A 124275-nucleotide genomic window follows, 5' to 3' on the forward strand; every position below is an offset into this window, starting at 1 on the left:
GTGTTCGATGGTTATGTTCTGACTTTATGCTGTGTGGTTGTTGGAGATTCTGGACAAGTTCTACATACTTTTGCCTCCCATGTGCTTCTGCACCTGCACACACGCAGAACAAGCCAAATTGTAGTGCTAAAATGGCGGAAGAGAATGGTCTTACTGAGCTCTCTCAGGAAAAACTTGATTTGACTAAAAAATAACGAGAGAAAGAAGTATCTCCTGCCTTTATTTTTTTTTTTAATTTTTTTGATATCTAGCAAAATGTAAGCTCTATAATAATTTGTACCAGAATAAAGTTTTGATTAGAACATAACATAAGGCAAAATACATTTCCTAGTTATGAATGCTAAAAAGACAAGCAAAATGACTTTCATAGTGGAAACAGCGCTGCTTCTCCGGAGGTTATCCTGGTCTTTATGGCTGCTCTTCTTAATTGTGAGAACTGGGATATGCTTTCAAAAGTGGGATACGGTGACACCATCACACTGAGAGCTGCCTTCAGGTAGCCAGAGGCAATCAGAAGGCAGCTTGTCTGAGAAGACCACAAAATTTACACTGGAGGAAAGAGGACACTGACTTAAAATAATACCATTATTCTTTAGTCTTACAAATGGAGCTGCAGAAGGACTAAACAGCTTCGCTCCCACATAACTCCTCGCCCTTAAACTCTGCTGAGTGTAGCCTGGGGGAAAGGGTGCTGTAATTTGTAATAGATCCTATTAAAAAAAAAAATTGAAAAGAAGCTTTCTCCTACTGAAGAGTCTTATTGTAACACACATCCTGAGATTTTACCTACAAGCGTAAGGCTAAACACAACTTTCAGATTTCACCTTTATTCTTGCTTGACTGTAAGATAGAACTCCTTCAAACATGTTTCTCATTGCAAGGTTTTTGTGTAAACTCTAAAGACATAGTTTCAAAATGCAATATTTTTCATTAAAATAATGCAGAGTATAGAACTTCTGGTAATATTTGGCATGGTTAACTTTAAATGAAAAACCTGGGAAAGGTAACCTATTCCTAATCTGCAATAGTTTTTCAAACTAACTGTGACTGCCACTGTGCCAGAGCCTTTTAAAGAAATTTTAAGGCACAAGAATCTTTCTAGCTTAGATGAAGTGAAAAAAGAGTAAATAAGAGAAGATCCAAAGAGCCAAAGGCTCACATAAGTAAATGATACAGCTCCCTCTGCTGTCTACAGGAGGATGTCAGGTTTTTAAAAGGTAAATTAAAAAAATGCACACTGAGAGAAAGAAGTATTGCAGAACAAAAATATGAATAAAACCCAGAGACTGAGAACAACATAATTATATTCAGACAATAGAAATCAATAGATTGTAAAGATTTATTTAATCAGCACTTTCATTAGCTGAATCACTGTTGATTCACATTTCATTCATGAGCAAGAATTTTGAAGTTGACAGAATAACTCAAAGATGAGAAGGAAGAGCATTTCGGGTGTGGCACATACTGATCCAGCCTGTAGCCCTTGGCAGTTCAGTAACATGGCTTTTGACTCAGTGAAACTGACTGATCTTACAGCCATCGCCCTTCCCAGAGGCATTTCCTTTTGGTTGCAACAGTCACCACTTTTCCAAATTTACACTAGGACCTGAGCACTTGAACCTCTTTGGTGTGAAACGTAACATGTCTTTTTTACCATCAGAGGTGAGTGTATCTCTCTCTGGAGACAAAGAAAGGTCGAACCTCTGATGGAGGCAGACCATATTCAAGTGATAAATCCCACATTCCAGGGGAGAGGAATAACACAGAGAGAACTGGCACGCAGTTATTCCCTCCACATTCCAGGCAGGGCACAGACCTGTCCACAGAGAATTCAAGGTAAGATTAAGCATAGTGTGGTGGCACTTAAAATTCGGGTTTATATCCAAAGCATTCTAGAAGTGATTGATTGACCAATTCATGAACAGGGATATAAAGCAATGTTAAGAGCTACCAGGAAGTTGTAGTACAAGACACGAGCAAATGTGATTTGGGCTGAGAGGTTGAATTAGCAGAACTGGACACATGGTAAATGAGAGGATGTGGAAAAAAACCAGGCAAACCACAACATGACACTGAAATAATCTAGATTGGTTATGCATGTATTTTGCTTCCATATAGAGAAAATTAAGAGACACATCTGTATTACACAGATAATCTATAAAAGGTTTGATTTCAGGTACCTGTTCTTAGCTGTCTTGTAACTGATCTACAAGAACCTAATTGTCTTATTATTTGCTTTTCTCCTTTTACCATAGATCACCAATTCTCTTCCATTTTCATTTTTCAAGAAGTAATTACACTGCCTGACATCTTAATGAATAAGCATTGCTACAGGAACAAAGTTAATGAGATCTATCTTTTTAATTTCCTGTCATGGTCTTTGAAAATGCATTATGTTCCACAAATAAATAAATATTCTGCTTAGGATTACATCCTTCATCTCTTTGCCCTCATTGAGTGCTCCAGAATGGGACCAGTTGAGTGTTCACAAGAGCTGATAGTACCTTCTGCCTGTGGACGATCTTCTCCAAATGATATAATTTTCTATGATTTTTCCCAAAACAATACTTGATTTGGGAGGCACTAACAAAAAATTGCCCCAAACACACACAAAAAAAAAAGCCCCAAACAAACCCCCCAAAACTCAAAGAGAAGATAATAAAATGTGAGGCATTTATTACGAATCTATGAAATGATTTCTGATCAGAAATTTCATTCTGCCCATCAATTACAGAATTAGATTTTTAGTTAAAGCCTACAAATAGAGCATGTTGCATTTCACTCGGAAAAAAAAATACAGCTGTTTCTATCTCATACCTAAAAAGATATATAGTGACTACACAGCAACCTTAAGCATTGGCAGTTCCACTGCCATTTCTAGCATGATGGTTCCTTGCCATAGCTTTACTCTAAGCAGAATTTTAATAATTCACTTGTATAGACTTGGGTTAGACATTCAAGAAAAAGGCTTAGTAACTTTAGCCCACAGAAAGAACCATACAAAAGGATTTGGACATTTCCTCATGTTTTTCACATCACCCTAGGCTCAGAATAAAAGGCTAAAAGCAGTGCAGCACAGACACTTTAAAAAAAAAAAAAGAAAAGCAAACCAACCAAAAGAAACACCCCGACCAACCAAAAAAAAAACCCAACTTGAAGCGCACAAACTCTGGACAGTAGAAACAACTGTAGAAGAGACATTCTGATTTAAATTCCTTTAAATATAAAAGTACATGGGCAACAGCTGATATTTTTTTTCGTAAAGGAATTAGAAGAGTAAAAAAAAACTATTTCAGAGTTTGTACTTGAAAAAAAAAGTAATAGCTAATGGTTTCCAGCTGTTTCACTAGGAAAAGTTAAATACCATAGCTTTCTTTATGGTCTTTTATTCTTTTGTTGATTCAAAGAAATAGCTTTCTCTTTCACTCACTTGAGCTGCATGTTTCTCTGCTCTGTACATCTCTCTTTCTTTTTCAGGAAAGGAGAAGCTTTTTTCATCCTTCTGAATATGGCCCATCCTAGCTGGATCTTATAATGGCACTCTGGCTGGGCCACAGACCCAGGAAATAGCCCAACATGTTAGAGAAATTGTTTTGAATGAATGCATTAGGCCTATTTCGAATCCTGCAAAAGCACCTCCAAACTAAGAACAGGAAATGGCAATAGAGTTCAGTTCCATTTGCTGTTCCAGTCTGTGAATGAGTGAGTTGCTCCAGTAAGGCTTTTACACTACCTGTTTTACAGGGGTCAAATTTTCAGACATTAGTTTGATCTTAGGTGTGAGTTTTGAGGTCTGTTATGTTCCTGTTCCAGCAGTTTGACCGCTTTTCAGAGACCACTTTTTGGATCGTGATGACTTCTGGAAATGCAAGAGCACACAAATCAGAAGTAATAAACTGAGGACATTGTTTCCCAACACCTGAAGTGGCAGTGTCACAAAAAGCACACCAGGCTGACCTTCTACATCACACCCAGGTCTCCAGAGTAAATCTCTCAGGCTGTTTAATTGTTTAGTTAATTTTTTTGTGCTGTATTTTACATTTTGGAATTGTTTTTTTCCAGTGGGCTTGCATGAAGTATGATTCCTGTAGGCCCATTGAATGAAATCAGCTTGTGGAATGCTGGCTAATAGCAACAGAATGCTGTGTCAAATTAAGGTAGCACTTTTATCAGAGTTCCTGCTCATCTGCAGGAGCATTCAGGTTGTTTGGGATGGGAACCCTGACAGACATTATCCCTTGTCCTATCACTACACGCCCTTGTCAAAAGTCCCTCTATCTTTCTTGTAGGTCCCATTTAGGTACTTCATATCACCTCTTTGAGAAGGATAAATGCAACATATCAGATTATTAGGATTTGGGGGGGTTTATCAACTGGTATATACTATTTCTCTCTTCACATTTGATCATGTCATAGCTCCTTAAAAATTAGCCAAGCAAGTAGGCAGATTAATTTGCCATAGTCTTGATATGGTTGTTCTGGTGGCTACTGGGATGTCAGGTGACAATTCTTGGGCTTAGGTGTGCAGGTCTTACCTGTGCATGCCACTGAAACTACAGGTAATAGTGAGAGTTTTTAGATTGCACTGTTAGCTTATTTCTCTGATCATTTCCTAAGATAAAGTGTCAGAAACAGGTGGTGGAATAGTTTTCTGTATTCTTTTCACATAGTATAAAGTGCACATGCACTTAGTTTACTAAGCACTTGTCTGGTGGGAGCAGAACAGAACAGTTTGTGGAAACATCTGGTTTTTACACCTGGAGCCAGGAGAGGTTGAAAGGACTGTGAGTGAAATGCGCTCCAGTGCAACACGGTAGCACAAAGGTTGGATAATCACAGATGACTTTAGACCTATCTTCAGATCGAGGTCTTCCAAACCTGGGCCAGAATTCTGTTACTATATCACTCCATCTCCTGGCTGTCTTTTCTCTCCTGTCTTTTCCCTCCTGAACATTGATGCCACTGTGTAGAAAAAAAATTGATGGACGATTCATCTAAAATGCCTCCACCGAGGCAGAGGCTACAAGCCATAAAGGATGCAGCTCAGTTCAGTGCATTCCCAGCCACTTCGCTGTTTTGCTGCTCCATCCACATAAAGGTAGGTGTGCTCAGCAAACTCCTGCCTTCACTTGGTGAAAGGGATGACTTTTCAGAAGTCGGCCGCTTGCTATGAACAGCAATGACACCTACGAGTGCTGCCAGCTGGTGACATTTGCCCCTTCTAAGTCAGAAAGTAACATGACAAGTGCTTAACACTGACCTAAAAAAAAAAGTGTTCTGATTTACAGAGCTGATTAGCCTACAAGATTTTCTGGTGCTCTAGGAGTATTCTGTGACACAATTGCTGCTGATACATTATAAATGGCAAATTTCAGAATGGTCTATTTTTGGTTTTGTGTTGTTGTGGGTTTTTTTAGTGTTTGACTGATAGAATGTGATACATTTGGCTTACATCAATGCACATAGTCTCCTAACTACTGCTACCCTTTGTGCCATATTTATTAGTGAATGGTTAGTAATTACCCACACTATGGCTTTTAGGGGTGTAGGTAATGTGTGGCTTTTACTGTGCCAGGATGCCTCCACTCACTAAAATGTATTCACCAGGTGGGTGACACCTTCAGATGACTTGTCAATTCACTTGAAATGCTCTAATTGCTGTGACATATTAAATATAATCCATGGTCTCAAACCATCTGAGGGCCATCTGTTCCATCAGATCTATTTGTTTTTAATCAGATCTGTTTGTTTTTCACCCCATCGCCTGCTGGGTTTGCCTCACTTTCACTTTGTGCCATCTCTGAGGACTGTGAAGAGCAGTTTGGAATAGAACCAGAGGCTGAACCATGCTTTGACATCATATTGTGCAGCAGCAGGAAAAAAATCATCCCACTTACAGTGGCAATGACACAGCTGAGACAACTTCTCCAGAGCAGCAAGGTGTGCAGGATGCAATAGCCAGTCTCACTCCTGCCCTGCTCCTTTGCTTCTCAGCTAACACAGCAAATTGCCTTCCACTTGCTGTTCAGCTTTCCCTGCTGCATGGAATCAGGATAGGAAAAAAGAGGGAGGCATGCAACAAAGCTGGATAGGAAAAGGTTTCCTGTAGCTCTTTCCCCTTGACAGAATAGGTCTCTGCTGGCCTAGACAGGGAAATTGAGAAAGGCAGACTAAAGAGCCCTATCACTGCTGAAGAGCCCAGACATGCTGCAGTGATCGCAGGCTCAGCACACCACTGGATTGCAGGCACTGCTGGCAGTTGCTAGTCCAATGCCAAACTGAGAGCAGGGTCACTCTGAACAGGTTTTTCTTATGTCTAATGGGTGTTTCCTGTACTTTACTTTGTGTCCATTGCTTCTGTCATCGTATACCACTAAGAAGGGTCTGTCTTCTTCACTCACCTTATCAAATGTTTATACGTAGGGATAACACCCCCCATGGGCCTTCCCCAAGGTAAACAGTCCCATCTCTTTCAGCTTCTCCTTGTGTGAGAAATGGCTTAGTCCGTTCATCATCCTTGTGGCCCTTTTCCGCACTTCCTCCAGTCTGTACTGTCTCTTGCACTCATGAGCCCTGAACTGGACCCAGCACTCCAGGCATGTCCTACCACAGCTGGGCACAGGGGAAAGATCAGCCCCTGACCTCCTGGCAACACTCCTAATGAAGTCCAGGAGGCTATTTACCATCTCTGTCATGAGGGCATATTACTGGGTCTTGGTCAGCTTGGTGTTCAGCGGGGCCCCAGGATCCTTCCCTGCCAAACTGCTTTCCAGCTGGGAAAATGTATTCCTCTGCATATACAGGCTGGGTCTGCTCCTCTCAATTGCAGGACTTTGCAATTCCCTGTATTCAACCTTATGAGATTCCTCTTGGCATTCTTCTCCAAACCATTGAGGGCCCTCTAAATAGTGGCACAGCCTGTGGCAGGAAGAATGTAGCAATGAACCATGGGAGTTGTGGTCTCCCGGGTTCTCAGATAATATTTGATTGTCATTGGTTAGAGGGTCACGTGACATGTTCAGGTGTGGTATTTAAACCTTGGCAGTTTGAATAAACGGAAATTCTGCTCTGGCACTTGTTCGTGTCTGAGTGGGGTTCGTGCCTTGAACAGCACCTCAAATGGCCGTCCGATAAGGGACTTCAGCAGGTTACCGGCAACCAGGAGCAGCAGCTCTGGGGAACCTGTCCGGGGGTGTCCATATCGCCAAAACCAAAAGGAAGAAAAGAAAGAATTCAGCACGCTGGGTTACCTCTGCAAAAAGGAACAAAAAAGGAAGAAAAAAGGACCAGAAGAAAGGACAACAGAGCTTCAGCACAGAGGTAACCAAAAATTGGCGAATATGGGAGGGTGGTTTACCCGTCAGGAGGGAAATACTCCAAAAATCAAACAAACAGCTGAAGCTATCTCTCAACTTTTACAAGAACAGAGTATAACCATAGAAGAAAGTAAGTTATGGGACTTAAAAAGTAAGTTATATTGGATTTCGTTGCATGAACCTGCACTACCTCTGACTGGACCTTGTCAAGTGTCATCTTGGAGGAAAATAGGGAACAAAATTATTGAAAAAGCCATTGAGGGAAAAACAGACGCCCTCAAGAATTTGGCTACATGGAAAGACATTATGATAGCCTTGAATAAGCACTACAGAAAGGCAAATGCACCCGGGAGAGTGGACTCCCCCCCCCTTCACTCCTTTCCCCTCAACCCCCCCCTTCAACCCCAGCCCCCCCTTCGACCGAGTGGGGCAGGGGGAGAATGTACGTTGGTCAGAGGGGATGGGGGGGAGGGGGAGCCCTTGGGGGGAACAGTGCAGTGGCAGCGTGTGGTGTGAAGGAGCATGGCTTGGGGGCTGACAGCATGAGCATGGCAGCGGGCGGGGATGCTGGCTTTATGCCAGCGCCCATGGCTGCAGTTGAGACCGTGCCATACAGAGCAGCAAGCGGTGCTGCTGGAGCCGAGGACCGTTACAGAGCAGCGTCTACCCCTGGACCGTTACGGGGTGACTGTTACACGGCGGTTGCACAGTCAACGTGCAGAAGGAGAGTGGCACCGGAGGCACCGCCATGTTGCCCCTGCCGTGCGCCGGAAGTGAAGCCGCCACCCCCAGGCTCAGGAGTTTTGCCAGGAAGGGAGGAGAATGACTATGATGGACAAATGGACAGTGAGTCTATAGAGGACACAGAAGGAGAAACAGCTTCAGAATTGGGTAGAGGTCCCTCCATAGGTTTATGGGATAAATGCAGGGAGGAAGCATCTCGTGCGGGTGATTGGAAAGTGGTAAATGCGTGCCCTGTTATACATCGACCCCCCCCCAAATTACAATGGGTCCCTTCTAGATGTGTCAGGCCTTATATTAGTCCTCCACCACAACAAGAACAAACACCAGAAGAAATAAGTGAAGGATTTGGATTAGAAGAAACATGACCAACAATAGTAAACACATCACAGAGAAAGAAAAAAAAAAAAAAAAAAGGGGGAAAGAGATATGGGTCTGTTCCCTATGTGTGTAAATCTACATTAACATTTCCTTAAAACAGGGATAATCACAAAGAAGCAATAAATGATACAACAGAACCAAAAGAAACATATAAACAGTAACCAATGCAGAACCAATAGAAACACATAAACAGTAACCAATACAGAACCAAAAGAAACATATAAACAGTAACCAATACAGAACCAAAACTCCATGAGTCAAACACAATAAAGGGTTTAAGTGTGCATGTGTAAGGGAGAATGAAACGGTGGCCACCGGAGTATGAATGAGAAAGTTGAGTGGACGCATATATGTGTGTGTGAACGCAAGTACACTTTATAGCAAGACATCTTAAACACTACTTCAAACAACACCACGTCAGACACATCTACAACCCAACACATTTCCCTTTTTAATAAAGATGATGCCATTACACAAAGTCACCCTCAGATAAAAGGTTATTCACACCTACAAACCCTGGGTAATTTGAGATTGTTTGAATATTGCACGAACCAATAAAGTTGTAAACAGTTCAATAAAGGCCTTGTGACAATAGGCTCTGTTTTTTATAATTAGTTGAAATAAGATTAGTTATAATAAGAATGTTAAAAATGCATTGTTTCTCAACTTGTTAATAAAAAGAGGGGGGAGATGTGGCAGGAAGAATGTAGCAATGAACCATGGGAGTTGTGGTCTCCCGGGTTCTCAGATAATATTTGATTGTCATTGGTTAGAGGGTCACGTGACATGTTCAGGTGTGGTATTTAAACCTTGGCAGTTTGAATAAACGGAAATTCTGCTCTGGCACTTGTTCGTGTCTGAGTGGGGTTCGTGCCTTGAACAGCACCTCAGCAGCCCTTTGGAGTACAGACATGCACATGCTGCCCTGCAAAGCTTCCTGCTACTCCTGCTATTGAGCTTCTTTAAGCTTGTCAAATTCCTCATCTTTCCTCAGCAGCTGTTTTCCCGTTACTCCATTAGTCCCAGGATCTCTAATCTTCAGGTTCTCCCCATATCAGACACACCCAAAGTCCAGCATCAGCTCTTCTACTGGGTACTGTCTCTACAGAGCCATTCTTAACCCCTATGTTCCTGTTCCCCTCAAGCTCTGCTCCTGGCTCATATTAAATTCACAGTAGCTTTATATATAATAATGCACACGTATATGTCTTAAGAATCAGGCCAAAGAGAACAATGCAGTGTTCTCTAAGACCATATGCTCCATATGCTGGAGACAGTTTCCATTGCCCTATCAGACCTTAATTTCCTTCAGTGGCTGCCAAATTCTAACAAAGGCTCTTTAGTTCTGTTTTTAAGACATGAAACTTTGCCTTGAACTGGCTTGGTGCTACTTACACATCCTTCCTGTCTTGGAGTGTCCCATCAGGAATCAGCTGAAGAACACGATGAAACCCACGAGTTATCCAAGTTCAAAGATCTGACCAACAAGAACAAGCAGACCAGCTCAGCTAAAGAAAGGCTACCCACATGCCTAGTCTGACTGGTGTTGGTAAGAGGCTGGCCAGTTTTCATTAGCATAACATTTGGTCCATTTTTCTTGCTGTCACACTGATGACAGGAGGGCTGTGAGCAAGTTGGTGAGTTGGCAGTGATGGATCTCACTCATCTCCGAGTTCTTTAAGCTTGCCAGGGAATTCTACCCTGTGGTATGAAAACCAAACACATTTTATTTCCTGAAGAGTTAGATCCCAAACAACTTCACAACACTTCTGCCAGAATATGTTTATTTTATTCATATTTGTATTCCATTGCTTCATCCCCTATGATTGGGTCGAAAAGTAAACTTTCCTTTTCTTTCAATAACTATAACAGTTAGTCTCTCTTCCCACACAATTCAACCATTGTTTAGTAACAAACAGAACTAAAAGAGCCGAAGACACACATGACATCATTAAAAAAATATTAACACACCAAACAGCGCTGATGAATGGAGGAGAAAAAGGAATCAACCACTTATTTTTTTAGAAAGATGCATCCCCCTTAAATATTAACAAAAGTAAGAAATCTATTGTGTGAGGAAGAGCAGGGAGGGTACATATGCATATGCTGATACTTCCACATCCATATGCCCACTCAAACACACACACACACATACACATTTATGTACATATCTATTTGTCTATCTATCTATCAATGTGCGCAGGTACATACACAGACACAAGTATCAGACTAGACAAGTAATTTATTTCTTTTCTCTGGGAGAATATCATTATAACTTTTAATTATATTAATGTCTCAGTCTGAAGAGACCAGACTGTTTGCTAAAGAGGATGAGTTGTGAGGTAGACCAAACTCCTCTCTCTCTGCAATTGTAGTGTCAGATTAAGGGGCTTTACTCGAGGAAAATTTGGAAAAACAGGAGAAATAACAACCCTTTATTAAGAAATATATGAATGTTGACAAAAAAAAAAAGAAGAAGGAAAAAAAAAAAAAGTAACACAAAAAAACAAAACAACACCAGCAACAACAACCACAACAAGAAGCCTAAAAGAGTACTCCTCTGTCCTTTAACACGGTCCTAACTGCGGTCTGCAGAGGGCGCTGTTGGGCCGCTGGAAGGTGTAGGGCCTGCAGTACCTGGTTGTGGTCGGCAGGGGGCGCTGTTGGGCCGCTGGAGCTGTAGGACCTGCAGTACCTGGTCGTGGTCGGCAGGGGCGCAGTGGGCTCCGGCAATCACCCGCGGGAAGAGGGGCACCGGAGGGGTGATCCCGGGCCGCGTGGGGAAGCCGAGGAGATGGGGGGTCCTCGTCTCCGTGGGGACAAAAAGGAAGGCAGGCTGCCCACTCCCACGGGAACTCACCGCTGTCTCGAGTGGCAAGGACTCACTGCAGTCTCAGGCGGTGATGTCTCCAAAAACTCCTGTTCCTCTCCCGTGGGCAAGCAAAACTCTCCGATGAAACACAGCAGCTCCGGCGGGCGGGACAGTCAGGCAGGTCGAAGCCAACAGGACAAGAGGTCGAACTCCCCAGGATTAACAGCCAAAAGGCAGCTAGACCTCCAGTCCCCCTCCCCAACAAACTGCCTGTCTGCACCCCGAGAGCTAGCCACCCCAAACCCCGCCTCTCACCTTCCCGGCCAGGGCTTCCCCCTTTCCTGCCTCCTCGCCTCTCCTTTTCTTTCTCCAAATGGGCCATTAACCCAGGCTGGCTACATCTTTAGTAATGCTAATAACCTCCCTTCCCCCCCCCCCCCCCCCCCCCCCCCCCCCCGCTCACTCCGTTTCTTTCCCTTGGAGTGGGGCAGGGGGAAGGAAAATTCCCTGATTTCCTAGTCTATAACAATTAATTACATCTGCATTTAAAACAGGAAAACTTATTAAAACACAGAAAAGAAACTTTAAGAGCTCTAACTTATTTGGCTAAACCTTGGAAATCACTGTCTATTTAGCATAAAACACATAAAAAACTAACTTTTGATCATTTTAGATTTAAATGTATACCACTACCAGGTTCTCAGTGTCGATTTGGCTTGCTTTGCCCTTGGAATAGTCTCCATAATTATTTTATTGTGTCTTTTATTAAAAGTGTCTTTTATTAAAAATTTCTTACAACATATACGAAAAAATGTCTAAATACTGACCACTTGTCTATACTGGGTTCCCCAGTGTTATCCCCTTTCTAAAGCCCATAGAGCATATTTCTATTTTATATGTAGTGCATTCTGTTTTGCTGCTCTTGCAGGTACCTCCTGCTCTTTTGCTTCTGGTTTTCTGAAGAGACAATGCACAGCCAGTTCTCTCTCTTCAGAGGGCACAAATGAGAGGTAGCCCTTCTGGAGGCACAGAGAGAGGTGAGAAAGGTACTTTTTGTAACAGCATTGTCCTTGAGGAAGAAAAAAGGAACACTGAAAGGCAGAAGGCTGGTCCTGAGACCTCAAGAACAAGCAGAAAAGGGAAAAAGCAACAGGAAGGAATTTGTAAGAGGGCTCCAAAATGTGTAATTTATTCAGTATGAAGTACAAAAGTGCTAAAATACCCTTTTAGTCTGCTGTTAATAGAGACTTGGTAATAATGGCCTCTTGATTACAAAGGGTACCATTCTCTGTATCCTGTATCTCTGTATCCTTTGCCCAGATCTGGAATTTGTGATTGCTGGGGACAACGTTTACCCATTACGTTTCTGCACATCTTGAGCCCTTGTCTGTAGGTCCCTGTAGAGTTACAAATTAACTGTTTTCTCCTCTTCCCTTGCCTTGTTCTTATTGAACCCACGGGTCAAAAGAATCAAACACCTTGTCAGGTGCTTAGAGCTTGAGTTCTTCGAGAAAACTCATTAAGTTTCATAAGTCCCCAACTTCTATCAAATCAGATAAAAAGCATTAGTTTCACCCCACACTCTTTGATAGACCCTGGGACTCCATCCTTCATAAAACCTAAGGGAGGTTAAGATTTTTTTCATGTTACATTTGCCACTATGGTGACACTAATCTATGTTCACACAAAGCAGAAGTTCATTACAAAATCTCTTATTACAGAGACAATCAAAGAAAGCTTAAATGTCTTTAACCACTGAAGGCAATTTTGATATCATAGGAACCTTTTGCACTCTGAAGTAATGCTGAGTGTGGTCTCAGTGGTCTCCTTCTTACAGTGCCTTAAACCTTAACACTAACAGCAACTCTAAAGGTAAGTACCAAAAAAAACCTTTTTAGGCAAGAAGAACAAAACCCGGTTGAAGAACAAGAAAGATGATAAAAAAATTACAACAAACAACGAATCCAAATAATAACCTCTTTCTCCCCTCTCTCCTCTGCCTTCCCCAATCCTAGAGACATATGGAATGCTGGGACTATTAGGAAAACATGTAAATGATAAGACCTGTTAGAAAGACTAATAACAACCAAAACACAATTCTGTCTGTTTGTGGTCCTGAGCAAATTACTGATGAAGCTGGGATCACAATATCCAAGAGGATGCTGCCCCCTTTCCTCTATGGGAAGGAGTAATATGACACTTTTATGTAGTGATGCCACAGTCCAGACATTATTCTTATTGGGTTATCAACTACTGGGGGAAATGGCCCATGGCACGAGATGGCCAGGAGGTGGCTGAATACCTCTGCTGTGGAAGCAAGAGTACCTGTTGGGAGATACTCAGTTAAAGGCCAAACCCTGCCATTTGGAGGAATCAAACTCTCTGTTCTTCCCAGTAGAATAAGCAAGCAAAACCAGTACACTTTGCACTCCTTTGCAGCTGGTTCAGCTCCTGTGTTATAACGGGGTTTTCCCAACACAGGAATTTCGATCATGTCAAACACAAATCCTCTAGGATTCAATTATGCATTTCCCTCCTTTGCCTCATACAGTGTGCTGTACAAAAAAAGAAAATAGTTTAAGAAAAAAAAAGGAAAACACTCCAACAGATAAGATTTGCATTCACAAAATTAATGCATTCACCAGGAATGTAATTCTGCTTAATCTTCAGACTGAGCTACAGCGAACAGACTCAAACCAGCATATAGTAAGTAGTGTAATAAAATGAAGAATAAATTGTGCATAAATTATACATAAAATACCATGTTTTTCAATTCCACACGTTTGTCTCTTCATGTTAATCTTTCAAATATTGTGCTGTCCAGCCAGAAGAACACCAGACGGCAACTGTCCGCAGCAAAATTCAAGAGCACTGTATCAGCTACAGCTCCATGTCAAGCAGTATCACAGTCCAGGCACTTTGGAGGAGTTCAAGAAACCCTTTCACATGCAACTGAAGTTGTAATTCCAGGCAGTTGTCATCTACATGAACCACATGCTATCTTCCAAAGATGGAACATTTTTCATCTTCTTTAAAATGAGGCAACTAAGCTCAGCAGTAGCTGTGGCAATGAATTCCACAAACTAGTTATAACCTGCAAAAGTGCCAGCAGACCAGAAATTATCTGTGTGCACATTCCAATCCCCAAAGAATTAACCTGATTGCGAAGACCACCAAAGGAGGTAGGAACACTTAGGTCCATCCCCTTGAAACCAAAGGATAAAGTCTTTTGCATAATTCTAAAGATGCAGAAAAGCCTCCACCATAGCCACACTAAATGTTCACAGACAAAAGCACTTTTCCCCAGCAAGGATGTGATCATTTATACTTACAAGCCCAGATTTAAGCAAGCAGGCAAGTAAATCAGAATATGCTACAACACAAGCTAGAAAAGGTTTGCTGTTATTCTTTAGTGTCTGCTACCCCTCTGTTTCATCACTGGATACTCCACGAGATTTTCTTCTGATGCTGTCTCAGAAGATGTAAACATATCTAACTCGGTTGAGAAGAAGGCAGCAACAGGGTTCAGCACTTACTCAGGAAAAGTAATCTTTCACAATAACACAAGTGTGCAAAATTCCTTACAAGGCACAAAATATGTAGGTGTGTTCCACTGGATTCACATTTATTCAATAGTCTCTCTCTTGTGATCCCTCTGTTAAGTATCACTCTTTTTTTTCAGAAGAAAGCCTCCTCTATTTGGCATAGAAGACTTGATTTACTGCAACAGATCCTTCCAGGCTGTCCATACATGTATTAATTAAGTTGGATTGAGTTCTGGAAAAAAAATTTATGTTAGTCCAGTATGGAAAGGAAGTCACACTGCTGGACACTGTTTAGATGCAACAGAAACCTTCAATTATCCCCCCCTGCTCTACCCTTTATACTACTCACCTTTACTGTATCTTCCGCCAAGTTACAAAAATTAAATTTCTTTTTCTCTGAAAAGATGAAACCTTAGGGTGACTGAGAAGGATCCTTTTTCTAAGGGAACAGAAGGCTATGAAATTACATGACAGATTGGTGTATTCATAGAGTACTTCAGGAAAATGCTGACTACAGCAGAGATACTGAGCAGATTTGCTGTCAGTCACAGCTTAAATTGAAAGAAAATACCTCAGCACTGCATAGCTACATCTGGATTCCTGCTCATGTAATTGAGATCGAAAACCCTCCCATTGTCATTCAATTAGGAGTCACAATGAAACAAACTGACTGATCAGCTGAGGGACATGGCTGTCTTCCTGGAAACACAAGGCTCACTGGCATTTGGGAATGGGGGCCAAGCCTTGGGTGGCCTGGTGCAGGGTGGGGGGCATTAAAGGCTAAGTCTTCTTCAGTTCCAGAATCTCTTAATAGTCTGCTGCAGTTAGGAAAGAAAGCACATACCAAGAAACAAAAGAAAAGGAAAGTAAGATTGCAGCTAACCATACAGTTTCATTTGAAAACAACGAATCTGGAGGCCAGCCCAGGGACCTAAATTTCAATAAAGCTTTAGCAGCAGAAGCACTGCCATTGTTTGTGGCTGAAGAGGTTCTTATTCCTAATAAAGGAGCTAGAACTAATATGACTATTCTTTTTCTCAGTAATCTATGTTGCTCAGATGAGGTTCTTAGCAGCATCTTCAGGGTTAAGAACACTGACAGTGGAAGGAAGCAAGTAACTGTGGTTCCCAACTTTCAGGGATTAACAAGCAGGCTCAGTCCGTGAGGGCTGTCACATTCTTGAACTCTGCAGCAGGAAGGAAATTGGACTTTACTTTTCTTCAGTAGGTAGTTTTTAGTGACACATCCTGGTTGTCATCTCTTTCTGTAAAATGAGAAGGAGAAATAAAAAAGCAAATGGCATTTGTGACAAAGTGTGCACAGGCCTCTTCTCTGTCAGTATTTCTGCATCTCTGCAAATCCAAGTGGTTTTATATGCCACCATGGTTCTGCCTCTCTCTGTCACTTTCAAGGAAAATGAACATAACTGGCAATTAGCATATAGCTTTAATAACCTAATAAATCCCTAGCCATGTCAGGTAAAAGGTGCTGCACCCCCCCCCCCCAAAAGAAATAAATCACCTGCAAATGCCAGAAACCTTTTAATTTAATATAAGAATAAGGATTCCAATCATTCTCATTGAACCTGTTGCCAACATGAATCCTAGATATACCTTCTTTGTCTAGTTATTTCTGCCTACACATGGACAAAAGGGCACATGTACACAAATCTTCTTGAGGACTTGATCAGAACTGTGGCTTTCATCTCTAGGATGGGGTCTTGAATCATTCACTGATTCCATTAGGAACTGGGATTTAGGATCCACATAGAATTTTATTTGATCTGATTTACAGGCACTCAGATACAAACTATCTGATAACTGGCTGCTCCATTCTATAAAACTTCATATTTGCCAGCAGATTTTTCTGGAAAGACATTATGAGATGTCTGACCAACAGCCATCCACAAAAATCCAACCACACAGTATTTCCCTTGGAAAACCTATTTAGAGTTACAAAGCCTGAAAATTTCTTAGATTTCTTGAGTAATTTGTTATAAGATAAATAAGATCTAACGCAAACAGCTTTGTGACAGTGTTGTAACTGTATCTTACCCTGTGTTTAGCAGATTATTTCTCCACCTAAAATCCTACACAGAATTGTAGGATTCCTCCCCACCCCCCACCCCCCTTCATGCTTCCAGACCTTTAACTAGTTTTTCTTTCTTGTAAATTCATCTTGCATTATTTGCTATTTACATATAACAGAATGGAATGTTGTCATTTGTTATTAAGACAATGGTAATTAGTACAGTAATTTATACAGTAATGTGTGATCTCCACAGTAAGCTGAATCAGTAGTTACTTCTCCTGTAATTTGTTGAATGTAATTTGTTGAATGCAATTTGTAATTTGTTGTGACTTGTTCATGGAAAAATCTGTCTCCTTTTGTCCTTAAATGTTCAGGGGAGGGAGGCTGGGTTGTTTTGTTTTTCTTTCAAACAGCTGCACTTAGTCTTATTTCTTCAGAACAACGAACACCAAATGCAGAACTTACTACAACTCAGCACAGTGTTGGACAACTTCCTATTGTTTTATACACAAGCAGATACAAAATGCCTCCCTGTCTTCTTTGTTTGGGAGATCAGAAAAAGCAACTATGCTAGGAAATAATGAAGGGCAACATATAATACACTACTGCATCCACACCATGACAACTACCAGCGTCCAGAAGCTAAAATCCATCAGGACTCAGTTTGATGTGAAACCATCAGGAAAGTCTTCCTGGGAAGGGTAGGGCAGGCCAGGGCAGTGACCATAAGCTCTGATGTGGTTTGACACCACGCAGAAGCTCTATTGACAGGGCCTGACACCGTTTTCAAAGCTGGATTCCCCAGCAGAGGATGCTCGGTGCTGCCCAGTGGTCTGCGCTCAGAGCTGCCTCTGCAGAGTGGTGCCAGGGCTTTTGTTACAGGCTGAGGAGGCACACACATTTCAGGGACTGTGCAGCACCTTCCTCAGCAATATCTGCTTCAAGTAGATAGGAGGTGAAATACACTCATGAAGTATTCATTGCCACAGTCTGTGTACTCTTCACAGATCTTAAATTATCCCTTTTTTTTCCCCTTACTTGAAGATTAATTAGGTGATAATTAATTTTTGAGGCATTTTTTATCTTTGCAGGTCCCTAAATTTACACATACTCAGTGTCTGCATGTCCATAGTGTACTACCTATGACTACAGCTGATAGATTTGCGAGGTAAAACACTACAACTTCTTTCTGCAACTGCTGCTGAACAGCTATTTGCAGTCAGGCAGTAGCATCTTATCCTGTTAGAAAAGCAGTACCGGGAGTAATGCAGACTGTATCAGAGTCATTACAACCTGGGCCATACTCCTTTAGGCACAGTGGGAGGCAAACCACAACAGCATCAGAGGCAGTAGTTAAGATATGGAAGAATGTCTCCAGGAAAAGGAAAGAGTAGGAGCCTAGATGACCTATGCATAAGATGTAAACTAGATGGCTTTAAACCAGTTTGCCAGGGGAGTCATGAAGCAGGAACCTATCATGCCATTCCTAACTTTTTTGAAGAGGCAAAATTTATTTTGTATAGTAATACAAATTATCTCCAAGTCTCTCTCTCCCTTAATTTCTGGATTTTTGTCTGGTTATACAGTTACATCCACAGTCTTCTCCCTAAATCCTAGTTCCCCACCCTATCAGGAGAACACTGCTGCAAATGGCCCTGCAAGTTTCCCCCTGCTTCTACCTAGCAGGCCTTCTGTCCCAACAGCTACTTGGCTACTGTTTTGGAAATGCTCACCAAAGCTGTAAAGTCAGAAATACATTAACACTTACAAAATATCAACATCTCTGACGCACAGAAACATTTTCTTTATTGACCTATATTGTTACTGGTAAATGAAGGACACAGAAGCACAGTCGCATGGCATTCCTGCATATATGTGCTTGAGCTTTTAGTGATTTCAGCCAATGACAGTGAACTATATGAGATTTAAAGAAAAAAAAAAGCCCATGATACGTGTGATAGTAAATCAGTACAAGCTTTGTGAGAGTGACCTACTTCCACTTGTTATTTTTTTAGAGGAATTTAAAATAGAGAAGAAAAACAAACAGGAAATGGTTTCTCAAAGAGATTGATATGATTATGACACTGGTGAAGAAAAAGCTTCACTCAGAATGCTGGTGAGAATGAGAGGAAGGGTTATACCCCCATGTCCAACCTTGGCTGGATGGCAGCACAAGGCATGCTGTGTGCTGCAGAGCCTACTGCTGAGCCTGTTACAGAGCAAACTGCTCCTACTTCCCAAACTCTGCCCCCTCTGAGAGACTTACCTTTAAAAATTAATCACCCACTCTTCACAGAGCCTGCTGGAATATCTCTCATGGATTCTGAAAGGCACCAGGGACCTTAACACACAGTCCCACTGCACTTAGTGGAAAAGTCCCCCTCAAACCTCCACAGAGATCTGGCTCCTTAATTATTCTGGTGGTGCACAGCCACAGCTGAGCACTGTCTTTAAAACAAACTCAAAGCTGAACCTTCTTCAGTGTTTCCTGAGTCCTCCTGGTTTTGTGCTTCTCTGAAACTTCACTGTTAATTTTAAATTGTGAAAAGTGTACAGGTATGTTCTTGACTACCAATTATCAATTAAAAGCACATAAGGGTACTCTCAAACATGGGAAATGACAACTATCTGTGGACTGACTCTTCTGAGAAGGCACCAAGACTCGAAATGCTGACTCTTTGGCTTAAGGTGTTATGATACCCAATCTCAGCTGGATATTAAATGAAATACAAATGACAGACAGACAAGGGAACCAGATAATCAAACAGAGAGACACAGACAGGCACGCACACATCTGAAAAGATATTTAAAACTTTCAAAGTCTTTCTGTGCTGACTAAACACCCAACCCACTGTTAGGAGAAACTCTCCATACCAGAGCTTTTGATAGCCAATGCACTTCCTCTTGAAAATTAATAACCAGACACTCCAGAGTATGCTTCTGTATTGTTACGCCTTAAAATCTATATTATATAAAATTGTAGTATAACTCACTAGTACTTTTAGTTTGCTAAATACCTTTGTATCAGATTCCTAAAATGCTGTTTAACATTCTTGTCAAGATTTCAGCAAGGTGAAAAACACCTTATCTGCAGAAACGTACACAGAAAAAGACATAACAGAGTCACACCACTTGATGTAACCAGTCAAAACTACTCAGAGGCCTTGAAGCTGTTCCAAGGAGGACACAGATGACGAAAGTATGAGGGCTGGGAGGAAGGGGTGGTTGTTTTGAGACCACTGACTCAAATTCGGGAGGTGTGGCAAGGGTGGTCCAATGGGAGGGACAGTTTTGGGGATGGGTGTAACCAGTGAGGTAATGTCCAGATATTGTAATTAGATGGTATTATAAAACTGTAAAGGCCTATACTGTGCGGGGGTGTAATATATTTTGTGCACCTATGGTGCCTCAATTAAAGAACTGCTTTTTGCTTTTCTATACTCAAAATTGTCCAGAGAACTATTTCTCAGATTTTAGGCAACAATTGCTGCATTCAGACTTTTCCTGCTCTCAATTTTGGATTACACACTTACCTCAAAAAATACAGGCAGAAGTAAATGCTGTTTTTCAAATCCAAAATTCAAAACAGAAATCTGGACCTGTTCTATGTGCTGAATATGCCCAAGACCAGCAGCTGAGGAGAATTTAACACAGAACTAACTTCTAAGGAATGCAAAGAAAAACTTTTGCTATTCTTTGTCAAGTCCTTGAAGTATTTACTTATTTGCTGAAGTTAATGTTAACAAGTCGTTTTGTAAGCACTAGAAATTTATCTGTTTTGTTAGTATTTATGATTTCCTGGAAGGATGACTTCCTGAATATTTTTCAGGGAGTACCAAGGTGATTTCACAGATGAAAGGAAAAAAGCAACACAGTCCTAAAAGGGTAATCAATCCTTATCACTGATGGATGTCTTGTCCTCTCCCCTCCATAATGCTCCAACATGCATCTCAGATAGTTTCACCACATAAATCTTTATCTAACTATTTTAATTTCTATTCCTCAGCTCACCTTTAAATGCAGCAGGAAAAGAATGGAAAAAATCCGCATGAATGAGTAGCTGAAGAAATCTTTTTAACGTGACATACCTACCTGTGGGGAGATGATTGAATCTGAATGGATTACAAGAAGAATGAGTTCCCAATAGATAATTACGCTCTTCTAAGAAAACTGTGTTTCTGTGCTTATATCAGTCAAATATAGAACTGGCAAAACAAAAGGCAAAAAAACCTCCAAACTGACATTGCCTTTGTACCAGTATTTAATAGAAGCCAGGGGTCTGTCTTGTACAAAAGCTGATGGGAAAGTGGGAGAAGTGACATGAGTAAATAGTACAAATAATAGTATTCTATAAAAACACTAGAAATAATAATAAATGCAATAATGACCTTCACTAAAACCAGGGTTGCATTAAACACTTGAATCCTCCTTCAGTGTCTGTGCCCCACCCTCACCTTCAGTTCCCCAAACTGAAGCAAAGCATGGCTTGACATTCCCCCTCCTCAGCTCCTCCTACTGCCAGTAAACAAGCCTAAGGATGGTGGGGAAACAGCTTGTTTTAACCCTTTGACAACTGTTTTAAACAGTGAGGGTTTAAGATGTATATACCAGTGTGTCAGCAGACAAGTGGTTAAAGTATTGCCTCCTGACATCAGGGATACCCACCCCAGGTAGGCTTTTTTTCCAAGCACCAATCAGCTTGGAAGACCTGACCAAGTGGCCAACAGCAAGGAGGTGCCAGCAGTGGACCCCATGCTAAATTCACTTGCTCAGCTTACTGACTTAGAGAAAACAACCCTCCACAGATAGCCACTCATGTCTTCAAACACTGCACCTAAAGAAAAAGAAAAGTGCACAGCCTTAACCACATTTTTATAGTTAAGGAACTTAGTATATGTGCAACAATCCTGTGAATAAATACACAGTGTTGGGCAGGAAGAGAATACACAAACAGCCCTTCTGATCTCAGGTTTAAGACTAGAAGGTTCTGCTGAGCTGACACAAGCATCACTGGGACATTCCTTTCTCCTTTCTACATTCGGCAACAGAAAAGCAAGACACAGCTACAGGGAATCCCATATATATCCCATATATACACAGAGAGGCCCAGTGATGTACCAATGGAGCCAGTTCAGTTTTTTCGTAGCTCAAATCAGAACTGCAGAATAAGCAGATGAAGAAGAAAAAGGCTTGTTCTTCAAAGCACAAATGGCTATGAATTCTGCAGCTTTTTCTTGCTGCTTTCTTCACAAAGGTTTCAACAATTGACAAGTAATTATAAAGTGAACAAAGCTCTTTGTATCCTGGTGACAAAAGAGGCTGTTTTCTATGGAATAGCAGAGATCATGAGGCCTATGATCCCGTGCTGCAGAATTGATCTATATTTAGACAGCTAATTGACCAGGATAGGAAGGCTGAAACCAGAACTGTAGCAGTAAAGTCATCTACAAAACTTCTTTTTTTCCCTGGAATTTTTAGTTAGAACCATGCCCTGAGTACTCATTTAGAAACTGGATTCTTCAAAGCCACTAAAAAAAATTGCTATGCTTCTTTAGTTGCCCCTGTCTCTACAACCTGACTGAAAAAAAACCCCCGACACACTAGTAATTGCTATCCAGTGGGTATATTGATCATTTGAGTATTTTTTTTGTTAGGTTTCAGGACAACTTCTACTTGAATGAATCTCCATTATCATGATGCACAGGATTAAATTAATCTCTCAGACAACCTCTTTGGCTTCAGGATAGTTATTTTGAAGCTAAGGACAGCCTGACAATAATCCTATTTGATTCTTCCTGAATTTGTATGGTGATGTTTGTAGGACACATATAATACTCCTGTCTGCAAATGTAACCCATAATCACTGATGAAAAAGGCATTTTATCAGCTGACTGCAAGCAGGAACAGGATCAGGAAATTACACTTCCAAATAAACCTCTGAGTAGGGTTAGATCCAGGTAGATACAAAGAACATGTATTTGGATGACTGATTTGCTCAAAGGCAACATATCCCAAGGAGATATTTTCACCTTCTATATGCTTTTATCTTCTGTAACAATAAAATAGAAGTTGGTTATAGTGTATCTTACCCTACTAAATGGACTTTAAATGTGTTGCTTTTTGCAATGAGTTAATGCAGAGTGAATAAGCAAACAGTAAAACTGTATCATAGAAGTTTACAGAAAATTTATCAGGAGATATGTTAGTTCTCTACTATGAACTACAGTTTTGTTGCATACAGTAGGTATTTTGTATAAATGATTTTATACACTAACAGATCTATTTAAATGGGGCAACAAATATAGTTTTCCTTTTTCTTTTTTTTTTTTTTCTTTTACAGACTTGCCAAGTTTTGTGACACTAGATTTTTTTTCTTTTGACAATTAGAAAAATTGGACTTGCTGTTTCTTAGTTTTCTGGTTTGTGTAGGTTTAGAAAGAATAATAACAGCCCAATGCAACACTCAATAAAAAGAAAAGAAAAGGAGAACAGAAAAGAAAAAAGAAAAGAAAGAAGAGTAAAGTATCAGCTGTTGTTTCACAGTTAGTTTCTGCTTCTTCAATGTTTTGCAACACTGAAGACAGTTGTAGGGATAAGTTTCTTGAAAAATTTCCTGTTCTTGCTTTATTCTGGACTGTTAACTACAACCCTGTTTTCATTGTATTAATAATCTCTTTGAAGCACAAATGTGGTGATGTTTATTGCAAACTGTGAAATGTAAATTAATTTGGAGAAGCCCTTTTTATTCAAAAGGCTATAATTTACAGTCATTAGCTAAACTTTAAAAGAGGACTTATGTGGTGTCCTCCTTACCAGAAACGGACACCTGTACTTATGTACCCACAAAAGAGAGAACTGTATCAAAGCACCAGGCAGCAGAGTTGGTTAATCCAGAGCACCAAAATGAACCACTTCAATCCCTCTGATGAGCAGATGACATATCGAAAACTGTCACTAGGAAAGTCCCTCTGTCTTGAGTTCAGTGCAGGCAAGGCAGCTGATGTGATAAAAACATGTATGTCAGAAATTATACACTAGAAAATCTGACATAGCAGTGCATTTTGTGACTCTGCTTTCTTTGAGCATCAAAGTTGATAATTCTGCTTTTCAGCAATGTTAAGTCCTAAAGTTCTCAATTCCCCTCTAATTACTTGGAGGACATGGGAAAGATGGCATTTAGCTATGACTGGTTTCTTGTTTAGTTAGTGACCAGATCCATTTCTTGAGAAATTCTCAAGTACAGTGCAAAAGAAATACTGTTGGAAATTATCCCCATATTTGGACTGGGGGCAGGGAATGCTTGGTTTCTTTGTTGTTGTTTGCTCTTTGGTTTTTGCTTGGATTTTTTTTAGAATTAAAAAAATACTGCTTTCTAGTTGGCATCAGTGACAAGCCTTGCCTGAATAGGAATGCTTTTACCAAAGCAAACAAACAGGAGAGGGGAATTAAGAGAAATTATACCTCAAGCTGGTTTAGTGAGTGTGTATCTATATTTGGATAATACCTGAAGAAGTACTCAGTCACTCTACCACTTTGTGATGATAAAGCAACTATAAGCAGCAACCTTGCAGGAAAACTGAATTATTAGATAAATTAATGGTGTGAACAAAGAAGTATCTGAATTTTGAACAGTTTTAGAATAGTTGTATGCCTACATTATGTGCCTAAAGGGAACCACTGAAAGCACACGCACACACACACACACACTCTGATAAACAACCTTTGACTCAGTTATCTGTACGTACAGTGCTATTCAGTTCCATCTAGTAGAGGGCACGGTGTGCAATTTTGTGGGAGGACAGACAAAGCCATAACAGAGAAAGGATGGCAAAGTCGGGTGCCAGCTTCTTCAGAAGGAGCTGTTTGGGTTGTGCTTATCTGTTCTTAACAGAGTGGCAGGGAGTTGTCAGCTCTCCCTCTGAATGGCCCAATGTCAAGGCATGAGAAAAGGAGAAGCTTTTCATCCAGAAGCTTCACTGATACATTTTTTGGTCAGAATCTGTAAACAACAGATTATTTGGGCAATGATCAGTTATCCTTCTGGAGCATGAGCAGCATCTATGACTCCGAACAAGACTGAACTTTACATGTTCCCTGACTAAAGCTTAAACCAGACAGATAGAGATACAACACAGTGAGACACCTAGAAGGATAAAAAGCCAGAGATATCTTTAAAACAGTATGTTAATATTATTGTTGTCCTGCTTCTTCTAAGTGCTGTAACACAAGACACTTCAGAAGGATCTGAAGGGCTGTACTTCGACAGCAATGAGCAGTAGTATAAAAGCAGAATTGGGTAGCTATAAAGGATAGTGAAAACAAGAACAAGTGATTATAATGAAACTAATTCTCCTGTACTTTTGAGCTAAAACTATCCTCTGCTGACTGACAAATAATTTATATTTCAGATTCTACTGATTTGTGGATACCTTCACACATGAAGACTGCAAGTGGACGTGTGGAGATAATGGATCGGAAAAGTGCAAATTCTAATTTTCAACATAAAAAAAAATCAGCTAAGCAGACAAACCAGTGATTTGAAAAAAAACACCAAGTAAACTAAGAAAGGTATACTTTCATTTAAAATATATGCTTGAAAAGTTTGTCTGCAGATGAAGTCTCATTTAAGCATCCTGTTTCACTCAGTCATGCTTCGTCTGAGTGCACCTGTGTCAAAATACCAGTACTTTGCCCTGTTTTGTTAAACCTAGTACTGCTGAGTTTTCCACTGTGAGCACTGGATGGGGCTAGTGCCAGACATGCTACGTTTACAGTATTTCTACTATGTCTATGGCATTTCTGGAAAAGAATTGCCTGATGAGTAAACTTTTTTTTTGTGGTATAGACAAAGATGCAGCAAAGCTGCTAATTATTTTGTGAAAAGATGTAAACTAGATGTGTAGTAGCAGCTAATTGGGCCTCATGCAAGAGGCGAAGTGACAGAGTGACAGAGCTGGGGGACTGATATTTATGCCTTTCTGTAGCCCTGGCAAAGCAAAAAGCATAAAAGAGAAGTTCTCAAGTGTTCACCTGAGCATCACATGCCTACCCGGAAACAAACAGGGGACCTGGAGAAACTCATGTAAAAACAGAGACTTCTTGATGTGGTATCCTGACTTCTGTGTGCTAGTTACTTTCAAACAGCTTGAAATATTACACCAAAATGTGATCAGAAATGAATGGAGGATTTTACACTGAGAATAATGGAGAATAAGGCAAGAAAATCCTACTGTTCTTGTTTATCCTGCAGATGAACTCCATCCTCATAGAGGCAATTACCAGCTTCACCATTTTTATACACTCAGCTCCACCGATGGTCACCACTTCCATCCCCAATACTATTCAGTTGCTACCATGGCTGATAGTCTCTCTATCCAAATAAAATCAACATTTCAACAGTTAGCAGAACAGCACACAAGAGTAATATACTTTTCTATTTTTTCTCATTCAAGTGTAATTAATATTTTCTGTTCTCATTAAAAACTGTTTATAAAAATTGCCTCGGAGAAAAATGTGTTTTCACAGGATGTGACATATAAAAAAACCAGCTTCTGGAGTATAAGCAAATTAGATGGCCATATTCTGCTGTCTATTACCTCTGTCCTCAGAGGAAAATTTCACTACCATCAATAGTTTCCAGTTACGTAGGAATCTGTTGGGAAACAAACTGATTTGCAATATATTTTTGGATACTTCTGAAAGTGCACAAAAGGAAGTCTTTGCTCTGTAAGAGGACACCACACTGGTTAAACAGAAAAAAGACTGGCCTGACCAGGTGAAGGACCTTGCACTTGGCCTTGTGAACTCCACAAGGTTTGCACAGACCCACCTCCCAAGCCTGTCAAGGTCCCTCTGGATGGCATCCCTTTTCTCCAGCATGCTGACTGCATCACACACACACGACCGCTTGGTGTCATCAGCAAACTTGCTGAGGGTGCCCTGGATCCCGCTGTCCATGATGCTGATAAAGATGTTAAACAGTGCCAGTCACAAAACTGAGCCCTGAAGAACAGCACTCACCACTGGTCTCCACTTGGACGTGGAGCCATTGACCACAACACTTTGAGTGTGACCATCCAGCCAATTCCTTATTCACCTGTCCACCCATCAAACCCATGTCTCTCCAGCTCAGAGAGAAGAATGTTGTGGGGGACGGTGTGAAATGTTTTGCACAACTCCAGGTAGATGATGTCAGTTGCTCTTCCCTCATGCACCAAATCTGTAGCCCTATTGTTGAAGGCCACTAAATTTGTCAGACATGATTTGGCCTTAATGAAGCCATGTTGGCTGTCATCAATCACCTCCCTGTTTTCCATCTACATTAGCATAGTTTCCAGGAGGATCTGCTCCATGATCTTGCCAGAGGTGAGAATGACTGGCCTGTAATTCCTAAGGTCTTTTTTATTTCACTTTTTAAAAACAGGGGTTATGATTCCCCCCTTTCCATCAGTGGAAACTTTATGAGACTGCCACAACATCTTAAACATGATGGAAAGTGTCTTAGACACTTGCTTTGTGAACTCCACAAGGTTTGCACAGACCCACCTCCCAAGCCTGTCAAGGTCCCTCTGGATGGCATCCCTTTTCTCCAGCATGCTGACTGCATCACATCCTGGCTTTTCTGGGTGAGAACAAGGTTCAGCATAGCACCTCTCCCTGTTGGTTTCTCTATCACCTGAAAAAGGAAGCTTTCAACTCATTCCAGGAATCTCCTTGGTTGCCTGTACCCTGCTGTGTTGCCTCTCCAACAAGTATTGGGGTGGTTGAAGTCCCCCCTGAGGGCCAGGGTTTGTGATGGTGAGGCCACTCTGATTTGTCTGTAAAGGGTCTCATCTGCTCGATCTTCCTGGTCAGGCAGCCTGTAGACATTACCCTCACAGTAATGTCACCTGTCCCTGCCCTCCCTTTAATCCCTGCTCTCCCTTTAATCCTGACCCATAAGATCTTGCTCAGCTCCTCATCCATCCCCAGGTGATGCTCCAGGCACTGAAATTCATCACTGACATAGAAAGTGACACCCTCTTCCCATCTTCCCTGCCTATTACTTCCATTCTAATACTCCAGTCATAGCAGCTATCCCACCATGTCTCCTTCAAGCCAGTAAGAGCATAGCCCTGCAGGCGTGTGCATGTCTCTAGTTCCTCTTGTTTATTTCCCATGCTGTACTCCTTCGCACAGTGGCATTTAAGTTGACCCCCATGGGAGTGTCAGGAGTTCCTTTGTGGTGCTCTCTAGATGCTCTCCTCCTGACCGGTGACCCCTCTTCAGGCTCTGGGCATCTGTTGCTGGCACTAGCATCAAACTGGTAGGAGTGGGATGGACTGGTGTTCCTTTCCCCGGGCACCTTTAAATTAAAGCCAGCCAGCTTGGCAGGCTTATGGCCAAAGATGCTCTTCCCCTTCTCAGACTGATATCCCTCATCAGCCCCTGGTAGACCAGGTTTCTCAAAGCTTGCTCACTTCCTCTTTTTAGCACTGTAATTCCTAAAGTAACAGCAAAGCAAATCAGTGAGCACCAAGTTAAGGAACACAGGAAGTTTTGGTCTTCTCATTTCTTTTGTACGTGGTAAGGATCCAGTTTGCTGCTGAAGGTAGGAAGTAGAAGTAGGAGCAAGCTCTACTCTCAGTACAACTCTTATTTCGTGGCACCAGGGTACTTTGCAAACACTGTTAAATTCAGGCTCACAAGACTTCCGTCAAATGCTAAATATTTTTATATTCCACATAAGAAGAGTCATGAAGAGAGCTATTACACAGAGATAGGCAAAAAAACCTAAAACAAAATTTGAAACAGAAAGTATATATGACTTACACAGATTACATATGATTTACTTAGAAAAGGATGCTTTGTACTGGGCAGGGTTTTGGTAGTAGGGGGTTATAGGGCTGACTTCTTGTGGCAGGAGGCTACAAACTGTCCTGTGCCAGCCATCTACTTCCAGCTGCTCCTGAAACCACTGCAAATAAACCCACCAAGTGCCAAAATTTCAACTAGAGAAGTACACAGTGCCTCTGCACACAGATATTTAAGAAAGCAGCAGCTGTTAAAAGAAGAGGACAAATGATGGCACTGTTGGGATGTGGCTGGAGACATACTCTTGAAAGGAAGAGTCATGTGCCAGAGCAGGTATATCCCTGAAGGAACTGTGGGTCATGGGCAACCCGCACCAGAGCAAGGACACCATCCCACAATAAACCCTAGCTGGAGTGAGGGAAAACAAATAATAAGAAGGAAGCAACACATACATACATACCCCCATCTCCTGCATTGCCCCCCACCAAAGAGATTAGGAGTAGCTGAATGTAATGTGTAGCAAAACCAAGGTGAGTTGAAACCCAAAAGCAGGGAGGAATTTTTTACTCAATTATTGTCTGGGGAAGAAAAGTGTTTCTTCAGCAAGTGTTTTTGTTTAATTGGGTTTTTTTCCTCAATATCCAGATCTGTAATCAAAAGTTTTTTGTTAACCAGCAATAAATTAAGTAAAATGCCACAAACCAAGACTGTTTTGCTCATGATGTGCTTATAAAGTTACAAGGTTTAGCTCTTTAATCCAACATACTATGAAATATGCTGATAGAGAAAAGAGATCACAGGAAAGAAGTAGAGGGTCATTACTTGCCGTAGCTGCACTCCTGTTTGAACAGTAAATTTATGTGCTGAGGCAGCTGCATAAGGATTCTCACCAAAAAGCATGTTTAGATGCCGTATTTGAAGTTGACAAGCAGTCATCTACACAGGGTGAGGGTGAGATGAAGGTAATAGGCACCTCTATGCTAGGCAGTTTTGGCCATGGGAAGAGGCTCAAAAGTGAATTAGGGTGAACTACTGCCACTGGAAAATAAAGCTGGTTACACTGAGAGCCAGCACAAAGCAGATGCCACACCTTGAAGCCCCAAAAGTTTGTTTCCTGATAGCCTTCCCATGAAGGCATGCCTTAAAGGTCTTCTGAGAGCTCTCATGGTCCTGCCTTGTCTGTCTGTTAGTTGCAGGAAAGGACAGATATGCTTTCAGACTTCTTCTTTTTCCCTAAATTAACCAAGTGGACAAGTGTTTTTCCCTCACGATCCCCTCTGGTGTCAATGACCACGTCACTTTCCTTTTTTGTGCCCTCATAAAACAACTCCATGAAAAAGTCAGGAATCTGTCAAATTAACATACTGGTGGGGATGGGAAAATGAAATGCAGCATTTTCAGTTACAGCCTTCTCTTTCATTGCAGAAAGGGCAAGTTATGCAACTCCCAGAAGGGAGGGAGAACCTCGTTTGACTTATTTGCTTCATTTCATTTTATAGCTACCGAACTTGGTTGCAAAAGGCTGATAAAATCTATTTAAAACACAGAGCATAAGTCCTACAGACTAATATTATGATTCATCTACCGCCAACTTTCCCAATTATTCTCCCTTCTTAAAGTTCTGTTGATAAATCAGTTGTCTTCCCATTTATTAAAGCATGTGGCAGTCTGTTTATTTAATCATGTCTTGGCCCATTTTCTAATAAAGGGAGATAATGTGGGCTCATTTCCTGTCACAGTGAACCTGGCAGACCACAGGTTGTCCTCAACCACCACATTAAAACTCAAGATTATTTGTAATGTCTGCTTTGTCTGATAACGCCTTCCCTTCTCTCTGCTCAGCTGAAGAGAAAAATACAGACTTTGGGTTTTTTTTCATTTCTGCACTGCTGAAATCCACCCAAGTCAAGGACAGGTAGAGGGAAACAGGTGAAACATTTTTCCAGGAGATGGTGCATCCCAGCAAAGTCAATAATACTGCATCATATTATGATCCCACAAATAATTTTGTGAAGGGATGGAATGATGGAATGCAAAGAGAAAGCACAGGTGAAGCACATTCCTAGCTTGCTCTGCAGCTGGACTTGGCCCACCTCCTGGACCACTCTGGCCCCAAACCTTCATCTGTCAGCTTAGTGCAGGACTACTGCAAACCACCAACTGCAACATTAAATAATTTTTATGTTCTCTGTATTACAAGCAAGCAAAGTTCTTATATCAGCCTTAAGATCACCTCTATTCCTATCTCTTGAGATATCCTGCTTTCGTATCTTGCTTGTGATTCACCCTCAGCATTTAACAGCTACAGCTAATTTAGGATCACTAGTCTGGCAGAGAAATTCTCTTTTGCAGGGCCTTTTTCTATCTCTTAGGTAGAAAGAAACCATAGATACATTTCAACTTATCAATATAAGCCACATTGAAGTGCCTTTCAGTGGGCTTTATGAACTGTTGTTGAAACCAAGATGATCCATTCTATCTCACTTCACAGGCTGACTCCAGTCAGCATAAGCATATACAAGAACCACACCTGCAACAGCTCCAGTTCCTGCAGAAACACAGGCAAACATCGCTTTGCCACACTTTTAGAATTGTTTCATATCAACTATGCTATACATGTCCTTTCAGTGTGCCTTTCTGTGAAACAACTGAAAATGTCATGTAGGCCCGGGTAGCCCTTTCTAGGTGACACATCTTTGAGCAGGGATTTGGACAACAATGCCAGCCAACACCTCAGCTGTTCTATGATTTTGTGTAAAAAAAGTAATTAAAAAAATCCCATTGTTTCCAGCACTTCATAATAAGCTGTATAACACAGTATTTTCCAAACTCTGACCTATAGAGAAAAGGCTCCTTGATCCCTTTTAAAATTGGCTAAATGCCCACAGTGAGGATTTGAACATAAACTGCTTTTTGAATTACGTCTTACTTTTTCTTCTCTGTTTTTATTTTTATTTTATTTTGCTTGCATTTGCAACCAACGGCATAAGTAGTTCCATTTCTGGAGTCTTACTTTTGGAAGCAGTGAATTTAATTTTAATCTATATCAGTCCACAAGGAAGTGTCTTGTTTTGTTACACTGCTAATTATCTGAACCTTTGTCTGACTCCATTTGCCTCACTTAAGATTCAGTGTGCGCTCTGGAGCTAACACAATACCTTCACAAACACCTATTTAAAGATTAAAAAAACCCTCACAATTCACCTTTATATAGATAACTATTCCCTTCACATATGACTGCTATGACTGCCATGCTACTACCAATCAATGAAAAAAGACAGAATAAAATTATATATTAAATATATAGTACAGGAAGAAGATAAATGAACTTCTGCTTTCAAATGGCAGGATTTCCCATTTTGTACTTTTCCACACAAAACACATTAAACTTTTCTCTTTTTACTGAGGTTCACACAAATACTGCAGGAGATGGAATAGGTCTGTGCACAGAGGCAGAGTTCATCCCTTTAAAATTCCAGTGTTGAACCACAGACCCTACTTCTAGAGGAAACTCACTGCAACAAGCGTGAGAAAAACTCAGTGAAGGGAGGAGAAGAATTTTCATGAGCTTTTCCCCAAACCCACACTTACCAAAGGCTCTAGTTCTTTGCGGTCTATGAGGTTGAGCTCTGTCACAAAGTAATAAAAGTGCTTGTAACAGGTATTGATGTGGGCCTCAGCCCCCATGAGGATGATACGGTCGAAGTGATGGATGTAGACATGAACAAACACACGAAAAAGCCGACAGAGAATCTTCTTGCAGATCTGAAGGAAGTTCTTTGGAAAGGGAACACCTGTGAATGAAGAAGGCAGGGTTGTCATAAAAATCCTGTCATCCTCACAGGACAAGAGCTTTGGAGCAAAGTGTGAGATTTTAACTGCAAACTAGGGTATGACTTCCTAGGCCTCCTTTCCAATCCAGAAGGTCACTTAATGCACACATTTATCTGACGGCTAGCACTAAAGATAACCAAATACTTAAGCGACTTTAATGGATCAAGACTAACAGGTACTGGTCCTTTATTTCCCTGCATAATTTAATGGAGGGACATCCAGTACCATAACATTCAGAAATGTGATTTTCACTGCAGTGCACACCAATCCATTAACATCAGTGGTTTCACATCATGAGGTGGCTGTTCCCCAAGCTGATACATACAGAGCTCTTCCTAGAAGTAATAGACACTGCTCACCTTACTTAACAGCAGCAGCATTTCACAGCATCAAATTTAATAACAAATTTGAAATAACTGACTGAAGGATAGACCCCTTTGCTTTCAATTTCCTCCCAGTTATATGTACCAATCTGCTTGTTCCTTTAAAAGAAAAATTCTTTGAGGAGACACAAGAACAGTCCTTAGAACACCTTAAAACACCTTAGAAGTTCAACTGCTTTGTAGCTGGAGACTCCAAAGCACCTGCAATAATAAAAAGCTAGGCACCCACAACAGTACCAATAATTCCTTCAGAACTGCCCTTCATAAAAGACTGATCTTGCATGGTATTGTATGCCACAGAGCTGTCTCCAAAAAAGCTTAAAGGTTCATCTCCTTCCATGATTGTCCTTCAGACATGATGGTTCAGTGTCATGCTTGGAACTCTACTGCTGCTTTGCTTTGTTGCAGCATCTCCTGACTTTCTGGTTACAGTTCATGTTTGAGTTGGATTTGAACCACATAAATGTAGTTATTGCTTCTTAAAAAATAGAAATAAACCTCGCAACCAACCAGTTGGTTTTACTCCCTAAAAAGCCCAGCTCATGCTCTGAACAAGAAAAACATTTATTATTTCCAGAAAGAAGTTGGAGATACTACATTAACAAGCTGCAAGCTTTCTCGTTTTCACATTTTAGTCTCCTGTTAAATATTGCTCAGCACTCACAGGAATGAATTAATGGACAGACTGCACAGTTCCACTGAGGGTGATGTGAGAACATGCAGTGAGAATTTCGAATTTCCATATCGAAAACAGATTTTTGACCACAGATGACATAAATTATCAACTGTGGCTGTAACCAGTCTGAGTCCCATTGACATAAACATGCACCTTATTTTGGACTCCTGGCCAGGGAGGTGCCAGGATATATCTCCTGTGGATTTGAGTGACCATTGGTGTGTCTGTTAGCATGGGAGTGGGGAAGCACATCAGCCTGCAGAAGTGTCCTGTTCAGTGTATCCCTGAACTGCCTCTACATTTGCCATTGCTGAGGTGCAGATAATGTTGGGAAATGTCTTGGGGATTTTGGCTTGAACTGGGTTCACCAGGGGAAATCCTGAAATAATTTCAAGTAGCTTTAGAAATGCAGTGCAGCCTTTCTTATTCCTGATATACAAACCAGGGATCAGAAAAATAGCTACATCTATTAAAGCACAACTACTTTATCTTCTTAAGAAATGTTTGCTTTTTGTTATCACATCCGTTCATTTAAATGCTAAAGGTATTATGGATGGTCACAGAGGAGAAGGCCTGAATGCTCAAGACATGAACTGAGACATGGTTAAACTACAGAAATGACTGTATGTACAGATGTCTTGGCAATATTTGAAACACAACTCCACACAATTAGCCAAGCACCTGGATTGTAATAAACAATTGTTGTTATTTCCAAGGGCAAAATAAACACAGTTTATCAAAAACATAACAGAACCTCCAGTTAGTTGCTTATTAACCCAGGAGGATCCCATTCCAGCCATCAAGCATGGCTAAATTCAGGAATGATTACAGCAGCAGCCTGCTTTATGTTTTTGTAAAATCAACCCAAACCAGAAATTAAAAAATATACCCAAGAAAATGTTAAGCCTTAAAAACAGGGGAAGGGGAATAGCTGGCACTTTTCACTGCAAGCTGGTTCACTGAACTGAGAGACAAATTCATGAAAGCACTGTATTTTCTGATCCAGAACAGATATGACCCAAAAATGAAGAATAATTATTTTATCTTCTACGGGCTGACATACAATTGTTACTGAAGAATGTTCCTGTAATAAAGACATCCATACTTCTGTATTAACTGACTGAAACAAGATGAATAAACGAAGCTGACAAATTCTTTAACTTCCCTGCAGCCCATGTTCCCACTCTACAGTTACAGGTAGTAAGTGCACAGGCCACAGAGCACTGCTTCTGCTGCAAGCAAGGGCTTTCATCTGACAGCTTTTTAGATGTGTTAGGGAGTGAATTTGAGGACATGTAAGTAACACATAGAAAAAAAAATAGGTGGTATAAAACAGCCTAGGATGCATAATAAACTTACTGTGTTCCCAATGCTCCTCACATGCATCAAGTTTTCAGACATGTTGTGTAGCTTCATTTGCTGTGGTGGAATTTCTCCAATTTTGCAAAATTATTTCATTTACTCTCAAATAAACAGTGAAACATTGCTACTATCACAAATATATCACCTGGGTACATCAGAATAAGTAATGGCTCCCTGACTTCTCTCTCCTTCCTGTAAAACTGATTTACAAACTGACATGGTGGCCTAAAAAGTCAAAAACTTTCTCCTAGTATCACTGAACGCAATTGGTAGCTGTGTGGTGAGACTCCTCAGCCTTGGAGAGCCTGTCAGGCTGTCTCTCTGTTCCTGGCATACAGAGGAGGCTCAGTGTCTGGTCAGCATCTAGGTACAAATGAGCATATGGAGGTGGCTGCAGCCCTATACTGAACATACACTGCTGCTCTTTGCATTCAAAACTAGATGTTATTCTGACCTCAATTACAACAGAATGAATCCAAGGTAATGTCATCAAAATTGAAAAATTCAGAGCAAAATGATTCTAGATTTATATTCTGAGGTCAAAATTTGGCCTAATGTTTTGTTCCCACTGTAACTGCTACAGTTATAAATAAATCAACCACAGAACATAGTTATTACAAGTGGCTCTTGGGAACAGACTAGCTTAAATTTAGATCTTTTAACTTGTTAAGGAGCTTGTTTGCTGTCCTTCAGCTCAACCACAGCAGCCTTCGCCTTAGAGTCACAGAATCACTGAAGCTGAAAGAGACTTTCAAGATCACCCAGTCCAACCGTCCACCCAGCACTGTCACTATAATCCCCAAACCCCTAAACACACCACCCATCACCGAATCCAGATGCCTCTTAAACACATCCAGGGATGGTGAATCCACCACCTCCCTGGGCAACTTATTCCAATGCCTGACCACCCTAACAGAGAAAATTTCTTTTCTGATATTTAATCTAAATGTCCCCCTCCTCAGTTTAAAGCCATTTCCTCTTGTCCTCTTACTGCAGCATGGCAGAAGAGACAGGCTCCCACCTGGCTACAACCTCCTTTCAGGGGGTTGTCAAGAATGATGAGATGCCCCCTGAGCCTCCTCTTCTTGAGACTAAACAAACCCAGCTCCCTGAGCCATTCCTCATAATGACCCTTCACAAGCCCTGTTGCCCTTTGCTGGACATGCTCCAGCACCAAAATGTCCTCTCTGAAGTGAGCGGCCCAGAACTGGATGCAGCACTCCAGATGTGGCCTCATTAGGGCCAAGCAGAGGCAGGGGGATCACATCCTTCAACCTGCTGGCCACAGTTTTCCCGACACTGACTACTCCTGATAACCTTCTTTTCTTCCACATGCTTGTTTATGACCTCCACAATGAGCTGTTCCATCACCTTTCCAGGGATGGAAGTGAGGCTGACTGGCCAGTAGTTTCCCAGGTCCTCCTTCTTGCCCTTTTCGAAGATGGCAGTGACACTGGCCTTCCTCCAATCATCAGGTACCTCTCCCGTTCTCCATGATTTTTCACAGATGATGAAGAACAGCAGAGCAACAACATCTGCCAGCTCCCTCAGCACCCACAGATGCATCCCATTTGGGCCCGTGGATTTATGGGTGTTAAGTCTGTCTAACCCAACCTTCTACAACCAGGGGGAAGTCTTCCTTTCTCTAATCTTCTTGTACCTCCAAGGTCTGGGACTCCTGAGAGCCATGCTCAGCAGTAAAGACTGAGGCAAAGAAAGCATTCAGTAATTCCACCTCTTCTGTGTCTTCCGTCACCAGGATTCAACAGCAGCCCCTTATTTTTCCTCACCTTCCTTTTGCTGATGATATACTTGTAGAAGTCCTTGTCCTTTGATGTCCTTTGCTAGACTCAATTCCAAGTGGACCTTGGCCTTTATTGTCACATCCTTGCATACCTTGACGATGTCCCTACAGTCCTCCCACGTGGCCTATCCGTTTTCCATTTCCTGTAAATTACTGGGAGCTCCCTGCTCATCCATGCAAATCTCCTGCCCCCTTTGCCCGATTTCTTCATCATGGGGACACTCTGGTCTTGAGCTTGGAGGAAGTGGTGCTTAAATGTTGACCAGCTCTCTTGGACTCCCTTCTCTTCTATGTCACATCCCATGGTATTCCTCTAAGTAAGTCTTTGAAGAGGCTGAAGTTAGGTCTCCAGAAGTTTAGGGTTTTGCTTCCCTCATGCAAGATCCTGAGTTTCACCATCTCATGACTGCTACAGCCAAGGTTGCCTCCAACCTTTACATCTTCAAGCAGTCACTCCTGGTTTGCTACCACATGATCCAGCAACACACATTTCCTAGTTGGCTCCTCCACCACTTTTATCAAAAAGTTACCTTCAATAATCTGCACAGACTGTGTGTGCTGGGCCCTCCAATGAATATCAGGGTGTTGAAGGCCCCGAGGAGAACTAGGACCTGTGACCATGAGGCTCTTTCCAGCTGCCCATAGAAAGCCTCATCAACTCCTCCTCATGATCAGTTGGTATATATGTGGTGGGGGGAAACAGTTTTCCCCCTGAAGTTATAAAATGGTAAAATCCCAGGGGGTGGTCTGAAGGAAAGAGAGTCAGCAGCAGAAAGAGAGAGTGTTTGGGTAAGAACTGAACCAAAAACCCCAAAGTCCTTTTGTGACCTTTCCTAAGTGGAGAGGATGGACTCCTACTGAATGGAAGTCCTAAATGCAGCAGCACTGCAGAGAGGAGCTGAAAAGCTCAGGCGTCCTGGAAAGCTGGACCGGGACGATTAAAGGAATGTGGAGGGGGTGACCTTGGCCCCCTTCGCCGCTGCTGCCAAGCTAAGCCAGCGGCCTGAGATCAGAGCACAGGAGCTCTGATAGAACTCCTGAGGCAAAGGCCTTCAACTGAAAGCTGCCTGAGATGTTCTGACTCAGGGGTGAATCCCCTGAGGAAGGGACCTTCATGGGATGTCTAACACCCCATGATATGACGTGGTGAAGCAAGTTTTGTCCCTGCTGTGCAGTCCACGGAAGAGAAAGACCCTCGCTTGGAGACGATGGGCCGAGGGGCTTGGATACCCCTCGTGTGTACTGACAGAGATGCAGCTACAGCTGCTGCATGGAAGAGAGAGAGAGATAGACTGCTACTCTGAAGAGAATGCTGCTCTGAAAGTGGAAAGGATCTTTCCTTCTTCCCTCTTGGACTTTTATTTGGAAAGGAGAAGAGATTTGATCCATTGTAAATACTGTTTTGTCATGGTAGAGGTAGTTAAGATTGTATATAATATATTGTAGTATTTATTTTGTACAGTCATTGTAATATATAATCTCTTCCCCCCATTTTGAGTCTTGTGTGATGTCTGGAAAAACCATCTCACACTAGGTTGAGATGTGAGAGGGGGCTTAGACTAGGGAATTGGATTTTGGGGCTCTCAAACCATGACAATATAGTAAACACTCACAGCAGTGCCACCCATATTAGCCTGTCCCTCAATTCTCATCCATAAACTCTCAAGTCGTTCAGCTCTCCCTGGGTAGAGCTCAATACATTCCAGCTGCTCTCTCACATAAAGAGCAACTCCACCACCTCGCCTCACTGACCTGTCCTTTCCAAAAAGTGCATACCCATCCATGACAATATTCCAGTCATGGGAGCTATCCAATCATGTCTCAGTAATTGCAATGAGATCATGGCCCTGCACATTGATTTCTAGTTCTTGTTTATTCCCTATGCTGTGTATATTTGTATACAGGTACTAATAAATATATTATACAAATAATAATAATAAAATTAAACAACCAGATTCCTGAGAGGTATAAGAGGATTCACCATAACCAAAAACATCCTTGATGTGGTTAGCCCTTTGATCCTCAACTTGAGAGGCAGCCAAGGAACATCTGTCACTGCACTGGTTGGTATGACCTACTCCCCAGGGGGAAGCAATGGCAAAAGCATTGCCACTTTGGACTCCAACCCTGAGTCCTTCAGTTTAAAGCCTATCTCACCAAACTGGCCAGCCTGCTCCCAAAGATTCTCCTGCTCTTTTTAGACAGGTGGATCCCATTTCTCACTAACAGGCTACAATTGTTAAAGCACAACCCATTGTAATAAAAAGCAAAACCTTCTCAATAGCACCAGACACAAGAACATTGACCTGCACTATGCATCTGCTTCTGGCTGTCCCGATTCCTTTAATCAGGAGCATAAATGCAAGATGATTTGGGCACCAATGTTTCTCATCTGCCTCACCAAGCCTTTATGGTTTTCCTTGATTCTACTTATTTTTTGGCTTGTGGTGTCATTTGTACTCACATAAAAAGGAATAGGGGGTAATAGGCCGCGCTCTTGACAATTTGGGGTGCCCTCCTGACAACACGATGAATCTCAGCCCCCGGGAGGCAGCAAACTTTTTATGACTCTCTATCAGGCTGGTAGGTGGGTATCCCAGTGCACCTTAACAGACAATCACTCACAATGATCACTCCATGTTTCTTTTTACAGTAACCACCATGCACTGCTGGTGCAGGTTCTCTCTTTTGGCCTTGTTCGTGGACATCTAGAGCCTTTAAAGCATCATATCTGTTTTTGCACCACAGCAGCATACTGGAAAAACCACACTGTTTCCCTTGACTCCTCATATTCCTTTAACCTTTTTGCTTCTGTTTACTTGCTGGAAAAGGCTACTCCCCACAATGAGCAGGGTTACAACTTCCAAAACTCAACTCGCCTGATCCACTTATGAACTTCTTAACCGACAGAAAATAGAGGGATTTTCTCTTTCTTTCTTAAATTGGCCAGATTTAACCCATAGTTGTCTGAGGCTATCAACTTCATTCCTTACATGTTCTTAATTTGCTATCAGGTGATCTGCTCCTGTGCTGGAGCGAGCATCCAGATCTAATCTATCCATCATCAAACAGACACACAGCATAGTGCTGGCAAAATAAATCATGACACTGATCTGTTTTCTTACTTTGTGTATTCCACATACATAACTGCAGAGAGCATCATGGCCTTCCCCTCATGACATTCACTCCCTGAAGGCACAATCATGACTGCTATCAGCTCACAAAGCTGGTCACAATGACATGGGAAAGTGTGCTGACCATCTTATGAAGTGATTAGCAGTAAGTTAATGGTCTGCTGATTTAAAACATAGATGTTTTAATGCCATGATGGAGGTCCTAATTAAATCCCGCTGATACAAAAACTGTTCTTAGTACGATGCAAAAAAATAAATGGTGGTATAAGAGACACTCAAAGCAACTAAATTAGGTGGGGCTAAAGGAAGGTAACTAAAGGTCTGAGATGAATGCAACAGGCAAAAAGTTTATCTCATCTGACATATGACAATCTTGAATCTTCTTGCTCCAATACGCATTACAATCTCCCTGAAGATGGTCAATTGCACAGGTTAGAGATGAAACAGAAGAAGAGTCATTATACAGCTGGTCATTATGGCCTGATTTTCTCTAGGCAAGAGTCAGAACCTATAAGGTCACAGAAAGATAATACTGAGGAACCAGAGAGAACAACCCAGCCTTTTGGCTGTATGTTACATGTGGTTCTCAACGGGCTCACACTTCTGTCTGCAGCCTGCAAGGAAAATGACTCCCTAGTTAAATCTTTGGTGATGCCAGGTGCATGAGCACTTTTGATGTTCAGTATTTGTGTGGTCTGAAGTCTTGCTTTACCCAATGCTGCACATTTGAAAGTCCTTTTTCAGGCCACAATCATAATTCATTCTTTTTTAAAAATACACATGGGGAAAAAAAAAGAGACTAGCAAAAGCATTGACACTATACTACAGGAAACGCAGCTTAAAAACATAACAACCTGGTAAAGTAAGAATCATTTCCAATTTTGTAATAAGTAGCAAGAAAACAGCATTACCGTAATCTAACAATGTGGAGAAGGTAGCTGCACAAAACCCTTCTGCTCGTTCTCCCCTGTACCCAAAGCACAAGAATTTGCAAAATATATGTCCTTTGCTGCAAAAACACCTATCCTGATCTAAGCTGATGTTTAATGTTATCACAATGTGCCAGTCAAGGAACTGTCTGTCCAAAGGACAATGAAAACAATGTCAGTTTTGCTGGACTTTATTCCTCACATAGATAAGCAGACAGCTGCAAAATATTAGAGATAAACTAGACTACCATGTACCTACATCCTCATGATACTGCCCTCCCTTCTGCTGTCAGATCAAAGAGAGCAGAAGAAAGGAAAACACTCTTGAGATTATATGATGTACTTTTCTCTTTTTAAGTGGGATTACTTCTAACAGTGTTACTCTTGAGAGAATAAATCAGCAGGCAAGTCCACTGTCAGTTGTTCAACAAAAGTATTCATGTGCTGTTCTGGAGAGAACTCTACATGGAGCAGGTTACAAATCAGAAAACTGTTGGAAGCTTTGCGGTATTTGAACATACATAAAAGCTCTCTCTGCTGCTGTATTTCAAGAAATGGGTGATGGCACTAAAATGTTCCATTTAATTGCTAATTTCACCAGAAGACAAGTCTTATGATTGCAAATACTGTGAAACAGCTAAGTATGCAAAGCATCAGAATTGACTGAAATGAGAGGACAGAGACCTAAATTCCTGCTCTGCATAAGCCAGATCCCTTGGATTTTATGCAAATTTACAATGGCTGTTACTTGAATGCAATCCTACCTCCTCCTCATAACTGGTTACTTCTGCTTCTGCAGATGAACAGAAGAGAAGCACTGCAATGCCAGAGAGAACACTCTTGCCTGTTCCAAGCAAGGCTAGTCTTACCCCAGATAATAATTAGGCTGATAAAGCCATTAGAATAGATCTATAACTCTTCAAGGCAATGTGAACATTGCCATAAAAAGCTGCAGAGTCATGATTATGTGTCAGTGTAACTCAACCACCTGGGAAGATTCATCTTCACCATAGTAACAAAATGAGGTCTGTTGGATTGCTGTATTTGAGTAACTTTGTATGGCACACATACCTACATATATATATATATATATATACACTTATATATATTCTAAATTAGCTTGGAGATCCATTGGGATAATTTAGAGAACAGAAACTATAGCACAGGTGAATAAAATGCAGCCTCTTCTGGGACAGAAGGTGTAGCAGCCATTTGGCAGTGTAACAGCTTAGGATGGGAAAAAAGAGTTTATTAACCCAATAAAAGAACGTAAGGAAAAAGTAAGTTCATACAACACTGGAGCCTGGCCAAGTTATCAACAGAAAAATGTTTCTCCTCACCTGGCAGAGGTTTGTTAATAGCTTTGTTCCTACAATACTTGCCAGGGACTGACAATTTCTGGGTAACAATATGGTTTTGGCCTTCCACACTAGGTGCTAAGTCCATGCTGATTTACAACACCACAGCCTAGAATAAAGTCCAGTGTCCTTGGAGAAAATTCTTCAGGCTGATGAGCAAGAACCAGTTGAGGCTTTCAAATCTGCTTTTATATGTTTAACTATTTTTGCTTTTACGATATTGCTTTTATGATATCGTTAAAGGGTGGTAAAACTGAATGAACCTATCAGTGAACCAAAAAGAGCCAGGCAGCCCCCTCCCAGCACACTCAAGCACTCCTAAACATCAGAATTCTAAGCCAGATTCATCCTTCAGAAGAAGTAACTGCAGCTTGAGCTACTCTGTCTTCAGGTACTGCCAGTCCATGCTCTTGTTCAACTGAGGATCTTCCCAGGCACTCGAAGTTTTGCTTCCCTTGTTTTCTCAGAATTGCCTTACTGAAAGAGACAAGAGTTTCTCCCTTCCATGCAAACACTAATGGAATGATCAGCACATGCCCAGTATGCACTGGTTGCATCAGGTTCAGTTCCAAAGGCTTTGGTGACTCTTTTCATTTCAGACCAAGGCCAGAGAAAGTAGTGTTGTCTGCCTTTTACATATCACTCTTTTTTTTTTTTTTTGCAGGATTTCCAGAGCTAAGAACACTTAAATCTCTTTCTATGGTTTTGAAGGGAAGTATACTTATCAACAGAAGACTGATGAATCTGGGCAGTACTCTTTATGTCATCTTGAAGCCACTGTGCTGAAAGGAAGAGAAGACTTGCAGTGGCAGAAGGCAAAAGAAGACATAGCATGACTGTAGCCCAGTGGGTCAAGTCCTGCTTCTTGAACTGCTCCTGTATTTTGCAGCACACATTCATCTGAAGTAAATATTCATCTCATAGAAGAAAAGCCATTTCAAATCACTCTGGAATAGGAGTACACAGGACTTTACATTCACAGATGACAGCACTTTCCAAGAAATTTCAGGTTATGTCAGCAAGCCTGTGCACACACTTACAAATCCATGCATGGAAAACACTCCCACACATTCATACAGTGAAGGCTGCATAAAAGCTATCATTAACTGACAGGTTTTGGATCCAGCATATTTCCAAAAGAGGAATTAAAGTCATATAAAGAGGATTTGAATATTTTGAATGCATATGCCCCTATAAGACTATCTTTACTGTTAAAGTATAGGCCAATGATGCTTGGATTTACAAGGCACACAAAACCTACTATTGCCCATGCAAAAGGAGCCACTAGCATTTAAACAGACTATTCCAACATGTCATGAATAGATAAGATCCTCTCTCCAGATGCCTAGGGCTCCATCTGGTACCTGGAAATCAAAGGAAGCTTTGCCACTAATTTCATTGAAAATTAGTCTGAAAAATCAATGAGAAAGAGTATCCTACTTCTTTTAAAGAGAGAAGATAAGCATAATAATAATTTTTAATGCCATTATCAAAGAACAATTACAGAAACAATCTGAAAGGTTGAATTAACTTGACCTTAACCAATGACTTTTGCAAGATTCATCTGCTAAGAAAAAATTTGAAAAAAAATAAGTCAGTAAACATCAAATGCCCTACTGGATCAAAAGCTTTCGAAGAAAACAAATAAAAGAGTTATTTTAAGACATAACTAGCCAAAAATAAGTTGATTTGCTCTATTATCAAACCCAGCTCAGAAAGGGAGGCACTCTGATTTGACCAGAGTAATAATATCTCTTCCTCAGATTTATTAAAGTGTTAATACAATCTGAGTCCTTCCCTAACTCAGCATCCATCATCCAATTTCCATTCACCACAGCTTTGACTATAAAAGATTTTTGACAGCCTCAAACACTACCTTAGAAGAAGGTAGAAGAAGAAATCCACTAGGCCCCACTAGTCATGGGCATCTTATCAGCAGACCTTTTAACTACTATATAAAGAACATTTCTACATTGCAACACCTTCAGCTGCATGAACTCTGCTTTGGGTCTTGAAAACTGTCTGTAAACATCTACTGTTATTTCATTTCATGCCTACTGAATATCACAGAAGTGAAAGGAAAGTTAGACAAAGATCATTTTAGCTTAATATCTTATTCTAGAAGTTAGAAGCTAGTTCTCAGGAATTAGTTATTACTTCATTCACAAGAAGAACAAGAAAAGTCACTAGGCCTTAATTTTCATAAATGGAAAGCTTCAAGAAATTAGAACAGAGAATTATATGATGTTTCTTCAGGGTGCCTGTTTTCCACACAAATCAGTAAAATATGTTTTTATGAGAAACAGCATACACCTCCCACTGCACTCCTCAGACACACAGTGGGTACCAGTTACACTTCTGCTTTTCCCTTCACCTGGTACCTGAAACTGAAATGCTGGTCAGATCCTCACATTGTTTTCACTACACAGGGACAATATAACCGAAGGTGGAACTTATGGGGATTTTTTTGTTCATTTCAGCACAGTTACAGAAACCTGCAGTAAGCCCTTACACCAGGTAAGGCTGACTATTCCACTTCAGTAACAGAGCTAAACATACACTTTTAAGTTTAATGCTAATCATCTGAGTAGCAAACATTCATTTCTCTTCATGTTTAATGTCTGTGCATTTTTACCTATAGGTTTAACTTTACGTGATCTCTGCCACTGCTCATATGGTGCATGACATCAATTACCTTTTAAGTTGATGGGTATGTATATGGAGACACCTAACTAACACAGCCTGAAAGCTAAGACATCAAAGGACAGATAAAACTCGTGTGTAAAACCTGACAAAGAGCTGGCAGCTTTAGAGGTATCTGGACACTTAGAATTTCCTGTCTCTAAAACAGGATGAAGGCTGAAGGTGGTCTTGGCTCAGCAACTATCCTTAAGCATAGACCCTACCATGTGATAGAAATCAGCAGGCATACTGAAATTGCCATGAAGTTTAAGCTTAAACTAACTTAGTAGTTAGCTTAAGCTTCTTTTTTTTTTTTTTTTTTTTTTTTTTTTTTTTTTAAGTTCTCTTACTTTTAGGTAAGTAAAGCTTAAAATCTACTGAAAATTATGCTTTCTGATTTCTGGGTGATCCATGTAGAAAAATGCACATTGATCAGAACTGGAATGGAAAACAATGAGGTTGCTCTATCACAGTATTTGCAAAAAGGACAACTGTAGTTCTCCACAAAAATACAAGCTCTAGGAAGAAATGGAACAATCATTCTCCATTGATCATTTCTGCATAAAGCTTTACACAGACTCCCTTTTGGATGCTGCATAAAATGTCTGTGGACATTTTTTTCTTCCAAAATGACACAATTAGTATGCATGGAAGCCCAGGAAAATTATGTCCAGAATTCCAGAATTTCCTATGATTGTACTGCCTGGCCAAACGCTTCAAAGAAGGAAGGTGTACCTTAAAAAATAAAAAAAAAAAAATCTTAAACAAGTTGGTTGCTTTGTTCCTGTAAAACTAGAGGAGCTGCTGCATTCTGCTAAACTCCTACATTTGTAAAGTGGTAACGCTTCTTAAAGTAATTCAGTGCACATGAGGTGAAAAGTGAAAGTTATATGGGATGTCCCAGTGTAACAAACATTTCTCATTGCAGTGTTACAAAATTTCTTACCTTTCTATTACCACCCTTGAAAATATGATTTTTAGTAATAAAGCTTGTAAAGGGGGGGGAAGCCAGTTGCATTCAGTGCTCCGTGGAGCACTGCATCAATAGCACAAAAGATCTACTACACTGTCAAACATAAAGGAGATTTTCAGCTTATCATCCACAAATGTGTCTGTCTTCTACAAAACTTCCAGCTCAGGCAGACAGACCATGCAGCACAGCAGATCAATAGGCTATTACTGCTTCAACCTGTCACCCCACTCCCTTCACACACTTTGCTATTATTATGATATACTGATCTACCTCTAAAAGTTAAATCAGTGCTGGTTTACTGGAACATGCTGAAAAGTGCAGCACTCTGGGCACTGGTTCACAAGCAGGGTACAAAGGAAGTACTGTCTGTCAGAAAGGTGCAACAGACAATACAGAACGGCAATAGCTTGGGTTATGTTGCTTCCATTGTCTCTACTTATTTGTCCAAGCTGAATTAGATGTAGAGGTAAATATATCCAAAGGACTTAAAGACAAATATGAAATTTAATTCATAAGCAACATGAAAACAACTGTTCTGGTTCAAGTCAGTATTCTATGTATGATGCTTTCTCCTCATGCCCTCCTTGCCTTTGACCACTTTCAGCTCAAGTGATTTGCTGAGCCTCCTATAACTTGTCTATTCAGCAGTAGTATGGATTGCTCTTCAAACTGAGTCACAAGCTACTCCTTAAATCTGTCTGTAGTTCTTCCAGTAACAGCTTCCTTTGGCAAGGTGCTCCACAGTCTGCCCAGGACTGTGCATCTTGTATGCCTTACTCTCCCTGGTGAGTTCTTGGGTTAGAAGAGGCAGTAAACAGGCAAACCCTGCCTGCAGTGCTCATACTATACCCTGCTCATCAGACCACCTCTCTAAGACATCTCTAAGCCACCTCATCTAGTCCTAAATCAGAGGCATTTCTAAAACTTTGCTTATTGTTCTTGCCTTTGCTGAAACTTCTCCAGTTTCAACACTACTTTCTTTGTGATAAGAAGAGAAAGCATGGGAGAAACAGGGATTTACACAATTGTATAATTACGCTTTTTGGTTTGCTCCAAATTTGTTATCTTCTTATTCTTCACATTTGTTGGAACTAACGGTCTTTCTGAATCTGCATGGTAAGAATCACCTCAGAGATGATTGTTTTACACAGAAATCAGGACTACTTTCTTACTTTTCTACACTGAATTATATCTGCTTTTTTTTATTCCTCAGTATATAAGAAATCTCATAGTATTACTTTCTGCAATCCCTGTCCTGCTACCTTGAATAACTTCATAATATCAGAAAATGTTGCTCATCCTTTTTCCCTGCTTACCTGTGACTATGTTAAGCAACTGAAGTCCAAGCATGTCAAGCTGCAGAACTTCACTGTTGACCTTTTTCAGTTCCACAGTGGAACTATTTATTCTACCCCTTGCCTCTTTTCTAGGCAGTAATTTATGTATTTATGACCTGCAGTCTCAACATTGTACAACAGCATTTACTATATGTATCATAATTGTGGCATGATCAAGAGACCACTTTTTTCCAAGGGAATTCATAAAAAATAGACAAAGAACAAGGACTAGACATGGAAAACCTTCATATAGTGTCCTCCAATTGTGTTGGTTCTTAAAAAAAAAGAAACCCATAGAAAAAACATCGATATATTAGGAGGTAAACTGAGATAATTTATGTGACAAGGCAATAAGTGAGTTAGCTGAAGAAAATCAAGTCATCCTGAAACAAATTTTCCAGAAAAAGGATAACTAATGTACAGAAGAAAATGACTCTATGATGATAGATCTGTTGAAAATAGATACAGGTTTTTGAAACCTTTTTTGTTGGCTATCACCATACGCATGCTATCATGACCAGTTATCCAGACTGTTGTCATAATGCAGTTACACAGCTAGGAAAGGCTCACATGAGATAAAAAGAGGGTGTGAGGAGAGGGAGATGAATGCAGACACAAAAGGTAATGGAGGAGATGGATATCACTAATAAAAATAATATTTGAGTGAATTGATTCAAGAGACAAAACAGATCACCAGAGGGCAGATAGACAGGATATTATGGAACATCTAACTCCTAAAGTAAGGCAACAGCAGGAAAGCTAATTGTTCCATTCCCTGCAGTAGCACCTTACTAGCAGGAAGCTAAGATTTTTCTGGGATAACCAAATTCAGTGGGCACTAAAGCTGGATTACAATCTACTTCAGCATTCTCCGGGTTCTTGCTCTTTATTGTGTTAGCTCACCCATTCATAATACCTCAGCCTACATGACTTTCCTTGGTAGTTATTTGTAGTCAGCCACCCATGGCACTTTAGCCATTTTCTGCTATTTCAATCTAGTGCTAAGGTGTATTGCATCACTGAGAACTAACCTGCTGCCCTCAGTTGCAAGGCTCTCCTCCCACTTCCTAGATCACAGAAAAGTCTTACAAGTTTCCTACTTTACTTTATTCCTTCAGGCAGTAAAGGAAGGAAGCTAATGCTGTGTATGGTCTTAGACTGAGATTGTCCATAGCCATGAATCGTGTGCTACCTCCTATAAATTCCCAGCATCCAGAGTGTAAAGTTACTTAAAGGAATATCTTGTTCCTGTCATTCACATACTGACATTATCAAATCATTAATAATTTCTGAAAATTTAAAAGCTACTCTAAGCTTTTCCTTTTCCTTTGAGACCATATGTCATGGTTTGAGATAACCCCAAAAATCCAATCCCCTAGCTCCATCCCCCCCTCCCACATCTCAACCTAATGGGAGATGGGTTTTTCCAGACAAAACACACCAGACTCAAAGTGGGGGAAAGGGAATATATTACAATGACTGTACAAATAAATACCATATCACATTATACACATGATCACAACTATCTCTACCATGACATATGTATTTACAATGATCAGATCTCTTCTCCCCTCCAAATAAAAGTCCAGGAGGGAAAGAAGGACAGATCCCTTCCAGTCCTTAAGCAGCAGCTCCTCTTCTGTCCTCCATGCAGCAGTAACTGGGTTGTTGTAGCTGGATCTCTGTTCAACATACACAAGGGGGTCTCCAAGCCCCTCGGCTCTCCTTCGGTCCAAGCGAAGGCCTCACCTGTGGACTGCCAGCAGGGACAAGACTCGCATCACCACAGGTATATCACGAAATGCAGGGGCATCTTCGTGAAAGTCCCTTCCTCAGGGGATTCAAGTTCCCGTTTGCAGAGCTCCGTGCTCTGTCTCCAGGCAGCGGGGGGGTGAAGCCCTCCTCCACATTCCTTTGGCTGTCCCGGTCCAGCTTCAGGACGCCTTTGAGCTTCTCAGCTCCTCTCTGCAAGTGCTGTAGCACTCCAAGGCTCTTTCAAGTAAGAGTCCATCATCTTCCTCCTTCCAGGAGGTCTCAAAGGAGTTTTGGGGGGTCTGGTACAGTCTTACCCCAAACTCTGTCTCTCAGCTGCTGGTTCTCTCTCTCTCCCTTTCCAGGAGTCTTTTCTCTGGTGCTGCATGTTGCTTCTGCTGCTCCTTCAGTTCAGGTCCTTATCAGTCCTGGCTCTCTGCCACCGTTTCTCTGGTCAGTCCCGGCTGCTGCTCTGTGCTCATGGAGAAAAACATCTCCCAGCATAACTACAGGCACCTAGCCCAGCTTTATGCTGTTCCAGGTCCCTGCAGCCCCCCCGCTGGGGGCTGGGGGCCAAAGCCCCCCCCTGTGGGGCTCAGAGCCCCTTCCTCGTGGCTCACAACATGGCCACCTCTTCTCTACAACCAAAAACTACAACTCATCTCTTCCGGTCTGGTTGTGAGATGTTGACATTTCTGCAGGAGCGCCCATTGGGCAGAATTTCAAAACTTCCAGGAGTTTCCACCCCTTGGGGTCTACCACTTTTCTTAGCCTCTGGGGGAAAACGAAGTCCAAACCACTACACCATACAAGTTAAAAGTAAACATCAAGAAAGTTTTGCACTTCTGCTAAAAATAAAAAAAATGGAAAAACGCAATTGAAAATGCAGATAGTATTAAAAAACAACTGAAATATAAATTGAAAGCTTTGTGGCTGTCTCTCTTGGAACAATTATGTTAGTAAAAAGGCACCATGAGGAGTTCAAATGTGGTACACAGACAATAAGTTTAATAAGTATCTTTAAGTACCATTAGATAATTTTACAGTTTGTCCCTGGCTAGAAAGGGGAAGTGGGCCATTAAAGATGCAGTATTAAGAAAGAATTATCTGCCAAAGTGAGCAGAGGCTGGTTGGCTGAATTAGTGGCTGAAGTCTGCAACTGAGAGACCTCACACATTTCTCTGTCTGTCTCAGTCAACAGGAATTAACAATAGAAAGTTTAAAAGAGAAACCAGTGTCCATTTTGCTCTGCAAGGGTATTGGAAGTTCACACAGGAAGACAAACTACTTGCCTTTTCGGCATCATATTCTGACAAATAGGTTATTAGTCAAAATTTCAGTCACTGGATAACAGAATTGGTGGTGGAAGATGACAACTTTGAATTTCCATCTGGGTGATTAAATCTAGACCAGATGAATATTGACATTATAGAGGAGAATGCCAGGGACATGTAGCAGCCAAGAAGAGACAAAGTATAAAAAAGAGAAAGAGATAATTTGTTTTATTCAAGGAGAAATATTATGAGGAATTTTCATTATAATCACTGAAGGAAAAAAAAATAAAAATAATCTGTAACTAGAAAGCCTGATCCTCAATATCTGATACTTTTTGTAGTCAGCCACACTAGTGTGAAAGCAATTTTCAGTTTCAAATAATTCCAAGTTTATCTGTGATTTGATTCATAGTCTATGTTTCCATCCTATCTTTTTCTCTTTGCCTACAAGACACTGGTCTATTATCCAAGATATATTTTATGAACAAGTGTGTGTAAGTACCTACACCCTGGGAATTTTTACAAAAACAGATTTTGCTTGCCACACCTCCTGTTATCCTTCCCCAGAGAGTCACCTGCCTGTGTCTCCCAGCAGCTGTCAGTTGCACTGTCTCAAGGGGTTTCGAAAGAAGGGGGCTGTCATCCCCCACTTACAGCACAGAACCTTTCGGCAGGGTCAGTTTCAGACTAGTTTGCCATCTTTGATTATACCACAAAATTCCACTTAAAATGCAGTTATAAGCACATCAGAAATTGTAACATTTGTTCTAAGCAACCACATTATAAACACTGGTGGAATGATTAGAGGGTTGCAATGGAGAGACGTGGGTTTTTAAGGATGAAGGGGCAGGAATGACGAGGTGGGTTTTTAAGGATGAAGGGGCAGGAATGACGAGGTGGGGAAGTGACCTGCTGTGTAAAAGCAATAGAAATGCAAACAGAAATGCCCTGGGACAGTCAAGAGCTTCTGTGTTAAGACTAGTGGTAGACCAACACGGGCGCTGTTGTAGTGGGTACCTGCTATCACCTGCCTGCTCAGGAGAAAGCAGATTAACACATTCAGCAAACAAGTGGAAGTTTAACATCGCAGCCTCTGGTCCTCCAGGGGAACTTTAACCCCCCTTAAGATCTACTGGAAGGGCTGTCCAGTAGGGCTTATGTAATTGGCTTACTTCTCAAGTGCATTGCAGCCTCCTGGAACATGAAGTGGAGGAGCCAAGAAGGGAAGATGTTCAGCCAGGTCTGATACTTAAAGAAGACAGAAGAAGACTATTGGGAAATGTGAAAGTTGGAGGCTGCCTCGGCTGCAGTGACTATAAAACGGTGGAAGTCAGGGTCCTAAGAGGAAACAGGAGGGCAAAAATCAAGACCACAGCCTTGGACTGCACCAAAGTACATTTCCACTTCTTCAGAGATGTGCTTGGAAGAATCCCAGGACAAAATTCTGTGGAGAAGAAGGTTCCAGTAGGGCTAGCTGATAAGCAAGGATCACATCCTGTAGTTCAAGAAAGGTCTGTCCTGACAAGTAAGAAATCAAGCAGAAAAATCTTACAGAAGAAAATCTTACATCCGCAAGATGGATGAGCAAGTTGCTGCTAACAGGAGTTGAATCTGGGAAAGTACGTGAACAGCAACAAAAAAGGACTTTACAAGTATATAAACAGTAAAAAGAAAACAAAGGAAAATATGTGTCTGCTGCTGAATGGAGCACAGGAACTGGTGATAAATGGTACAGAAAACTCAGTGCCTTCCTAGAGCTCAGTCTTTACTAATAAGTTTGGCCTTCACAAACCCAAGGCCTCTGAGAACAGAGTGAAAGTATGGAAAAAAGAGTAATTACCCTCTGTGGAGGAGAACTAGCTTGGGAAAAAGTTAAGCATACTTGAAATGCATAGGTCCATGGGGCCTGAAGAGATGCACCCAAAAGTGCGGAGGGAACTGTTAGTCATGGCAAAGCCACTCTTGATTACCTAGGAGAAAGCACAGATCACTTCTATCTTCAAGAAGGGTAAGTAGGAAGTGTGGACAACTCCAGGGCACTGAACCTCAGTCTCTAGGAAGGTGTTGGAAGAAAGTTTTTCTGGAACAAATTTTTAAATTCATGAAGGACAAGAAGGTTTTGGGAGTAGTCAGCATGGATTTACAAGGGGAAAACACATTTGTCCAACCTTGTAGCTTTTACAATGAGGTCACTATTTGGGCACATAAAGGAGGGAGCAGCTGATGTTCTTTACCTTGCCTCTAGTGAAGCCACTGTATTCCCACCCTCACAGAAAGCTGACAAAGTACAGGTTAGAAAAGTGGACAATGACAAGGATTGAAAATGGGCTGAGCTGCTGGGCCCAAAGAGTTACTACCAGTGGCATGAAGTCCAACTGGAAGCAAGACAGGAGCTGTGTACCTCAAGGCTCAATACTGGGGCCAACACAATTTAACCTTTCCATTGATGACCTAGATGACGGATCAGAGTACATCCTCAGGAAGTTTCAAATGGCAAAAAGCTGGGAGGAGAGGCTGATACACCAGATGGGTGTGCTGCTGTTCACAGGAACCTAAGGAGGTTGGAAAAATAGGCAGAGAGAAATCATAGACAGAACTCTCAACAAGGGTAAATGCACAGTCCTGCTTCTGGGGAAGAACGATCAAGGCACCAGTACCTTCTGGCAGTTGCATAGCTGGAGAGAAGCTTTGTTGAGGAGGACCTTTGGGTTCTGGCAATTCAAGCTGACCATAGTTGATCAATATGCCCTCAGGGTGAAAAAGGCCAGCAGTGTTCTGGGCTGCATTAGGAAGAACATTAGCAGCTGGTCAAAGGAGGTGATCCTTCTCTCTACTCAGCCCGGGTGAGGCTGCACTTGGGAGTTCTAGGTCCAGTTCTGGGCTCCTCAGTAGAAGAAAGACATGAATTTAATTGAACTGTGTCCAGTGCAGGACCACAAAGATTATCTGTAGGATAAAGCAATAGTCAAAATAGCTTTCAAAGTTAAAAAAATAGTCAAATAGTAAAAAAAGCTTTCAAAAAGGCTATATTTTTTTTTGTATAATCTCTGCAGCTGCTTGACATAAGATTCTTTGTCAAAGCAGAAATCCAGTTTTGTTGTCCCATGCTACACATCCCATAAAGTGGGTTTGGTGCACTACAGCGGTACTGGTGTATGGCTAAAGATTCTACCTATTGGAGAAATTTTCCCAGACCTTTAGGACAGTTGTGGCTAAGGATTGAATACAGTGAACTGATGAAAAGAACTGCGTTTTTTTTTTTTCTCTGTTTCTCTGTTTTGGCCTACACACTCTGAAATACTTCCAATGACAGAAATCAATAACTTAATGCTCCCACTTATTCCATATAAAACCAGCCAGATTTTAGATTCAGAAATCTCACTGGAGGTCTATGACAGTTAGAGCCTGACTCTGTTTTCTTATATTTATGAAACCCAGCATTATGATACCGATACAACAAACATAGCTTTTGTAAATCAGCCCTATAAAATCTCCCATAACGAAAAGCCTGCTCAAAAAACACCTAAATAGATTGTCATCAGCATTCATGTTGAGAATGAAAAGATTTTTAAATTTTATTTAAAGAGGAACTCTTAAGACACATTTTAAATGGAATGAAAAGAAGTTTTGTGTGCATTAACAGCTGAGGCCTTATAGTAGGAGACATGCTAGGATAAGCTGGGGCCGACGACAGGAGAGATTAACAAGGAAATCCTTCATTTTAGCTGAAGGCTACATTTCATGCGATGATTTTTGCATCTTGAATATATATATCGTTGCTTGCTTTACTGTAAAACTTCTCAGCTCATGTGCAAGCAGCTGAATGTTTAGAAAGACATCCTCAATGTCCTGCAGGAGGCATGAACCATGCTGAACTAAAACTTTATCACAACCCTGGTGGCAAATGTCCACATGAGTGAATAACCCCTTTTTCTTTGAGTCAAGAAGTTCTTGGGTTTTTTCTCCTTTTCTACTGTTGTTTTTTTCAGAAGACAGTTAAATTACTGTATCTTCTTTTTCTTTTTTAGTTTTTTGACATCTTTTGTCATGCCTTGGGACATTTACAAATGTTTGTGATCTCTGCAGCAAAAATATATACTGTTAGTTAACTACTCAACCAGCTCAAGTTACAACACTACCTGAATATTAAAATAAGCACTGTTTTTTAATAAAAAATTTTGGCTCTGGATGTGAAAAGAAAGGTAGTCATGGAATGCAACTAATTTTAAAGCATATAAATTCCAAACAGATGTATTGTTTTAATGCCCAAAAGTTCACTGGCACTTTTCCCAAAGATTTGATGTCACTCAGCACATGGTTTGGAAATGTATCTGCTTCTGAGTGCTACAAGCTTCATGATTTAGGGATTTGTCTGTTAGAGGACTGAGTTCTTTCTGTTAAGGTTGATTGCAGCCGATACTTTAAAAACCACAATCACCATTATTTCACCATGCTAATGTTGACAGTATACATTTATTGGTAAACTATCATGTTTCTCAGTTCAGCTGAACACCAGCTTCTTACAAGAAAAGGTGCTTCTTTCCATATTCAGATGATGTCTTTCAAAGATAATCTGTTCACTGTCGTCCCTTTTCCCTTCCAACTATTAACTGTCTTTGTTTATTCCCTTCTTGATTATCTGACTCCAGATGTCTCGGCAACCTTCCTTTTGTTTCTAATGAGTCAAAGTGCCACTGGTTCACATTATGAGAATATGCAAGTTTTCACTGCATATTTTCAAGCATATGAAAGGGCACAGCCTCCCTGGAGCTCCTCAGACATGTGACTCAATGTGAGATGGAAAGAAAAAAAAAAATCATGCATCAGCATTGTCTGTAAAGCCTGTTTCACACTCCTATTCCACTGTGCTACTGAGATGCTCTGAGCGTTTATCAGGTCTTTTCTAATCTCTGACTTTCCTGCAAGGGGGTTTTTCTGCCCAGTCATACAAAACAGTCACTGAACAGGAATCATATTCCAAGGATTCTAAGCATGACTCAGAAGATTTTCCAAGTGAATCAAAACTTCTAAAGAGGGACACATGTGAAACACCACAAAGATCCATTTGCACACAGAGGAACCAATTACCAGTTGGTAAATCAACTGCTGGAGAGCACCTTGTGTAAGTCTTCAGGGAAAATTGAACGACTTAGACCTTGGCTTTTGTGGTTTTTCTCTACTCAAAAACAATTCTCATAGTTTAAATGAGTAATTGCAAGATGTGGGGTCTCATACAAACAGTGCCAAACACAGAAAATTATTTGATATTTCCACTGCCTTTATGCTGCGCATGTAAGTTTTGTGGCACGGTAACAAGAATTTTTACAGTAAGGGTTGTTCATCCCTGTGACACAGAGCCTGTGAATGACCGTCAGGCTGCAGAGCCTTTCTCTGGGGATCCTCTCGTTAATGTGAGTTCTAGCATAACAACAGTCATCTGGCATCTCTCAGTGCACTGCTTAGGCACACGGAAGGTACATTAACTGTCAATGGAAAAGTGAAGTTTGTTGCTTCAAGACAGCTTATGCAGTCCTGTCCATAAGATTTGTGCTCCAGACCCCTCACCAGCCCTTCTCTGGACACACTCCAGCACCTCAATGTGCTTCTTGTAGTGAGGGGCCCAGAACTGAACACAGCATTCAAGGTGGGGCCTTGCCAAGTACAGGGGGAAGATCACTGCCCGGGCCCTGCTGCCCACACCATTATGATAAAAAGGGTCACACATGGCTTTATCCACACAAAGGGTTTTTAACCATGTATTTTTTACATACATATTTGACTTTCCTCCAAAAAATATCTATAAAAGACAGGAGAAGCTTACCTAAAAGCAACTAATGAGTTTTTCCTCTCCTAAGGTTTCTGATTTTGCTCTATTTACATAATCTATGTGAATCTGGAAGGCCAAAATTCTATTTGAAAGATGGCCAAACTTAAAGGTAGTGTTGGTGCTTCTGGCTGAAGCAAAGACCTTGTCCTTGACTTAAACTTTCCAGAAGTTCCCTTAGAAACATGCTAAGTGGCAATCTAGCCACTCCATAGTGAAGTCAAATTGAGACTGTACTTAAAACAGGACAAAATTATTTTAACTTCATACCTCTATGACTATAGTTCATTCTGATGATTGTTACTATTTGTCTGGGGAGCTGAAGATCCCCCTGAAATACGTCTCTCCCTTGGCTAGATTCTGAATAAAACAGGCCCCCAAAGTACCAGTGTTGTCCTCAAAAGACTGACCTTAAGGATGAAAATACTCTGTGGGAGTAGGGACTACCATGAATTTTCTACTATATTTCTGAGGTTAAATAACAACTTTAATTTGGCAAAATAAACAAAAATGTAGTCATCAATAAAACTTATACTTGTGAGTCTTATTTTGCTTGGGTTCCAAACAATGAACCAGCAAGGTCATTATGATATGTAAATTCTACTCCCACACATATTCAGCTTTGCAGCCTACGACACAAAGTCTGTTTTATAAGGTTTCAAATAAGGAGCTATTCTCCTTTTTCATCAGGGAAAGGAATGCACACAATTGAAGAATGCGAAGTACTCAGTTCACACAAACCCACTTTCCAAGGCAAATCACGTGCAAGGCATCACATTTCTCACACTCTTGAGTTGGGCACAAGCTCAGCTCCAGCATGCCATAGAATTAAGACACTGGAGACATCAGGCCTGCTGTGAAGGTGTCTAAAGAGAAGAGGTCACCAGCTCAGTTAGGATAGAAGCTGTGGTTGCAGACTTGCTGATCCTCTAAGAGACTAATTTAAGTACTGTCCCACAGCATATGCAATCATAATGTGCTGGAGAGCTAAATTCCTCAAGAACAAGGGACATAGCAGCTACAGGACAGACCACTTCAGTTCCCACGTGGGACACCACTTCTTGCAGGTGCTCTGTACTTCTTTCTTCCTCCCAAAACAGTATTAGAGTGAGCAGCGATCCTGAAACCTTTCAGTTTTTGCAAACCCAGCTAACACATCCCTCTCCCCATGAGCTTTCCCTCAACCATTCCTGCTACCACTGAAGTTCTTTGTTTGTTTTTTTTTTTCTTTCAAGTGTCTGGAGCATGGAGAATGGAAGAAGAAAGCTACTGAGACCTGCTTTTCTACGAATTAGAGAAATTAGCCCTTAATGATTACCATAATACAGAAAATATGGCATAGGAGGCATTAGACTTCTAATATACTCTAATTAAGTCATTAGACTTCTAATATACTTCTAATGACTCCAGGTGAGTCAGCAGTTCTTCATACCAGGAGTGCCAAATTCTTCTCAAGCAAAAGCAAAGAATGTGCAAAAGAATTTGCGCTTACTTTCTACTGCAAATACTTTCTATTATTATCAGAACTAGATGGAAGAATTAATGAAGGGTTAATTCACATATCTTAGCTGGAAGTGGAGATATACATACCTCAAACGGCGCATCCAACAACAGGTCAAGAGGATACACTAAGCAAGGCACCTGGAAAAGACAGCTTTGGGAGCAATGACCTGTCTGCCAACAATGATTGGGCTTGAGGATTGCCTAGACTACTCCTAAACTTCAGTCCCTATTCTTGTATAAGTAGAATACCTAAACTACTCAGGGTACTTTAGATATCAGACAAAAACAGGGAATCAAATTGCTCCAAAGTATAATCAGTCTGCAAGAAAGTAATGCAATGCTATGAAGACCAGATAGGCAGCTTCTAGTAAACTGCATCACTCACCATCCAGATGGGGTCAAGGCAATTTTCATCAATCTTCTGTGATGATACTCTCGAAGGATGCTAAGTTTGTGGGCTGGTTCATCCGCCAGCTTAGTTTACTTAGAAGCATCAGTTAGATCCTGAACCACAGGAACTGGAAAAATGGGAGAGGAGGAAGGTCTGACATATAATCTAGGAGTAAAGTATCTATCTGATATTTTCCAGGCACTTGGTGGTTAATTCAAAGCTCTTGGCAAGCACATCCATGCTGAAGGAGCGATCAAGAAAGGGCAGCAACAGGGAAAAGAAGATAAGTGTTACAAAACAAAATTGTTCTATAGCCCAAATCCAGCAATAGTGTGGCAGGTGTAAGGATTAAGCTGAAAGGATTGTTTGGATTTTACATCAGTCTTCAGGTGGTAGCCTACAGCTATATGTGTCCATCACTGGATGACTGAATGACCACTCTTCCTGCCAGCAATCTTCCTGCTCCCTGTGGCCCCTGGCAAAGCTTTGCCTTAAAAAAAGAAAGAAACAAACCGTCTAAAGAGATTATACATTTTTTTTTATTGAAGGGCAAGTGTGCATGAAACAACTGCAGTTCCTGGATAGTGCAATTGCAGTGGCTAGGAAAAAATGAAGAAAAAGTATATGCAGCAAGTGCCAGCAAATGCCACTTTGTGCACATCACAAACACCTCCTCATACTTTGGAACAGCAGTGAGACAGGGATAACTGCATGAAAAAGCGAATGATGCCACTCTCCTCACATTTCTACAGGCTGTATTGTGAAGAGGTCTTTGCTCAGAAAAAGTAGTTGAGCAGAGCCTATTCCCCAGTCAGCTGCTCTCCTGTCCCTGCAGAAAAGTGACCTAATTGGTAATTTTTATTACTGGATAGAGATTCAGAAAAATTCTAGCTCAATACTAGTAAGAAACCATTGAAAAATCTGAATCATACCTGCAAGGGCCCTCCAGAGTCTTGCTCTGGTTTTGCAGATGCATTGTTGCAACATATTTGGCTCCTCTTTTGGAAGCAGCATCATACACATGCTCTGTGCAAAAAGCTCTGAAGCTGACAGCTATCAAAATTTACTAGTCAAACATGGACCAGCCAGTGTATTTCTAAAGATACAGTAACTTTTCAGCTGCAATCCTAGCTTTAAACATTTTAAAAGTATGTTTTCATTTTGATAAGCCATAATTAGGCTATTTTACTACAGTAACTTAATAACCCTTTAGATCCTCCTCTACAAAAAGTCTCATAACTTAAAAATGATTTTGTACTTCATTTAATGTCAAATTTCAGCTTCTTACACTGCTTAACCAGTTATTAATCAATTTAGCTCTTGTTCCTCAGGTAGCCTGGCAGTGTTGAAATTAGAATTAGGAGTCACAGGATAATTAGGGCTAGCACAGATTTTGGGAGGTTTGCAGCCCAGCATGCTACTTAATATAGCCATCGGATCAGATTGCTCGGGGCTTTATTACACCTGGTCTTGAAAACCCTGAAGGATGAAGATGATACTGTGAGATCCTGGATCCAAATCTCACTGAATTATTGATATGGGTCAGAATCAACTCACTCTGTGTGTGTGTGTGTGTGTGTGTGTAAGGACTGGGCCTAGACCTGCAGGTACATGTGGTGATGTTGTCCGACCTGTGTTATGCTGGAGGTCAGATGAGAATAAACGCCATAATCCCCTGTGGCCTTAAATATCTGTGTATTTTTCCCAGTGACTCTTACAACAGAAAAAAACTCCATTTCATTCACTAGAAAATCCAAACAAGACAGATTTAGTTAAGAAAGCTGCTTGCTTTCTTAACTCCTTTTTTGACACTGTCCAAAGTCATATAATGAAAGCTGACGATTACAGTTCAAAAGAACCTGCATGTGTCTTAAGGATCTACTTTTTTCAACTCCAAAATATTTCTTCAGACTGTTTACCAAAAAAGCATAGAGCTGAAAAAAGTAGACAGTCGGAAGAAAAGGTACTTGGAGGCTATAAAATATTTAGGTTGTCTATATAAGCCTGCGAAATATAAGCCTTGAATAGTGTTAAATTGTGAGATTGCTAAGTGCCTGGAAAAGCAATTACTATCTACTGAAGAAAAAGAGTTTACCCTAAAGCCAAATTAACCTCAAGCACACTAAAAAAATGCTTGTTTGGGACTAATATGGATACCTCCACCAGAGTGGCCTGAGCAGGCATATAGACTCTCCTCTGTTCTGTTCCTGCATTCCCAGGAATGCCCACTGAGGGCTGAGACAGGTCTGCATGTAGTTACATGCAGAACTTGTTTCCAGAGTTGTCAGTCTCTTACATGCCTTAAATCCACTTAAAATGGATAACAGAAATTGAGAATAATGGAAATGTCTATAATCCTCTACAGACTGTGAGGCCATTTTACAAGGACAGTCTTTAAAGTTTTGCTATACAAAGAAGTAATCCTGGTACTCAGCACCTGTTTTTGTCGCCTGCACACAATCCTTGACAATTCTTCTATTCCCATATGAGGGTCCCTTGTTTCCTGCCATGCAGCTCAGTATTAGTAGGAGAGTGGTTGAGAGAAGAGGCTCTTTACTAGGAAATGAATAGACCAGAATGACTGGAGGAAGAGAGGAAATAGCACCAGACAACAGGATGTAGAGCGATTGGGAAGAGGCCAGAGGCCGTAGTGTCAGTGTAGGCACTGAGAGGGTTAATACATCTATAACATTTATAACTCAACTGCACTTATGGTCTTTTTTTTAAACCACAGTGGAACAACACCATCACAAAATAGAAGATCCCCCCCACCTGGCCATCCCTATTCTGAAATTATTTTCGTTGAAACTAGCTCTTTGGTGAAAACTGTGCTTAATCACAGTTCTTGAAAACTCTTTTTAGATAGTTTGCATGAGATATGTCAAAAGAAAGAGGAAAAGTTTATTAGGATTAAGCTGAGAAAGGTGTATTCAGTGTTTCTGTGATCAAATCTTATTAATCCAGCCTGGGTCTCTTCACCAAACTCATTTGCCAATGGAGAAGCCAGCCCAAATACCATCCACTAGACATACATTTTTTTCAGAACAATTATCTGCAGACTAGAAAGATTCAAATTAATCTCTTTAAGTTACAGCCACTCAATGCTTTAAAACTGTTGCACTATTAGTAAGGACATATATAAGCATGTTTTGTTTTCTGAGTATATCATCTTCCAAGATCTACTTCAGCTGCTTAAGGAACGAACGATCATTATTTTCATTATTTTCAATCTGCAAATAGAGGTTTGCATTAGTACTCTGCCTCTGAACTCTTTGGTGTATCTAACCAGAGGCTGCTGCAGAACATGTAGGAACAAACAGTACCCAACACAATAACAAAGGTTCTCTCTCTGATCAATTGTGACATACAAAGCATGTAACAATACACATGCCTAGTGACTGCATTGCATTCAACAGCTTTATAAGCAGTACTCAGATAGGCTGGTAGGTAGTATCATCTCCATTTTACAAATAGGTGATTGATCTGCAAATAAATCAGAAAGATTCTCTTGAAGGAAAAGGTTACTTACCCCAGGAGCAGATCCAAGTTTCCCATTGACTGTTTTGAGTGCCTAACTAGGGACTTGCTGACAGAAGAGGTACCCAGAAGAACACATTCAACACAGCATATATGTTTCTGAATTGCAAGATCTAAGGCCTGCCAAGGAATTTTACCAATAGTTTCATATGAAAACCAGTGAATCGAAAAGATAAAGAAAAGTGTGCAGGGGGTCAGTACAGTATCTGCAAAAAAGGCTCAAGAGGAGAGGAGAAAGGAATACAGGTACAAGTGCCACTCTATGGAATAATATCCCAAAGGTATCTAGAAAATCTCTTTATGGGACTGTCCAGTCATCTTGGTCTGCAATATGAACATAGCACAGTCCAACACTCCATGAAGGCTCAAGCAGAGTTTTCCCCTTCATTTGGGTCAATTCAAAGTGAGACAAAGATGTTTATGGACATCAAGGCTTCCTGTTTTGACTTCTATCAGAGTCAAGTCCCATCCTAGAGACAACAGGTCTTTACCCTTCTTCAGTTTCTTCAGGTTTGATTTAATCAACAACAGCAGAAGCTGCTGGGAGGAAAAAACCTGTAGGTTGAGAGTATTTACTGATTCCATTCTTAGCCTTACAATAGGTAAGCCATCAGGATAAAAGTTCCTCCAGAAGTATCTTACTACAAATAAAATGGGGAAGCATGTAGAGCTGAAAGCTTGTGTGTTACAGATTGTTCAGTAACCCATCAGCATGCCTGTGTGCTACCTGCTCCCCATATTTGCTGACATACCACACTTCCTGCATATGCAAACCACAAGAAAACAGAGCAATATTGGAACACTCCAAGGTGGAAACTCGGTATAAAAGCCTGCAGAAATGGCAGTGGAAGCAAAATCACATATTTCTCTGCTTCTTCAACCCACATTAAATTTTAAAAATCATTCATCCTGATGAAACATAAACCAATAAATGCTTGAGAAATCAAACTCACTTTTCACTACACAAAATATATGATACTGCTTCTTCTGAAATCCTCCTTCTTGCTGTGTTGTCAAAGTCCAAATTAAAATATACAGTTACTGCCTTCTTCTACCTATCAGTGTAGAACTGGTAGGAATTGGGAAACAAACCACAAGTTTGTCCAGACAACTATCTGTCAAGGCTGAGAATAATGTATTTCAAAGGTCAGGAATTACTGACAAACACATCATCTACCAACTAGCCACAGGTTTTATCTTATATAAACTGCAAAATATTGGCCTGAACTAACCCAAACATATTATTTTCTTGTTTGGTACCAGTTTGGGACAAGTAGTAATATACAACATCTCACAGCAAGTTCACATCTTACAGCAAGCTCCCAGCTTTTCCACTTCAAAGCAGTAAATTAGGACCCACTAATTAAAACTGCTAAAAATCATGTAAGTACATCGACATCTCTAAGGTATCTGTCTTTTTCTTTTGTAATTTTTTTTTCCATACAGGCACAGCTTTAGTTTTGCTTTCCATCCATGGTAAATACTGTATCCATTCCAGATCTAAGTGGACAGGCAAAGTGCAAAGCCATGCAAATTTGATTAGCTTACAAGAAGGTATTAATGCAATGCTGACGACCCTCACTGATTAACTCCAGAGGCTCACCAGAGACAAATATTTAAGACTAACAAACTCCACCCTATCCAGCAGCCACAGTTAACATTTCATACATTCCCCATTATTTCTGAACCCTCCTCCTCCCCACCTGCTGTTTAATGACTTGAATGACTTGACTTCCCTAAAAATGAAGGTGGGAAGAGAACATGCTTAGCACACAGAATGAAAGGCAGTTTATGCTTTAGGACATCTTCCTCGCACTTACTTACTCTTGTAGGAAATATGTTCTCATTGTTGATTTGCATCTCGATCCAGTCCATGAGAAGATTCATATATTGGGGTGCTGGCAATGCTGTGGGCTTCTTGTACTTCAAGTCATCCTGCCACCGGTACTCGTACTTAGGGCCTCCAGACATCACTGGGCAGGTCTTCTCTGTGCAGAACTCACAGATAGTTCCATAAATGAGGTTGATCCTATTGAAGAAGTCAACCACATGAACAGCCACCCAGTCATTTTGGTCTTCTCCACTGGGCAACTGCACGGTTGCTTTCAAGTCCAGGCCTGAGTTGAGAGACGCCTGCGCTCGTTTGTGAAGTTCAAACCTCTGGGTTCCAGGCTCAAACTTGCGTTTCGGACGGAAAGTCTTATCTTTATTAAAGACTTGCTTGAGTGCTATGGACATGTCTGCTAATCTTCTGCTCTGCAGCAGCTGGCAGAAATGCACGTCTGAGATTTAATGCAGGTATCTCAAAAGAGTTGCTCCCTATCACAGGTCCTCCAGGCCCTGCTCTTTTTCCCAGAGAAGCTCGTATCAACTTTGGAGCAACCTATTAGCTCTTCCTCTTGAAAGCCTCCTCAAAAGGCTTCATGTCCCTAAGGATATAGAAACAATACACATCAGTGGTAAGCTCAAGTCTGATCTTGACAGTTTGTTACTGTTTTACCATAATTTTCTAGTAATTATAATCGGAAAATATGTAACAAGCTAGCCTTAAAAACTGGCCAACCACTAACTTGATGATGAATTCAAAGCAAAAAAAAGGTGCCTCATTTTTCAAAGTATTATGGAATTAACTTCTCTGTTCGTTTTAAATATCTACCCAAATAAAGGCTCTCAAGTTATAAAGTTGGGATTTCAACAAACCTCGTATAGTCTCCTGATTTTAAAACCAACCTTTTCATTTTGCTGCATTTTTACAGAGATCATACAGCATATAAAATGTGTGTATAAGTTTAGTAGACAAAATACTATGTGACAATTTAGAAGGTTTATCTAACTGCTCCTGAAGTGACCAGTGGTGCCTCAAACATTTGCCATAGCTGTACAGCTCTTCTCTGTAGGGAAACAAAATCCCCAGGCAAATCTTCTTATTTGTTCTCCATTTTAAATTACTGAGCAATTTGCTTTTGCAAATGTCATGGAACCTAGTTAGAGTGAAAACTACAGTATTGCACAGAAATAACTCCTGTTTCCCACAGAACTGCATGGAGATTGTTACTTTTCTTGACCCATCTTCAGAAATTCAGTAGTGGACTCAGTTTTCTATTGAATTGTATAGAATTATTAGAAAGCAATTGTAAAGCTGCCACTTCTTTTGTATAGCTCTATTCATCTTCTCTACAGGGGAATACTTGGCATTGTTGTTCTTAGAAAAAAAAGAGCTTAGACTTTGTGTTGTTCCATCTAACCTACTCTGGCAACAAAGAATGGTTTTAATAGTGAGACAGGCTGCATTAGAGCTTTGTTACTCCTATACTTGAAAAAGAGTATATCATCACTAAATGTAGGCAATTAGTAGGTGATAGGGTAGATAGGTGCTGTCTCAGTTAGACTTTTGTTTTAGTACTGAAGATTTTATGAATAAAGACAGAGAACAAACATTTTATTCTGTGCATTATTTAAATTTGCACAGAAATACCAAAATCGTATCCTATCAGCAGCTGATGAATTCTTATGAGATTTTGTTTGTGCCATTGTTTCATTTAAGAGAAATCATATCCATGAAAATTTTACTAGGCTGTGTGTGCCTAGCACTAAATTCTTCTGAAAACAGTTGCCCAAAATTTTGCCAAGGGGTAAAACAGAAGAGAAAAAGATGCTTCTTTTTTCTTAATCACCATGAGAAAGCAACACCTTCCTGAGCAAGAAGAAATTTGGTGTGCTACACCCTGTGCCCTCACAATAGGATGTAAATGCCATAAAAAATCCTCTCCCAAATAGTTGAAAGATTAGCTTTCAGCCAATTTGTCAGCAAGCAGCAGTTACACAAAACCAGCAGAGAAGTGCTTTTTTTAACTTCTGCTGATGGCATGATGAAGGGATACTCCAGTTGTGACTTTATAAACAGTCATTCTCTCTGAGCCAGCAAAATACAAGCAGTTTGGGAATGAACTCCAGGGAGATTACTGTCATATCTGACACACCCGTTCCGTAATGTTCAAAAACAGAGATCCTGCATGATCAAATCCAGAGATCTTGAAATCTGACAAAGGTCACGGAAAGAAGACTTTAAAGAAAACTAGCCTTGAACAGTTAAGCGTTGGCAGGAAATTAAGGTACTTTTAAACAGTCAACAGTCAACTTTGCCCTGCAGTTTGTTGTTTGTTGCTAAGACCCATAACCTCCAGCTCTCAAATACTCTGCAGCAGACAGCTGTTTACTTAAAAGCCTTTCAAAGAATAGGCAAGTTCTGCTGCATAGACTGAGCTTGTGACTGACACACTTGGAGATGCTGCGGAGCCACTGTCTCAGTTTGCAGTAATAAGGAGGTTAACTCCAGAGTTTCACAGCTCAGGTAACTACTTGTTTTCCCATTTTAATATACCTGGTGTTCTTATGTGGCTACTTTGACCTTTCTCACCTGCAACTAGTCACCAGAACATGTGAGGAATTTTTATTTACAACAATAAGCTGAGCATCAAATAAGACTCATCTTCAAAAGAGACACTTTAAAGCACAGTACTCACTGCTGTTGAACTTTCCCCAGGAAAAACAGAACATATAATATTTTATAAACTATTTTCTACTGAATATGCAAACATAATTAATCATATTAAATACATACTGTTTCCCACTACTCTCCCTACATTCAGTAAGTCTGCACAAGACCAATTCAAACAGAGAAAATGCAACCAAAACATCTTATTAAGCAAACAACTTATTATCTCAAGTCTTCTGTGTACCAGGAGTTACATGTTGAAATTGTCTGTGGAAGCAAACACACAACTCAGTCAAATTAGTCTCAAACACTCATCCAAAAGACTACTCTACTGTGTAGCCAGGTGAAACCGTTCTAACTCATCAAGGCAGAATCAGGCCAAAGAATTTCCTATACATTTACTGTCTGGAGAGTTTTCTTTTCAGCATCTTGCAATAAAAGCTAAGGGGTTTCCTCTTTCATCTTTCTGTAACTTTACACAGTACAAAAATACATTCTATCTTTTGCAAAGCTTGCTTGTAGAAGCCAAAGTCACTACTTAGCTTCTCTTAGAGAGATAGCTCTCTCAAAATGTGACTGAAGGCTCTGCAATGCCAGGGGATGGACAGACTTGCTTTCTCATGCATTTTCATACGCAAGAATGAAAACCAGAAAAGTGTATGACCTGAATTTCACAAAAATACTGCACTGAATCAGCCCTCGGAAATATCTTTTTGCATCCTGCTTCTTGATGGAATTTGCGGTCCAATTAACCCTTCTCTTCACTCAAATGCTAACAGAAATGAATGAAGAAATAAACAAGAATTTAGGTTTTTCTGAACAAGTTAAAAACAGCATCGCCATTACTTACTTCCCTAGACTAAAGAAGCTTTCCCTTTACCCACAGGAGACAAATGAACAGGCCCACCTAATTTTCAGAAAAGATTAAACACAGAGACTGTAGCTTTCTTCTCCTTCAGAGGCTGATGCCAACAGGAAAGCTCTAGCCAAAATCTGTGGGCTCTAAGAGCATCTTTACTGCTTAGGTAACAAAGAGGCAGGAGTTAATGGTAGGATGGCAACTCCTCTGCTTAGGACTGAATCACTAATCCATGGCAGGAACTCATTCACCATTAGACTTCTGCCATATTGCTGTACTGTTTGAGTCAACAATCAATGATGAGAGGTTTGTTATTCCATCCCAAATCATATACTGTCAATTCGTACTGGAAGACAAAGACGTGAATGAGAAATGGTCCCAGTTTCATTATCTCAGTTGGTGCCTGGAGACGTACTTCAGAGCTGAAACACTGTGAACAATATTGTGGTATTGGTTAGACTGGATCACAACTCCTTGAAATCTGTGGCATAGTAGCAGCCACCCTCATTCCACATAAAATTAAATTTGACTATTGCTAACAGATACTTTGCAGATTACTGTCGTATCATAGTAATATCAGCAGGACTGCTCCTGAATACTTGTGTCAAAAGTGATAGAAACTGGCTTCTGGTCTTTTATTACAGATCCTAACTATACAATGGGGCATAAGGAATGACATTGTCACTCATGATATTTGGCTTAATGGTATACAGAGACAGTGTTCTGCATGCTCTTCTGAACTAGATGCTTAACATATGACTGTCCTGATAGGGGCAGCTCAGAGAGGTAACTCCTTCCAATCACTCAGTTTCTTTTCTTTCTTTTCAGAGCAATGTATTTCTGAAAGCTTGTGACAGTCATCAACATCTTTTCCTGATGGACTATTCCAAAACAAAAATAATACAATTGGGTGAATTTCCTTGCTGGCAGAGCCATGAATGAGAATCGTAAGCACAGATTAGGAGATGCTTAGAACGGAGAATCAGACCTCACAAGCTCCATCCATGGCATCAGCACAACAGTGATCAATATTGTCGCCAGCCTTATGCACATTCAGAAACAGCAATTTAGTCTAAATATCAGATACACATCTGGAAATAATAAACCAGTCCTGTCCATGCAGATTCCACTAAAAAAAAAATCCACAGCAAACCACACACTGTGATTGCCATCATATCTGAGTCAAATACCTGAGTTAAAAGCATACTATATCATTTTGTAATATATTTTCTATTAGATAATGGGTAACAAGAGTGCTAAATGACACACTGTTTACAGACACATACCTTTCATCACAGCAGTCTAGCGAGCAATACACAAGCTTTAGATATCTGCTGGGAAGGTAGCTGATATAATTCTTGTTTTATTAACCCAGAAAGTGAGAAAACATGACTTCTCCAGAACCAAACATAGAGTAAACTGTCTATCCAGTAGGACATTATGAAAACTCACTCTGCATCATCTGACGTTTACATTTTTCTCTCCAAAATCTAAGTCACCATTCCTTATTCTTTCAGGAGTGATGCTGGTTGAGAGGTAATTTCCTTTTCTCTAAAGCTACTGGGATTACTTTAACTAAGAACCACAAAAACGATATAGCATCATCATATTTTCCATGAACATGTTAGGCAACGTTAGGTAGAACAACTGCATTTTTGTGCCCCAGCGCTTTATTTGCAACAATTTAATTTCACTTCTTTCAACAAGGTTCCTGGTTCCCTTCTATACAGACTACAAAAAGAAGCCACTCTTTCCTTTTAGGAAAACTGGTTATACAAAACAATTAGAAGTGACTTCAACAGAGGTAATTTCTATGATGAAGCTGTTTGACAGCAGCAGAATCAGTTATAACTATTCAAATCTTAGATGATAAGTGCTATTTTTTTAATGCAATTGAAGCACATTTTTTAAAATGGGGAATAACTGTTTGTGTTTTAACAGAGAATTGACCTCTCAACCAGTATCATTCCAGTGCCTTTTACAAGTATTAAATCCAATTACATCTCATCTGAAGTTCTGCAAAAGTACACTGATCACCATGAAGATACTGTAAGTACCCTGGCACTTCTTCACTAGAAGTTTATATTGTTACAGCATTCAAGGCAATCTAGTCAGTAACATGGACTTACTGTAGCATACAGTTTAAGGTGAACTGAAATAGGCATCTCTCAGAACTACAGTAGAGAAGCTGCAAAAAATACATGACTTAGAGTACACTGAAGTTCAGCCTCTGCTCCCCTGTCATCCAGGAATTTAAGGTCTTGATTCTTATAGACTGATAGCTGATAGTCACGCAGGGGTACATATGACTACATTTTTTTTCCTGAAGACTCAGTCCAGCTTCCCCTTCTCCCCTTTCATGTTCCTACCTTCTTGTGATTTCCCATATGATGCCTAGCCCAGGCACCTATATATCCCCTTGCAGTGAGCTATATGAGACTCAGACGTAAACCACAATAATTAAACAAACCACCAATTTTTCATCCCAATCAACTTCTTTGATCCCATGTTTGGAAAAGGAAAAGGACAACATAAGGAAAGGTCTGTGTTGAAGGCAGAGAGTGAGACAGATGGAATAAAACCTCATGGGAGTGGTTATTTAGCCACAGCCATTTAAGTGAATCACAGTGTTTGCCATGATAATTTAAGACCTCCCAAACCTTTAAAGCACATGGGAAACTCCCTTTAGCTCAAGTAACTACAGAGGCTGAAGTCTGACAGGGTGACAGATCACAGTGAAGCATGGAGTTCTGACAGTCCCCTTCAATCCTGTTTTTTTATTACACACTCAGGTTTTTCCAGTTCTCTTCCTGGTTCACAGGCTTTTACTACTCTGAGCTGTGGCTAGCACACGTGCAAGCACAGTCACTAAACCACATTCTCTCTAAGTACACAAACAGCCTCTGCCTTCAATTATCAAGCTCCTGTGACCTGCTACATCCTTCCACCACTGCCAAAGCAAAGGCTTTTTGACTTGCATGTGCCTTGTCTCCTCAGCTGCTGTTACAGTCATAGCTCTTGTATACCTGCAGCTGACCATACCGGTGGATTGAGTGGGTCAGCTTAATGCAGCATGAGCAGCAACAGAACCACCTCACTAACCCTGCCACTGCCCAAATCTCTCAGTCTCTGGATGGAGACCTCACCACAACAGCGGATGGTTGATATGCTTTTGCAGTATGAACACTGAAGCATTTGCTGCAACAGAGAACCGCTATCTTCCTTCCTTTAAAAACACTACACAAAAGACAGGTGAAATTAAACTGGTTACTCTTCAGAAATCTCTTTGTTCTGTTCAGCTTAATTCCTAAATGTACATTCTGGCTTTTAAAAGCACTGGTACAATTGAGGAGACACTGAGAGCATTAAAATAGGATTTTTTGCTCACTCCTACACTATCAAACCTACACCATCATCCACACAATTCCTATTTAAAAGCCTAAAACTAAGTTCACTCACATCTGTAGAAAAAATGCCAGTCAGTTCATATGAATGGTAGGGAATAGCAAAATAAGCACACACAAAAATGTGTTCTTAGACCTCATGTCAGGGCCTCCTGTACAAGGCCAGAAAACTGGCTTATCTGCTAGAAGCCAGTAGTTTATGCCCTAGAACTTCAAGTGCCACACTCTGCATGCAGTGGCCAAACTCGGTTTTATTTTTGGTCTAAATCTTAGCTTTAAGAAACCACGTATATGTTCTGCTTTAAGAAAAGAAGTCTAAATAATATGTTCCATCTCAGTGACATTTCAAATAAAACCACTCATTTTCTTGTCCAGTGAAAGCACACAAAAAACCAGAGACACAATGTCAGAATCAAGTTACAAACACTCTGCTGGCAGAAACAAATAACTAACACTCCATGAAGAAAACAGGACTTCCTGCAAGCACAGACATGGAAAACAAGATGCAAAAAGGTCAGCTGATACCCATTCAGACCCCTTAGCCTTAGTCTGGCCTCTCCCACCAAAGTTCAAGTTAATGTGGCCGGAGGGACAGCAGAGAGGCAGGTTGGTGACATAAAGCCTCAGCAACTGTCCTAAGAAGTTCATGATATCAGAGGTGTTTTCCAAAGCAAAGATATGCAAGGAGGCTATGACAATTTCAGCTGGTGTGCTGCACCCTTTCTGGCAAACTGATAACTCTCAACATGTGCACAATGATTTTCAGATGCAAAATATTACCCTTAGCTCCCCGTTTCTGAGAAACAAAATTTGCCTAAAATCATGTGGGAGTGCAGCCCCTCGAACTGACTGTAAGTAACTCAAAAGCAATAATTTAATTGTGAATATCTTCCAATTATTTATACCATAAATCTAAAACCTTGTCCTGAAATAGAGCTTCAGCAGATATAGCATCCAATGCATTAACCTTAAAACACAGCTTTGTGTATCAGAAAAGCTAAGTGAATGAAACAAGAGAAGAAATCTGTTTCCTGTGGTTTGGATCAAAGCACTCAATATAGCAGATGGGAAGAATGGCAGCAACTACAGTTGATCATGGACATTTTCAAACTCATACCAAGGAGACATAAAGTCAAGGTATTTGTACACATCTTTTGAAGAATGCAAAATATTTCACAGATCTGAGAGATGATGGTTTTGTAGGTCAAGGGCCTGGTGGTAGCCTGCAACTTGGCAAGTGATATGATGCTTTAGCAACATGCAGTCACGTGGCATAGCCTCTGCAAGTGATGGTGGGGTCATAAGTGTCTAGTTGTGGGAACTGTGCTTGCAAAATTCAAAGAAATAAATCATCCATAGTGTTGATTTGTATGTTTGTCTTAACTCGCAGGTGTAAACTGACTTGATGGCCGAAGAGATTTTTCTATGGAGAACAATTCTGATTACCACCCTGCACCTTTAGCATGTTCAACCTTACCATTTGGCAAAAAAGATCTACTAATATACACAGGGGGAAAAACAGAGAATCTGCCAAATAGAATACCTGGGGCAGGGCAATCATCCACACTCCAGAGCTCTAAATCAGTAGTCTTGCAGTACTCACTGGAGGAAAAAACCTGTTTTCTTTGCCAACTGTGATACCTGAAATACGAAAGCAAGTAAAGGAAGTTAGAAACATGATATATCAAACAATTAGCATTGGAAAGGACAGTTAAGAGTAGTAACTACCTCCTCCAAGGACTGCCAGCCTCCTCTCCAATTCAGTATACAACTGTTGCCGTAAGGAGGATTGTTCACCTGGAGAGAGTTTAGGACAGAAAAAAAAATGTGCTGCCCTTTAATGCAGTTTAGCAGACATTAACTAGCCAGAACCATATTGACTGGATAACTCTGCACAGACCATAAAGTACCAGCACTAGAGGACCAATGCGCTAGCAGTATGTTCTAGATCTGTGGAACTGTCTTCTTCCCTCTATACACTGAAAAGTGACCAGTTTATGACTCTGCTTTTCTAGTGAACTAAACTACTTTCAAAGCCTTTTCTGCATACTGTTTAACCCGTATTGTACTTCAGAAGGCATTTAACACAGCAAACAAAACTAATCACAAACTGATCTGGAAGGAAGGTTTGGGTGTTGTTTTTTTTTAAGTTTGTCCCTGTCGTAAGCACTTTATAGGAAGAAGTACAGTGTTTGATTAGTCTTTACAGCTTCTGGTTAGAGCAACTCTCATACAGCACACTATCTCTGCTTCTAAACATGCACACAAAAGATTTAATGTGATAGATACAGGGTTCCCAACAGCCTGGCACTGCTCAGTTTAGCTTTAACCAAGAGCCAACTGCTGATTTTTATCAAAAATTGACTAGGTAGCTGGCACAGTTTGAATGTGGGAGTTGTCAGGTGGCTAAGATTCCTCCTACAGAACTAGTTTATGCAGCATGTTTTCCACATCACATCCCCAACAATTTCTAACCAATTAAAAAGGAAATCTAATAGCTTCTTGTTTCTACTTGTACATTTTTTGTGTGTAGCACATGCTGTGACTCAACAGGAAGGTCTTCACCTATCTCAGGCCCCAAACAGAGCAACACCTTTAAAAACTTTTACTTGGTGGAAAAATTAAAATGTCAGTAGGGAAGTTCTGTGATGATGTTTTCTCATGAACCCTTGAAACCTTAAGGCCACTTTACACCACACCTCATCCCATGACTTCACAGAAGAATTTTAGCGGAAACTGCTAAAAGGCAGTCCCAAATCTTGGCACTTGTTAACTAAGTGTAGATCTGGGGAACATACATTGCAGGACAGACTGTCTTATCAAAGACATGTACAAAGCAACAGGTGTTTACAATGATTACAGCAGTGGAGGGATTCACAGCACCTCCAGTATACCACTGAACACATACATATGACCTATACACCAGAAAGATTCCTATTCCCTCAAAGTAATATTGCATATGACTCACACACTCACATGACACTGAAGACACCAGAAGCAGAGGTTGGTTCAGAGTAATTATAGCAAACAAACAAACAAAAAATCAACCAAAAACAACAACAAAAAACCCCAAAGCAACAAAAAAACACCCCAGAATAAAACCCCAATAACCACAAAAAAACTCAGCACCTCAAGACTCAGCCCCGAGGAAGAAATGAAAAAAAACCCAAAATCAACAAAAAAACCACCCCAAAACCCAGATCACTGAAGAGAGAAAACAGGTGAGCAGGAAAGCCAGCACAATGGTGGAGAAGTCATTGGAGTAAACAGCCCTGTACTATCTGCACTACCCGCACTTAATCTGAGTCTTCTATCATATTCTTTTAACAGGTAACCCCCAATTTGAGAATCTGAATATTTGGCACTTTACTATGCATTAATATTCTGCTGCTGAAACACCGTCTTAAAAGAAAATCCAAGAAGTCTTCAAGATACAATATTTGCAGATAATCTGGAGAACCTTATCCAAGTCATAATTCATACATTCAAGCTAATTGTATTTAACTGTAGAAAAACAACAATAAAGAATATCCTCTCAAAACATCACTTACTGCTTATTCTTAGAAGATGATGAGCACCTCAGCTTTCTATCCTACCACAGCCTTCCCCTCACTTCTGTACAGTCTTCCAAATGGGAAGCACTTGGATCAGCACCAGGCTTTTCACCCATTCATCCAGACCACAGCCTAAATGCAGTCTCACATCATAACAGAAAAAAAAGTATATGTTATGTTGTTGAATGTCTCCATGCCCAGGTTCTGTATCTCCTTCCCTCTCCGACTTCCTGCTAGAAACACACATGCTTCAACATGCAAAAAATAATGATGCTGAGATACTTTTTTTCTGCTACATATTTAGCACTTCTATTACATAGCTTTATTATATTTATTCTAACATTTCATTTTATCCATTTGATAGAATCTTTAACAATACTGAGAATGCTGATTAAATTCACACAAATTTTAGCACGTGTAATTTATTCCTAAATTAGCATTAAGCCAAAACAGCCTTAGACCTACTGCCCATTAGGATGCTTTCATCGTTTTGATCGCTTCATATATAAGTGATTAGGAAATTGCATTGCTACCTTGCTATTCTTTATCCCATTTCAATTACATCTTTTGCCACTCAATGCATTCCATACATTTATGGTTTTGATCTAGTCCCAAATTATTTGAGTACAACCAGTTGTATCACACACAGTATCTGCTATGAGAGAGGCAGATGCCATCAAAGCTTTTGACACAGCAATCACCACAGAATCCAAGAGTACTCCCAAATAATACATCTGGTTCTCTGAAAAGAATGTCACCCAGGTGACTGACTGAGAAGGCTGAATCCCTATCCTAACATGGCAGGGACTGAAGTCCAAACTTGCTTTAGAAAAATAAGAGAGAACCCAAGCAAGCCAAACAACCAAGTTTCTAAGCAAGCGGTTTTTGAGGGAGCCACTAACTTGAAAATCACTACTCTGGTTCCTGCAAGACTTGAAACTTCAACTCGAGATATTTCTTTAGGAGTCACTAGTAATATCTAAGGAGTACCAAGGTGCAAAACATTGGACGTGTATCTGCACATGTCATTATTACAGCCAATGAGATGGTAATTAATAGACAGTTTCTCCCATACTGCTTCATATGCCACATATATCTCAGTGATGCTGTAAGATTCCAAAATGCTTCCCTCTTTTGTTCTTTCTCTATGAGTAATTTATATCCCTTCTATTCCTGTTTTCCTTTCAAAACACCCTCTTCATTTGCCTTGTGCCTTTTTTCCTTTCTCCTCTGCTTCACTCATCCAGAAACTGCACCAGGCTTTGGTTTAACTGTCAGCTAAACATCAATTCAGAAGGCTGACAGCAGGCACTAAAGCAAAGACTGCTGGCTACACCCCATTTTGTCTCTATTGAGTTTCTAACCCTAGCTTCAACCATGGAAAACAATCAAGCAAACAAACAAAGATAGTGTAAACCACCTACATTTGCTGTCCTTTTTATCACCATGTTCAGACGGGTTCAGTTATTAAATTATTGCATATGTATGGGAGTACATGCAATTAGAGGATTATTTTCCTTGTGGACTTCCTGTTTTAAGAACAGGACAACATATTACAAGTTATAAAGCCTGTAAGACCAGAACCTATCATGCAATTCTTCACCTGCTTACTCTAAAATAAAAGGACATAGGTCCATTTAGGCCAGAGCCAGACTGATGTGACACACATGGGAATTCAAGATAAGACACACTTCTTTGTGATTCATTATTTAATACACCTGCTTAAACTGGCATGAAAAGTGTGGTTTATTAAGTGATATATAAATTTAGAGAACATGGTCACTATAAAGAACTTGATAAAATACAGGAGAAACTTCAAATTCTGAACACACCAGTTATAATTACAATGGAATAATCTACTACTGCCAGAAAATTAGGATTTTCCAAATTCTGCTAAGCATCATCATTCTTCTGTTTCTTTCAGCTCTAACTTCTTTATTGTAAAATGAATATGGACACCGGTACTATATTTTCCAGTAATTACTAAAAGAAAAAAAAATTAGTCAAACCAACAGACAAAACTTTGCAACACCCTAAATATGTAAAAATAAAGACCTAACTTGCAATGCAAGCATACATTCAGATTCAAATATATCTGTTCAATCACTGTATTGAACAGAACCAGTTAAATTAAGCTTGCAGCAGTAAAAGGGTCATGTCAATACATTTCCACAACAGATAACTTTCAGAAATCCATTCAGACCTCTCTAATGGGTTGACTGAGATTTACTTTACTATAAACATATCGCTAAATCTTGTGAATACAATAAAAACATAAGGATGCTTCCAAAATGGTGTAGGCTTGATGCAAACTGTACTATTCCAGTGTAACTTCACGAAGCAGGTTACCTCTATGGAGAGGTATGTAGATGCAGTATGTAGCTGTTCTGGCCTACAGAGATACAACAGGTTCCCTTTACATCTTACAGATTTTATTCAAAGCTCGTGTCTTCGATGTAATCACCAATTTTTCAGGAGACACATCCACGGAGGCAGAATTTAACCTTGATTTCTAATACTCAGGTACCCATTCAAAACCCCTTAAGCCTAATGACCTAATACCCTGAAAAACTCCTCAGAACAGATGTTACCTGTGGCAGGCTGGACACATAAAACTAAACTGTTGACAGCAGTCTTTCAATATACTGACTCATATTTCACCTGTGTGGCAGAGATACTCTATCTAGGCCGTGAAACTGCATACTCCACCCCTGAAATGTGCCTTGCACAAAAGAGATTTCAACATATGGCTGCTAAGGAGTAAGGAGTAACTTTATATGCTCGCTTCTGCTCTGTCCCTGTATCATTAGGACTGTTAGATTAATTGTGTGGTTTATTCAGCTATCAGGTAGATGTTACAGAACAGCTTCACTGAAAAAAATGCAGGAAACATTACGTCAAGCTTTATGCTTCTTGTCTACTTAAGACTTCATAATGTTTTGGGTTCTAAGACATTATCAGATGAATTAGGCTAGAGTGCAAATGGTGTGCTGCTGTACTACTGTTCACAGGAGCATTAAAAGATGAGACTTTGCTGGAACAGATTCCAAAGTGCAGGCAGCAACCCAAAGAAGTGAATTGGTTCAACTACTTTTTTTAAGTGAATGTATAATGAAATCGACTGAGGAAAGGGGACATCTATGAGGAATACAAGGAAGCAGCTCGCTGATCCAGGCCTCAGTAACCTGGAAATCTAAACCAACCCCTACTGTTATTCTACTGTCTACTTTGAGTTGAAACACCAGCATAAACACAGAAAAGATCTTCAGGAATAAACTTTGAGTATGAAGACAAATTCTCATTTTAGCTGCAGTTGCCCTAAGCAGAGAATAAGAACTGAGGCATGCTTTGTTTTCCCAAGATGGAGGTAAAAAGAAGCACAGAATAGCACAAAACTATCCCGTGAGGACAAATTTACAATCAATTTAACACCTTCTTAAAGTAATGCAATGTCTTTTTGTAGGTAAACATGTTCTTACTTGTTAGAATTTCAAGTTAATTTTCTATGTCAGTTTTCCCAGACTGAGTATCAGTCTTCTCTGCTATCATACCCATACACGTTCTCCCATGTTTACAGATCTGAAAAAAGTATCTGCTAGCAGTGTTGTAGGTTCCTTCAGAGGAACACTGTGACAATGACTCTACGGAACATTGTAGTATACAAAATGTTACAAAACAGTAACAGTCCCTTTTACCTATTTTTGTTGAAGGAAAAAAAACACTTCTGGAAATACTTTACCTGTCAACCATGAGATACAATGGGATGTTAAGGACCTCCTAACTATGAAGCTTTAAGAAACGGTTCTGAAAGATGATTTAATATTTCAGAATTGCTTGCAATTGCTCATTTCTATAGTATTGTACTAAACCAGCCCACTAATGGTAATTCAGTCTTCTTTCTACCTAGTGTAAGAGATAAGAGAGTAGTCTGCAGGGTAAACAAAGATTTGGCCTTCCAACATGAAAAATCATGTCAAAAATATATTTTCAGTGGATCTGATTTTTTGTGGGCTTCCCATCAAGGGCTTTTGAAAACAAATCTTGGAATTTAAGAGTCTGAGACACATTTGAAAAAATATCTTTCTCATCTGATGAAATATACTGGATCATTGTACATCCATTCCTTTAGTTTGACTAATAAAACAAGTCTGACCTGTCTAAAGATTAGCTTTGATCATTACAAGCAGTACAGTTTGTGCTGAATTTAATATGAATGCCTGATAGTATTACTGTAGCAATATAAAAACAATAATTAGGACATAATTAAATCCCACAATTTACAAGTGGCAGGGCAAAATGAACAACACAACAACGTAGTATTCATCAGTTTAATTTAGTGCATTGCTGAGCACAAGCCCATACTAAGAACAGCTAATGGCCCTGCCTTAGAAATATAATGATCACAAATAGCAACTCAGCAACTCCACTTTTCTGGACAATATGTCAAATTACATGGCATAATAAACAATCACACATATTAAACCAAAATAATACATGAACAAAGTTCTTAACAAGCAACTCCAGAAACTCTCAGTTACCTATGAGTAGCTTAATTCAGTAGGGAGCCATTCATGAAGAACAGAAAAGAAGACAACTATGCTTCTGGACTGACGTGGTTGAAAATGGACTAAATTCAGAAACAGCATAGGACTGAACAAATTTTGACTGTATGATTTACAGGGACAATACATCATCCGCCAGTGAGCCAATTCCATACTGAGCATAGCCTGATCACCTAAACCAACTGACCTGGCTGGCACTGATGCTTCATCGCTGCACAAGGACAAAAAAAGTGTTGGCTTTGTGGTTACCAGCCCAGATCAGTCCTGGAAGTGTCACTACACTACACTCCTCACAGTATGAAAGCCAGGGAGGCCTTTTGGCCCTTTGGAGCACACTGGTCTAGCATTATGTTCAGGCTATCAGTGCTCCCATAATGCAGAACACTGGTGGCCCTGACACAGATAAATACAGTAGTCCAGCAGGAAAAAGTGCAGCTGCCACTGTCATGAGTGAGAACATGGCAAAAGCTAAAGCTCTTGGGTAGGTCGTGTGGGTATTGGCCTCTTCTCCCAGACAACCACCAGCAGAACAAGAGGGCACAGTTTTAAGCTGCACCAGGGGAGGTTTAGGTTAGACATTAGGAAGAAGTTCTTTACAGAGAGAGTGACTGGGCATTGGAATGGGCTGCCCAGGGAGGTGGTGGAGTCACCGTCCCTGGAGGTGTTTAAGAAGAGGCTGGATGTGGCACTGAGGGCCATGGTCTAGTAGAAAAGGTGGTGTTAGGTCAAAGACTGGACTCGAGGTCTTTTCCAACCTAGTTGATTTTGTAATTCTATGATTCTCTGTAGTTATTTTCATAGCAAAATACATAAGTCCGGGGTATTTATTTCTTCTTGGATGAGGCATTGGGTAGTGGTAAAATACAGAGGGATTACAGTTAGAACCAAGACAATTGACAACTTGAAATGATCTTACACAGCCTCCACTCACGCCCTTACAAATACAGGCTCCCAGCAGGCACCTTATTTTATTTTTGTTGTATTGAATAGGTTGCCATATGACACTAGGCATTATACTAAAAGGGTCTAACCAGTTGAATTCAGACTCTCAAGCCTAAATCCTTTACCTAATAAATCACATTCACTCTCTATTATTGTGTGAAGCTTTCTATTGCAGCGTAAATTAACTTCTTGTATCTACTTTCTCTTAGCAGACATCAGTTATGATCATCTTTTAATCCTAACTAGTTCCTAGGCAAGGAAGACAGGACAGACTTTGGAAAACAAAGCTGTATTGGTGATGCACAGCGCTCTCTCCAGGCCGTTATTTATTTAGTAAGTTTTGTTAACATGTTAGTTTACAATATGATACAGAACATAGCACCTGGAAAAGAGGTATCAGTTACTGAGGTTATCACAGCAGACTCTGCACCTTTGTGCCATATGGGTTCTGCAGCCTGTTTCAATGGGAAAGCCTTGAGAATCTTGGAGACTGGCTCTGCAGCAAACCTATTTGTTTGAGTAGGAGAGCTGAGTTACACAAGCATCTCACAGCTCCTGCTCCAGTTGTACTGCTAGGAGATGGATCATTATAATTTGTAATTATGCCTAAAAAAAGTGGCCTGGGACTTTCATTTGGGTGATTGCATTTTGTAAAGCAGCACACACCAGAACTCAAGATTTTCTAAAGCAAAAAGGAAAGGAAAGTTCTGCATCCTCCAGACCCCTCATTAAAGAGGAAGAAAAGCTGCCTGGATAGGTAGTCAGGAAGGAATGCAAAGTCATTTTGCAAAGGATTTTGAAAGTAAAAATTTTCTTTACTTGCTCCTCCGCTCTCAGAACACTAAAGGACATGTACTCACTGTGCTGCCTATTCCTTTTCTCTATCAGCAGAGACAAGATGCTTCAGCAGAAGGCTTTTCAGCCTAAGCACTTTTCTTGCAAGATGAGGTCTCTTAAAGGTAGTTTTGAAGCAGGATTTTGTTCAGGGATTAAAATGGAACATCACCAATATCATATAAACTATATGTTACACTTTAGGATTCTCTCATCCCCTACATGCCCAATGGAAGCACACTGCCCCTGCAATCTGTCACATTTGGTGACACTGCAGAAAGCAGTACACTGCTAACAGAACACAGCAGAAAAATCTAGGAGGTAAGAAACTACACCTGCAAGTATAATGAGCTGTACAATCCAAGAAGGATGTTCCTTCTTTATAATTCTATAAAGGTCATTAATGTAATTAAGTTGTGTTTGGTATTTTTATCAGTACAATAAAACAAAAATAAGTCAGATTTATAAAAGCTACTTTATGATAATAGTGAAAGACCAGGTTTTCAAAACACTGCTCTCTTTGCTGTAAGATATAACCACAAAAACCTTATCAAAACCAATCCCTCAGTCTCTTGTGTAAAAAAATACATTTCCTGAAGTGCTGTGGGAACAGCAAATGAAAGCAAGAAGTATGAGAGCAAGTCATTTGTCCAAGGTCACACACCAGGCCAATAAGCAGACCTAGAAAGAAAAACATGGTTGCCTCATTTGGAGTTACCATCTGTTCATAAAGCTAGACTCCAAACACATTCTTTAAGCAGACTTTGGCACCACTGTTTAACTCAGCTTGAACCTGCTCAACAAAACAACATATGTACTGATTTCCACTGAATAATGATGTCTTTTGGATTTAATAGATTCACACTGGAAATGAAATGTCTGGACATTTGGATGCCAGAAAAATGGACAGCACAAACTTGACATCTTCTAATCCCTCATGGATTTTTTTTCTGTGGCCGGCTAAGAAATTGCACTATTCTTAGTCTCAATGTCATTAAACTACAATAGGCATGTCATGATTATTAAACTAGCATGTTCAACCTGCAAGCAGAGCAGAAAACAGTAAAAGTAGAAGGTGCCAGCTCAAGTTATTGGAAAACATATAAACCTGACTCATTAGATTTTTTGGGATAGATGGAAAAGGATGAATTTGATTTACTTTCTCAGTTCATCTTTGCCTCTTGCAAGTACTCCAGTCCTTCATCTAACTGCACAACAGCCACCTTTTCTTCGCTGTCTTGTTTCTTATCTGTGGAAACTCCACCACTTTCCAAAGGAATTTTTCAGACTGAAGAGATTTCTAAGGCATTGCCTAAGATCACTGTCTGAAAACAGTGAGTTCTGAGGAGGAAAAAGAAAAATGGTACCAAGGGGCAAATTTAGTTGATGAGAGAAAACACAAAACCTCTTGAGATTCCAAGACCCAGCCTCTTTTCAACATAGCACATCTGTCCATCAATGGGTGATTAACAGAGAAGTTACCGATCCCCCTTGGGACACCTAGAGTAAAGTTCTCTGAATTTCTGAACATATTCAGGTGATTTTTGTACACCTTGTGTGTAGGTTTGGACTCTACCACAGTGAATGATTTTCTGGAACCAAATCCTTTGGAACAGGGAAACAAAATGCATCCTCAATCTAAATTATCACTATCCTGTTGAAGGTAGAAATCAGGTATCCATTTACCATTAACACTGCTGGTGCTGACAACCACAACAAAATCAAGGAAAAAAGTAATTTAATCCAGGAAATTACTTTGTTCAAGACCCTGTTAGAAATACTATGCATTATATTTATAAATATATTACTTATATGTGTACATATTACTTATAAGGATATTCCTTAAAATAAACTCCATAGAAACAGCTTACCATTTATCTTCTTTGCTCAAGATCCAGAGGTGTATGTGAGTATCCCTTCCCAAATTTCTTTACAGAGATGCAAAGATTTAATCCTTCCGGCCAAAATCTGTCCAGTAGAAAAAAAAAGTATGTCAGTGCCAAGCACTGAGTGTTGGGAGTTTCCCTTCCTTCTTACCCTGTGCTGGAGTTAGAATAGGTGCATCACATAATTATTAGTTGCTTGGTAGGCAGCAACAGTTGTCAACACTCCCCCTGTAGAGCACTTTGAATTAAGTTGCTGCATAAGACACAGGAGAAAAAAAAAAACAAACCAAACAAAACAGAAATCACCCACCAAGTTAACAAACCATCTTTCTGATCTGCAATCATCTCTTTGTGGATGAAGTAAGACCTCTAAAAAGCAAAGTAGCCCACAACAAGGAGACAAGAGGGTAGAAAAAGCCATAAAGCCAGAACAGCACTCTACCTTCGCTTCTCAAGGTACTCTTTAAATCTAAAAAAAAACGGGAAATAATGCAAGAAAAACCTTACTCTTTTAGCACCATAGAAATTTGATGCAGGTTACCTGGAAGTTACTTCTCTTCATCACCTTGTCAAGACACAAGAGTTTGTTGACAGAAAATATGTTGTTAGTATCAGAACTGTGCAAGTATTTGTTTTCTGACGATGTAGAGTGTGGAGGACCTGGATGACAAGTCAAGGATTTTTTTACCAGCTGCAGGTAATCAAAACTGACACACCTGCCTAAACAGTAGTGTACTTCAGAGGTTCACCTGGTAACACCTTGTGGTTTAGAACCTGCAAGAGAAATTTCAGTTGCTTCACCTTTCAATACAGAGGTGTTCCACAGCAGATAAATCCTGCTGCATGAACAGCAGCTCCAGGCCGTACTAATTATAAAGAAGTTTTAACCCCTTCAGTATGTTGTTACATAGTAGATGAGTGGTTTACATCTGACAGTAAAATACTGTTATTGGTTTAAATTCCTCTCTCATTAGTGCTAAGTTTCTGCTATAAATCTCTGTAAGAACAACAGGAGCATTAAAGAAAGAAGCTTTAGGAAAGTTTCCTGCTCTCAGGATCTCCAAGCCAGGTTATTTTTAAGTCAAAAGTAGTACTTGACTTAAAGGGGTCTTATTCACTGAGCCCAGTTTTAGTTTGTCCAGGAAATCATCAATCTCTCAGATGATTGCTAAGCTGTCAGAAATAGGTGGGGCTTGGGGCCCACAGCTACATTCAACTTGCAGCATTCAACATTTACGCTAATCGCAATGTTGGTACAAATCCATGTAGCTAATACAATATATGGTTCACAGAAGGTGACTACCAGGCTTGAGACTGATGGTGTAGCTGTTTGGTCCGTGTCAATCCCTGTGGAATTGGGATGAGTAAGTCTGTAGCAATGCAGCTTATTGGGGCAGTTTGCCATAGTACCTCTCTTTGCCTGACACGCAAGTGTCCAGGGAGAAATCCAGACACCTACACTTATTATTCATCAAGGGTTTTAAAGCTGTCCTTCCAACAGACTTTGAAACAAGCATTACAGTGAACTGGTTCACAGCTCCAGTACATCAAAAGTTTCTGTGTTCAGAACAAAACATTGATCTATCATGTGCTAGCCTGTTCAGTTGCCTGTCATGTGTGCTAAGCACATGACACAAAATAAGCCTTGGTATCAATGACCACTAACTGCATTGAATTAAAAGACACATATGCCAACTCACTAATTCCAGAAGTGATCTTCTCCCATATAGTCCAATCAATATCTTACTGAGCAAAGACTAAGAAAGGGCTTCGGAAACACACCCAGCTTTTTCACAGACAGACTTCTGCAAAATTCCAGGTATCAAACAACACAGTACCAATAGTTTTCACTCTGGAGTCACAATCTACACAGCAAGTGAATCACCGAATCCATTAGGGGTCTTCAAGCAGGAAGTCCAAACTGTTTCTGCTGTAGTGTGAAGGGAGGGTGGGACAGATGACCCACTGTGGTCCCTTGCAACCTTATCCATTCTGTGATTCTGTGAGAATGGATGGTACCCTAGGTACTTCTATGCACATGACAGACAGGCAACAGATAGTCTTATTTTCACAGAGCTACATGAGAATTATAGAATAGTTTGGGTTGAAAGGGACATTACAGATGATCCAGTTCCAACCTCCTATGGGCAGGGAACCTTCCACTAGACCAGGTTAATCAGAGCCCCATTCAGCCTGGTCTTGAACACCTTCAGGAGTGGGAAGTCCACAACCTCCCTGGGCAACCTGTTACACCTTCATAGTAAAGAATTTTTTCCTAATATCTAGCCTAAACCTGCCATCCTTCAGCTTAAGGCCATTCCCCCTTGTCCTATCACTACATGCCTTTGTGAAAAGCCACTCTCTAGCCTTCTTGTAAAGTCCCTTTAGGTACTGGAAAGTGCTATAAGGTCTCCCTGGAGCCTTCTCTTCTCCAGGACGAACAGTCCCAACTCTCTCAGCCTGTCTTCATAGGAGAGGTGCTCCAGCCCTATGATCAACTTGGTGACTCTTCCCCTGACTGGCTCCAACAGGTCCAGTCTTCCTTGTGTCAGGGACCCCAGAACTGTTTGTAGTACTCCACATGGGGTCACACAAGAGCAGAGCAGAGGGGCAGAATCGCCTTCTTCGCCCCGCTGGCCATGCTGCTTTTGATGCAGCCCAGGATACAGTTAGCTTTCTGGGTTGTGAGTGTGCAGTTCTAGGTCATGTTGAGTTTTTCATCCACAAACGCCCCTGAGTCCTTCTCCACAGGGCATCTTAATTCATTCTCCACCCAGCCTGTCTCTATGCTTGAGATTGCCCTGATCCAGACGCAGGACGTTGCACTTGGCCTTCCTTGTTGAACTTCATGAGGTTCGCACAGGCCCACCTCTCAGCCTGTCCAGATCCCTCTGGATGGCACTCCTTCCCTCCAGTGTCGATCACAGCACATAGCTTGGTGCTGTGGAATGTAGTGGGTTTGTGTGGCTGGGTTTTGGTAGTAGGAGGGCTACAGGAGTGGCTTCTCTTAGAAGCTGCCAGTGGAGCCAATGCCAGCCGGCTCCAGGACGGACTTCCTGCCACTGGCCAAGGCTGAGCCAATCAGGAGTAACAGTAACATCTCTGTGATAATATAATTAAGAAAAGAAGGTTGTTGCACAGAAAGAATTCCAGCCAGGGAAGAGCGGAGTAGAGACCAAGGTCAGTGCAGAAGGAGGGGCAGGAGGTGCTCCAGGCACCGGAGCTGAGGCCCTGCAGCCCGTGGTGCAGACCATGGTGGGGCAGCTGTGCCCCTGCAGCCCATGGAGGACCACTGGGGTGCAGAGACCCATCTGCAGCCCGTGGAGGAGCCCATGCTGGAGCAGGTGGATATCCCAAGGAGGCTGTGACTCTGTGGGAGGCCCAAGATGGATTAGGGTCCTGCCAGAAACCTGCAGCCTGTGAAGAGAGAAGCCCACGCCAGAGCAGGTTTTTCCTGGGTAGCACTTATAGCCCTGTGGGGGACCCACTCCAGTACCACTCATTGGTGAAGGACTGACACCATGGAGGAGTGACCCACAGGACAGCAGTTTGGGAAGAACTGCTGCCTGAGGGATGGACTCACTTTGGAGAGGTCCATAAGGACTGTCTCCCATGGGAGGGACCTCACGGGAGCAGGGGAAGGACTCCTCACTCTGAGCAGCAGCAGGAACAACAACTGACTGTAACCCCCATTCCTGTCCCCCTGCACCACTGGGGTGGAGAAGGGAGAATACAGAAGGAAGGAGGGGTGGGGGGAAGGTGTTTTTAGTATTGTTTTATTTCTCATTCTTTGGCTCTTATCCTGTTAGTAATAAATTTAAGTACTTTGAGTCTGTTTTGCCCATGAAGGTAATCAGTAAGTGACCTCTCCCAGCTGTTAACTCATGAATCCTTAGCTGTTTCTTTCTCTCTCCTCTGTCCAGTTGCAGAGGGAGAGTGAGAGAGTGGCTTTAGTGGGTACCTGGCATCTGGCCAGGTTCAACCCACTACAGTCTTTTTGGTGGCCTGTATGGGGAAGTCATAAGGATTTTGAGATAAAGATAGTAACTGGGAGAGGTAACTGGCAAAACAAGTACTGCAAAATGTTAGAGAATAAAATGATCGTGGGGAGTTTTTCCTGTAATTGTGGTAAAGGTACAAGGGGTGGATTTTGTGTAAATTGTCGCCTTTAGTTTGGTGTTATGATGATGTTATTTGATTTTTGGTGAGGGTAAGTTTCATTATATTCTGTTTTGGTTGGTTTTTGTCTTTGTTTATGTAAGGGAAGGTTGTGTGATGAATGTGGGATTTAAAATTCTTAAATATGTGATTCACAAAGGCAAGGGGTGGAACGATCAATTGCTTCTCCTGCCCTGCGTACACATCCCAACAGAATGGAGCACAAGATCTGAAGGGGTGGAAGAAGGTCATAAAAAAAATCTGTGAAAGCACAGGAGATAGTCAGATACAGGATCTGAGCATGATGTAAATGGTATGGAATAAGGAGTGGAGTTTGTATTGGGTCTGGCTGAGCTGGAGTTCATTTCCCCACAGTAGCCCTCACAGTGTTGTGCTTTGCATTGGTAGCTAGAAGGGTGTTGATAACACACGGTGTTTTGGCTCCTGCTGAGCAGGGCAGCACAGCATCAGTGCTGTAACATTCCTTCCTCAGTAGAGGGCAAGACCTGGGAGGGGACCCAAGTAGGCCAGCAGACCCAAACCGACCAAAGGGATATTCCATACCATAGGACATCAGCTCAGGTATAAAAGCCAAGGAAAGGAGCAGGAAGATGGGCATTCATTGTCTAATGGCTGCCTGCTGAGGAACCATCACATGTGCTGAAGCCCTGCTTCTCGGGAATGCCTGGACATTGCTGCTGATGGGAAGTAGAGAATAAACTGTGTTATCTTTTGCTTTGCTTTTATGTGCCCAAGCCTTCACTTTGCTTTTGCTTTAAATAAACAGCCTTATCCCAACCCATGAGTTGTTTTCCCACCTTACTTTCTCCCTTGTCTGGCTGGAAGGGCAGTGATAGAGCAGCTGGGTGAGCACCTGGCCCAGCCAAGGTCAACCCACCACATCAGCAAACTTGCTGAGGGTGCACCTGATCTCACTGTCTTTGTCCCACTGACAAAGATATTGAAGTGTGATGGTCCCAATACTAACCCCTGAGGGGTAATCACTGCTTTTCACTTGGACATTGAGCTGTTTATCACAATTCTTTGAGAGCAACCACCTAGACAATTTTTTTTATCTACCAAGTGGTCCACCCATCAAATCACAGAATATTCTGTGTTAGAAGGGACCCACAAAGATCATCTAGTCCAACTCTTAAGTGAATGGCCCACAGGGCTTGAACCTGCAACCTTGGTGTTATTAGCACCATGCTATAACTAACTGAGCTAAAGTTATGTTAATAACGTTAATGTGGAATAATATATAGTGGAATAATATTAATGCAAGTTTGTAGCCTCTAATACTCATACAGGCTAATATACAACACAGATTGATTTGTGTCTAGCACCAACTCTGTAAGAAAGAGGTCTGTAGCACACATACAGTAGCCAGAAATCTCAGGTTAAGTTGGTAAGTTTTTTAGCTTTTCGTTAGTTTGGTTTGAAATGGTTTTGATTTTTTCTACATTCTGTAGCCAGTCTCACATCCCAGTACCAGAGATGAGGAGCTGAGACACTTAGCCACGCTAAAGCTTTCCTCTGTGGATGTCACAACGGGACAAGATCACAGGGCTGCTTCAGGTTGTCTTCTACACAGCACAGGCTCCTAAACTCAGAATACCAGTTTCCAGCCTCTTAGTGTCATGTCTCCTTTTAAAAACAGGTCCTGCTCCCATACTAATAGACATGTTCTTCTGGTCACCCCTGTGTGCCAGCGCCACGTCTACTCCGATTAGCCAGCTCAAGGTAGAAAAACAGGCAAAAAATTTTCATCATCACCACCATCATCCCCACTTGGAGAAATCTGACTAATCTGACTAATCAGTCAGATTAGTTTCCCAAGCTGAAACATTCCTAAGGCCAAACAGGAGAGGAAAAGGACCAGCTCTTTGGGTAGAGCTAACCATTAGATCAATTTGGCTGTGTGCAGTAAAACTTCACCTTGCTATCATCTGTGCTCTATTAGAGGCTTGCTCCCAGGAGTACTTTGACTGACAAAGATCTCTAGAAACATTTTCAGCATGAAACATTTCCTCTGCAGTTGGGGTAAACAAATCAGTGGAGCCTTCCCTATCATGTTTATTGGATTCTGTGATTCAGGCCTAAGGGTTGGTCACATCCTAGAGAAGAAATATAGTGATGCATATGCTCTTCCCAGAAAGAAAAACACTGCTCAGCAGGAAAACCAAGCAAATCTAGTATGCCATTTTAGTTTCTTACTTCACAACACAAAAATTCAATTTTAACTGGAGCAGCACTAACTAGTACAAGTAAGAAAGAATTAGGAACTTTGTATCTTCTATCATTGCCATGGTGTTTTCATGACTGCTATTTCACTAGCTGCCAAGATGACCTTTTTACAGACGGATGAACAATAATGGTAGTCTAACTGTTTATTACAATTGATTGCAAGCAGATGAGAATACTAGAGTCACAAAAATCTGACACAGAGTCTGACAGTGCAGCCAGATGGAAATTCCTTTGGAAAGTCAAACAGTCCTTCGCGCAGGAAAATGCTTAGAAATGGAGTTTATTGAGAGGGCATACTGCTCTTCAAGTGCAGGTCACAACAGAGAAGTGTATTGACCAGCTGCTTTTTAAACATGACCAGTCCTTTGTATCCCTCTGTTTTCACACACTTTTTCCTACCCAAACTACCCAGATCCATTCCTTTCCCTGCCTTTGGTTTCTACCCTAAACATCCCATAATAGGTCCTGTGTAATCCCTAAATGCTCTTCCTCTGCATCTCATAATGTGTCACCTACCTCCAGGCAGCAAATCCTGGAGGTCTGCGAGGTGCTTCAGCATTGACTCATCTTAATGCATTTGTTTCCCAAGCCATGGAGGTGAAGCTCCCCAAGGACAATGCTGGAAGGGGCCCTTCCTCAGTATCCTTAAATTGGATTTTGCCTGACACTGTGTCCCTGTGCTCCATCTGGTTTGTAGAGATAAGCTGATGGCTCCTGTGACGGAGCTGGGGGCAGCTGGAGAAAGTGTTAGTCAGGCTCCTCCACCTGCCAGTGTTTCTCTGCCCTACCTTGTGGAGAACAGGCAAGTTTTTATCATACAAACTAATGCAGTTTCTCACCATTACTTCTTAAGCAAGAGAAGAGGGCAATACTGAGAGAAACAAAGACAATCTAGAAATTATTTTAGCCTCTTTCTCAGAATTTAGGGTTATCCAGAAGCAGAACTCATTTGCATTTATCAGGCCTCAGCCATTTTTTTCCTCCTTTTTTTCAGCATTTCTCACTGCTCCCATTAGACAACCCTGACAAAGAGCCTGGGTAAAGCTGAATAACACTTCCAATCATGTAGTAACTACATATATTAACTTTGTAAAGATGCAGTTAAAATACAGGAAACCAAGACACTTTGAACCTTGGAATCACTTAGGGGAATTCAGATCTGGAATCTCAGTTACATTCAGTTGACTCCTAGTCTTTTGTACTAGACCTGTTGCTTCAGCTTTAACTTCTGGATTTTGTTTTAGCTCCCATGTGAGGCACAAAATGTTCATGTCCTCATCTTCTTTGGCACAAAATGGGATCCAGAGTCCAAGAGTTCTTTAGCCTTCACTGAAGCATGACAGCCTATGAGAGCACAAGAAGATATTTGGATGCTCACACTTGTTGTAGACATACAAAATCTGTAATGGAGTGATTTTAAAAATCATTATTACTATTATTATTTTAAAACCCCCAAACACAAGATCTAACCAACACGCAAAAAGACCCCCAATCAACCAAAACCAACACAACCCCACAACCACATTCTATCACACTAGAAGAAAAAATGGTTATTTCAGCAACTCTGGGTCCTTTGACCAAACTCCAGAGAGTTGTTTCAGAGGCAAGAATGTAATGTAAAACAAAAGCCTGAAGCACTGAAACAAATGAACAGATATATAGCTTCTGACTTACTCGTTCAAACCACTCTTCTCATTCCCACAGGCAAAGTACTTCCATACTTGCACGAAGTGATTAAAAAACATCCAGTGTGGGGTGCTTGGTTTCAGGGTAGGTGGTCTGCACTACAAAATAGAATGTGTATATCTCCTTTCTCTGTTTTCAGGGAAGAATTGTTTTAATTTAGAACATCATAATCTTCATGTGGGTCCTCAAATATCTCCAAAGTAGGAGGGTTACACACAGTACTCTGCAGAGACAACTCAGCTACCCTGGGAAGCAACTGTCCTCACTTGTCCCTACATAAGCAGCACAAAGCCAGCAGGTCTCTGATCCCTAACACTGGCCTGAAGGTTCATACACAATGAATATATTTTCTCCTTCATCACCGACAATTGCCTCATACTGCTTAATCTTCCCTTGAAATTTTAGTTTTTCTTCACAACAACCAAATAGCTCATGGATCACCTATGAAATGACAATGAGAGGAAAACAGAATAAAACTGCTGAACGGCAAATCAGATCCACTTTTGCCATGGGGCACAAAGCTGTTTCTCATGTTGCTTTAGTGGATGAAAGGAGTGGTCCTCACTCAATTTAAACTGATGTTCCATTTAATGTAAAAGAGCCATGCATATGTACACCAAATTAAAAAGACATCTGTGGTAAATCTATGCACTAATTCTACCATAGCTTTCTTGTATCTCTGTCCAGTCTTTCAAACACAAAGCTACCCTTCCTACAATTTCATTCATAAATTAACTTCTCTGAAGACCTCTGGGTGTAGATAATTTGTGACAATACCACAATATTACTACACCATTAGCACCAGCAGAAGCAAAACAAGAATAATCATGGGAGAATTACTATATTAGTAGGGTCCAACTGTGTAACTGCTGAAGTCATGCTCTGGCTTGCTAGAGAAACTGCTTATCCATAGCAATCTTTCACTCTGTCAGATTATAGTAGGACTTCCCAAGCATCAAAAGGATTTATTTTCCTTTTAACAAAATACTTTCTAATCTCATCTTGGAATTCCTTTACTGCTTCCATCTGGTTTAACCCCAGCTGGCAACTAAGTACCACACAGCCACATGCTCACTCCTCCCCATTCCCCAGTGGGAAGGAAAATCTGAAAGAAAAGTAAAATCTATGGGTCTAGATAAGAACAGTTTTATAAGTGACAAAATTTTTAACCATTATTATTATTAATAATAATAATAAAAAATAATAATGAGAGAGAGGGGAAAAAAACAAGAAAGACAAGTGATGCACAGTACAATTGCTCACCACCCACTGATCAATGACTAGCCTGTCCTGGAGCAGTGATAAATTTGCAGCTCCTGCCCAACTCCCCTCAGTTCATACACTGGGCATGATGTATTATGGTGTGGAATATCCCTCAGCCAGTTTAGTCAGTTGTCCTGCTCCCTCTTGGCTTCTTGTGCACCTGCTTGCTGGTAGAGCACAGGAAACAACAGTCCTTGACAGTAACAGCCAAAACATCAGTGTGTTATCAACATTATCCTCCTACTGATTCTAAACCACAGCACTGTATCTGTTGCTAGGAAGAAAATTAACTCTATCTCAGCCAAAATCAGGACAACATCAAATATTCCTGAGCGTCAACATTTTCAAGTATTTTTCAAATATTCCTGTAATCATGCAGGCTGAACAACATAAAGGTAAATAATTTTGGTTCACTTTTAGATTTAGCAATCCTTAAAGATACCCACAAGAAGAAAAGCAAATCTGCCTTATAACTTCTGCTTATCTTAATGTTCAACCCAGTCTTTTTTTCAGCTATCAGTGACTTCTCATACTGTGATTACAGCAACCAGCTAAAAAGGCTGGTACCGCACTTGAGGAAGCCAGCAGTACCTAGAAACATGGCACTTTGCTAGTGCATATTCAGGAACCAATCAAGCACTTTCATTTCAAGCCACAGTGCTTATATGGCACTTTCTCAGAATGTTCATTACAAAAGGCTGAAATTGCTTTAGGCACTTACAATTAACCTGCTGGTGGCCACCTGCAGTCCTACTACAACCTGTCCCAAAGACATGGCAGTCAGAGGAGTACACTGGCCAGACACCTGGAGACAAATTCCAGCATTACACTGGCTGGAGTGGTCCTGATGATGGGATATTTTGCTAGCAACACAAGTGAACTCAGTCTCCTTGAGAGCTTGTTTTCATGGGAGTGATGTCGAGGTGCTAGAAGGATTAATTACTTGTGAATAGAATGGCATTGTTAAGGTTAAGGGCTTGCCATACTTCAGTGATCTCAGACCTAGGGGGAGATTAGCAAAGCGTGGGGAGTACGATGTACCCCTGATAGTGGACACAAAGAATGCACAATTTATGCGCCACAAGGACATTCAGCAATACTCCCAAGATAAGGAAGTAAGTAACACAGCCAACTCGGCAACGGAATTGCTCTTCTGAGTTCAGCTCTGCCTGGGCAAAGGAGGAGATCACAACCACCAATTCATGGACCACTGACTCAAGAAACCCACCAACTCAAAAGAAGAGAAAGACTCAGCATGAGTCTTATAGAATTAGACTCATTCTAATTCTAGAATGAGTCTAGAATTAGAATAAGAAGCGAGGGAATCATTTAAGCAATAGAAAAAAATAATACTAATTAATAAGAGAACTATGTAACAAAGTGTCTTTATTTGCTAAAATGTAAAAATAGTAAAAAGTTTTTATAGACTTCATAGACATTTCATATACTGGCTTTGTGGATTTGCCACCCAGCACCCCTTTCTGCACAGAACTGTAAATAAATACCTTGACTCTGTGTGCAGACCAGCCTCTTGCATACCAGGTGAAAGAACCCATTTTGAGACAACAATCTTGGCGACTTAGATGAGAAAACCATAAAGCCTTGCCTGGATCATCTTGCTGCCCCCAGCAAAGGAGGATTGGATCAGACAGGACTCTGACCAGTTTGATCCGGAACTCCATTGAATCCTCTTCAGTGTTGGGGCAGTAAGTGACTCCAAAGTGACTCCAAGGTGCAACACTCCAGAGGTACCGGAGCAAGAGCAAAAGTGAAAAGGTTGAATTCCTGGACTGGTAAGTATCAAATTTCATTTTATTGTAACTGATCAGTGGGATTGGTACAGGAAAACCGCAAGCTCTGTGTAAATCAAATCAGAAGAATTCATAACAGAGGCTGTGATTGTATACAATAATAACAATATACGAAGGGGGGAGGCATCCTTCGATCTTTGCCAGCACAGGGTCAGAGCAGTGCATAACTAATGATGGGGGTCAGAACTGGGAAATAAATAAATGCCTAGGTTTTGGAATTGTTACACACAAAACTGTGTGATGGGAGAGAGTGCCTCTCCTCTCTCTGCTGGCAAGGAGTCAGAGTAGAGTGTAATAAAACATTTGTACTGGAGGTCTGGACCTAAGGATAAAGGAGTTGGGTAATTCTCTACTGGCAAACCAGTCCACAATTCTACACTGTAGGCCTCCGGGTTGTATTCTGAAAAACTGGAATAAGTTGTGGAAGATCCTAAGACTAAAGATAAAATGAATAAATATTGTAATTAGTATCGGCCTCCTTTTAAACTGGAGAATAAAGAAAGCAGATTGTTACAGTTTTATATTTTCTTAGAGTCAGTATTATTTTGTTGCTGACTTGGTAAATGGGGTGTGGTTTGGTTTATGTTGATGCTTTTATGATATTGTATAGATATGCAGGTATTCAGAAAAAGTGTACATTGGGAGGAGATATGCTGATGCCATGTACTAAGAAGGAGAAAAAGGAAGACTGTATATTGTGGAGGGGATGAGCTGGAAGATGTGTGAATGTTACTTCCGTCCTTTTCTCCCCATATAACATTGGGGTGAGGATGGATAAAGAGAATATGGATCAAAATAAAGACCATATGGGAAGAAAGGATTTTAGTCTTGTTGCAGGCTAGACTCGGGGACAAAATCAAACAGTAATACAGGTGTCTTTAGAACAAGCAATGAGAGCAAAGAGTCTGCCAGTTTTTGTACATGTCCTTTTTATTACTTCAGATTTGTTGAATTTGAAGTGATCTATGGTTTGTATTGAAAGAATCTTGAAGGAATGTATTAGCTCTTGGAAACTGTCATGCTAACTGAGGAGATATGTAGGCTATACTGCATACCTTTTTACTGGGAAGAGAAGAGTGGTATTACAAAGGTGAAAGAAACAGAACAGGCTGGGAGTTTGGGGTGTGAAAGGCCCCTACTTACCCTCCAGCCCCCCCTCTACTTTTGGCCTGAGTCAATGTGCTTATTTGTAGGCAGAAAGGATCATTTAGAAGACGTAAGCATTATGATGCTGCAGAATTTTTTACAACGAATGAGGGGGGCTGGGGGAAAATATCAGGGAATCTTCATCACACCCTCCAGTTCCAATAAAACCAGGGAATGAAAAAATAGATTTTGGATTGATAGCAGAGCCATACATGCAGTAAAACCTATCTGCACGGGTCTGCTAAGTAAAGTTACAGGACCAATTGTTGGAACAATGGTAAAAAGAGCTTTACAGTTGTTCTTACAACTCATGGAGTGGACAGTTGAAGATACTAAACTGAACTCACAGTTTCTATATACCAGAATGTCCCATCTATTGTAGAATGAGATTTATTATGCAAGTTAAATGATCGAATCTGAAAGCTCTGCATCTCACAAGAAAAGGCATGGGAGGCTTGAATCTGTTTACTAATGACCCAGACCTCAGAGAAACATGAGGGTCAGAGGGAACCAAATAACTCAGAGCAATAAACCAAATAACTGTGGAAAAGTACTTATTTGATTGGTTTGGATTTAAAAGATGCTTTCTTTTGCATTTCAGAGGATGAGCAGAGCCAGACTCTCTCTTGCACATCAGTTGAAAAGACTCATTTTGGGACAACAGGAGAAGGCTTCAGAACAAGAGTTTTTTAACTCTGAAATTTAAAGAATTCCTCTTCTTTACATAAAAGTATGCTTTTCTTAATGGTTCTAAACATTTAGGCTGATTCCTCAAGTAATGAAGTAGAACAAATCCTCTCTGAGCATTAAACTATCAGAGATTCTGGAGAAAAAGGCATCTGTCTTAAGAGCTGTATATACTCCTTTTTTTGCCAACAGAGTGACAGCAACACATGCCCCTAGTGAGCCAATGCTTGTGTCAATAACAGGGTTATTTTCTAATAAAATTTAAGCCACTTTCCAAACAAAAAAATTTATCCTAACAAAAAAGACACTTGTTCTTAAAACAATAAAATTACATCTTGCTTTGATTGAATATCTGTTAGCCAGGGATGTGATTTTCACAGTCTTTGCCAACTTAAGCATTAAAGTAAAATTTCTCAGCATAAAGCACAACTGCCTGTTCTAGCAAGAATATGAGAAGATGAAATGCTCTTACCAGATTCTAATCTGCTAATCTGCCCATGTCCTCTGACTCACCAGATTGACTGATTTACTCTATTTTCAATTAAATACAGTCAAAGAAGAAATGAGCAAACCTTTGCAATTGTGTGAAACTGAAATAAACAGTAAACCTTGGCAGGACCACAGTTGATAGAAAGCCCAATTCTTAGAAAATGAGTAATACCCAGCATGTCACACAGAGGAAATAAATTCAGAGATGTGAGAGAGAAGCATGTAAGCAAGACAAGACAACCATGAAACTGCAAGCTTACAGATCTGCAGAAAGGAAAGGAAAATAGTGCTGACCGCTTCATCAGCATGACCATCTTGGTTCAGAGAAGTCTACTGCAAATTTGCATTATATTGGCATTGTACATCAAAATCTCACATCCAGTTTGTCTATTCCAAGGAATCAAAATGAACTACCACAACATGAACTTACTGTGGAAAATGGGTGGTTATTTTTCTCAACAATGTCTCAATGAAACAACTGATTTCAGATTTCCCATGGAGATTACCAAGATCCCACAGAACAGCAGACTGATCATCTATGAGTTCCTCCAACATATCTTCCAACTATTTAGCAAGAATCTTCCTGTTGATGCTTGGAATACAAGCAAGATCGACAAATTCCAAAATGGAATTCATCATCAAATTGAAGAATTGGAGACATGTCTGTCAGAAGAGCAATCAAAACTAAGGAACAACTTTCAAACATGGATCCTAAAAAGCTCTATATACAGCATAAAAAAGTACTTTAAAAGAATCACCAGTTTCCTACAAGATAAGCAATACAGCCACTGTTCCTGGGAAGCAGTTAAAATGGAACTGAGAATGTGTTACATAATTTTTGACAGTCTCATGAAAAAAAAACCTACATAAAGAGGTAAAATCTTCTATGTTTTGTTTCTTTTTAAGAACACAATAATTTTCCCCTTATTGATAGGTTTTCAATTTCCACATTTTAATAATTTTCAAACTGATAACTGGGGCTTTTTTTCAAAAAATACTCAGTTAAACATGTAGAGTACTCAATTGAAGGGGCACTTGGTATCACCACTTCTGTAGAAGATAAGATCTTTAGAAGTGTAAGTGAATATTGCTCCTGTATTCTCTCTTTGCACTATAAAAAAAGGTTTTGCAGTCTTTCCACAGAATAAGACAATAGTTTTACAACCAGAAAAATTTGCACATGGACACTTCCTAGATTTTATTTTTGCATTACTTCACTAATTCAAAAAAAAAGTACAAGATGTAGACATGCATAGGGAAGACAGATCTTTCTGCAGCCTTGTACACTACAGAGATCTTGAATTACAAAACAGATGACAATTTAACATAGACCTTTTCAAACTAAAAAATAATGACAAGTAGTCCTTCTAAGCAAGAAAAGTCAATTCCCAGCTTTGATCCTTATTTTGCAGGTACAGTTATCTCTATATCCTATGGAGATATATTTATATATATATATATATATAATATATATATGCACATAAATTTATATACAGATTTACAGCATATTCAATAGCTACAGCACAGATTTTCAGAATATGATAATTCACAATGCTATGTAAAATATTTATCTGTTCTATGTACTTTAAGTTCATATGCAAACAAGATTAATCTGAAAAGAATTACTATATGGACACAGATGCTAACAAATTTCTTTCATTCCTCTCTCACCTTTCTTCCCTTCATTCAGGACGAAGCAAGCAGTACTTCAGGTTATTATTTTCATCAGTTTAACTATTACTCAAGATACCTTGAATATTCTGAGTCTCAGTACCACTCTCTATACATCAGAAGACTGGATGAGTTCTGACATGAATATTTTTATCATAAATGAACTGTGTCAAATTTGAATGTAAGAGGAAAAGAGTTAAAATATTTCTGAGACTTCTGGGACTGGGGAAGAAAAAGGGATTACCCTGAGGAGAAAACATTCGGCGTACTGCTACCATTATCTGAGGACAGAATCTCAACATTTTGCCTGAGAAGTTTCAGGGCTGGACAGCAACTCTGGTCCCATGCCTTTCCTTCATTCAAATGAAATATATATCTATAAATCCCTTCCCATTTAGCTATTATAATGGAATGGTATTATTATTCCTGGTTCCAGGAACACAACAACAGGATACTTACAACTGCCTAATTTTAGGCATTTAAGTTAGATATTGGGCTAGAGAGATCAGGTCCCCCAGCTTCCCTCTCACGTGCTCCTGTTTTACAGAAACGTGGGAGGAGGGAATGGGTTTCAGACTCCTGAATATAATTCTACTTTCAATCACCAACATTATAGCTCTGTTCTTAACTGGCTTTTTAGGGATTGGCACACAGGTAATGTTATATTTCCAAAAACCTCGTTAATCAATCTCTGGAATCCGTTTTGTTAATTTAAACACTTTGCAACTATGTTGACACCACAGTGACTTTTGATGGCAGCAAAATATGCTCAAGCACACTTAAATCTGAATTTATTTTTTTTTAACTTGCTGCTTTTAATATATGGTTACTGTGGGGAAGTAACATTGCCCAGTTTTGGATATCAAGCTTAAGGAAGCTGATGAACTGAAGCTCGTGAACTTGAGGTCTCCCTATCTGTAATGCACCACACAAGACAATGTCAGGTTGCATGTACCTATATCTATGCTGGATATCCTTCTCTTTGCTCAAATGTCCACTTAGATTCCAGTCTCTGAAAGGCTAAGAATGAGAACAGACTTCAGCAGATACGATTGATGACAACCTTCCATATCATACTAGATTCTATCAGTTCTTCATAAGATCACACCGTGTTTTGGTTAGGTAATGACAGCACTATGAGTGAAAAAAACCCCATCTCTGGACAGTGTGGAAACATTAACTTCCTTCATCTGCACTTCTGGGGAGGTATTCCATCAATCTAAAGCAGATATGCCTATTAAGTCATGCATTCTTTACTGTCAATTGCGATTTACATTTCAAAATGCATGGGTTTTTTTGAAGGTGAGAAATAGAGACCTCATTAGGTAATAATTGGGAGTATCCAGGTAAGCTTAACCTACTGATATCAACTAAGCATTTATAGGGAACAAGTGTTTAAGAACTGCCTATGCTAGCTCTCTGCACAAAATCTCTTTTACAAGTTGAAATTAATTGCATCTTATAGAAGAAAAAAGAAGTAATTGTAATAAACACTATTTTCATATGTCTCACATGGAATTCAGTGTTAACCCTCAATGAGGACACATATGCAACTTTCTCTTCCTATGGAAGGAGTTGCACTTTCTGAGACCGAATAAGGTCTTCCACTATTTCAAGTCAAACAACTTTAAATCTTGACTGTTTTTCCTTACACGAGTACTTAGAAATGAAGTACTGCACTTTTCTATGAAAAAAATTTAGACTGCTGTTGTTACATGTAACTATCACAATTAAATTTATGTAACGTTTGTAACTTTGAGTCATTACTGTGACTGGAGACCCAAAGAAACAAAAGCACAACTGTACAAGAACATGTCTGCTTTTTCAAGTTTTTTAGTTTGTTAGTTTTGATACCCCTGTGGATAAACACCACTTTAATGTCTACCTTAATGAGGCACTCTAATATCACGCTAGTGGATATAACAACAAAGGCAGGAAAAAAAGACACTAAAATGAGAAAATAAAAATGGTATTCAAAACTCTTAGAATTTTCACAGTGATTCAAACCCACTTAAGAAAAAGTGACTATATTTCAATATCCTCTAAGTGGACAACACAGAATAACAGTGAGCAAAAACTCTTCTACTCTTCTTGACTGGTCCAAACTCTTTTAAAAGAGCCTCTCAGTTATTCTGTGTATGACTGACTCATCTTCAGGCATACCTGCAGTTCATTCGTAAGCATTTTTCCTTTAATATGCTAATTATCCATCACCAAAGCAGCTTAGTGGAGTAGTAAGGTGATAATTTCTCTGGAAATAAATTTAATTCTACAGTAGTTACCATTAAAATTCCAGTTATATGTTACTCATTTCAGCTTTCTCTCTCCACCTTATCTGCACAGGCCTACCTAAGCCCCTGGCTCAGAAGAGGCTCACAAGATACTTATCTGTCAAAGGTACTACTGAAGCACCTAATCAATCCCGAGATAATACCCTAAAACAGAAGAATGAAAGTAACATTGTGTTTCGACTATAAAATATTCCATCTGAGATCTGTTTACCGAACTAGTGATAAAGACTGAATATTAAACAAAGTAACATATTTTTCCCTGTAACATTTTTAAACAATTGTTGTTCCAAAGCACTCTGTGATCCCAGTTCTCAGTGCACTTGGACCTCTCTGCTTCTCTGACCCAACAATGCCAAGTACTTTGCTGGCAGTTGATAAAAAAACATTAATCAGCAGAGAAATACCAGCAGAGGACCTGAAGTGATTTGGTCCAGTCCCAAGTTCCACATCACTCACTAATGCACTCTAAGCAGCACCAGCTACTACCCCAACACACAAGCAGACTGAATAAAATCATCATTCCAAGATACTTGATGACAAGCAACATCACACTATTCTGCACCCACCTCATTTTCTCTTTATCACTTTCTGGAACTCAATATTGCTTGACTGTACCTGGTCTACCTTGTATTCCTCTTCTTTCTACCCTACACCCCTCTTTCAAATGTGCAGGCTCTCTGTTAAAAAAGAACAGTTGCCTCCCTTCTTATTTTTTTGTGCCAGGAATGCTCTTTTCTCTGCCCCATGACATGGAGAAGTACAACTGTGGCAATTGTTGGTCCACTCAGAGGACCAAATCTTGAGTAACATGCTTTGCTGTGGAAAGGGGGGAAACAGGCTCCCCTCTATTTACCACAGCACATCTCCAGTCTGAGATGTCCAGAGGATTTTCTCACAAATATCCTCTGTTATATACAGATTATATCTGTGTTTAAAGTACAGCTAAACGACTTGGAGAACAGAAACACAATCCTGTTGTTTATACAAGAAATCACTGCAATCTAAGCACGGGTGGGAAGGATCCTCAAATACACTTTATACCCGATAATCATCCAGCTAACTTGTTCTTGTTCCACCCTGGTTTAGGACACGCACCTGCATCAATCAGAATATTTTGCTTATGAGAGCTGCCCACAAGCAGCCCCAGAACAGGTTGATTTGCCCATCAAAATGGGAGCAGGAAGGCCCCTACATCTTTAAATGTCAGCTGGTAGTGGTCTTGCCAGAAGAAAGAGAGATGACCTGCAGGGTCAATTAGTTTCAAGTAGGACTCTCCAAGAGCCTCTGCCAACCAGTATCGCTCTATGTTTGCACTGCAGCTTTTCTTTTTTAAGCCAACAGCGCACACCTCTAGGGTTTGCTACTCCTTGCACCAGCCATTACTCATTTCTCCATAACAAGCCCTGGGTCAGCCTCTGAGAAACCAGCTGTCAGATCATCACATTTTGATGCTGCAAAGACTTTCAGAAATTTCAAATACTGAGTTTCAATAGTGAACAAGGAGTTTAACACAAACCACTTTTCCTTGAGCAACCCTGCAAACTGAAAGCAAAATCAGCACCCTGAGCCTGTCTCGCCGCAACTAATAGATCAGGCAGATCAGGTGCATGGCAGGTTTCTTGACAGTCTAACTTCGCCCCCAAGATTAAAAGAACTGTGGGAAAATTGACATTTTTAACAAGCTGCGTCTCAGCGTTTGCCACGCCAGAACACAAGCTCCCGGCCCGTGGTGCTGAGTCTCCCATCCCTCTGCTCAGCACGAATACAGCAGGACCAGCACGCAGGGCTCGGACCTCGCCTCCCTGTGCCAGGGCACGGTGCAGGAGGGCGGCAGGAGCCTCTGCGCCCAGCCCGGGGGTGGCTCGTCCCGCTCGCTCCCGGCTCCCGCCGTGCGGCAACAGGTCCGCAGAGCCCGCCGCTCACAGGCGAGACCGAGCCGACTCCTGAAGCTCTGCGGGGAAGCACGCAGCGACCCAGCTCTAGGAGACGGGCTGGGGAGGGGAAAAAGGAGAGCACTTCGGAAAGCGCATCTTCGTGCGGGCTGCGGGCCAGCCGGGGGCTAAGCGAGCCCAGCGCGCTCGCAGGCACCGTCCCGTCCCCTCGCACGGCGCCCACCTGCCGCTCCGGCCGGGACCTCCTGCGGCCGGCGGGGCACCGGGAGCCCCTTCCCGGCGGGGGTGGACACCGGCCGCGCCCCCGAGCCCGGCAGGCCGGGCCGCCTCCCCGTGGGGTCGGGAGGAGCTGGGGAGCGAAGCCGGAGGGACACTTCTCCTCGGACTGAGCGGAAAATGGAACGGGCGAACGCGTCCCGCTCCCGGCGGGAAGTTTGCAGGCGGCGGGACCGACCCCTCCCCACTCCCTCGCGTGCGCCGCCCCGACCCACTGCCGCCGCCGTACCTCCCACCGCTCCGGGCGCCGTCGCTGCCCCTCCAGGTGCCTCGCTCGCAGGACAGCCAGGGAAAGGACGCCACAGTCCGGCACGGCTCTCCCGCGTTCCGCCAGCCCCGGCGGTGGCGCGGCGCTGCCCGCGCGAGCTCGGCTGTGCCCGGCGCGGCTGTGCCCGGCCCGGCGCTGTCCGCCCCCGCCCCGCCCCGAGCGCCTCCCCCGGCCCGCGCTCCCGCGGCGCAGGGCGGCCCCTGGCGGCCCCGGCGGCGGCGCGGACATGGCGGCGCCGCGCACCTGCCCTGCCGGGAGGCGCGAACACGGGCCCGGCAGCGGCTCCGCTCCGCTCCCGGGGTGCCCCGTGGCCTCCCAGCCCATGCCATGGCGGCACACTCCCCTGCGGCCACATCCGAGGGGCAACCCCCGTCCCTGCAGAAGCACAGAATGGCCTGAATTGGAACGGACCCACACGGATCATCGAGTCCAACTGCTGGCCCTGCCCAGGACACGTCCCTGGGGAGCCTTTTCCAGTGCCCAGTAACCCTCTGGGTAAAGAACCTTTTCCTGACACCCAACCTAAACGTCCCGTGACTGAGCTTCATGATGTTTCCTCGAGTCCTGTCACTGGTCACAAGGGTGAAGAGATCTGTACCTGGCCCTTTGCTTCCCCTTGTGAGGATGTTGAAGACCACAGTGAGGTCTCCCTTCAGTCTCCTCCAGGATGAACAGACCAAGTGACCTCAGCCACTCATGCAGCTTCCCCTGCAGACAATTCACCATTCTCATTGCCCTCCTTTGGACCCTCTCTAATACTTTAATATTTTTCTTATATTATGGTAGCCAAAACTGCACAAAGGACTCAAGGTGAGGCCTAACCAGCACAGAGCAGAGGAGGAGAATCACTTCCCACAACTACAAGGAAGAGGCCCAATCCCCCACCATACTGCACAGAGTTTGGGGAAAAACTTCAGTTTAGGCAATAAATATGGAACTTTGACCTGACATGGAGCCTCTGTAATAATAGCAGAAAAACGTCAGCCTACATGACCCCCTTTCACAGGGCTCCTCACAGACACAGTGCTTTGTAGGATTGTGCCCTCTGCAGCAGTATCCCTGCTCATGTGGTGGTCATCAGCATACACCATGGACCATGGTCCTTTACCTCAGGGTTAGAGGATAAAATAAATAATATTGCTGTTTTATCAGCTAATGGGATTTTTGGTTTATCTAACCCGTGGCATTTACAGGAGTAGGCTGATATAAAACCATTTGTGTAGCAATATCTACCTTCACAGTTACATTGATTTGATTACCTCAGTAGGGAAGAAAACCCAACAATAACACACATTCTGCCAGCTGACTATATATATACAGCTTGGGCAAAAAGTCCTTTCTTTTTCATGCCTACAAAGATTTCTTACACCTTCCCATCTGACCCGTCTTTTCACTGACAAACAAAAAAAGGCAGGAGGTGGGAGGGAAGAGAGGGAGTAACAGCAGAGACCCAGTTCACTGCTACCCAACTAAAAATAAAGTGGTTATATGCCAAACTCTCTGTTCTTAAGTAGAAAAATTTTAAACCCAACAGCAATGCTGACTGAGTTTGGGAAATCCTGTTTTCACTGAATGAACAAAATCCAAATCCCCCTGTTTTCAAGTAGCAGAAACCCACAAGGGACCATACACCCTAATGAAGATGCAAGACAAAGAATCATGCAAAATTGAAAGTGTTCTTCCGTGAACGAGAGCAGCATGGCAAGCAGGGACAATCATCCCTGTGGACTAGTCAGTCTGACCTCTGCAGGAATCACATTGCAGAAGGCATGGGGGAGAGCACTGCCCACTTTACAGGTTTGGACAAGATAGCAGCAAGTCAGCAAGGTTTGTTGAAGACCGGCATGCCTCCTTTCCCTCTGTGAGAGGCAAAGGAAGATGGCATCTTTTCCCTGCTGTGGACCCCAACTGTCCCGTCACAGAAGGGCCCAACTTCTGTTTCCTTTCAAATGGGAGATGAAGGGAGGCAGCAGTTCCCATGTGGCAGAAGAAGAGCAGAACCTCAGCTAGCCTGAGTGAAGGTGAATGTGTAGCCTCTTAAGTGAGAGCTTGGTTTAGGAGCCAAACCAGAGAAGAAAAGGTGAATGGGTAACTAAGAGGCTGCAAGCAGGTTGTGACTGGGGTGGGAGATTGAGTTGCTTGGAAGGAAATACCCTATTGTGACTGATTAACTTTTATTTCTAAACATGTGCAAATAAAGATAATGGAAGTAACCCTTGCACTTTTGCAAACACAGCAAGAACTGTATGAAAAGCGACCCTTTTTGAAACAACGTTTTAGTTTTAGTGTGTCAGCCAATAGGTGTTTCTCACAAAACTATCTGAACAAATAGCAGTAGAAATAATCTTTCTGATAGCTGAATGAACAGGTTTAAGTCATTGGTAGAACTGCTTTGTTATAGCATCACCAATTCCCTGCTTCCAGGCAGTGAGTCAGTTCTTTCTTTTTCCTGAGCTGCATCCTGGTTTGGCACTGACATTACTGTATCCCATATTCCCATGTACAAAACTGAAGATGATAAAATATATGTACAGAGACTTTGTGGGATCGCACCCCTAAGAAGGAGTAGATAAAAGAAAAGAAAGTACCATACTCAAAATTTCCTAAAGTATTTGGAAAGACTTAAACATAGTATTAGGACAATACCAGGTCAAACCCCAGCAACACAGTAAAGCAATTTTCAGTCAAGTTCCCTGTTAGAACAACTGAACCAAAACAAGCTACAGTCTTCCCATTATCCCCAAAGGTTTAAATCCCTCTAAATACTCCGTGGAATGATGTTTCAAAAATGCAGCAGGTGTAGTTGACAAGATGCATTTGGTTATATAACCTAAAACAGGGACAGACAGTGCCTTTGAGGACAGCATTTTCTTTTCTGTGATTTATAATAATTAAAGCATATCAAGAACCTGCCAGCTTTGCTTAGGAAGGATTTATTTTTGTGGCAAACTAGAGTCCAGAAAGGACAAACTACAGACACAGTTCTTTTCCTGAACTTCAATCCACAAACCCTTTATTTTCTAACCACCACAAATTACTAGAGTACTTAAAAGCACATCAAGGACAGCTGACTCTCTGTACAGGAAGATGCCTGTCTCTCCCTTCTCTGTAGTCATGGTGTACTCTGGATCATTGCCATGGCCACATTCACCAGTATACTCGATGGAGGTTGCTCCTTTGCTGCTGGGAGAGAAGCCAGAGACTAGGACTGTGAACCCAATCAGTCAGTTTACTTCAGCAGAATTTAACAAGCAATTGATTCAGTCATCTATGGCCTATTATTCTAAGAACATGCAGCGAAGTCAAGGGTCTTTCCTCTTCCTACTGCACAAAATACACAGTTCAAGGAAAAAAGAAAAAAAAATTATATCTTCAGATTAATTGTTGTCAGTACGAGCAAAGTGAAATGCAATTTAATTTGGCATGAAGTGGTTGAGGACTGCTGAATAACTTCCACTGTTTAGAATCCAGAATGGAGAATTATATAGATGGGACAGATCCCATTGGTACAAACAATTTAAATTAGCGGGAACAACCTGTTGTGATGTTCCTCTGTTTGGTGCTGGATGTGCTTAGATGCTCTGAAAGAATCAAGATCTTTGAAGTGGAACTTGCAAGGGTTACTTCCCTGTGGCCCTTCTCATTTTTTGTTTTGTTTTGGGGTTTTGTGCCTGGTAAGACTAAATTCACATTGCTTTCTCCCTAGATCACAAAGTTTATGTACACCTGTTTGTCTACTCTGACAGAAATTTGCATAGGAACTGCTGGAACATACAATTTTTGAAATTTGTATCTCTTAACTGATTTTACAAAAATGTCTAGCAAAATCAAAGTTGAAGTAGGGACAGTTGGAAGAACACAAACATGTATGAAACCAAGATGCTATCATAAACTCTGTTTTTTTGGGAAAGCAGGGTAAAATTAAAGCCTGCTTCATCCTCTTTCCTTTTTCAAGTGGCCAGCTTATGGTTTTGATTTGAGTCTACAAGAGATTGCCGTGGTTTTGTTAAACCCAGCTTCAACTTGGAGATAATTTTTACTCCATTCTACATCAAATTTAACTGATTTCAGCCCTGAATCAGCTGCTCTATCCAGATGGAGATACCAGACTGGCCTCTACCAGTTCTGACGTCAGCATGGACTTGAGAAGGGCTGGATACACAAGCACAACGCACACAGCAATGGTCAGAAGGCATTTATTACCTCAGCATCCCATCAGCAGTTCCCACGTAGTTTCCTGAGTGAGGTGATGCTTCAGAATTTTTAGGATTTTTAGCTTTTTGTAGATTTTAAGGTAGCTGTGTAATAAATATAGATTTTTAGTACAATTGTATAATCTCCCACACTTTAGAATGGTAGTTAACACTTACAAACCCTATCCCCCACCTCATACCAAATTTTCTAAATTCCTTAGGCTTGTTTAGTCTCCTTTCAAGGTAGGACTGTAGTAAATACATCTTGTTTAAGAACATATGCACCCCAGGCCTGAACAACAAGATACCATCGTAGTCAAAGCAACCCTCAAGCCTGGAACTCTGGAGAAGCTCCAAAGACAGTACGCGCTGTGAAGAAGAGGAAGATGAGTAAGAAAGGGGTCTTGGAACCTCTGACTCAATTTCCAGAGAGGTGTGCCAAGGGGGCAGATTTGGGGAGGATCTGGGGGCAGATAGTTCTTGGATCAGACCACAGATTGTGGAACCCCTGGACATGAGGGCATGTCTTTGTACTCCTTGCACCAGAAGGCCTTCGTTAAAGACCTGCTCTCTATCTTATCTGTACTAATATTGTCTGGAGAGGTTTTTTCCTCCCAATTTTTCAGGCATCAGAGGAAAGCAGCAAGAGGGGAAGTCCCTGGCACCATGAAGTGACAGCCTATGGTGGAGAACAGTGGGAGTGATTTTATGAAGCTTTTTATGTGAGGTAGCACATGAGCACCAAGTGTCATGACTACATGGATAACCTTGCAAGCTATCACACAAAAAGTGCATGACACACAGCACATTTTGGGGAAAAACAGCCAAAGGCAACATGAGCAAAAATGTATTAAAATATAGAATAGTGATCTTGACAAAGCACAAAGGGTTTCATTATAAGCAGTATCTGGGTCACTGCTATGCTGGCACCCATTGCCTATCTCCTCTTCTGCACTTAACTGTACATCAGCTTAAAGCAAGCCAAAGGAGGCCATTGCTAAACAACAGCTGGCAGAATCAGCTGAGGCATTTAAGAAGCCACTGTCCACAGCAGCTTATTGCCTCCCATTTGCTGATGACTAGCACCCACAAAGCTGAGTTTGCTTTCCTGAAAAATAAAGCATCTTCATTTAGCTCAGCCACCATCAGTGGCAGTCCAGACCAGGTGATTTTACATTGAAGTAGGTTATAGCAGGCTGTCATGTCAGGACTTGTAGGCACATGAATCTTCAAATGACTGTGACTGAAAAAAGCCTTATAATGTAACTTAAACAACTCCATATTGTTTTGAAGTAAGTATCGAAGCCTTTGTGTTTACCAACACTCAGTTGTGTGTATGTTAGGACTGGTGTTACTACTGACTATAAGTTACAGAGCCTTACTAAAACCACGGGACTATGCCATGCTATGCCTCTGAGCACATAGCCAGTGGCTTGTAGCTACACTGTTATCAGAAGTACTGTCTTTGAAAGTCCTTTTTAAGTTAAATAAAAATAACTTTAAAAAAAACCAACCAAACAACAATGTTTTACAGCTATTAAAACCAATACCCAAGGTACAAAGGTTGCCTTGTGATGTGAGGAAGGAAGAAGGAGAGATTACAGCAAAGTACTATATTAGAACATGCCTAGCTTACTAGCATTTTTGAGTCTGTGAAATATCTTGAATACTCAGCAGAATATCTTGAAAGAAGGAAGAGAACATTATGTGCCCTTTGTGTTTGTAGAGGAGATCTTCTATGTTCACCTTTAAAAGGGTTTTCCTTTTTCATCACCAGCAGGACTTAGTTTCCCTGTGCCATTTGTAGAAAAGTGGTAAAGCAAAAGAAATGGAAACAGACAAACAAAAAATTCGGGACATACAAAGAATCAGTCAGTGAAACTCTGAATAGGTTCAAGCCACAGTGCATTCAAAACCAAGTATACTTTCTTATAGGATTTTTCTACCTCCCTACATTCCTTTCAGTTGGTAGCCTTGAGGGTACTTCATGGCAGTATCTGTCAGGGCTGAACTGTGATTTTAACAGCTCTTCATTGTTCACAGCATAGCTACACTCTACACAGTACTGAGTATTAAGTTCTAACCTAACTCCACATTACTCTGCAGTAAATGCCTGCTGTCATAAGGACATATTCAACACAGTAACACTCTTTCATACCATACTATATCCTTGAAATTCCCATGTATGGCACAAATCTAGTATAGTTGCTTCTCGGATGATTCTGACAACATACAGAGTATTCTCCAGCCTAGGCATGACCACAAGAGGCAGTTGGTTGGGCTGCAGAGGCTTGGACTGCAAACAGCTATGCCTGCAGGGCTGAGATGTTTGCACCTGTGCTGAAGGCAAGCTGATGCTGGTGTTGTCAAGGGAGTGTCTGAAGTACAGTGAGGCCAGAACTGTCTTCCTGGGAGCTGGTACCACCATGATGCACCTGCTGCTGCAAACAAATGTGTCTCTTCCACGTATTCATTACTAGCCATATTTCTAGTCCCTAGGCACCTGATTTAGAGGGCCAGAACAACTCAGATGCAAAAATGTGGACTCCACCGCCCACCATGTGGGACAGATAGACAGTTTGCCTTCCTACCATACACATGTGCTCCTGTGATTACAATTAGAAAGAGACTGTTTCTCTCCTATAAAAAGAAGATGCAGAATTCTTTTTTTTCTTTTTCTTTTTCTTTTTCTTTTTCTTTTTCTTTTTCTTTTTCTTTTTCTTTTTCTTTTTCTTTTTCTTTTTCTTTTTCTTTTTCTTTTTCTTTTTCTTTTTCTTTTTCTTTTTCTTTCTTTCTTTTTCTTTTTCTTTCTTTCTTTTTCTTTCTTTTTCTTTCTTTCTTTCTCTTTCTCTCTCTTCCTTCGCTTTCTTTCTTTCTTTCCTTCTCTTTCTTTCCTTCACTTTCTTTCTTTCATTCTCTTGCTTTCTTTCTTTATCTTTCTTTCTCTTTCTCTCTCTTCCTCTCATTCTTCTCTTTTTTTTAATATAGTAATACATCTAATATGCTTCCAAATTGTGTAAATATTTGTAATAGAAAGTCTGCTTCAAAGTCCCTAGAGGCACTTTACTCTGTTTTGCCTTTTTTTTTTTTTTTAAATATAGGAAACATACATTGAAATTTTTGACGTTAAGCAGAAATATTACAGCAGTAAATCTTTTCTTTGTTATATTTAGGAATCATGCCACCAGTCCTGACTTTTCACATGTTCCAAAGAATCACACCCTGGAAATCTCCCACTGATATACCTGGTAAAAGAAGATGGTTTGTTAGGGGGGATTTCAAACAGTGTCCTTGCTATCATGAGTGAACACAGAATCAGCTTTTTCATATATTGACTTTTTTTTTTAAAATTTAATATGGCTTTCTGCAATGTTCCAGTATACACAATATGGTGGCAAGCAGCAGCTGTGAATACTGTGTTATAAAAAGCACTGTAATGGCTTTACCATCCTTTCAGGTGGCTCACAGAGCATCCATAAACAGCTCATGTATAATGGCTACTCCTCACAATCAGATCTCATCATTCCCAGACCTGCCAAGAGGCAGATCATGAGAAGGGAAGGCACAAGAATTCTGAATAAAGCCATTGGGTGGCCCCATGACAGCTTTATTAGGGTTTGAGCCTTTTTTTTGTTGATGTTGGCCAGAGATTATGATGATCTTGTCAAAAGCCTATTTTTTGGTTCAGTGATTCAGAAAGACAGCTATTCCCTTTGCTGATTGTCATAATAATTATAGTTGCCTGTAGAAAAATTCATTTCCAGCAGCTGAATGTCATCAGCAAGAACATTTGATGGCCTCGTCGTGGTGCCAGAGGCCTAAGTATGTTTTGCTGCACATGTGCCATTAGATGCCTGCCTTTACTCTGTCACAAGTGCCTTGAGAGTTAATTATGTGTCTGGGCTGCAAATTTGGCGAGGGGGGGGGAAGAAAATAACCCGTATTTATCTGAGGTCTGATGCTGGCATTAATCTGTGGATAGGGTGCTCAGATACAGTTATTGCTGTCAAAACCCATGGCACTGTCTCACAAGAGTCCTGTTTTGTTGGGAGAGCAGCTGAACACCTGTGAATTACATTTGCTAGTGGTTTCACAAGTGAAAGAGAAACACTGCTGAAGTCAAGAGACCTGCCTGAATCATCTTGTTTACCTTGCTGCCTGTCTGCTTCTGCTCACCTGTGGGATATTCTCACAGTTTTCTCTGGCTGACAGTTGATGGAGAGAGGCAGATACTTGTGTATTTCTGTAGTAACACATTCTCTTTGATGTTGGCTAAGCAGCATGAATGATGCTAAAATCAAAGAGGAAAACACAGTACCTAGAGGGAAAAGACAACATGTGACCAAATTATTAGCCTTGCTTTTGCATTAAGCAAAATTTTCACAGAGTCACAGAATATGCTGAGTTGGAAGGGACCCACAAGGATCATCGAGTTCAGCTCCTGGCCCTGCACAGGACCATCCCCAAGAGATACACCATGTGCCTGAGAGTATCACCCAAATGCTTCTTTAACTCTATCAGGCTTGGTGCTTGGACCACTTCCCTGGGGAGCCTGTTCCATCACCAAACCATCCTCTGGGTGAAGAACCTCTTTCTGATATCCAACCTAAACCTCCCCTAACATCCTAGAACTCTCCAATGCAAAGTATAACCCCTCTGCTGGTAATAGGTATTGCCTTCCAGATTTTGTCTTGAAGTACATGGAAACAAGTTTCATCCAATTTTAGCAGCACAAACCAAGAAAATCTTCCACTTCTAGCAATGAAAACATTATATGTTTATGTGAAGGTGACCAAGAGTGGAACTTGGTGCCCTTTGTCCCTCTGAGATTAGAGTATTGTTTGCCATTCCTGTGCAGCAAAAAGTAAACAGTAAAATCCAGTTACTGTTTCCTCTGAGTCAAACACTGCTCAAGGCTTCTCGCAGGACAATGGTTATATTCAAGATGCTCTCTGAATTTACTTCTGCTCTTATAGTGGCAACATCTCTTTAGGATTTTTTTTTTTTTTTGCCAGAAATGTGTGTATTAGAAAGAGCTAAAATCTTACTACATTTTGAAAAAACAGAAGTCCCCTCCTTTGCTTTTCTGAAACTAGTGGCAAAATCATATCTCCTCCTGAGATGGCTATAACATTAATGTAACATGAAGGGACTCAGGACTCTGTCAGGTCCACAAAGCACACATTGGTTCAGTTTCTGACTCCATTAAGAGCTACTTGATGGAGGATTTTCTTTCTGTAATGTGACTCAAGTCACATTACAGAAGAGGCCCAGCCAAAAATAATGGTCCCATAATAGTTGAAGGATATCTCTTCAACAGGTGAAAATCCTTTAGAGCACCAGACAAGGCAGCCTGGATGCTTGCTTAACTTGAGGACACCAGATGAACTAATGAGCCCTGTGCAGTGGAACCCTCTCCTTCAGCCCTTGCTGACAGCGTTTTGCAAGAGGACACAATGCACAAAACAACCTCATCAGGAGAGGAAGCAAAGAGATCTCCAGGTCTTACCAACCATCAGACAAGCTAATATTCTCACTTAGGCCCAACTTACCCACCAGTATTTGCTACAGTAGGAAATGAGAAAGAGAAATGTTCTGTTTAACACTGGACACACAGAGATGAGAGAAAGATATAGCTACAGCGCCATGGAAAGAGGAAATTTCATACTCAGAATCCAGCCTGACTCCTTCCTGGTGCACAAGAGCTACTTAAAATACTCTGCTAAGGAGGGCTACTACTAGATCTGTTTCCAGGTTTTCTCCTGATCTATTTTCCCTGCACTCTTAGAAGCCTCCATGGAACTTCTCAGCTCCTGCTTAAAACTGCCATGATCCCTCCTCCATCTGTACTTGCAGCAGATCATCAAAGGATCACATGCAAAGTCCTGCAAACTGCCTTCTTTGCCCAAGTTCCTGGTGATCTCAGTATGTATTAGAGAGTCTATATCCCTTTTTGAACACACTCTGAATTATTTTTCATGGATAGACATTAAGTCCAGGTAGTGTTAGCTTGGCCTGCCATTTATTGGGCAAATACCATAGGAAAGGAGGAAAAATATGGGAGTGGTGGAGAATATCACTACTCTTTAAATATTTCTACCATATTTTGAAGAGAGATCAGCCATGAATCAATTTCTGGCATGCTTTGTTCCTAAATACTTGACAACATATATGGAGTACAGAAAAGTTCACGGTGTCTTTCAGTCACTATGTGTTATAAATGACACATCAGAGCAGTTTTGGTATGAATGTACACTTTAAAAGGTCCACACACACACAATGATAAATATTTTTGCTTAGAACTTAGTCTTACCTGATGAGTGTTGACATAGCATTTTGACACTTATCAGAAAGATATATATGGAACTGGAAAAGCTGTGGATTAATGTTTCAGATTCAGGCTGGGCCATTCCCTACCTAGCCTTAATCTCTCCTTCTATTTAATGACACCACTTGGACACCAAAACTAATTTGGATCCTGGCAGCTCACTTAAGTAGGACTTTACGACAGGAGAGCATTACACTGCTGCTCAGACAGCTGCACTGGCTGCCTAGAAGTCCTGAGGGAAAATTCAAAGCTTTCAAGGCCCTAATTGTTTTGGATCTGGTTATTTTATCGTCAGAAGAGGCACTCAACATTGGGAAGCCTTGATATAAAAGAGAAGTGGATTGCAAGGGCACTTGGATATTCAGGTCTGTTCATACACAGATTGAACTCCCACATGTGTAATTAAAGCCTATTTTCCAGTCTGACAACTGGGAGAGGGAAGGCTTGGAGAAGCTTTTTGCAGCATATAATTAGTTTAGGAGCTCACTGCAATAGCATCAGCTGGTGAATGATGAAATTCTGTAATTTTGAACATTATTATTAATTAGGAAGACTATACAGTCCTTGAAAAGACACTTCTGGTGTTTACTTCTTGTAAAACATACCTAAATAAAATATACTCTTAGAAATTATTCTTTGAAGACTCCACAAGTCCAGAATGCTAAATAACTTAAATTTGAATTCAGACTACCATGATAAGACAGGCCACAGAGAACAATCTCATGTGTTTCTCAAAAAAAAAAAAAAAAAAAGTTACTATACCCTTAATTCACTCTCTTATATAGTGATAACCCTGCTGCTTTCCATACAAGGAAGGTTGCCTTACAGGCCAAGGCATGGACAAAGTGTCAGTTTAGAGAAAGAGATGCACATGCTTGCACTGGGTGTGTAGACACCAAGGTGATTGGACTGATGCCCCCAAAAAGGGCTCAAACTCATACATTTTGCAGTGGGAGCATAAAATATTAAAGTTATTTCTTTACCTGCCAGTGGTTCAACCTGAAGGTTGCAGGTACAGCTCATTTCAGTTTTCAGCAGGGATCTGTTGACTAACCTTACATGCACTGGCTAGCAGGGCAGAGTAATTTTTTTCTTTCTGCACTCTCTTTCACTGTGTGGATCTATGGGAACACCAAGAAGAACACAATAACTCTTTGTTCACATACAGCAGTATCACCTAGGTCCTACAAGTTTGCAGCGTTATTCCCACCACAGAAGTTGAAGGAATGGCGAGGGCCCTAACTGCCTTTAAAAGTACACAAGATAGTCTTCATGAACTAAAGGAATCAGGCAAATACAACTTCAAAACAGTTAAGCCGCAAGGCTTATGTTTTTCAAGGTGACTATCTCCTTCAAAGAACTCTCTTGATAAAAGAGGCATATTCATAGTCTAAAATCTCATCTTAAAGCACGACTTTCTTTTTTTTTTTTTAATTAATACAGTAGCTTTAATAATAGTCCCATCTCTCAGAGCAGCAATTTCATGACTATAGGTAAAATATGATGTACTTATTCATTAAAGAGCAGGTAGCAGCACATCTTGTCATCTCCCTGAGCTATGGAAATGTGAACTAATTCATCACGAGATAAAACTGTGCATTACAGCTGGTGAAAAAGACTAATGGAAGGGAGTGGAGAATGCATTTCAAAACACAGAGCTAGTCTAAACATCCCTGTGGATTATCTGCAGTGGTACAATTTGCCTAGAAAATATCATTCTCTAATGAAAAGCAGAGGGTTCAAATAAATATAATAAAATGTGCATAAGTGGGTCCTGCCTACATGCAGAAATCTTCTTGGTATAACTCCAATGGGATTCTACAGACCTGAGCATGAAGCTCTGTGCAGACACTTTAATTTGTTTTCAGGGTGACTATGTTATAAATATTTATGTAAATGCATTCGCAGACTACATAAACTAATCACAGTTTGATATCCAGATGGCCAGAACCCCTTTTACAACAGTGTAATAGGAAGGACTTCAAATCACACTGAATATGAAAGTGAAGAGCAAAACTAAAGTTTCAGTTCCCAGTGCCTTTTTGCATCTTAACCAAGAAAGTTCAGTCCACACTTTTCTGCCCTTGCTGACTGTGCAATAGATATACAGGAAGATAGAGAATGTCATAATGCTTTGATTTCTTCTATCCAGAGGTAGATGACAAAAAAAGACAGTTCTTTCTGTCACTGGAAGCTCTCAGTGGCTGCTGAGTCAGAGACTTTTTACTCTAGAAAAAAGATTTGGAACTGAAGAGAAAAAAGATCAGTGTCAGCCCCAAGGTGTCCTGTCATCATGGATCACAATCTCACAGTGTTAGATTCTAGGAACTCAGCTGGGGACCACTGGTTTTGGTCCCCAAGTTCCACCATAATTTTCACTTGACATAATGGTCACTTGAGCCTTTCTGAATCTGCTGGGTCCAAAGAGATGTGCCTTTTTAGTCCAATCAAACAATGCACTCACCTTCATTGTCCAATGAAGATTTTGCCATGAGCTAGCTCATGGCAAAACATTCTTGACAGTATCTCCAAAGTAAAGAGACAGAAGAGGTCTCTGAATCACCTTGGAGGTGATGTCCATTCACAAACCAGGACCAATACTGTAAAATCCGAACTCCAGCTCCTACAGAGAAGAAAGAACCAAAGGAAGAGCTTAATTCTTATCTGAAAGTATTTGAATTACTCTTGTATTACATGAGAGAGAAAGTTTTCCTGGTATATTTTTCTAGGTCTATGTAATTGAGGGGTGTTTCTGATTTTTTTTTAGTTACTAAATGACTTTTATGAATTACTTGAAGTGGGAAATTGTTCCATCCGGACTGCTCCAGTCCAGCTAGTTCTGTGATCATTTTATCGTAAAGGGTGTAGTAAACTGCATGCAGAAACATGAAGTATTCAGAATGCCTGAGATTAAAGAACAGAGAAATTTTAGTTTGTCAGTTTGGCTCTTTAGCAAGTGAGACTGCTGCTTCTATGGTACGTAACACTTACCGTATAAAATAACTAACAGAGTGTGCAAAAATGTCCTTGCACTTTCCTTGAAGTGAAAGAGTAAAAAGCCTAAGAGAAGTTAAATATGTTACCATTTTCACAGTTCAGCACTTACGGTATAGACAATGAATGGCAAACAGGATAATCCCAACTAAACCAGCATTTATGCAACTGAATCACTAAAAAAAAAAATAAATCAGAATTCTGCCTTATTTGAGTTGTTTTGTTGGGTTTTTTGTTTGTTCACATGATGATTTTTTTCTTGTAATTGTTATACAAAAACTGTTACAATGATTTACAGTTCTCATCTCACCGTTTCTAAGTGCCTTCATGAAAATTAGTCATATGGCAGATTTCCAGGAAGATAATTACTAAGAGCCTTGTTTACTTTCTCCTTTACCTTCTGCTTCTACTTCTACTTCCATTTCCCCTTCCCTTTCTCCTGAACACCACTATGTCCAGAAAAGGGAGCAGAGAAGTAATCGGAATTACATGTCACCTCCCATCGGGAAGATTCAAGAGTGACTGTGTTAGCATTTTTGCTACACAGCCAGCTAGGAAGTCTTTGTGGTTAACAAAGAGATTTACCTGCAAAGGAGAAGGACAGGGAAGACTTAGGCTGGTCTTTTTTTTGCCTTCCCCAAGTGTGTGAAGATCAGTATTATGGAAACACCATCAGGTTTCATTGCTGATTTTGGGTGTCCATATGAGCAATCCTGTCAGATGCTGATGATGTGTCTGCATCATCAAGGCTGTGAGATACTGTGCTGCAGAAATACATTACAGAGCAAGCCCAGCTTTCTTACTGACAAGAAATTATTTGTCTCAAATTGACTTTGGGACATGTCTGTGCTCGGGGCAAAAAACAGCTGTTTCGTTAAGTAAAATTTTCTACTTTCATGAGTGTTTTCTGCCACTCTTTAACCCACAAGAGTTATCACACGATCCCAAGAAAACTTCACAGCAAATCAAATGTCTCACTTAATAAAACAAACCAGTTCTAAAACTTAATAGACCTTGAATAATTCCCGTTCTGAGCCATTTTTAGCTGGTTTCAAGTGGCTCACCACAATCACTTAGCACTGATTAATGAGGTATAAACCTCATCACCTTTTATCTCTGCAGCCGCCTGCCTGTAGAGTCATTTGTACTTATCAGAGCAATCTCTTAACAAAAAAAGTAAGGCAGCAATCCAGAGAATCAAAAAGCTGTCTAAAGTCCACACTATCTAGATGACTGTGCAGCCACTGGAGCTGTTTTTTCCAGATACATTCCACAGATCAAGCTGAAACCCTGGGATGCTGCCATGATGTAAGCAACATCCTTCCAGCTTGTGGTGAATGGCATTTAGCTTTCTCCTGCCTCAGAAATCATGGAAACACATGGATCTTGCCCTTGGTTTGCTTTCTTCCCCTCACCTATACCCTCCTCCTGCCTGGAGCCAAGCAGATTTCAAACATGAAACACTAAAAATATTCTGGTTCTGAACACTGTCCTTAAGTCAGCAAAATCTGCACTGCTTAACACGGTCTCATGGAGTATAAGAACCAGATGGGTCTTGCTTTTGTTGGAAAAAAATAACAATGCTGTTTTAAATAATGGCTTTATTTTTCTCCAGCCATTGGCAAGACTTGACATGCAGAATAGTCAGCATTCCACAATTTCTGCCCACAAGCAAGTGTGAAATGGCTCCAAGATGCCTGGCTTCTCTGTGCTGTAGGAGTTTTTTAATGAGAAGCCAAACTTGTAATAATTGGAGATGCTGCAGCACAAAAAGCCCTTGGAGAGGAATCATGCTACACTGGAAACACAGGAACCTACAGCAATTAACACAGTAATAATTTGCTTTCTGTATACTGATTCAAACAATAGTGAAAAACTTAAACACTGAGTTTTTCTACAACCTCATCCTTTAGCTGATATCAAAAGATATATTTCAGTCCACCTCACTTGCTTTTGAACAAGTCATATATCTTTACAAGCATTTAGACGTAGTATAATAGTTTTTAAAATTCATCTTATAATACAGAAATACTGAAATATTTGCTGAGGCATGTTCCTGCCTTCTTTTTCTGATGTATGTTTTTCTGCATGAATTTTCTACTAGACATAAACATTAGCTGGAAGAGAGGAGAAAGAGGGAAGGAATTGGGTAAATGCATTTCAACAATCTTCTACAACAACAAAGAAAAGTATAGTAATCAATATCAGATATGGGGGAAAAAATAGAAGCACATCAATACAATCATTCTAATATCTATTTAGTTTTCACCATTCAGATTTTTTTTTTAAAGCAAAAAATTCAAATTCATTTATGATAAATCCAGGTCATTTTTCTAACTGAGACATAGATCTCAAAGCAGATTACTTCCTGCCCCATGCCATGCTTCCTTTGAAGATAAAAATTGGTTAGTAGTCCTTTCTATTCTTCTTTTGAACTTCCTGGATAACTAACCCTTTCATTTTCCCTTTTTGTGCACTTATACCCATTATTTGTGATCAGGGATCTGGTCAGAGGGTAGATATGTAGCAATGTTTCAGTTCGTACCAGGAATACTTTCCTAAAATCATTCATGTGATCATCATCTTTCCTCTCTGTGGTTTGCCTCACTTAATGGCCTGTATAAAATGAATTGCATCCCATTAAACAGAATGGGAAGAGATACTCCAGCTAGTAAGCAGTCAAGGTGTGGAATGGACCTAAAGCTTGTCTGAAGCACTGTACTGCTTCAGACAATAGGGACTTCAAGTCCTCAGCACCAATTATTTTGCTTTAGGTAACCACTCCCACAGTGTTTCACCAAGTGCTAATGTGATGTAGCAAACCAAAAGACATATGTTTGAGTAATCACACAGGCACACACTAATTCTGAGGCTGTTCTGTGCCCTGTGAATTCATATGTCTCAATACTGTGGTTGTCACACACAGCTTTGACATTCTGTTTCCCTTTGCACCCCTTTACCACTGGGTTGCCCAGCACACCACCAATGGTCTCTTGCTGCTTTGCCCTCTTCAGCATCCTTCAGCCCTTTCTCACCTTCCAAGAAGGTTTTGACTCAGTTTCCCTGACCTCCATAAATGGATTTTTTTTTTCTCCTCACTTGGGAAGAATTTCATGCCTAACCAGTCCAAGTCCTCCTCCTTCCACCCAAATCCTTTGTTGGCACTGAAGTAAATGCTACCCTTTCAGCACAGTGAGAACCACACAGTTCGTTATTGCTGTGTCATTGTACTGTTCTTCTCAGCTTCTTCCTCAAAATATTCTGAGAAATCTCTTTGCAAACAGAGAGCATTTGAAATCCCACTGGCTGCTCCTTGATTGGTTGTCACAGGCTCCACCAACTGCAGCAAAGCTGTTTCCAGCAGCTGCCTGCAGATAGACAGGAGGTCTCTGTGCACTGAGCAGGGCAGAGGATGGCTTTGTGACCTCTGTCACCCAAGTTATCTAAAAGCCTCCCTTTCACAACCCAAAGAACTGATCTTTCATTGCACAGCAGAATAGCACTGGCTTGTTTTGAAGAAAAGTGGTAGCCTGTTTGGGTTTAAAAGCAAAAATGTTTTCAATCTCTGCACAATCAGGCTCTTCAGAGTTCAGATAAATGGTTTCAAGTGAAAAATTCTTAATTCTTTTCCATTTAAACTGTTTTAAGGCCATGGGGAGATTTCTCCTGTCATAGTAAAAACCTCTCTGTCCTTCTGTGAGATGTAAAGGCAAAAGGCAGAATGCAAATAACAAGGCCTCGTGGGAGGCAATCTGGGTTCCCATCCTGCTCCTCTTCCTTGGGTAAGCCACATTCAGTCTGGGACTCAGAGAACCAAACTGCTGCCTCTTGGATTCTTCTTCAGTCTTCTGGGAAATAACCTCTCTTTCTCTGAGCCAGACTCCAGCATCTTTTTTTTCCTCTCTAAGCTCATTGTCACAGTGCCTGACAACAAGGCAGGTGTGGGAAGTTCAGCAAACAGCTGAGACCACCATGAGCACCTGCTCTGCCTGCCTGCACAGACGGGACCTGGCCTGCAGCTTTCAGAGTGGGGCTGAAGCTCCGTTTCAAAACTGCTGCTCTCAGGTTTCAGCCTGTGGTTTCAGCATCACCCTGGCAGTTTTTAGCTGTCCTAGGCTTGCCTCAAAATTGTTGCAGTTTCCAAACATTATGCTTTGTAGAAGGGTTGTACTTAATCTAAAACACACACCTTTTGGCTTTTATCCCGATGCATTGGTTTTGTAGTATGTGACATTACTAGGCATCAGAAATTAACAAAACCAAGAGACAAAAAAAAAAGTTTTTAGCAAAATGGAAGGCACCTCTGGTATTCAGTTCGTGAATTTGCACTCTCAGATAAAATTACCATACAAGAAAGCCACATAAAAGTCACATAAAAGCTGGAACATTTAATGCAGCCTTCACCAGCATAACCATCTGCTCAAGCACTGTATAATTTTCTTTTATGGTACACAATTTCAATTAATGAAACTCCATAATTAGAAAACTAGATATACTCTGACACTACTGTGTAAAGCCATAGATTTGGCCACCTTTTTTGGTAATAAACGTATTTACAAGCTGACACTTCCCTGGAACTAATTAAAGATATCATGTTGTCTCCATATCCATGAGAACAATCAAACAGACATTACTTTTCACATGTGACAGAGTGATAGGTTTGCTCAAAAATGGGCAAAGAAATCTACTGAAACATGAAAAGGTGTGAATGAAAACTTGGTGATTAGTTTGAAAAGAGACATACTGAAAGTTAATGGAGTCTATTAGCTACAAATTTTTTTATATTAATTTTTTTCTTAAATGCATTATCAGAAAGGTTACTGGAATGCTTTATTGTATTTTTTTCATATCTTCATAGTTTACATTTTGTTTGTTTATTTTTTATATGTATGTGAAAATTTTGCCTGAAATAAAGATAAATGTAAATACAGCTCAGCCAATTGCTACAGTCATGTGGGCCACAACTATCCTAAAAGGCATTCAGAAATATAGCTGTCTTTCTGTGGAGAACTTGAGGGATGGTAAAGGGTCTGAAGTACAATCCACATTTTATAAAGCCCTATGGCAACTATTAGCTGGCATCAAAAAGCAACTTTATATGATGTAGTCACAGGAAATCAAACATCCATAAGTGCAGTGCAGTCAAGACATGATGGCATGGAGGAACTCCCTGAACCATAACCACAGGCTTGTTTTGTGAAGTGCTGTGCCACTAACCTGTGTCCCTGTACCCCATAAGGAGCCTTGTTAGTGACTCTGTTTCCCCATCCTGGAGGTCCTGGCACTGAAAACTTGGCTTCCTGCACACTATGGAGCTCATAACCCTCTTGGCATATTGGAGATCTCATGGGGTGCATGGTCCCACAGCAGCTAAGGTCCTACGGGGGACCTGTGACAGAGTGAAACAGAAGTGTGAAAAACAAGTTACTCTGTTGATCTGGTATGTAAACTGTTGGTTCATATAGTGAGAACCTGCTCCTGCTTAGTATGAAAGAGTCAGGGGAATGGAGGCTAAAGTAAAGCGATTACGTCTACTAAGTACAACAAGGATGAAGTGAACAATGGTAGGGGAGCTTTGAGTACAGAGCCACTCAAACTGAGCTCTACTGATGGTAAAGTTACATATGCCCAGTACTGCCTAAGTGACAGTATCAGAAATACCAAATTTGGATGTAGATGTAGCAAAACTAGGATCAATGGCAAAAACCAATCAGGTGTGGTGTGCTAAGAGGAGCTTGGCGGAGTAAGGAAGATGCAAAAATGTCAAAAATGTCTGCTAATATTAAAAAAAAAAGAGGAGTGAAGTATGAAGTCAGGTAGAGAAAAAGGTAATCCTCTAGCAACAGGAGTATGAATGTCTGCAGACAGCAGTGATGCTGACATGCACGCCTCAGACCATTGGCACATTTCCTTCTAGGTTGATCATTAATCAAAAACATGTTAATCAGTTTGCATCAGCTACCTTTCAAGTCTCCAACCTGAAGGGAAAATGTTAGACCTTGGCAGTAATGATGCTAAAAGCAGACTGAACCCAAAATGTTTTTCAGCCTGCCAGTGCCCAGTTCTCTGCCAAAAATTGGTATGAAGTTAATTAGTCATTACTTACTGTTCAGGTCCTTTGTGCTCTCTGTTTTGTCTGTGCAGCTGTCCTTGGCTATGAAAAAAAACCCCAAAAGGCCAGAAGGTCCTTCCTCCAGATCCTAGGTTATCAGAAATTGTTTTCAAATACTGCTTTCACAGAGACAGGGCAGAGAATGCCAGCAGGAGATGAAGTGATGCAGGATTAATCTCCAGTGAAGAGGTAGCCTGAGACAAACAAATCTCAGCAAGGACAAACTGTTCTGTATCCCTATGGATGAATGCAGAAGGCTAAACCTGCAGTTTCATCGGTCAGCTACACTCCTGAACATTTCGGCAGCAGTAAAGAATTATTGTATGTGTAGGTGGCAGTAGTAAATGTCAGTATTCCTTGACCTGTAATTTCTTATGTTGCTGCTTCTACTGAAAACAAAAGGTCTGGCTGTCAGTCTGTTCAACTGACACAGGAAAAGACACCCTCTTGTACTATGAGACCATTTCCTAAATCAAAAAGAAGCTGGCGTTGAACTCAAAGTTTCATCCATTTTGGCTGTGGTAAAATTTCAAACCTTTTGGCTTTTTATTAGATAAAGATTAGGGCTGAAGCTTCAGATGTTTGCCTTTGAGCATCATGTTTTTCCTTTGAAACTCCAAAATATCCAAAAATATCTTAATTGATTTTACTTACTTACCCTTGCTTATATGTCTCCATAACTCTGTTTAAAGTCTTTTCTTCCTTGCTGTAGAGAGATGATTCTACAAAATTAGAGATGATTCTCCTGATTAGCCCCCATCTTTCAATTAAAGGACAAGCATTAATTTTACCATGGTACACCCTGTAGAAGCTACACCCTATAGATGCAGTATTCCTACACTTTTTATTTTGGGATTCATATAGTAGCACACCCACAGTTTCACTGGTGAACCCAGGGCCACCTCTAAGCTTTTGCAGTGAAGCTCTGGTCAGGACGGACCAGACAATTCCATGAGCAACACTGATAGGAGCTGGCCTAGACTGAGCAGGTGGTTGGACCCACAACCCTCCAGAGGTCACTGCCCACCTCAGTTTTCTCTGGCTCTAAGGAACAATGGCTGCAGCCCATCCGTCAGACTACAGCACCACAGGACACCTCGGGCTGGCAGGGACCTCAGGAGGCCTCCATTCCTATCCCTGCTCAGAGCAGGCTCAGCCCTGGGGTCAGACTAGGCTCAGGATGTTATCCTGTGGGGGCTGGAAACCCTCCAAGCATGGAAATGGCACCACCTCCCCGGGCTCGTGCCCACTGCCAAGTTGTCCTCATGGGGAATAAGATTTCCTTATCTCCAGTCCCTCTGGTTCTGCTCAGCTCGCTGCCCACCAGGACCCAGGGCCTTCTCTCCAGAGCTGCTCCTGGTCTCACAGGCATGGCTGCCAGAACTCTGCCAGCCTGGGGCATAGCTGCCCTTTTCCCCTGTCCTTTCCTCCTGCTAGTCCTGGTCCCTTTGGACAGCTGCCCTGCCCTCATGCACATTGAACAGTGGTCCCTGCCTTGGCACCACTTGTAAACCTGAAGGTGCACTTGGTCACCTTCCCAGGTCACGGATAGAGATGTTAAACAGGACAAACCCCAGGGCAGACCTTGTGAGATCCCACAGGGCACCAGCCTCCAGGCAGATACGGCCCAGTGACCATCACCTGAGTCCAGCCACCCAACCAAGTAGTCTCCTGGGGGGCCACCCACACACCCCCAACATCCAGCTTGGTTACAGGGACATTATGGTAGGGTGCTGGAAGCCTTGCTGAAGTCAGCTTAAATTGTATCCTGTTTTCCACATATCCACAAATCCAGTCATTTTATCACAAAAAGTAATAAGATGGGTGAAGCATTTTTCACTTTGTCAAGCTGTGCTCTCAGTTGCCAATCACCTTCTCCTTCCTCATGTGGTAAGACATGAGCTCTAAGAGGACACATGCTATGATTTTTTCAGGTACCTCAGTAAAGCTGGTCAATTTACAGTTCTCCAGACTGTCTACTGGCCCTTTTCTAGTTGTCTAGGGCCTCATACATCTGCATGACAATAGAGACAGAAATATCTAAGAGAAGAAAACAATTATCAATTGCAAGTTCTGTTGTGCTGAAGTAGAAATTTCTCTTTCCTCTGATATTTTGCTTTGAAAAGCTGCCGTATGTTAATTGAAAGACAGAAGTTCTTGCAGGGTGGCTCTATTATTTTACTTAGAACTGAAGTCACACTTACTTGATGGTCATTATCAGGATTGTGTCCTTTTTTTCATACTTCTGAGCTTTAACTGAAAGTCTTCTCTGTTTGGAATCTCTAGACATACACGTGAACAGCACGACTTTGAAAAGCAAGACAATTACTTCCTTTAGTCAAAATATCAGGTGGAGAACTTTGTAAATAAGGACAATCTGTGGTGGAGTTCCCTTGGTGTTTTGTCCAAGCAGGAGGTGTAACAGGAGCTCTGTCTCAGGACAGAGATAAACGACACAACCACATTCTACTCATGGGCAAAAAACCTTCTCTGCGCTCTAACGCTTATGGTTTGTGCCTCCTCACTGTTGAAGAGGACAAAGGACATGCTTTTTAAGTTCTGATGAGACAACAGAGGTGAGCAACATGCCTGTATAAGATAGTCCTCATGCTTCGGACCACGTTCCTTTATCTTCACAGATCTGAGAATAGGAAGAGAAAGGTCTGTAACACCTTCTCCCAGAAAAGAATGCAGTGTCGAAGTCCTGGCATTCTATATTGGCATATCATACTGCCGGCTTAGGGATTAGAACATCACCAAAATGCCTATTCAGCTTTGGAATAAAACTGACATTACAGCATATTGGTATACAGACTTGGAATATCCTCTGTGGTCCTCACAAATCAGACATTCCA

General features: G+C 41.0%; 1 protein-coding gene across 11 annotated transcripts; it reads right to left on the minus strand.

Moving 5' to 3' along the window:
- Positions 1-11784: 11784 nt before the first annotated feature.
- MOB3B (MOB kinase activator 3B) lies at positions 11785-101930 on the minus strand. 11 transcript variants are annotated; one of them, XM_064641986.1, is made up of 8 exons: positions 101755-101928; positions 81894-81990; positions 73682-73827; positions 71859-71927; positions 71674-71771; positions 63193-63801; positions 32211-32413; positions 11785-16059 (listed from the first exon to the last, which is right to left on the minus strand). In XM_064641986.1, the coding sequence occupies exons 6-8, from the start codon at positions 63608-63610 to the stop codon at positions 16030-16032; spliced, it is 651 nt and encodes a 216-aa protein (XP_064498056.1). In that variant the 5' UTR covers positions 63611-63801; positions 71674-71771; positions 71859-71927; positions 73682-73827; positions 81894-81990; positions 101755-101928; the 3' UTR covers positions 11785-16029. The 11 variants fall into 11 exon arrangements, 9 of the variants coding, with proteins under 9 accessions (XP_064498056.1, XP_064498055.1, XP_064498054.1 ...); XR_010426732.1 differs by lacking the exons at positions 71859-71927; positions 73682-73827 and having other exon boundaries at positions 11785-15027; positions 15145-16059; XR_010426733.1 differs by lacking the exons at positions 71859-71927; positions 73682-73827 and having other exon boundaries at positions 11785-14344; positions 14836-16059.
- Positions 101931-124275: the final 22345 nt, after the last annotated feature.

This window comes from Pseudopipra pipra, chromosome Z (genome assembly GCF_036250125.1).
Source record: "Pseudopipra pipra isolate bDixPip1 chromosome Z, bDixPip1.hap1, whole genome shotgun sequence".
NCBI lineage: Eukaryota > Metazoa > Chordata > Aves > Passeriformes > Pipridae > Pseudopipra > Pseudopipra pipra.

Excerpts from the sequence above, each read along its gene's own strand:
- MOB3B (XM_064641989.1), bottom strand. The coding sequence starts at position 63,610 with ATGTCCATAGCACTCAAGCAAGTCTTTAATAAAGATAAGACTTTCCGT. Across the intron at positions 32,414-63,192 it reads CATATTTCCTACAAGAGTAA|GTGTTCCCTTTCCAAAGAAC; the intron begins GTAAGTGCGAGG and ends CTTCATTCACAG. Across the intron at positions 16,060-32,210 it reads GCAAAGAACTAGAGCCTTTG|AAAGAGATGACAACCAGGAT; the intron begins GTAAGTGTGGGT and ends CTCATTTTACAG.